The following is a 125,705-nucleotide window of genomic DNA, read 5'->3' as shown; positions in this document are numbered from 1 at the left end:
GTGCACTAGGTAGGTGCTGAATCTTTAGGCCTGGAGTCCCACAGGAGGAGAGGTGCTTGGCCTTGGAGGCTGTCAGCCACAATGGAAAGGGAAGGACACAGACACTGCTCCTCTCCTGCAGGACCTGCAGAGTGCCCATCCTCCTCAGGGACCTCCACACACCAAGGGTCCTTACCTTCAAGTAGGGAGGAGTTTCAGAGAGAGCCAGTGTGAAGCAGGTGGGGTTGTGAAGACATTCTAAACAGGACAAAGCACCCTGAGTGCATGGGCGAACATGGATGTGGGCTTCTCGAGGGATTTTTTTTTTCTCCCAGTGACAATGAGGGGTCTTGTGGCTTTCCAAGCCACACCGCTGAGAGTGAAATACCACAAGGGCTACAGGTGTAATAGTGAGGTTTATGAGGGATGTTGTTTAGGTTTAGGCGTGAGAGGGGAGTGTGGGAAGGACAAGGTTATAAGGCATCCTAGCCCTAGGTGAGCACAGTTGGTAGGTTGTCCTTGACATCTTTGAGATATTCATACAGACGTGTTTCATGCCAACGCACAAACAGAACAAAACAAAAAAACCAAGCTCTCACCTTAAGGTTTATTTGAGCCAAGTTGAGGGGCCACGACCCGGAAATGCAGATTTGGGTTACCCCAAACTCCGTGGCGGTTCTAATGTGGAAGCAGTCTCATGAAGTTTTATGGTTTTACAGAACAAAGAGAGTCATAAATCAAGACACGTTTTAAAAAGGTTGCTGGGCACAGCAGAGAGATGTCCACTTCTCCTTGGGGCTGGAAGGCCAGGGTGCTCCCTCGGGGCTTCAGAGCTGCAGAATGGAGCCGTCCGTTTTGTCTTAGCCATTTGCAAAACATCCATAGCTCATGTCCATCCCGTATAAAACCCAGAGGCAGACTCCGCTGTGTGGTAAAGGAACTTGGCAACTTGCTGTCTGCTGAACAACAGCGGAGGTTCGCAAAGAAGCCAGGTTGAATCCTCAGTAGGGTCCAGTCCATAACGTCCAGGATCAAAGATAGCTGCTGTCTAGCACGTGGGGCACAGCATCCTGAACTGCCATTCTTTGCTCTGTGGTGAAGAATCAGCCACACGCACCTGGGGACGCAAGGGAGGGAAGACATTGTCTTCTGCAGTCGCCCACACATCCATGGGACTTGTGAATTTTCCCTTGGGTCTGGGCCTCTCCATGCAAAATAGGTGCACGTTTCCACGAGGAGACGTGTGGCAGGTGTGTAGCCTGACGTCCGCCTTTCTCCGTTGGGCGGGGGGGGGGGGGGTGGTGGGGTTGTGGGGTGGGGGGGGGGTTTGTTGTACTATGCTGTCGTGTAGCAAGGAGCCCTCATAGTCTCCGACAACAGCTAGGGTCATTTCCACCTCTCACCACTGGGCAGATGTTAATCTGAAGGACATTAGGCTTCCCTAGGGGCTTCTGTGTCCTGGCCTTGACTCTCTGACTTGGGCACAATGAGATGAACTCAGCTCGGGGACAGTCCCTGGGTGTCTGCTTGCACCACAAGCACACACTGCATGCTTCTTTCTGTAGTAAACAGACTCTTGGGTAGGCAGACCATGCCCCGAACCCCACACAGGCTGCCGGGCCTGCGAGTGGCGGGACTCACTGTTGGGCCCCCTGAGCCTGCTCACTGCTGGTAAGCCCAGTACAACTGGCCACAGTGGGGCTCCTCTCCCAAATGTCCTCTTTTCGCTTTCAGGGCTACGAGGGCCTTGTGGAAGGAGGTGAGAACATCAAGCCAGCCAACTGGCTCAGTGTCTCCAACATCATCCAGCTGGTGAGGCCTGAAGCCAGGTGGCTTCTTCCCACCCCGGGAGTGTGTGAGCCTGTGTGGGTGTACCCACACCAGAGACATTCCGATACAGAGCTCTCTTAGGCACACAGACACATAAAGACATGAGCAGTTGATAGACAGAAGACGCACCCACCGAGATGCGGTCCTCTAGACCCAGGGAGGCTGTGGGTGGAGACAGGGAAGGTTCTGTTCTGCTTAGTGGGTGGTGTGTGTGTGGAGTGGGGAGATGTGCCTTCTAGTTCTAAGACTTGTGGCAATTACTCAGACTCAAGGCCTTGGACTCAAAAACAAAGGCTAAGAGTGTGGTGGAAACTACACAAGATTCTAGAGCCTTCCCCCTCTAATTCTGTGGGCTCTACCTCATCCACCAGTGGCATCTCTCTGATGCCTCCAGGGACCTTCTGCCACCCCGCCTGAAGGCCCCTGTCCCTTCCTTGCAGGGAGGCACCATTATTGGCAGTGCCCGCTGCAAGGCCTTCACTACGAGGGAAGGACGCCTGGCAGCGGCCTTCAACCTGCTCCAACACGGCATCACCAACCTGTGCGTCATCGGTGGGGATGGCAGCCTCACGGGTGCCAACATCTTCCGAAACGAGTGGGGCAGCCTGCTGGAGGAGCTGGTGAAGGAAGGTGGGTCTGGGCAGAGCTGGCTCTGCGGGTGGCTGGGAGTCAAGTCCCCACCGGGACAGCTTCCGATGTGGGGGTCGTCTGCTGCTGGTGAGGTCAGCATGAGCCCAAGGTGCCTGGCTGTGAGGAGTTCAGGCGGTACCCTGGGTTCCAACATTGCATGCCCTCCCCCCCACACTGTGTAATGGTCTTGCTTGTGACTGCTTCCTGGAAGAGCCTGACGCGCTCGGGGCATGGACTATATTTGCAGAGGTGTAGCTATGGTTTGGGTGACGTTAAGACTTGGAGTCCCAAAGTGGCTGTGTAAGGGGTGACATCTCAGACAGTCTGTGCCTCCTATGGGGGCACAGTGGCCCCCATGGTCTTCTGGGTGATGAGGTACTTGAGAGGGGCTGAGCTAGGCCTGGGGCCCTGCTGGGGCTATACCCCCTTCTTATAGATGATCGACAAGGGAGGAAAAGGAGGGGCTGAAGCAGCTGACTAGGTCATGGCCTCACCACATCTTCGGTTCTCTGGCGCAGGTAAGATCTCGGAGTCCACAGCTCAGAACCACGCACACCTGAGCATCGCCGGACTGGTGGGCTCCATCGACAACGACTTCTGTGGCACCGACATGACCATCGGCACCGACTCGGCCCTGCACCGTATAATGGAGGTCATCGACGCCATCACCACCACCGCCCAGAGGTAAGTGGGGCCCATGCTCACCAGGCTGACTTGAGGTCTCTGTCCCCTCGTGGTGGTGAAGTTGGGGGCTGCCACAGCAAAGGTGCTGGTAAGCCAGTGGGCGCCATAACTGTATCTTCAATTGATGGCCAGTGCCTTCTGCTTGAGGAGATGCTGGGGTCAGCTCCTGCCCTTCCAGGTGTCAGTGGGACACTAACAGTGCACCCTAGCTGTCAGGGTGTCACCCTATCCCACTCCAGGGCATGGTGCACCCGAAGGGGACTCTTGGGCTCCAGTAAGGGATAATCAGGTTTGGCTCGGTACCAGGCTATCAAGATGGTTGAGAACCATCCTGAAGACTGTTAGGTGTTTTCTAGCTCAGCGAGCAGGCAGCCCTGGGCATGAGGAGATGGGTACTGTTAGTCCCCCTATCTTCTTGGACTAGTGATGGGTTAAGATGTGTGGCCCACATGTCCTGCCATTGATATCTCCACCCATTTCATCTCCACAGCCACCAGAGGACCTTTGTGTTGGAGGTGATGGGGCGTCACTGCGGGTGAGGAAGATTGTCCTCGTTGGCAGGGAGAGGTGGGGCACTTGGGGGCCGCAGGGGACGGGGGGTGGGAACACACAGTGTCTGGCATGCACCAGTTGATCATTTAATGTTGTGTGAGTATGAGGGAGCCCTGGCAGGCAGCAAGGAGAGAGGCAGGGAGAAGGTCATGAGCAGGCTGACCCCTCTGCCCCTCCAGATACCTGGCGCTGGTGTCTGCGCTGGCCTCAGGAGCTGATTGGCTGTTCATCCCTGAGGCACCCCCTGAGGATGGCTGGGAGAACTTCATGTGTGAGAGGCTGGGTGAGGTGAGTGGCCAAAGGGGATTTCTACTTCAGCCACTCAGCAATCTAAGAGGCAGGTGTCGCTGGACCTGTTCTTTTTTTGTTTGTTTGTTTTCAAGACAGGGTTTCTCTGTGTAGCCTTGGCTGTCTTGGACTCACTTTGTAGACCAGGCTGGCCTCGAACTCACAGATACACCTACTTCTGCCGCCTGAGTGCTGGGATTACAGGCCGCCACCGCACCTGGCTTGACCTTTTCTTTCACTTACTGGCTCAGCAGTGATCTGTTCTCTCCCTCTGGGGAATTGGGAGGGGTCGCAGTGTTGACTGTTGGGGGCTCCTGCCTGTGTGAGGGTCATGGTGCTGACCGCTGGATGGGCTTGTGGGAGGGCCATACTGCTGACTGTTGCATGTGCCTCTGTGAGGTCCATACTGCGGGCAACTGGACAGACCTGTGGTCCTACCCATTGTGGGCAGAACCAGTGGACATACCACTGTTCCGTGTTCAGGGTACTGTCTGGGTTCATCGCTGTGGCCAAATTCGGGAACATGGCGAATTTGTTCCTTGCTGGCTCTAGACCTCAGCCTCTGAGAGGTGCCCTCATAAACCAGGGCCCAGAGCAATATCCCTGTAAGAGAGGTAACCATGTAAGGGTCCAAAGTATAGGAGAGCATCTTGGGGGCTAGGTAAGTGTCTACCAGGTCTGTGTTCCCCTAAGGGTGGTGGGTTCTAATCCAGAAAATAAATGTCTATGACTCTCTCTGGGTGGTGTGTCCCAGGCCCTGACTAGGGGACCCTGAAAGCAAGGGAAATGGGTGTCTGGTAGGAGAGGCTCCCCTAAGAGAGCTGGGGGAGGTGGTCCCTTTGTCTGGAGCAGGCAACCTGGTACACAGCTAAGGTAACTGAAAAATGCAGGTACATCTACCCCGCAGAGGCCCCAGTGGGAAGGGTGGGACCCACTTACCTGTCTGCCCAGTGACTCTGGCTCTTTTATTTCTATATTCTGGGAAGGAGAGATGGACCCACGTGACCAGCTTCCAGGTAGACCAGAAGCCCCTGTCCCTAGGGAAGGTGGTACACCTCCCTGTGGCAGTACATCCTACCCAGGTAGTAAAGCTTCCTGAGGTCATGACCTGTTTTTAGAACCTTCTCAAGTGAAACTACGGGCAGGTTAGAGTTGCGCAAGGCCTAGTTGCCCCTAACAGAAGCTGCAATGCCAGGCGGGCCCCGAGTGCCTGGGGTCTGCATACCTGGTTCTCTTCTGCCTGTATTAGGCAATGAGCTCTGTTAGCCTCAGCCTTTTCCTGAAGAGGCAGTCATTTCCTGCCTTGTCCATTGCTCAAGCATCATCGAGGGAGGGGAGAAGCCCTGACTCTTACTCTTCCAGCTGCAACCTTGCCGCCACCACCTCCTCCACGAAGCCCTCTAATGACCTCTCCTACATCTAAGGCTCTCACAAGCTCCTACCAGCTCTCTGAGGCAGGAGGATTAGGAGTTCTATGCCAGGCTGCGGTCCATAAAAATTCTCAGCCAGCCTTGGCTGTGTAATGAGACTGTCTCATGAGTTGCTTCCTCTCTGCCCTTACTGAGGCTCAGCGGGAAGGGGGCAGGAGGTGGTTGCAGCCTTGTAGGCTTGCACGTCAGCAGTTCTCATGAAGGTGTGTCTGTTGGATCACTGAAGGAAGAAGCGAAGGTGTGGAAGTGCCCTGCGGTGGAGGGATTAGCATGCGGCACTCACACACCTAGGGAGAGTTGGTGTCGGGCCTTACGGGTCCCATGTGCTAACTATAACCCTCCCGTTAGTTCCAGGGTAGAGAAGATCCCGGAACCTCCGGCTGGTAGTCAGCATTGGCAGGTCCCCATTTGAGGGCTACAGAGATAACCTGAGATGGAACCTCAGGGTCCTTGGTTAGCTGCCTGCAGGAATGGCTATCTCTAGTCGGCCCCAGCAGACACCCTACCCAGCATCTGCTCATCTCCTGCCTCCACTACCTAGCCTACTGTTCCCCCCCCCGAAGATGGTAGGGTCCTAGTTGGCTGGCCTCCGCTCTACCATGTACTCTAGACCTCTTTTCCTCTTTCAGAGATGGGGAAAGGTGGACACTGGGCAGAGGGACCAGAAACTACATTCAGCTTTGAATAGCCAGGACTTCAGGCCGGTCCCATACACACAGATAAACCTTCCTACACATAAACACGTGGATTCCCCGTGCACACTCACATCCTCACATGATCCTCAGATATTCATACACTTTGTTCAAGTGGGCTGTAGCTACAGGGCCCTAGACCCCAGTGAGGCTCGCTGTCCCTGGTGGCCACATGCAGTGAGCGGCCCACGGCTGGAGAGTGAGCCCAGTCTCTCTAATAGACGCGGAGTCGGGGATCACGACTAAACATCATCATCATCGCAGAGGGCGCCATCGACCGGCACGGGAAGCCTATCTCATCCAGCTACGTGAAGGACGTGAGTACATCAGTTTCCCCGAGCGAGACAGGTCCTCTCCAGCCTCTCCGACACCAGTCGTGCCAGTAGGACATTGCCAGTTGTGGGGTGGCTGGCTGGCGTCTCCAGAGAAGCTGAGGACTCAGGTGCAGACTGAGGCACTGTCTGGGCCCCTCAGCACCACGGGGTTAGGTCTTACCTCTGTCAGCTCTCCAAGTGATGGAGTGCTCACCCTCCACTCCAGACTCAACACCCGATAGCATGGATTTGCCAGATGTGTGGCACACCTGTAACCTCATACTAGGGAGTTCTGTGCCAGCCTGGCATTCATACAGATTCTAGGTCAGCCCTGGATACATAATGAAAGTTTACATCAGAACAAATCTAAAAGTGAAACTAACAGCTGGGACTGTGAAGAGCCCCTTCTCTAGCCTTTGGAGGTGGCCTCACTGGCTCAGACACCAACAACTAAGGATTCCCTGGCATCCCCCAGGGAATCACAGCCCCATATCTTTTGATTCTCCGCTAGGACTCTAACCTCTTTGCTGTCCTCTCTTCAACTTGGCCCCCAGAACCACAGGGGTCCAGTGGACACTGAGCAGAGGGGCCGGAGACTGCGTTCATCTTTGACTAGCCAGGGCTGCAGGCCATGAAATACAGTCCTGTATGCGCAGATACACCCTCCTATGCGTGAACACATGGACACTCACATGATCACATGATCCTCACATATACACTCCTATACACTCACAGGAACCCCACACTCGGATGCTGTGGAAAATTCTCAGGCGGGTGCTGGGGACCCTCCAGGGCTGTTTGTAAACCTAAGGCTGCATGGGTAGGCCATGGGTGGGTCATGGGGATTGGGCCTATGGACAGCTATTACAGCCACTACTACAGATCCTACAGACGCTCTGCTTTTTTTTTTTTTTTTTTTACAAAACAGCTGGTGGTTCGGAGGCTGGGTTTCGATACGCGAGTGACCGTGCTGGGCCATGTGCAGCGAGGAGGGACACCCTCAGCCTTTGACCGAGTCCTGGTATGTTTATGCCTCTGTAGGAGTGTGTGTGTGTGTGTGTGTGTGTGTGTGTGTACATGTGCATTAAGTGTTGTTGTAAATTATAAAAAGGTGAGTGTTGGGCTATATAATGTTTATTATTAGCCCTAAGATTATCGTGGCGGTATCAGTTAACCCGCTATCACAAATAATAAGACACAGACACCGGTTAGATTTTATAATTGCCTTATTTACCTTGGGCCGGGCAGATATTTCACTTACACTGTCTCAATAACCTCACCATCCATCTCCCAGCCCCCATCCAATGCCATCCACCTTAATCCTCCTCATCTGGCCTATCTTTCATCCATAATCCCAAGATATTTGCTTATATTCTTCATCTGGGCCTTTTCACGCCATTAATGTCCTTTCTCCCAGCCCACGTGGTTTCTTATCCACACTAACCCATTGTGGCATCCTTCTTTCTTCTTGTCTGTCTGTTTCCCGTGATTCTCTTTTGAACCCCAAAGCCCAGGAACCTTAGCCACACCTACCCCATTCTGCCCTGTCCAGATATAGACTGTTTAATCAATCAATCAGGCATTATGTCTTAGGCAGGTTTACAAAACAAGGATGGGTGTAAACCAGATCTTGAGGGCCAGTAACTTGCATCAGACCAACCACCAACAACTAAGGGACCTGGCTGGCTCTCTCTCAGCCGCTCCAGATTCCTCCTGAGACCACTACAGAATGGACCTTATGTTAGAGCCAAAAGGAAACAGGATCTTGGCCAGGAAGGCCCCGTGGGTGTCACATGCAGATTTGAGGGCTGGCACTCTATGAAGAACCGGGCCAGAAGCCACCTGACAGACAGAACTATCTAGATGTGAGACTAGATGGTGCTGGCTTGGTCCCTGTATATACAACATCTACTTTGCTCTGCCAAGGGCCCTGGTTTGCCTTCGCCCTTGGCCCTACTGAAAAATTGGACACAGACCCATGGAAAGGGGCCTTATTGGCTCAGACAGCCCAGACAGGCCTCTCCTGTACCATGCTTGACCTCTCCAAAGAGATCAAGAGAGTAGGCCGATACCAGCCCACCAAGATCTAAAATGTCCCGAGGTCACTATGCTTAGCCAATGCCCTGGATGCTGGTGGGAGTGCAATTGTCCGGGCAGAGGCGAAGGACAAAGGACAGCTCACTACAGTCTGGCTACCACTGTAGTGCCAACATTTTTATGCCAGTTCTGAGATCAGATGTCTACAAGGTGAGCCAGCGGACACCTGCTTGCGGAGCAGGTCTTCCATGAATACTTCGTTTTTCTCTATTGGTCTGTCTGTTCTCTCTGCTGTGCCAGAGCCTGCAGCTATAGTCTCTCCCCTCTTGATGTTTTCATTGTCCCAGCCTGTCAGCCCATGCTTACCACTCCTATTTTATCAGGAGATTGTGATGTGTGAGGCTCCAAGTGAGGAATATTGTGGGAGAGGCCCAAGCCCCAGCTGTAGTCGTTCCCTGCCACCTTCAGTCCGAGAGTCCTTTGGCAAATCCTCTCACTGGGCCCACTAGCCAGGCTGTGGGGATTCTGACGGGAAAAGGGGCCCGATTGCTTGTTGTGATGGTTGAGCATGCCGAGTCAACATGATCTGGGAGCCTGGGCCAGTGCGGAGGAGGCTCAGACAGCCGGGGTGTGTGCCTCTGCAGGGGGCCTGCGGTGCTTTGCAGAGCAGGTTGACCACTGAGTGCACGTGTGGGCAGTGGGTGTGCTCTACCGGCCTGAGTCACCCCCCCCACCCACCCCCACCCCCCCGTGCAGAGCAGCAAGATGGGCATGGAGGCTGTGATGGCGCTGCTGGAGGCCACACCGGACACACCAGCCTGTGTGGTCAGCCTCTCCGGGAATCAGTCCGTGCGGCTGCCTCTCATGGAGTGTGTGCAGGTGGTGAGTGCCGCATCCGTCCCAGCAGAGGCTGTCCTCAAAGTGCTCCCACCTCTCCGTATGTCATGGGGGACAAGGGTTGCAGGAGGAGAGGAAGGGGCTGCCAGGCTTCAGAAAGCCGGGGGGAGCTGCCCAGAAGCAAGCTTGGAGGCGGACAAGTGTAGTCAGGGGACTTGGGGGAGCAAGAGCTCAGCTTCCTGGGGCCAGTGGCATTGGGTAGGGGGGTAGGTCTTTGAGAAGGATGGGAAGGAAAAGGAGGAGATACTGGGTAAGCCTCTGGCAGGTAGAGGGTCGTTAGGGTAGGTAGAACAGGGACTCCAGAATGGGGTGCAATTGGGGGCAACAGGGCTGTGAGGCCAAGCAGGGAGATGCTGGCTTGGCTCAGATTTGGAGGCCCTGTAGCTGCGAGCAAATGGTGTGCTAGGAATTCTAGGCTGCAGGGCAGGAGGTAGGCATGGTCCTAGGCCTCTTAGAACATCTACCATGCCTAGCCCTGCTTCAGACCATACTGGGTATTGGTTGTGGGGGTGGGGGTCTTCCCATTCCCGAGGCTCTGAGGGGTTTGGAGGACTGTGAATCACAGGACTGGTTTACTGCTTGTAGGGGAGGATTCATGCCTGGGTCTAGGTGGGCCTCTTGGGCTCCTGAAACCTAGGTGTTGGCTAAGATTCCATCCTTCAGCTCAGGAGGCCGTGTCTGTTTGTGCAGTCCGGCCCCCTTGACATGCTGGCTCCCTTTTCTCTAAGACAAAGGAAGTGCAGAAGGCCATGGATGAGAAGAGGTTCGACGAGGCCATCCAGCTCCGTGGCAGGTGAGGGTAGCTATCATTTATGACGGTGGGGAGGTGGGGGTGAGCGTGGACCTGCATTCTCTTGACAATGCTCTGCAGCCACTGGGCCCCACTCCCCTCAGCATGCTGCACTGGTAACCCCTGTTGAAGGAGGGGAAGTGGTCCCTGTGATGACGATGCTAACTGTGGGACAGCTGTGCCAGGGAGGGGCCTGCAGGGAGTAGAGGTATGGTGCGTAGAGGCACTGTAGGATGGACAGAGGGCATGGGCAGCTTTGGATGCTGTGGGTGTGTCCTGCTGGAGGACCGGGAGGGCCAGCAGGTGTGGGGGTTCTACTCCTTGTTGGCATGGGGTACCACCTTCTGCAGGTACCTGGCCCTGAGGCCTGACTGTATATTTTGGCTGGATGCCCAGGCCACGGGTTTTGTCACATGGGAGAGCACACCCTTGGGTCCTGTCAGAGCCCTTGTGGCTGCTGAAGATGCCCAGGTGGGATTTAGCAGCAGGACAAGCCGACTCCTTTTGATCTGAGCTCCAGAGTCTCATGCAGGCCCGTGCCCCTGTACTGTTGAGCAGCTGGCCCCACGCCTCACTGAGCTCATGGCTGTGGTGGCTGCAGAGATAATTGGGGGGCTGTGAACTGTCTGGTCGTCCTTTCCAGGAGCTTCGAGAACAACTGGAAAATATACAAGCTCCTTGCCCACCAGAAGATCTCTAAGGAGAAGGTAAGGAAGACGGCAGAGCCCACGGTTGCCATGGTGCTGTCATCTTCCGCTTCCTCCCTCCTCACTGCTACCCTGCCGCCCGCGTCATGGGGAGCTGACTTCCAAGTCTGGGGGCTGGGGTGTGCACTACAGGAACTCTTCCCTTCTGCCTTAGGGCTTAGCCATGCACTGAGGGCTGGACTTAGCTTTGCCTGTGGCCACAGGGCCCAGCTGCACCATAGTCTAGTGCTTCTCAAGGACTGTTGAATGAAGCCGCCCTGTTCTGACTTAGGGGAAGGTACTGGTGCATGGAGCTGTTCCCCCCACAGCTAAGACCTCGGGAAAAGATATCTCCAGAGCCAGAGTGGTAAAAGGGCTGGCTGGTTCCTGCTGCTCCAGGGGCTAGGACAGGCACTTGGATACGCTGAGCCGGCACATTGGATCGTACAGATTATGGATCTATCACTTTATATTAACACGGCACCAGAGCCAGGGCTTGCGTTCTTGGTTACAGCAAGGCTACTCTAACACTCAGTGGCTATGCCCCTGCCCACCATGCTGTACCACCCCTGTGTGAGGATGGCTGCTGCCTGAGGGCTTTGAAGCAGCTGTTTACCCAACCCAGTGTCCGCTTGGGCCAGGAGACCTTGTGATATATGCGGAAGTTTCTCTCTCTCTCTCTTTCTCTCTCTCTCTCTCATTTCGCCTTTTCCGGAACTTTCTGGAATGAATGGGGCAGCTGTATTATTCTGTAAAATAAGGGAGTTGACATGGTAGATGGCATGTAAGCTGGCTGGGCATCCACCTGGCCCTGTGCCTTATATTTCTGTCATTTCTCTTTCTGAAGTCCAACTTCTCCCTGGCCATCCTGAATGTGGGGGCCCCTGCTGCTGGCATGAACGCGGCTGTGCGCTCAGCGGTGCGCACCGGCATCTCCGAGGGACACACGGTCTACGTTGTACACGATGGCTTCGAAGGCCTGGCTAAGGGTCAGGTGGGTGTCATGGTGATGCAGGCGGTGGCTGGGGCTGTGGGCTCAGTCAGTCACATTCAAGGATCTGAGGGGGTAGTGGTCGTGTAAACAGAACAGTCCAGTCCAGGGACATGAAGAAACATGATAACCCATGGAGAAGAGCTGGCTGTCCTGGGCATGGAAACTGTGGGGCTCCATCCTCTTAATCAGCCCTGAACCCCAGTCCCCTGCTTTGAGGTGATGGCCAGCACTGACAGGGTCTCTGTCCCCTGCCTGAGGAGTTGTTGGTGAGACAGACCTTGGGCCACGTTCCTGAAGCCATGTTCTTCCTGGCAGGTGCAAGAAGTGGGCTGGCATGATGTGGCAGGCTGGCTGGGGCGCGGTGGCTCAATGCTGGGGACCAAGAGGTGAGCAGCTGGCTGCTGGACGGTGCCCAGCTTAGCTGACGGGACAGGTAGAGACGCTCTCTACTCCTGAAGCCCAGGGCTGGCCCCTTGGGCCTATGGCACTGGACTTCCTAGCTCAGCTGGGCAGGGGGGTGTCGCCAGCGCATCATGCCTGCCCTGCTGTGTGGGGATGTTCAGTGGGAGGACAGCTGGAGCAGAGGTGTCCCTCATGAGGGATAGGCTGTTTCTTCTGGCCTGGTGGCCTTAGCATGGGTTCAAGATCCTCCACAGAGCTGGCAAGGGGTGGTATGGTCACTTTGTGTGATGGTGGGAAGTTGTCCTGTCCAAGGCTGTGGCGAAGGGATACTTTCTCCAGCCTTAAGGAACACCCAGAGTAGGCTGACAGGCAGAGGCTTGTCCATTGCTGGCTAGTGCCGCGTGAGGTTTTTGAGTAAGCGAACAGCAGGCTTCTCACATGCCAGCCGCCATATCTCTATTCCACGTGAAGCCACACTGAGGTGAGGGTCCCTTTGGTGACTGATCTCTGGGAAAGGCCAAGCCGCATGTTTTCTGAGGTGAGAAGCACTCTGGTTTTGTGAGTTGCGTGCCTCCTGTCCAGCCTGGTGTGTCTCCATCCACAGGACCCTGCCGAAGCCCCACCTGGAGGCCATTGTGGAGAACCTCCGCACCTACAACATTCAAGCCCTGCTGGTTATCGGCGGCTTCGAGGTGAGGTTTCTCATCTTGGGTCACTATGGGTGCTGCTGTACCCAAGGGCCGAAAATGTGCATCTTAGGCCAGGGCAGCCAGAGGGTCAAAGCTGTCAAGTGTAGGGTTGAGGCTGGATTTCTACCTCCTAAATGCCTTATGGAGTACAGCTAGCCTAGTGCTAGGAAATCAGGAGGGAGAAGGGAGGTAGAAGGCTTAAGAAAGGAGGGGTTGGGGAGACGAGGAGGAGTGAGGCCTGAGGCCCACTGATGGCATGTCCTGGTGCTTGGTGAGTCCTTGCCAAATGATAAACATGAACATGGGTGGGTCTGAACTCAGGCGCTTGGCTGGAACCCTCTGGTCCTCATCAGGACCCTGATTTTCTGGAAGGACGAGTATCCTTAGCTCCAGGCCTCTCATCCAGCCCCTGGGTGGAAGGAGAATATGCTAACACACTACTAGGCATAGTCATCAACAGGGGCAGAGCAAGGCAGCTCCCTAGCCCTGATGGAACCCTGCCTCATTCCCCTCACCCCTCTTCGCCCTCCTCCCCCCGCCCTCCAGGCCTACGAGGGCGTGCTGCAGCTGGTGGAGGCACGGGGCCGCTACGAGGAGCTCTGCATTGCCATGTGCGTCATCCCAGCCACCATCAGCAACAACGTGCCTGGCACGGACTTTAGCCTGGGCTCAGACACAGCTGTCAATGCTGCAATGGAGGTGAAGCGTCCTGGGGAGTACAGGCAGGCCATGTGCACGAAGCTTAGTGGGTCTACCAAAGCTGCTTCTTGCTTACCTACCCATACTCCTAGGGGACAGGCATCTTCGGCTGTGAGCCCCTGGATCTGTGCAGACCCAGTGGGGTTGGCCCGGGCTCTGTCCTACCCAGCTGGCATGGGTATTGTGGTATAAGGGTATTCAACCCTTAGTGCTGAATATAATTGCAGCTGCCTTGGCGATCCTGTCCTGGGTCCTGTGTAGCAGTGTTCTGTGCCCATGAGGGGTACGAAGGATGGACAGAGGATTCTAACTGTCCTCCCCGCCCTTTAGTATTTGAGAAAGGGTCTCACTCTGTAGCCCAGGCTAGATTAGAACTCACTGCATAGCTCAGGCTGGCCTTGAACTTGTAGTAAGCCTACTTCCACATTCTGACTATGCTGAGGGGCTACCATGCTGGCCTCTGACCGCCCCGTTGATCCCTCCAGAGTTGTGACCGCATCAAGCAGTCAGCTTCAGGGACCAAGCGCCGCGTGTTCATTGTGGAGACCATGGGGGGCTACTGTGGCTACCTGGCCACCGTGACAGGCATTGCTGTGGGTGCCGATGCCGCCTACGTCTTTGAGGACCCTTTCAACATCCATGACTTAAAGGTGAGCCCAGCCCCACTCTTGGGCTCTGCAGCTACCCATGAGTCCGACTAGGCCCCTCTGGGTCCCTTAATGAGTGACAGAAAGTTCCATTCTTCAAGTTGTTGGGCCTGAGGCTTCTGGGACCCACCTGCTCCTGCTCTCCTTCCCATCTCTTAGCTTACCTCCTCTCCTTCCCAGGCCAACGTGGAGCATATGACAGAGAAGATGAAAACAGACATCCAGAGGGGCCTGGTGCTCCGGTGAGGCTGCTGCTGCTGCTGCTGCTGCTGCTGCTGCTGCTGCTGCTGGGCAGAGCAGGCACGGGGACCAGAGGCTGCCGCCCTCTTCACCTACCGCACTCTGCCTGGCCCCTGGGGTTGGGGAGAGCGGGGAGGGCAGGCTTGGGGCAGCCCTGACAGACTTCTGTTTTCTCCAGGAATGAGAAGTGCCATGAGCACTACACCACAGAGTTCCTGTACAACCTGTACTCCTCGGAAGGCAGGGGTGTTTTCGACTGCAGGACCAACGTGCTGGGCCACCTGCAGCAGGTACAGCGCTAGGGCGGTTCCCCGGCCCCTGCCGTACTCACTCACCTGCCAGGGCTCCCATCTCCATCCCTATTTTCTTCACTGGGGATCCTTCGAGGACCCTTGAGGGAGAGACTCTCTCTCTTGAGGGAGAGACTTTGTGCAAGCTGTTCTGTTCTGTTTTGTTTTAAATTCTCTAGCACTCTGGGGTTGTGACCGTTCCCATCACTCTTTGACGGAGAGAAGACCGAGGCTCATCTTTTGAGTTCTCACTTCAGGGGGGTGGGGCTGAGACTCAAACCTGCCACTTGGGCTCTGGACTGAGCCCTCATCTTCTGGGAGGTGGCCCAAGCCCCTCATTCTGTGAATGTCTCCTCTTTGCCTATTCTCTTACCTACTAAGAAAACCTATTGCCTCCTGGCGGCTCTCAGGAGGCCTGAGGTGGGGCTGTGGCCTATGAGTCCTGCGGCCTAGGTGTCATTTCCAGCCTCTGGGGTGGCTTCTAGAAGGCTGTGCTTTGAGGCCCTCAAGTGGTCATGCCCACTGCAAGGACACGAGGAGACTGTCATGGCTCACATGCTCCCTTAGGACCCCCTTTGGATCCAGTCTCCTCCTCTGGGGTGTGTGGTCAGCTCCAGGGATGTGCTTTTGCCTGTGTCTCCAGGGTGGTGCACCAACCCCCTTTGACCGGAACTACGGGACCAAACTGGGGGTGAAGGCCATGCTGTGGATGTCGGAGAAGCTGCGCGATGTCTACCGCAAAGGTAGGTGGGATGAACTGGCCGGGCCTGGCTCTCTGAGCTCCTCAGGGGTCCTGACCATGCCTACCACACACTCGTTTCCATAGGGCGGGTGTTTGCCAACGCCCCGGACTCAGCCTGTGTCATCGGCCTGCGGAAGAAGGTGGTGGCCTTCAGCCCAGTCACAGAACTCAAGAAAGATACTGATTTTGAGTAAGTCCTTTTGGAGCTGCATGGAGGAAGGAGGACCCTGGGAGGCCCAGAGCTTCCTTGGACGGGGTCCCTACCAGGCTTTGAAGAGCTGGAGTCTTGTCCAGGTGTTGAAAGGCTAGCACAGGGCAGTCTGGGGAGGCTTGGGGGTGAGCAGGCTGGTTAGCCTGAAACTCTTGCATCTGACTACCTCAGAGGAATGGAGCACTCAGATGTACCACCCTGGTCACCATGACGACTAGGTATTCAGGGTTTTAAGGGACTGCAGGGTTCAGATGCTGTAACTAGCGAACCTTGACCTACCCAGGCACCGCATGCCACGGGAACAGTGGTGGCTGAACCTCCGGCTGATGCTCAAGATGCTGGCGCACTACCGCATCAGCATGGCAGACTACGTGTCGGGGGAGCTGGAGCACGTCACCCGCCGCACCCTGAGCATAGACAAGGGTTTCTGAGGCCACCGCCACCACCTCTCCTGCTCCTGCCTTCCCGGACACTTGCCCTTCTAGCGCCGGCCGCAGATCCCAGCACTGAGGGCAACTCACATGGAACTCGGAACCCATGGCTGAGGGATGTGGGCTCTACTGTGCTGCTCTGGGGTTCCTCCCTTAGCTGGCCCCAGGATAGAGCGCCTGGGGGTCCCCCACCTCTGGGCAGAGCCACATTGTGTCTCCCTCACTGGCTAGCTGGCTGCCTCACCACATGGCTGAAAAGAGCCTCACTGTTTTTAGAAATAAAGTCACCTGACTAGAGCCTGCTCACCTGGATGGTCTGACCCGAGTTGTCCAGGGACAGGGTTGTCAGGACTCATGCGCAAGCCTTACCCACAGCTATTCTGCAAGACCAGATAGTAGGGACCCTCCCCCCTGGGGCCCACTAGGAAGATCTGAGTCCTTAGCTCTGCCTGAAGGGCTGAGGACAGCTACTGAGGCTTGTGTAGGCCCCGTCTCTGCTCCCTGGAATGGCTGGAGTCTCAGCCTGTAGGCAGTGGACCCTGGCTCTGGAGGGTAGACTGTCATGGTCAGAATATTGGCCCTGGCTGGTTGCTGACAGCCAGAAAGTTCTTGAAGTCATAAGGCTGGCTCCTCAGCGAAGCCTATGAAGGGCAGAGCCCTGGCCATCCCCACCCCAGGTCCTGCTCCAATCAGATGGTCAGGATTTCTTGCTTGAGGCATGCTGGGTCCATTCTAACAGTGGCTGGACATTTACAATAGATGGAGGTTGTTTCTGGCCTCTTGGCGTATGGAGGTCAAGGATTTTGGTTTTGGCTTTGTGGGCCTGCAGGCCACATTGGGGTGGTTTCACTAAGGGTCTTCCTATGAGCCTGGGCTTTGGGGGCACCATTGGGGACCGGGTGAGGTGTCTGGGCCTCCTTCCCCTTGGCTGTCTTAGTCCCACCCCAAAGGGCAGTGGGTCTGGCTGGACAAAGGGTGAGAGCTATAAGCACTGGCACGAACGGCTCCTGCTTCTTAGTCTCTGATCCCCGTGCTGGGGGAATGGCTTTTTCCTACACCTTGGCCCCAGGAATCAGAACTGGGGAGCCACTGTCCTGTGGAGGACAGACTGCAGTGGAACAGGGTTGCCCTCACTCTGGTGCCCAGTGCATTGTGGACAGCAGCAGAAGTTCAATATCCAGAGCTGACCTGTCCTGTTCTTGTGTTCTGCTCAGGCAGAAGGAAGGGCTGTTTCCATGCATAGGAATCACTGTTGCAGTGTTTTCTGGAGCCTGAGACCTGAGTAAATCTTAGGGTTATAAGGAAACCTTGGAAGTATCCCCAAAACGAACTGCTGAGCAGGCTCACCCACTTCACTTTGTGTGATTAAGTACCATAGTCCTCTGAAGCAGTGTTTGGTGGCAGGCTACCATGTTCCTGAGTCACCCCCATGTCACACTGGTCCACACGGTGGGTTCACAACTGGACCTCGGGGAATGGGCACTCACCTTGCCGCTCTTCCCACAGCCCCATAATTGAGAGACACAGGAAAGAGCTAAGCCATTGCCCCAGCAGCAGCCATCAGAACCCCCACCATCTGTAACCTCACATCCTGATGTCATCTTAGTCTGATGACATGAACCGGGTGATTCCAGATGTCTGATGGGCACTTGGGAGTCTGGGCAGAGCAGACCATCCCTGACCCTTGCTAAGACTAAACAGAGGTTCAGGGTCAACGGAGCATGCTGTTATCAGTAGCCTAGGTTTCTTCCAACCCTGTGGGCTTGCCTATCCCAGGAGGAGACAGCATTTGTGAGGGCTTCATCTTCCCTGAGGCTAAAGCTCTGTGGCTGCCCACTCTGCAGAGCTACTGCTGTGTGCAGCTCTGCACTTGCGGGGACTGACTTTTCCTCCTCATCGAGTTTGCCCATCTTGCAGCAGTTGTATGGGATGGCCCAAGTGCAGAATAACTGGACTTTCCAGGGGAATGCCTTCAGGGGTACCCAAGGCATAGTGGGGACTCTTCACAGATTCTTTTCAACAAAGACGAAAGACTATAGGATGTGTATGGCATCATGCTACCCTGCTTAGGAGTACTGCGTGAGTGCAGGTGCTGATGGGCAAGCACAGCTGACATGGCAATGGCCAGCCCCATGGGTCACTGCAAAGTTGCTGTGGGCTTCTTTCTCCCAGGTGACATGCCCAGCTACTTCCGCCTGGCTGGAGCCCACAGAAACCAGTGTCCTCAAGGCTGCTGGGAGAGCCGTCCTAGAGTAATGGGTGTCATCATAGCCCCCTGGAGGGTTTGTGTCTTGAACACATGGCAACAAGGCCTGTAGTAGGGTTTCAGAGGGACAGAGCCAGTGGAATGTATATATACTGTAAGAGTGGATTCGCCAGACTGGTTTATACAGATGGGTTGGGCACCCCAATAATGGCCACCTGCATGCTGGAGAGGCTGAGAACCCTGTAGCTGCTAGAAAGATGTCTCAGCACTTCCAATCTGGTGCTGAGTACCTGCAAAGTCTCTGGTCAAAGAGCTGGATTCTGATGCCAGCAGAGGATGGAGAGCACAAGGAGGGCTGGCAGGCAGCATTGCCTTTTAACTTGGACCACTTTATATCCAGGCTGCCTGCTAGGAGGTGCTGCCACTCTGGAGAGGGTCTTCTCACCAATCCTGCCTGGAAATGGCCTCATAGGCCATCATAAGGCCACTTACTGATGCTCCAGGTTCCCAACTGACAAGACTCAGGGGTCCCTGCTAGGGGGGACACTTGTGCTAATTCCTGAGTCACCGCAAATGCCCCACAACTGTTAGTGTGTTCTCCATCTGAAGCAGCTCAGGGTCTGGGGACAACAGCAGGCTGTAGCTGGACACCTGAAGATTAGCGACCGGCAGGCCCCTTGCTCAGTCTGTCTGGGCATCTGCCACATAAGGGGCTTTGCAGTGGGGAGGCATCAAGGGCAGGAGATCCAGGCACAAGACCTGTGCAGCTCATTCTGCTTATGGCTAGGTGGGGTAAGGTCATTGCCCTGTGCCCTAGCGTCAGCACGGGACTCGGTTCTCAGTATGGAACTTCAGCTTGATTCCGTGTCTAACTGCTCAGCAGCAAGGCAACTTTGGGCCCTGGTGATGGCAAGGACTTTAGGAGACACCCAGGACACAGGCACCTCTTTCCTGGGTTCTCTTGTACTGCATCCATCCTTCCAGGAGGTGGCCCCTCCGGCCTTAGCTCTGCCTGCTGTGTGTTGGATGGGAAGGCACCCTACCCCTGTGATACCAATTCCTGTTTTGCTCAACGGGCTACTCTGAGTCCTAGAAGACTCAAAGTAGGCGCTGAAGAGCCCATGCTCAGTTCCAAGTAGAGATACACACTGTGCTGTAGCTCGTCCCCAGTGTCGGCAAACGAGTTTGGGCATCAGGGATTGGGGCTCAGCACAACTGATGGAGTTTGCCCACCCCTGAAGTGTGCCTGAGCGTGCCATAGGAGGAAAAGCCAGAATGTTACAGGTGTGGTCCAGAGGAAACATGCTGGTGTTTCCACAATCTTATGTTCCCGGAACAAGGAATTGGACCAGGGACACAGATACTGGTAGAAACAGTTTATTAAGAGAGAAAGTACTCCCAAGATTGGAAGTGGGCCAATGGTAGAGCAAGGTCAAGGGTCCAGTGGCCCAGAACCTTCAGCATTCAGACCTTTATAGGTCACCTACAGAGGCAGCTATTGTGTGCAGCAAGCTTCTTGGCATGTTCTGCCTTTCCCGTGGCGCTGTTTTACATATGCTAATATTGATGCCTTGCTTGGCTCTATCCTCTTGTGGCAGGTACAAGGCCACTCCCAAGGTACCAAGGTGGCCTTGCCTGGTGGGCAAGTTATGGGGCCTCCCCCAAATGCTCTAACAAAGATAGCTTTACTGATGGCATCTGACACCTCAGAATGATGAGCAACTCTGGATGTCCCCAATAGTTACTCTACCTTGGTGACATCCCACTCCTGAAGAAGAAAGAAAAAGGACAGTGTCCCACTCAGCCTTCTCTTGAAAACCATTCTCCTAAGCTGTGATGTCTAAGGACACCTGGAGCATGGTTCCCCGTAAAACATCATTCCTGGCATCTCCCTGAGGATAGGCTTGACACAGGGACACTAGGGCTCCCCCTAGCTGCTAAGAAGCAGCATGGATCTTGAGGTCAAGGCCCCACCTGCCACTGAGATGCTGGCTTCCAGCCCAAACAGAGAGTGCTTTATTGGAGGGTATGGCTCGTACAGTCCTCCCTTGAGGAAGGGTCAGGTCAGGTAGTGCCCAGGTCCTCAAGGCCTCAGCAGGTAAGTCCCAGGGACCTCTCATGCTGATGGGCAGCATCTCTGCCAGCCCTAGGCACAGGACGGGGCATCCCCAGCTGACAGCCACTGCACCTACATTGGCTTGGTACTGGGAACCCAGAAGGAGGCTTTCCAGGTGGAGCTGTGTTTCCACAGAATATAACAGGGTCCAGGTACTGGGGCATATGAAATCACTCCATGTCCTCCTGGGGCTCCAGCTTGTGCAGGGCCTGCAGCCGGCGGCCCACAGTCTGCTGGACAGCCTCTAGCCCCTCTGCGTCTAGCTCCTGCAGCAGCAGCAAGATGGCAGTCAGGATGTTCTGGGGACAAAGAGGAAGACCTAGAGGCTGGCCGGTGGCACCCTTTGTAGGGCAAACAGTCTCAGGTAGGGCCTTCCAGGCAGCGGCTCAGGAAGGTCGCAGCACAGACTGGGCACACTGCTTCCCTATCCAGCTCCTGCCAGGCTTGGGTCTGTACCCTAGCTTTAGATGGAGAACCGGGCACAGAGGCTGAGGGTCCAGCATCCCTCAGGGTAGTATCCTCTCACAAAGTGGTGAAAGGGGTGTTTCCAACCCAAAGATAGGACAAGGACAGCTGAGGGGCAGGTCGGAACTGAATAACTCCCTTCAACTTCTGACCCAAGGCCTCTGCAAACCTGTACTTGTGTCCTTGTTCTACATGCTGGTCCAAGGGCAACCAGCTGGAAGCTGGGCCTTTCTCTGGGGCAGGTGTTCCTGTTCTAGCTGCAGGCTGGAGGATGCCTGGTAGGCACAGTAGACAAATGCCTTCTGGTAATTCTCTGTTGAGAAATTGAGGGCTTGGAGAGGGCACACACCTGATCTTCGTGTGTGTGTGTGTGTGTGTGTGTGTGTGTGTGTGTGTGTGTGTGTGGTGGCGGCAAGTGGAAAGAGAAGGAATCCGGAGGGAATAGTGACCTAGTGCGGTGAAGGCTCCAGCATGCTGGAGCAGGAAGCGGAACTGAGCTTGGGGGCTATGGCTGATACTCTTGCCTCATGTATCCCACTCTTCCTTTGAGCCCAGACCTGGCCCCTTTGGAGCCTGCTTCTGCTGTCTGGATAGAGGGGGTAGTGGTCACTCACCCTGTTCTTATGACTCCTCAAAGCATCCCTTTGTGAGAAGGAAGGGCATTGGTCTCCAGCAGTCTGGCCCTGGACCCTGCTGGTAAGAAGGAGGCAGTGAGACTGTGACAGTCAGAAGGTGCTGGGCACCTCCATCTTCATGTCAAATCCCACTCAGAAGATGCCAAGTCAACTGGCAAGTGGTCCCAGCTCAGAGCAGGCACCCTCAATCTAGATACCTTTATAGTGGCACAGGAGCCCAGTGTGCAGAATAGGTAGTGGCGCAGGAGCCCAGCATGCAGAGTAGAGGCCCAGAGCCAGGAGCAACTTCTCTGTGCCCAGGGCTCCCACCTGCAATGCTTTCTACCCAGGGCCTCAGGGAAGGCACTTCCACAGATGTGACCCTGGCAGGAGTCAGAGCCAGAGTTCATCTCCAGTGCCATTCACAGATGGGAGCTAGGAGGCTGCACCTGCCATTGGAACCCACAGCCTTCCTGTGCCATCCCTGACCAAGTTCAGTCACAACAGTGGCCCCCCAAGGAGCCACGACAGGCCCATGATGCTCCTGCCTCTGTATTACCCTTCCTCCCCTGCCCACTATTGAGCTTGCTCCCCTCCCAGAAGCAGACAGGAACCCTCCCTCCCATAGCCTGAGGACCCTCAGGACAGTGGGTCTTGGTCCCCTGCAGGCTCACTCTATCTCCTCTGGATAGCTCAGCAGGCTCTGGCTGGTCTCAGTTTCAGAGGTGACAGAGCCGAGGGTGTAGGAGGGCTTGGGACAGCCATTGCCTGCGCCTTCTCTGCCTGGGGCGGTAGTGATCTCATCTCCCTCCATCAGTGCACGAGTCAGCTCTTCCTCTGTCACAGCTTGGGGAGAAGGACAGGAAGGTAAGGGTGTCAGGGGCCTGTGTGGCACAGCTCCATATAGCCCTGGCCTCTTTGGGGCTTCAGGACACCTGCTGCTGCTGTGTGTACGGGGGAGGTGGGGGTGGTGGCGGCGATGGGGGCGCTGTCCCTGGGGACAGTCAGTCCTCCTTCCAGTCCCCAGGGCCAGAATATGTATGACACCTGGCAGAAAGGCAAGGGGGTTCTAGAACCTCAGGCCCAGGATCTTCTATGAACAAAACCCCCAATCCAGATAAATCTGTGTGGTGCTGGGGTTTGGCCCAGGGCCTTGCACATGCCGGCAGGCTCTCGACTACGTTTCCAGCCCCTGAGACAAATGTTAAAAGGAATGGGCTTCACATATTTGCGCCACTTGACTCACTCTTGTTTAGTAAGTGTCTGGGGGGAGGATCAGAAACTGGTTGCTAAGAGCATCAGTCCATGGAGTCAGTGAGCTGGGCCCTGTCAAGTGCCCATGGCGGGGGGGGGGGGGGGGGGGGGGGTGGGCCCCCCCGGGGGCCCGGGGGGGGGGGGGGGGGGGCGCAGCAGGATTGTCCTCCATGTGGCTCCAGAGGCCTGGCTGCCAGTGCAGCTGAGACCACCACATGCTTGCCCAGTCACCACACTCCACATCCTCGCTGTGGCATATTGATTTTCCTCGGGGAGGGGGGTAAAAGGAGGGGAGACTGTTGAGGCACACAAGCCCAGGTTAACAGACAGGTGCCCTGTGTGGTGCTGATGACACTGCACGATGGACGTGAGCCCATTCCTCAAGCTGGGGGCTGTGGAAGACAGGGAAGAAGGGGGTGCCTGGGAAGCCCCACACTGGGGACCGCCTCAGTTGCCCGGTGGGCAGACAGGCCAGAGCCTACCTTGGTTGTCCAGCTTCTGCAGGTGGGGCAGGTTGCGAAGCACAGTCATTCGGTAAAGGTGCGGGCTGGATCCGCAGCAAGGGTTCTCAGCCAGCCACAGCACCCTGAGGTGTGGCAGATCCTTTAGATAGAACAGCTCATTCAGACTAGGGATACGGTTCCTCCTCAGGTACAGCTCACTCAGCCGCCGGCAGCCACGCACGGGTTCCAGGGTGGAGACACAGTTGACGCTGCGGGACCAGCACAATGTTAGGGACCCATACAGTCTGGACTTCTGTGTGTCTGCCTCCATCTGTGTGTCTGCCTCAGTCGTGAGTACCAGCAGAAGGGTTTTGCCTTAGAAATGGGTCAAAGCCCACATAAGTCAGGGCTGGGGAAGGGTAGTGTCAGCAGGAGCCCCTCAACTTGAGACACCATGTTGGTAGCTCCCTGGCCTGGAGCTCTGGATTCACATGGAACCACTGTAGCAGAGAGGATGATTTACCCTCCTTCATAGGTGACACTGAGTCTCCAAGGGACACACTTAGCCCTACAGCAGGCATTGGCTAAAACTCAGCAAAAATGCCACAAGCTCTGTATCACACATAAATCAGATCTGACTTCCGGAATCCCAGGCTAAAGAGAAACAGGGTTTTAGGGTGATTTTGGTGCTGTAGGGGAGTGAACACAACACAGCAAAGGAAAAACAGCATCTAGCAACTCCCAAAGTCCCCGCCAATATGCCAATACACCAAGTCTTTACACGTGGTGTTCCACTCAACAGTGGCCAAACATTCTGCTTCCCAGAGCCAGGGCCCGGTCTGCCGAGCCAGCCTCACCCACGCTCCCTCCTATAAGGCTGCCCTGGTGTATAACATGCTCCAGAAAATGCCACCAGCACCATACTGACATGCAGAACGCACCTATGCCAGCACCTAGCAGGCAGGCAGCAGGGCCCCAAGTGTCAGCGCTAACCTGGATCCCGGAATGGGCAGACATGAATTTAACGATGGCTCCGTGGAAGTGATGGAATCCGGAAGGCAGGGGAGGAAGGGCACTGGTGGGGAGGGGTTCTTGGGGACAGATGTGGCCATAGGGAGGAGTGGCCTGGGTGGATACTGCTCATTATTTGGAGGCCTGCCTGACCACTGCTACCAGTACACAGATTATTTACCGAGGTGGATGTGAAAGGAGGCAAGCAGAGCTGAGCCCTTAGGAGGCCCAGGTAAGTCCCCGAGAGAGTGAATAGGAGCTGCAGGAGGGCCAGGCTCTCACAGTCCTAGTCCCAGGTAAGTCCCCAAGAGAGCGGATAGGAGCTGCAGGAGGGCCAGGCTCTCACAGACCTAGTCTGCAACCCTTCTGTCGCCAGAAACTGCCATCCTAGACAGTGCTATGGGCCTCCAGGTTTCCCATTTTCCCTGCGCCCCACAGGAAGGACATGACGTTCCCAGGACTACAGCGACGCAGCAGCCAAGTACCTGAGTGTGATCACTTCCAGGCTGGGCATCTCCCGGCATATGGAAATCTAGGGATGGAAGAATGGGGCTCGTGAGTTGGCAACAGTTTCGTGCTGTCACTTATCAGATCAGGGGAGACATCTGTCCACGGTCCTACCGCCTGCCCTAATGGAGCCAAGGGCACTTGCACAACCAGGGCACTCAGAAGAAATCAGCTGCCTGCTGGTCTCTGTGGCCCAGCCAGCCCTCGATGTGGTCCTCACTGGGTGTCTCTACTTGACAGTTCTAGACACAGCACATCATTACATTCAATGATCTCAATGGACATCTGGCCAAGGATTTTGTGGTTTCCTACACTGAGGTACAGAACCTTTTCTCTTGCTGCTCCTGAGGTACAAGGAAAGGACAGACGTCCTTCTTGCCAAAGGAGCTGGGCCCAGGGCAGACAGAACTGCAAGCAGGTTTTGGCCACCGCACACTGTCAAATCTGCAGATCAGACCTGGGCCGTGGGCTGCTGACATTTGGGGTGGGGTTGGGGTGTGGTACCCTGAGGCTGAGGGGAGGCCAGGCAGAGGCAGAGAGCCTCTGATGATGATGCCCTTGAAGAAAATCACCACCCAGGACTCCTCCCAGAGCAGGGCTTTGACTCTGCCCTCTTCTGTGTGGGACCAGGAAGTGGCATGGCACTGAAACTGACGACCACTGTTCTGTAACTTTATTCTTCTGGGGAAGAGGCATCAAGGAGATGATCCAATCAAGACAGAACTTACATCTGTGAGCTGGCTGCCCCTGGGAAGAAAAGAAATATACATTAATCTTGTCGAGTGGAAATAATAATAATGTAATAATAATAATTAAAATCCCCAGAGAAATGACAATTGCCTACAAATCTAAAGATTCTATGATCAGAATGGCACAGCAAGAAAAGCCGGTTGCCCAGATAACAGGAGAAGACATCACAAATGGTTAGGTTGATTTCTGACAATACTACACACTTGGTGCGTAGAGGATATACTGTCTGCAGAGCACACGATTTATGCCCGGCAGGCTCCCACAGCAGAAAGAGGTTCCCTCTCATAAACATAAACAAAGGGGTCTTCAGAAGAGGCCAAGTTCAAAGGCTGATCATGCAACTTAGGAAGCAAGCATCGCAGGCCCGCAATGTGGCTGCTGCTTCTGTCTGCACAGAGTCCTGCCACGCTGCCTCAACAAAGAAGGGCATTTATTGGAAACCCAGGACAGAGAGGACTGGGCGCCAACACCAGATGTGCTGGGGCAGAGAAAGGCTTTTAATTAACAAAGCTCACTCCAGTACTATGCTCCAGACCCACGAGCAGCAAGGGTCTGAAATTGCTCTGCCCCTTTCTAGATGCTCTGGTCACAGAGTCCCATCCGAGTCCCCAGAGACACCTGTAGCTCTTCCACACCCCACTGAGGCAAAGTTATCCGGAAGCCCTGGACTTTCAGTCTTAGTGTGACCCAGCCATGCACTTTTGAGTGCATCAACTCCCTAGCGTCTAAGTTCCAGGCAGTCACCCGTACCAGGTCGCCCTCTGCAGCATCTGGTGATGGGGTGTCCATGGAATCATGACTTTACAACCTCACTTCTCTCTCCCTGTAGACACACCCCTAAGTATCTTTGTTTCAAATACCAGACACAGTCACAGAGTGTTAGTGAAAGCCCCTCGGCGAGACTAGAGGGAAATTCTAGTTATCTGGTGAGGGCCGCACCCATCCGCGGCACTGGCCGGAGAAAGAGCCTGCAACCTGGCTAGCTTAGGGCAGCAGGCGCCCAACTTGGCCTCTGCTTCCTCCCGTGCCTGGCTGGCCTCACCAGCAGTTGAGCTTCCGCACGCTGTGCAGGTCCGAAGCCTTGGCTCGGGACAGGACCATCTTGCGTGTCAGCTTCATGGCGGCCGAAGGGCCGCGGGCCCGGCCGCCCTCCCTTGTACGGTCGGCTAGCGGGAAAAGCCTTCGCCGCGGTGCGTCTCCAGGGGCGGGGCCCGAGTCTCCAGGGGCGGGGACTGATGTCCCATTGGTGAACAGGAGAGAGGGCGGAACCGCGCGGGCGCAGTGGGACGGCTCCACTTCCGGGACAGGAGGCTTCGCCCCGCCCCTTTGGAGGCGCGACAGTCCTGCGCGTGCGCAAGGCTCCGGGTTTGCTGCCTCTGGACCGCCGGTCGCGACTTCATGTATACGGGTGCGTGAGAAGGACGACTCCGGGTTGCAAGAGTCTGCGATGGGCTGGCTGGGTCGAGAAAACTTACGGTGCGAGAGTCTCAGGATGCCCGGCAGTCTCGGGGACGTCGGGGAAGACAGAGCGCCTCAGTGAAAGCCGGTTCGAGTCGAGAAGGGCGACAGAATGTTCGTGGAGTACATGCTTGCAGAAACCCCTCCTCGACCGCTAGCTCCGGATCCTCATCCCTGTCAAGGCCCTAGTCATCGTTGCGCCCTCGCCCACTTCTTTTCGAGCCCAAACCAGGGATTTGTGTGACAAAACAGCTAACCGACGAGGCGGTGGCTTGTATTTGCTGCCCTCAGAGGCTGAGACAGTACCTGGGTTACGGAGTGGGACGCTGTTTCAAAAAAACAAAGCCAGGGGTCGGGGCTGGGACCGAAGAAACTCAGGCAGCTTTTCCGCAGCTTTCCCACGGCACCTGTGCCGCGTGTCACAGCCTTCTGTCAACTCTAAGTCCAGGGGATCCTATGCCTTCTTCTGGCCTCCGCGTGCACCAGACACAAGCACCTATGCGTACGCAATCAGGCTGTGGGGATGGCCCTGATTCTGCAGCTCCTCCAGTCTTGCTATCTGGCCCTTGCCCATTGATACCTCCGCTGAGACTTCCCTGCAAAAAGCCTTGCGAAAGGCAACTCCTGGAGGCTTGATAGGGGAAGGGTCTAAGGGAGGAGGCCCTGATGCAGAATTGTGGTATCCCAAAGGTTTAACTGAAGCAGTGGAGGGCCTTGACTTTCAGGGCCTGTAGCTTTTCCTGCCATGAGTAATCATAGGTAGCTGAGCTAGGACAGTGCCCCCTTGAGTTGCTACAGCACTGCTCTGTCGGCCTGGAAACAACCGCTTGTCTCTGGTTTCTCTGGCATCTCTGGTTTAGAAAGATAGGAGGAGGAGGGAGAGGAGTGTCATGTAGTCTACAAATACGTAGAGGCTGCAGACTCTATCATATTTGGTGGCTGCTTGGAGGGCCTGCCAGTTAGTGGAAAATCCTGATGGCTGGCTTCAGCTGAGATTTATAATGAAAGAATCCTAAGCACGTGATTTTGGGGTGGACTGCTGGGGTTTAGCTGTGTTCCCAGAACCTGCTTCCCCCAACAACTCCCGGCTAGGTTTGACCCAAAGAGAAGCAAGCAGCTTCTGAAAGATGTAGGAACAGCAGCCGTGGACATGGGAAGGGAAGGTCACCGTGGTGAGAGATGACAGAGTATAGGCAGTCCTTGTTACACTGCAGCCAACAGTCTGTCCTCACGGCCATCCTGCACACGCTTTAGAAGCGCCATGGCATCATTTGGTGCGAACTCAGAGCGGAACCCTTCTGTTCTCCCAGCTCTACCTGTCTGGCCCTGCGTCTACAGCCGGGGCCACTTGGCTCCCCATATCCTGCAAGTGCCCTTGTCCCACTTGGGAGGGCTGCAAAGGGACTTCCCTGAACTCTGCAATTTCTCTTTTCCAACTTCCACCTCCCTACGCTGTAACCCTTGCCTCAAGTTTGGCACCTGTAACAAAAGTCTCACTTCAAATGCAGAGGCATGTGCTTTCCTGCAAAGAACCCTGGCACAGACAGGAAAGTAGCCCCAACTTACTTTAACCAAACGGAAACACTGCCTTTCATGCCTGAGAAACTTGAGTAGTGGCTTCTCACCTCAGGGCAACCACAGCACTCAGTGCAAAAAAAAAAAAAAAAAAAAAAAAAAAAAAAGAAAAAAAAACGGCCCAAGACTGCTGTGGTTGGCTTCCAACTGTAGGTATGACGTTGACAGATTCAAATCTGGCAGGAAGAGTGCTTCACGCACTTCCTCAAGCCCACGTGTGGGGACCGGCCCTGTTTGGGTTACGTGCTGTCCATGAACTTGGCCGTGTACTACCCCAACTGTGGTCCGTAGCCCTTCAGAGTGACTGTGCTGTTAAGTGTCCGAGCTTGAGTTTGTTGGGATTTACAACAGGCGCATGGTGCCCCTTCATGAAAGCTGTGTCCGTCGAGCTCCCCGAACAACTTGCAGGCAGTGGGTGCTCACACGGCGTCCTCTACTTAGCAATTGTAGCTGTCTGTCTATCCTCGGGGAGAGGCCTTTGAGTCTTGTAAGTTTCTGAGCTTCCTGAGCCTTGTGGGTTTCTGCCCTGGGGAGGGGGGATGCTTCCTCAGGGGCCTCCCTGGGCACAGAGAGTCGGAGGATCTTTGCTGACAGGGTGGTCATCGATAAGGACTTGGCGAGGAGAGGGAAGGAGTCAGGCGATAGGGGAATTTAGCAGCTCTGACTGTCTAGCAATCGGGCAGATTCTGTGGCTCCTGCCTCACCAGCAGCCGGATGCTTCTTTATTTATACAAGTTTCACAAAACAATGACAGACTAATGATTATCCAAGTGGTACAGAGTATGCGTTTGATTTTTCATTACATGTCCAGGGTTACAAGATCAGTTACAATTAAAAAATACAAGCAGAACAGATATCATTATTATTATTATTAGCCCCATAATTCCAATTTAAAGAATCTAAATAATGCCTTCTGCAAAGCAAATACATGTTATATATGACAGCCTGCTTCTAGGCTGGCAATGTTTGCTGTTTAAAAGCATTCCAGACAAACAGAAAAAATCTCAACCGGTCTTTTTATGAATAGCAAATACTAATATCTAATTTCTTTAACTACATGTTTCATCATCTACGCTATAAAATAGGAAGCATCTATTTTAGTCAATTTATCTTATTTACTGAGTTTACTTCCTTCAGAAGTGTACCCTGCACGAACTCCTATTATTTTTTATTTTATTTTTGTTTTTTTGAGACCGGGTTTCTCTGTGTAGCCTTGGCTGTCCTGGACTCACTTTGTAGACCAGGCTGGCCTTGAACTCACAGCATTCTGCCTGCCTCCGCCTCCCTGAGTGCTGAGATTAAAGGCGCGTGCCACCATGCCCGGCTTTTTTCTTTTCAACTTTCTTTCTTTTTTTGGATGACCCCCTATCGTTAAACTACATTTTCAGAGAGTGCTAAGCCTAGGATAAAAAAGATCTTGAATCTGTAACCTATTCTCTTGGCCATTCAGTTTGTCAGTTGTCTGTTTACCCTGCACCAATTCTGCTGTTTGAGTTAGCTCAGGGGCAGATACCCCAAGAAGATTCCTGGAGTAATGACCTAATCTAGCTATGTGCTTATCTGTGCATCCAAGTAGTGGCCAGATAAAGTTAATTTTAGGATTTTCCTAAAAAGACTCAGGCATAGTCCTTCTCAGGAAAAGATATATAAATTGAATCATAATGCAGAAAGTCCCCAATAATACACACACTGGGACAAAAACAAAAACCCCCTAAAGTTACAGATAGAAGGATTGAGACTGGAGCAAAATCCTCTCAGCTTTGCTGTGCTCCGTTTCCAGTAAACATGGCTGTGCCAGGTCTCCTTTGCTTTTTCAGTCTTGTGTGCCCCCCCACCCCCTCCCCCGCCTTGATGAGCAAACATTTCAACTCAGAGGAAACAGTTACACAACACTTGGGAGTCTACCTCTTTATTTTTCTGCCCCTGAAAAAGAGTGACGTGGCTGCTGTAGAACGCCGCCTTCATCAGATCAACTGTGCCTATTTGCAACAGCCCATCAGGAGTGGCCTCATTGACTACTGATGTTCTCTCATGGAGGGGTTGGGGAGTTAAGCTCCTCCTCCCAGCCATTTGTATCCAACATGGCCCTAATTACGTGAGGTCTTGGTGGCTCCATTTTTGAGGCTGTTGGTGAAGCTATCACCCATGTTGTGTTTTTTTTTGTTTGTTTGTTTGTTTGTTTTTTTTTTTTTTGTATCCCCCACATGATCCTATCAGTAACCTCTTACCCATTTTCTCTAAGTAAGCCCAGAAAACTCATTGGTTCCCCAGGATGAACTTTGGTGAAATCTCACTTTGGTTTGTAGTTAGAACCGTATGAGGGAGTGGGTAACATGGTTTACATGTCCCTAGGGAAGGAGTTGGCCATACAGTGCCCCTCGTGGGCTTGCAACAGAGGAGCTGGCAGACCCCAGGCAGGGGCAGGAAAGGCGGTGCATCAGAGCTGCAGGCACAGTGGAGCACAAAGCCACGGAGGGCTGTGGTGTATGTGAGATAATTGATACGAGGGCGGCTTTTGCATCATTTGGCTGCCTGCCGGCCACTTCTTGGTAGCTCACAACTGGTACCCTCCCTGGAGATGTGGCCTCAGGCCATGCTCCCCTGCAGTCACTGGATGCTGATTGGATGGGCACCGAGACAGGTCCCAGGCCTTAAGGTTACAAAGCCGTGAAGGCTGTGAGTTCAGGCTCTCGGCCACACCTGTGTCACAGTGTGGATCGTTTTGTCCAGCCCCACCCCTTCTTCTTCTATCTGAAGGCCCTGCTTTGATATTCCTCCCAAAGATGAAACTCAGAGCCTGGTCCTGGGAAGTTGCCAGCAGAGGTCAGAAGAGGGCATCAGATCTCCTGGAACTGTACTTATAGGTGGTTGTGAGGCCCCAAGTGGGTCCTGGGAACTGAATGAAGTAGGATCTTCTGAAAGAGCAAAGAGCATTGACCACTGTTACTGTGTGAGCCTGCTCTCTAGCCCCCACCACACACAGCGACTCTTTACTGCATCAGAGAATACCTCCATTCTCAATGGTTACATGGGCCCAGGTACCTCTTATGTTTTTAACCCAATGGAGGTCTTTTTGGCCCTTATAGCCAGGATGCTGAGGATCACACCACCTATGCTGGTTCCTGTCCTAGGGTCCTTACTGGGGCTCTGTGGGACAGGACCCCATAGGGGACATCTGGAAATGCTGAGCTGCCTTGGCTGTAGTTCAGAACGTGTACAGGTTTATCTTCCTGTCCTCTCCCAAGCTCAGTGTGGGGCACACATCTCAGACGGAGGCAAGCATGCAGGGCTCTGTGTGTGCACTTGTGAGTCTCACAACACATACAGCAGAGAATAATCTCATCTTACGTAGGTTGTGGGTTCATGTCTCATATCCATATTCCTTTAAAAGTTTTTTTTTAAATATGATTTTTAAAATATGATTTTGTTAAGACAGATTTTTTTTTTTAGGGGGGTTAGATTCTGTTTCTATTTTTAACTATGTGTATATGTGTGTGCCGATGTGTGGGTATGTGCTGTTGATTTTTACTCAAAATTATTTTGGGGGTCAACCTGGAGAATTGCCAGGGCGACACCAGCTGCTTTTCTTACAATTTCCTGCAGTGCTTTCCCACCACTGAGTGCTCAGGAGCAATCCTGTCCTTTGGCTGAGATGTCTCTGGAATGCAGAGACTCTGTTGACTCTCTGGATGAAGGAAAGCAAGGTTGTTCCCCACTCTCAAGCTGGATTCTCACCTCCGAATCTGGCACGCTGCCCGTTTTTATAAATAAAGTTTTATTGGCACACAGCCATGCCCGTCCACTTACACATTCGCTATGGCTGCTCTTCCTCACAGGGGCAGAGTCAGTGCTGGAATATTGCAGTTAGCATATGCTCTATAGAGTAAGTGTGGGAGCTCTGGGCTCAGACCTCTTCTCCTTCCACAGCCTGTTTCTCCGTCATGACCTCCATGCAGGGAGCCGTCGGGTCACCACATTTCTGTGGTTTTCTTTCTGCTGTCCAAGCAGGGGCTTTTTATCTTGGGCATAAAGTCGATGCCTTTAAAAAAACAACTTTTTGTGCTGAATATTCCCTTCATGAGAACGGAGGCGACTTTCTGGCGAGATGAGCACACAGTGCGCCTGAGTTTTATGGATGGCGCCCATCATTTTTTTATGGATGGATATTTCATAAATGCTACTGTGATGGCATCTTGGCAGATGTGATATGGACTTTCCTGTAACCTGTTGTTCTTCTCCAAAAGAGAAGGAGCCCCTCGGGACCACGCAGCACAGATACTTCGTGGGAGATGCATCGCTCACTGACCACTCACCTAAGATGATGTTCCCAAGGGATCCCCGGGCTACTTGGAATCAGAGGTCAGTCTGTTCATCAGCTGGCCACACTGCAATTACCGTCTTATGAAATATTAACTGCCCATAGTGATTTCGTTTAATGAGGCGTCTTAGGGAAGGATCGTGCGTCCATGTGTAGATGGCCTGGGGGAGTATCTGCTTCCTTACCTGCTACCCTAGGTCTGGGCATCTCTCCTGGGAGTGGCAGCTTGTCCTATAACCTACCACTCAGTGAGCCCTAGTCGCCAGGCACAGGGACCGAAGCAGAGGACAGGAAGAGATCCAGGTGCCCACGCAGCATACAGCCTAATAGGGCAGAGTCACTGCACCGATGACCATGTGCCTGGCCTGTGGCCACCTTGCCACTGCTTTGGAGGAGAGACAGCCCCCTTCCCCACCCATTGCATTTATTTCTAACAGCATGTCATGAGCCTGTCTCTACAAATAGTGCATCATTGCCATGGCTCCATCCGGACTGGGGTAGGCTGGATGGGGAGATAGTGGACAACCTCAATGGTGGGCATCAACAAGCTGGTTGGTTCCTCTGGGGCAGGGAAGCCACAGGGCAGCTGACAAGAACCTTCGATAGTACATGCTGAATCAGGGTCTGGACAGGGGGCTGATACCATGGGGAGGAAACTGCTGGCCAGGCGTGACTTCCTGGGAAGATCCCCCACTATCAGATCAAAGATCATAGATCAATCTTCTCCAAGTTCCTGGCACTGGGGCTAATGGCTCTGGAGTTCTGCTGGGCATTGCCTATGGTGTTGGGAATGGAGAGGGAAGAATGTGATTTGGAGATGAAAGAATGGCTGAGGAAGTCCCCGCCATTCTCTTAAGATAGTCAGTGCAGTGCTTGTCATTTTGAGGAACCAGGCACAACGCATACAGGATTAACTGGGGGGTGATTTGGAGGGGGGGAGGGGCATGCATCTTTGGGTCCTGGAACCTTTCCTATTGCAGGCTCAATTGGGATTGAGCCTTTTTTTTTTTTTTCCTGTTTTCTCTGTTGTGTGACACTTTTGGGGGGACCCTGGTGCTGCCCCAGTCTTCAGTTCCAAAGGGGTGATCCTAATGTAAGGGTAGCTGCAAGAGACTTCTAACAGGAGGGTCCTGAGGTAGGTGTATGTCGGTACTTAAGTTGGCTCGGGTCCAGCAGGAGACCCTTGGCGCTGGTTCAGGGCTTGGAGACAAGGCTTCGGTGGCACACACAAAGCTCTCCCTCTCAGGACCGCAAGTGCCATTCTGAGCATCTGTCACTAGGTGTCCTGAGGAGACCGACCCGCAGCGGAGCATCTCAGGAGGCCCAGCACATGCTTGGTTCCACGTTCTGAGTTGCGGCTGCCACATAACCAGGCTGAATGACGCAGAGTGCGGGGCGGGCCACTCAGGCTGCGCCTAGCGGAGAGATGCGGGTTAGGGCGGCTGTCCTGCGCAGCTGCGCGAGTGACGCTGGGGTGCGCGGCCTCTGAGCAGGTACCCGGCGCTGGTAGCGGGGCGCTGACCCAGCATCTGGAGAGGAAATGCGGGTTTAGTCGGGGGAAGGGAGCGATGGTTGCAGGGGGTCAGGCGGAATGCGGGGAGGACGCTCTGTCCCGGGAGTGAGTGAGAGGTACAGGGGCACGGGTTGCTGTGTCCTTTGAGTGTGGCAGAAGTGTAAAGATTGAGTCTCGGACCCGGGTGCAGGCATGAGCTTGAGTGCTGATGGCTCTCTGGTGTAGAGATTTCAGCCTGGGTGTGGGGGGGGGGAGGTGTGCCCTGGGAAATGGGGCATAGGTTGGGGTGTTGAGGGGCTGCAAGGTTTGAGCTGCACCCAGGTACAGGTTTGGGAGCTAGTAAACGGCACAGGCTCAGTGTCAGCCGGTGTGGTCTGTGCCCACGCTATCGCTCCCAGCTCCCGGCGCTTTCTCTGGACTCTTTCTCTTAGCTCCTGTGCCCTTTCCTGTGCTTAGCTGTTTAGATCTGAAGTGCTTTCCAGGCCCGTATGTCCAGGATGCCTGAGGAGCAGAGCACCAGCAGGAAGCCCGAGTGCCATAGAGTTTACAGTGAGTGAGGCAGAGAAGGAGCCACATGTCCCGGCCATCAGCCGGGGCTCGCAAGGCCTCCCTCCCAATAAAGTCCCTTATGTTTTCTGGTACATCTGTGTTCCGGGGTGCCCAGATACACCCCGTGTACAGAGGTCTTGAAAGCTAACGCCTACTTGGAAGATGTGCTCAGAGCCCAATTGCGTTTGGCTATACATCCGTTCCTAATGGGGGTCATCTCAGCAGAGGCTGGACTTGGTTGCTGTGAGGCTATCAGGGAGGGTCTTCCACTGTCCATCCCCCACACCTGAGCCCTTGCCTGTCTCTTCCAGTGTCTGTGTGAAGAGTTCAGATTTGAGGGCTCATCTCACATAGGGGTCTTGCTCTGTTCCAGCCTGCTGGCTTCTACAGGTAGACCAGATGGCCCAGACAAATACATTTATAGGTGTCATGTTATATGTCCTATATCCAGGGTGTAGGTACTGGTGTGTCCTCGCTGTCTGTCTGTCCGTCCATTCATTCTTTTCCCTTTGGAGTGCTCTGGACACACACATTTATGCCAACTGCTTGTGGAGATTTTTGGTTATATGCTAGTGTGGGCAAAGCTTCATGTAGGTGTCAGTGGCTGGGGAACCCCACTGAGGGCCAGATGAACACTGATTAAGGTCATTGTCAGTCCTGGGTCTCAGAGCTCCTCCGTCTATATAGCCTTTTACTTTTGGGCAGAGGATAGGAAGGGAAAGAAGCTGAGGCAGGGTCACATTGTGGCCTAAGGACAGAGGTGGGTCCGGGGGATGGACAGCTGAGGGCTGTTTGCAGCTGGGTTTTGAGGACATCTGCAGAGACCCAGTGGCTATGCTGAGACAGCAGCTGTCTGAATGTGAATCTGGATTCAAATACCTCGGAGTTCTCAGGACAGGTGAAGCCATCAGACACTTGCTGTGTACTTGGCCTCCTGGCATCTGGAGGGTAGGCTATCTCAGAATAGCTGCCTCTAGTCTCGGTCTCTCCACACTGGTTTCTGTATTGGCTCCCTTCCCTCTTCTGTCACCTGGGCTTCTTTATTTCTCTGTAGATGGGAGTCAAGACTGGTGGTCACTGAGGGTACAAGCTAAGACTCTTTCAGTCACATACAATCTGTGTCCTGTACTCTCCCTGTTGTGCAAGAAGCTGGCCAGTATTTATTCTCACAGCCCTGGGGTTCTTTGGGAGTGGGATGGAGAGAGGATGGTAGATCAAAGGGTCACAGCATCTGTCTGAAGCCAGCAACTGTAGCCACAGTTCAGCCGCAAGAGCCCTGAAGAGAGCAGGAGGAATGTTGGTCAGCAACTGGGCAGAGGAGCAGCTTGGAGACCTGGTGTCCGAGAAGTGATGTTCAGTGCAGGGAGGGGCACAAGTGTGTGGTTGGTTTTTGCCCCTTGGCACTCCCTCCTGTTTGCCTGCCGGAACAGCTGAGTGAGGGGAGATTGGCATCAGAGGACGGCCCAGGGAAACCTTGTAGAAATGAATACCTTTGTTTTCCTTAGGTTTGTTTTGGTTTTCGTTTTAGTTTTTCAAGACAGGGTTTATCTGTGTAGCCCTGGCTGTCCCAAACTCTCTTTGTAGACCAGGCTGGCCTTGAACTCAGAGATCCGCCTGCCTCTGCCACCCTAGTGCTGGAATTAAAGGTGCAGGCCACCATCTAGCTTCATCATAGTTTCATCAGTGAAAAGGAAACAGAGGTGAATTCTGCCATTTTGGCTCTCATGAACAGCACTGAAGTGATGCTGGCCGCAGGTGTGTTTGGCATTCAAATTGAGTTTTCTTCTGACATTCCCACCAGGAGGACTTCGGGGTCGGATGGGATTTCAGCTCCCCGGACTTCTTTACTTCCACTTGAGTTTGTCTTTCAGCTTGCTCACCATGCCCAGCTTGTTTTCTTTAGTTGTCACCTGAGGAAAACTGACAGCGTTTTTGTGGCCTCCTGGAAGCAGAGCCAGGGAGGGACGGTTTGTACCGACAGACCAGGGGTCATTAACAGCTGGCTTCTTAGGGCGAAGCCTTGTGGTAACTCCCTCCCAGACCTACTTCGTGGGCCAGCTTTTATCTTCCTTTTGGAAAATAAAAGAAGCCAACTGATTTCTACAGCCATGAGATGCAGAACCACAGGCCACACACCAGGGCATGTGGAGACTATAGTAATTTATCTAGTTTCACTGGTCTGGGCTCTCATTCAGGGAACTGGTGAATGGTGATGCTAAGGAGACACATGAGTCCCCATTAGGAATGGGCTCTGATGGCTCTCAGACGCATGCATGCTTGTAGACTGTCCAAGGGCTCTGCTAGGTGATAGACCTCTGGAAGCTTGGAGAGGTGTCCAGACAAAGGGATGTCCAGACAAATAGATGAAGACTCCACAGAGGAAGCAGGTGGGTGTGTCCACTCAGAACTGCAGCCTCATCTTCCTCTTTCAGAAGTATTTCAGTACCTCTCTCCCGGACTGTTTTTCTAGAACCCCCCCAGCCTCACAGATGAGATGAGAATTTCCTGATGGCATCTAGAGATCTCTCTTCTCAGGTGGATCTGGAGCTGTGGAGGATGGAGTCCTCAGACTGGAGAAGACCTGGCTCTGAGCAAGAGGAGGGCTTTGGGGTGCAGGCCAGGAGGGCCACCGATCTGGGCATGGTCGCCAATCTCCGGCGAAGCAATAGCAGCCTTTACAAGAGCAGGAGGCTTCTGTGCCCCTTCAGCAGTGAGAAGGTAGGTTCCTGCTGGCTGGTCTGCTACATGCCGGGCCACAGAGGCTGCCCAATGGTCACCGTCGCTTAGGTCACCCTGGGTTAGTCCAGGCAGCCAGTGACCACAGGCTCATTTCCTACCTAGGTATAGGATCTGCCCACTTCAGTACCTCCGGCCCAGAAATGCTCTTTGAGAGAGGAGAGCCAGGGATATGATGCAGCACCAGCCAGATTGCTTACTGAGTTTTACCCACATACAGATGTTTCCTCTTCTCCACCGCTTGAGAAATGGCCAGGTGGACCCTGAGGCCCCGTGCCAGACGATGGAAGCCCTCACTTCTGTCTTCCTGTTGCACCATAGCTCTATCTCCTCTATCTTTCTGTGGCATCCAGGGGTATCACCTCAGGCCCCAGGCTAGTGTCACCAAAAGCCCTTTTGAGTAATCACATCAAAAGTATATTTGAGCATGTGGTCAGACAGGCAGGAGGGTATCTTGAAAGCCAGGCACCAGGTTTTTCACCCCAGATGGCCTTTTCATTTCTTCTTAAAATAATGTATTTATTTTCATTTTTATGCGCATCAGTGCTTTGCCTGCATGGATGTCTGTGTGAGGGTGATAGATCTTGAAGTTACAGACAGTTGTGAGCTGCCATGTGGGTGCTGGGAATTGAACCCAGGTCCTCTGGAAGAGCAGCCAGTACTCTTTACCGCTGAGCCATCCCTCCAGTCCCACCCCCTGCCCCTGATGTTATTTTCGTATCCTACCATTCCCAAGGAAAGCAAGATGGACATAAACTGTAAAGGGCTCAGCGCAAAGTATCCCCGCCTGGGAGAAAAGGATTGCATAGGCTCATCCCTGCCTCCTGAATACACACTCCAGGATGGGCCCCAGCAAGGGAACTTTTAAGCTTTGAGGTGGCTTTGGGTCCCTCAATGGAAGCTTGTCAAGGAGCAGAGAGAGGTCTAAGGGAGGCCTGGGGTATGTGGCTTCACAATGTCGACATGCTCTTTTTGACTCCCAGCAAGAAAACCTTAGCTCATGGATTCCTGAAAACATCAAGAAGAAGGAGTGTGTGTATTTTGTGGAAAGTTCCAAACTCTCTGATGCGGGGTAAGTGGCGCGGTTTTGATTAAGCTCACTGACGCATTTCTCTTTGTGCCGTGTGACTGCCTGATAGGACCTGCTCATGCCGCCTCAACCAGGGCCAGTAAAAGGGCATCTGGTGTCCATGCCAGGCTGGGAACCCCTAAGTCTCCCCATCTCACCTCAGGAGACACTTGGGAACATGCCCAGTCCATGTCCTTCATGTCCCAAAAAGTAATGTGCTCTGCAGATAGGTCAGCCTACGGCAGAGGGCCGGTTGACCTGTCCAGTGATGTGTCCAGAGTCTTGCTATGGCTGCGAAGCAGCCGTGTTCAGGTCAAGCCTGGTGGGCCAGGGCTCCATTTCATGTCTTTGTCCAAAGAGTCAGGGAACCAGGAACTGTGGGGACCTTGGGAAAGTCCACAGGCCAAAGAAAGTAAACGCTGATTCAGTCAATGTGGTCTGTGTGAACTTGGGTTCTCCAAAGTCACCCCATGTGCTCACTGAGACTTGAGGGCTCCATGTGTTTGTGTTCAGGGCAGAGGGTCATGGCTGTGAAAGTACCTTCTCCAGTTGCCTATGTTGGAACTTCTGCTTTCGAATCCCAGAGAGAGCCTGTCTTAGATACTGACTGTTCTGGTGCTGTGAAGGAAGAGACACCATGATCAAGGGAACTTAAAAAAAAAAAAGAACACTTAATTGGGGGCTTGTTTATGGCTTTAGAGAATAAATCCATGGTCATCATGTTGGGGAGAATGGTAGTAGGCACGCAGGCATGACACTAGAGCAGTGGAGAGCTTATGTGTTGAGACAATAATCATAAGGCAGAGAGAGAGGAAGAGAGGGAAAGACACAGAGAGAGAGAAGCTGAGAAGGTGGTGTAGGATTTTGAAACTTCAAAACTCACCCTCAAGGATATAGCTCCTTCAACAAGGCCACACCTCCTAATCCTTCCCAAATAGTTCCACCATCTGGGAATCAAGTATTCAAATATATGAGCCTAGGGGGCCATTCTCATTCAAACCATCACGGGGCCTGTATGTACTGACAGTCACTTAGAGGTCCACCTGGCAGCCACCAGTGGAAGGAACACCAGTGTTCAGCAAGTGTCATATTATAGCAGCAGGATAGACCTGGTCAGGAGGGCTCCTGTTTCCAGCCTCCAGGTTGAAGATGGGCCACCTGGTAGGTGGATATTCTTCCATTCAGCCCCATGGTGCTGGGGGAGGGGGAGCATCTTACATTTTTCCTCTGCCTGGTCCCTGGAGTCAAGAACACGGGACTGAGAGTGTGCCATTGCCCATGGACAGGCAGAGGAGTAGAGGGAATGGCCAGCATTCTTCCTGTTAGGACAGAGCCTAGGAGCAGATTCACCACTGTGGCCACCAAGCACTTTAGGAACTTCCTTTCTCTACATGTCCTGTCAGACCCAGAACCTTCATTTCCTGACTCCATCCCTCTGGTTTCTTAGTCCCCCAGTACCAGTGGCCACCCTCAGCTTAGCACGGATGTGTCTCACATCCCTTTGGACTGCTGCCACCACAGTCCAGACATTGCCCCATGTCGGCGAGCATTTCCCTCTAACTGTGGGCACATCACCTCTTTCCCACCCTGAAGCCTGATTCTGCAGCATTCATCTGAGGTTGAAGTGGGGCTGGGGAGGTCTTCATCATTAAAGCATGGATGTTGAGCAAGGCCAAGGCCATCACATCTGGGACAGGGTCTCTGAAGCATCCCCACGAGATCTCTTTCCTGTATGTAATTCCTCTTTATGCCTAAATAGGCCGAGACTGTCTGGTTATTCCATTTCTGGGTTATCTGTCACAGCACAGCTTCCTGTTACGGGGTAGGCTGGAGAACACCAGGGGGCTTCAAGGGCTCATTTGGCCAAAGAGAGGAGAGAATGGAGACAGCTTGGCATTGCCTGGGGAGATCCTCCACATCATCAGGTCAAGATACAATAGCCAGGCCTTATCTCAGGGACAGGTCCCTGCCTTCACCTAATCCCGGCCACAGAGTGAGACCACACAAATGTTCCTTAAGATCCTTAAGAACAGGGTGGTGGCACACACCTGTAGTCCCCGTACTTGGGAGGCAGAGATGGGTGGATCTCTGAGTTCAAGGCCAACCTGGTCTACAGAGTGAATCCCAGAACAACCAAGGCTACACAGAGAAACACTGCCTTGAAAAAACAAAAACAAAAAGCAAAAAAAGTCCCTAGAAATAAAAAATACTTGGAGTCCCTTTCAGGGGTCTCTATGATTTTTTTCAGAGTGGAGCAAGGGAATGTGACCCCTCATGAACCTGGCAGCGACAGTGGCAGCCTTCCCCGAATCAGCTGCCTTCTGCTTGTCTGGGTTCTCGAGTTCATCTGGTTTAGATACATCCTCTGCCTACGCTGTACCTTGTCTTTTTTAGGGCTCAGTATATTGCGCTTGCCTCTTCTCTTTTGTGTTGGACTTCTATAGTGTGTGTCCCACTTTTAATTTGGAAATAACTATAGATTTGAAGGAAAGATATGCCTTGTCCCAGTAGCTCTGCTCTGTATAACTGTGGTGCTGTATCAGAACTGAGAGTTCACCCTTGGTCAGAGTTCGCTCTGTTCCGTGTCCTTTTGCACACTTGCAGAGTGTGAGTCTACTCACTCAGGATGCACGCAGCTCTGTTCCCACACAGAGATGGCCCTGTACTTCCTCTCGAGGTCACACATACTCACTGCATCCTTCCTCACCCTGTAGCAACCAGTAATCCAATCTTCATATCAATCTTCTGTAAATCTGTCTTTTGGAGAATGTCCTATGCCTCCTGGCCTGTGTCACACAGATGACACCACATAGTGGGAGAGCTGTGCCTTTTGGCTCATAGCCCTTGAGATTCATTCATGTTCTTGCATCGATTTTCACTGTTGAGCAATTCCCTAATTGTATATATTTGAGGGGAGACTTTGTCGATAATGACTACATCCTGGGTTTGGTTTTGTTTTGCTTTGTTTCTTGACCCCATCTGTCAGTCTCTGAGCTCTCTCTCTCTCTCATCTTCTCTCTCTCTCCAAGGCTGACCTCAAACTCACAAATCTGCTTGCCTCTCCTTCCAAGTGCTGGGACTAAAGGTGTGTGCCACCATGCCTGATGTACTCTCTACTTTTCAATGGGTGTATTTAGATCATTTACCTTTAATATAATTATTGCTGAATTAGGGTTTAAAGCTCCCATTTTTTTCTGTTTTCTTTCTGTTTCAGTTCAGCCTTTTTGTGGTTGCTGTGGTTATTAAGGTTGCATAACAAAATGTGTCATTATCCACAAGTGCTGAGAGTTGCAGTAGATGCAGAAACACATCCTTTCACCATTTCTCACTTACAATAGTTTAGAATACCATGTTTGATCCAGTTCAACCACCAAACATAATTTTAAAAATTCAAGAGAAATGAAATGTACTTACTCATCTTGTTACTCTTCCTACTGTTTCATCTTCCTCTCTGATATTCAGAATGTCTTTGTCCTTTTACTTTTGTTTTGACAATTTTTTTTTGAACAGGGTCTTGTGTAGCCCAGGTTGGCTTTAACTCCCTATGTATCTGAGGATGACCTTGAGTTTAAGATCTTCCTGCCTCTATCTCCACCTCCTGAATACTTGGGTCACAGGGATGCACCACCATGCCGGCTTCATGCAGTGCTAAAGACTGAACCCAGGCCTTTGAACATGCCAGGAGGCACCCTGACAACTGAGTTACCTCCCCACCCTCTTTAGCTGGTCTTTCTAGTTGTTCTACAGTTGGCAAATCTCCTTAATGGTAGTTCAGCTAAAAACATTCCTTGACCTCATCATTCTTGAAGGATAGTTTTGCTGGTTATAGAATTCTGGGTTGTAGCTTTTAATCTTTCAGCACTGAATTTCTTAATGGTTTCCAGGGCTTTTGATAAGAAAGCCCTGGAAAGCTTTTGTGTGCTGGGTGTGGTGGCTCATGCCATTAATTCCAGCACTCAGGAGGCAGAGGCAGGCAGATCTCTACGAGGCTGGAGAGATGGCTTAGTACTCAAGAGCACTAGCAGCTCTTTCAAAGTACCAGGGTTCAGTTCCCAGGACCCATGTGGTGGCTCATCTCTGTTCCTAGCTCCAGTTCTGGGGAATCTGATGCCTTCTTCTGGCCTATTTGGGCACCAGGCACCGATGCAGGTAAAACACTCATACAGGCTGAAACAACAACAGCAAAACCAAGAGGCTTGTAGGGAAGAGAAATGAGCAGGTGACATTTCTGTCTCACTACCTTTTTTAATCAAGCTTTTTTTTCTTTTTCCGTTTTGCAAGTTTGACTATGTCATCTTTTAGCATATTCCTCTCTGGGTGTATGTTTTTTTGTTGTTCACTCAGATCCTTGTATCTGTAGGTTTGTTTGTCTGTTTCTTTGTTTGTTTTTAAAGCAAACATGGGGACGTGTGAGAGCCCGTGTAAAAAAGTTGTGAACTTACTCTGAACTATGAATGGAACAGAGTGCAGAATGTTCTTCCCACAGGTGGCCTTCTAGAAAGATTTTTAAAAAAATATTTATTTATTTATTTATTCATTATGTATACAGTATTCTGAATGCATGTACACCTGCAGGCCAGAAGAGGGCACCAGATCTCATTATAGATGGTTGTGAGTCACCATATGGTTGCTAGGAATTGAACTCCAGACCTTTGGAAGAGCAGCCAGTGTTCTTAACCTCTGAGCCATCTCTCCATCCCCTAGAAAGAATTGCATAAACCACAATAAGTGAATGCATTTGAAAACAAGGACATGAAGGCATTCCCCATGGCATGTCTACATTATCTCTGTGGGAAAGACAAAGGCCTGGGAGGAATATTCTTGGTCTTTCCCCCCACAGGACCAAAGACAATAAGTCATATAAGTACATCCTTGCTGTACTTACTACTTGAGCTACTTGTAAACATCACCTCATGTTTTACTTGCTCTAATAGTAAAAATGAGAAGTGCTTTGTTTGTGCCACCTTTGCACTCACATGATTTGAGTTCCCTGATTACTCCACACAGATCTTCGGCACTGCATTCAATCCATGGAGACACAGCCTGGATGGCCGGGAGTGGGTCAACAGGAAGTTTAGGACGTTATTTCTTTGAAGCCTTGCCTTACCCTTGTCTTCTGGGACTCTGATGACCCTTCAGTCTCACTGGCTCTGTGTCTATACATTTATATTTTGTTTTTGTTTTTGTTTTTTTCCCTCTCTTGTAGTTATTACTGTTTACAGAGCTGAGGGTTCCGGTTGCCATACTGTCTGTCTTTCTGGAGGCTGCAGTTTGTGTCCTGGGTGTTTTTGAATCACTTGTAGAAGCCTTTCTAACCTGGATGTTTTAAAATCCTCACCAGGGGACTCCCATACCTGTGGCATTCTGGCGTGGGTGGCTGTCCTAGCCGACTTGCTTGGTGGCTTGGCGTGACGAATGAGTTTTAACTGAAGCCTATCTGAGGGAGGGAGAAGCAGAACCTTATCATTGCCACATGGGAAAAGTTCAAAGTCCAAGCCCCAGGTCCCCTTTGGTCTAACTGTATATCCTTGCTGATGCTGCCTGTCTGGGTGGACAAGGACACTATATACCCACTGTATCTATGGCCCACTTGACACCCAGGCGGGTGCCTCGCCACTGTTGGGTGGGATGAATGTCCCGGCTCTCCTCTGGTCCCCTGATGCCCACGAGAACCTTGGTATCTTCACAGGAAGGTCGTGTGTGCATGCGGTTACACCCACGAACAGCACTTGGAGGTGGCCATCAAGCCGCACAGCTTCCAGGGCAAGGAGTGGGACCCAAAGAAGCACGTCCACGAGATGCCGACAGATGCCTTTGGCGACATCGTTTTCACGGGCCTGAGCCAGAAAGTGGGGAAGGTGGGTTCCACCCGTCTCGTTCTTCAATGTGCTGGCCCCTGTGACACCGCAGCAGATTTCTCGGGTGGGGTAGGGAGAAAGGGAAGCCCACTATATACCAAAGCATGGCAAGGCATCCTGGGTATTCCTCAGGCAAACAAGAGGCTTGTGAGCAGAGGGGAGAGTAGTGAGCTTCCTACGGGAGGTATGAGCTAATTCTGAAGGGTCTGATGTCTGTCTGGGTCCAAGGGAGCGGGGCTGAGGGGAGGAACCCAGGACCCGGCATAGATGCGGTGCACTTCTGAATGGCAGTGAGGTCCCTGGAAGAAAGGGGAGAGGAAAAATCCTGGTGTGGGAAGCAGAGGCAGGAGTCACTGTAGCTGGCCAAGCAAAGCAACACTGTGCAGGAGACGATACAGACAGATGCAGGAGGAGGCCCTGTCACCTGGCCTCAGGTGAGGCATGGGGAGGCATGGAGGAGGCCTCATCTCTTACTCAGAGTTATGACAGGAAGAGCAATGGCAGGCTTGAAACCAACTGAACCCCAGTTTAGGTCCCTAACCTGACAACCTCTTGGCTCCAGTTGCTTCCTCAAGGGCAGTGACAGGAACAGTCCCAAGCCAGGGACAGTTAGCAGGGGAGGGTGGTAGTACTCCTGTCCTACCAGTGACTGCAACATCTGTTGAGAACCGTAAAGTATGTTCTGACCTTAGTGAAGCCCTTCCTGAGTACATGTGAGCCGTCCACCATCTTATTTTCTTTTCCTGTGATAAAAGGCAGTTCCTAGAGGAAGGTTTTATTCCCGCTTATGGTTTGAGACGACACATTCCAGCATGATAGAGAAGGTATGATGGAGTTCAAGGAGTTCAAAGCTGTGTGGGATGTAAGGCTGCTGGTTGCATCTTGGTGGGTTAAGAGATACAGAGATGCATAGGAGAGACGAAGAGGGAAGTCTGGCAACCTCCCCTCCCCCAGCTAACACCAGCTCCCCAGCAACCAGAAATCCACTTGCTCCAGCTAGATGCCATCTCCTAATGGTTTCACAGTGTCTCAGAACAGTATCTTCAACCAGAGACCAGATGTTCAACTGCCTGAGCCTGTGGGGGCACATTTAATGTTTAAACGTGGTGCCTTCAGTGTGGAGCCAGGTCCCCTTTTCTTCTGGGCATCACAGGCTTTACAATCTAGGAACAAGACCGTGAGAGGCTGGTCCTGGACCCCTGCTCAACTCTGTGAGAACAGCTGCTCTGAGGGCTGACAGGCAGCAGCCACTGTGGTAGCCATTAACATTCTTGGTGGTTCGGCTGTGTCCTGTTTGCTCTGGGGACTCCTAATGTCCCTTTGGAGTTTGTGTTGTCCATCATCCTGCACCTCATGGGTCCCTCAGATGTATCCTAGTCAAGCTGGATCTCCTCAGACAATTGATTTAGCCAGAATGGGAAAGTCCACCATGGGATGTGGGCTGTGGTGCTTGCCTGGTATATGTGGGTCTCTGGGTTCTGTGCATGCATACACGCATGCACGCATAAACACACACACACACACACACACACACACACACACACACACACACACGGTCCATCGTGGGCTCAGAGTGTTCCAGAGTGTGAAGCCAGAGAATTGACACCTTTTATCACTCACCCCCACCTTACTCAGGGGCAGACAATGTGTACCCCAGTGACAGATGCCAGCAGAGGGCAGCCGGTACTGAGTGTGTGAGGAGAATAGGAAGCAGAAGGGGTAGAGGCCAAACCACATGGGAGGAGCCCAGGGTAGGGGCTGATATAAGGAGGTCTGAGGTATTCCCTAAGCAGAAAGGATGGGTAAAGAGAGAGTATGGATGAGTTGGGGAACTGGGCCTTGGAACTTCATAAAGAATAGCCTGGATTTACCTAGGGAGGCCCCGTAGTACCTGGGCCTTTCTTCTAGGCCTCACTGCCTTCTCTTTCTTCTTACAACTCATGTCTTGACATGCTGGTGACTTTTCTTCCTGGGTGTGAGCTCAAGCTGTCCAGCCCCAGGCTGAGCAGGCAGGGCACAGGTGGGCCACACTCCGTGTTGAGTGTGAAGACTGCCATTCTTTCAGGGCACCTTCCCTGTCCCTGCAGGGTATCTACACTGGCCCCTGAAGGGTTCTGTCGCCTGCTTGCTTCCTTCGCCCTGCAAGATGCCCTCACTGTCCCCAGTCAGGTGTCCTTGTGCCTCGTAAGGTTCCCTTGCTGTGTCTCCTGCAAAGTCCCCTCACCAGCTCATGGTTTCCCCCGCAGTATGTCCGGGTCTCCCAGGACACACCCTCCGTTGTCATCTACCAACTCATGACCCAGCACTGGGGCCTGGATGTCCCCAACCTCCTCATCTCCGTTACTGGTGGGGCCAAGAACTTCAACATGAAGCTGAGGCTGAAGAGCATCTTCCGGAGAGGCCTGGTCAAGGTGGCCCAAACCACAGGTGAGTGCTCAGGTCTGCCCAGGCCATGGGTGCAACCTAGAATGAAGGAGATCCCTGGAGATTAGGGTTATGGGGACTGGAAAACTCTTGGGGACAGCTGAGTTCACACCCCAGCTTGGGTCAGATGCCTTGGGTCCCTCATCTACAGACAACATCTCTTTCATACTATTTATTTCTCTGTTGTCCCATGGCGACTGCCATGTGTTAAAATTTTTTTTAAAGATTTATTTATTTTGATCTAGTGCCTATGTGCCTTCATGTGCATGTGTGTGAATGCTATATGTATTTAGATGCCTGTGGACGGCAGAGGAGGACATTGGATCTCCTGGAGCTGAAGTTATAGGCGCTTGTGACCCTCTCAACATGGGTGCTAGAACAGAACTTGGGGTCTCTGGAAGAGCAGCCAGTACTCTTTTACTACTGAGCTATTTTATCTCCAGACCCTAGATTTGATTTGATTTTTTTTATTTGACTTGATTTTAATGTCCACATCACACCAGCTCATGGCTTCAAGGCACTGATTTCAGAGGTCTGGCCGGTGCTTGGCAGTAAGCTAACCACCCAAACAACAGCATATGGGTCTTGGTTCATGTAGCATGTATGTACTTGGCTCATGAAGCTCTGTTAGGTGTATGGTCATCTGTAAGAAGTAGGGCCGAGGGCTTAGGGGCATGGACATCACCCACCACTCTTGGCTCTCAAACTCTGAGAGGAAGGAGAAATGCTGCAGGCCCTGAAATAGGAGACTCAGACCCTATGTGTTCCTCAGCCTTGGACAGAGAAGGCTGAGGGGCAGGGGACCTGCAAAGAGAAGATGCGGGTCTTTGTTCCTGCTCTTTCCTATTGCCATCTTTGCAATGTGGGGAGCTCAGGTCCCAGAAAGGCACTAGGAGGATTCTGTCACAATACAGTGTGTCCTCCTTAATCCTGCTGTAGAGACATCTGCCAATGTGCTTGAGAGTTTAAGGATGAGGTCCCGTGTTAGGAGCACAGTGGGACTCTGGGTGTCCATATTGGCTTGACAGGGTGCACATTGGAACCTAGAGGCATGGCCCGTCTCTTTCCCCAGGGGCCTGGATCATCACTGGGGGGTCCCACACAGGGGTGATGAAGCAGGTGGGTGAGGCGGTACGGGACTTCAGCCTGAGCAGCAGTTGCAAAGAAGGAGAAGTCATCACCATTGGTGTAGCCACATGGGGTACCATCCACAACCGTGAGGGGCTGATCCATCCCACGGTGAGTAGCCGCTCCAGAGTGAGCCTGGGCCAGAGGAGGGAGGCAGGGAGAAGAGGGAGAGGAGTACAGGGAGCAGGCTGGGTTGGGGCAGGGGGTTGGGGGAGGGGTGAAATGTGCTGCAGGGCATGGATCTGATTTGGGTGCTGCGACACCTTGGACACAGTGATCAAGGTGGGCAGCTAACACGGAATGACTCTGTACAGGAGGGATCCACATGCCAGTTATTACTACATGAGGCTACATCCCAAGAGTGGCTTTTCTGAGAAATGGGATTCAAGGAAGGGAGTGATCGATCAGGAACACATAGCTAGCAAGCACTGGGGTTGGATTGAGCCAGGGTATCTGATCACAAAGCCCTAGCTTTTAGATTTGGGCTTTCTCAGAGGCCTCCAGCCAGGAATGCCATGGAACAGCGGTTTCTGGCAGTCAGCAGCAAGTTGAGCTGCCCTTTAATGCCACACCCTGAGCAGCTGCTTAAGAACAGAAACTTGAGTCGGATAGCTTGGTTCACTAAGCAGGGTTTTCTAAGGACACGTTGGATTTGTCCTAATGAGGACATGGACATTTCATTCTCAGTCTGGGCGGGGAAGTCTGAAGAGAACATCATCTGTAACTGGAGAAAGTGTGGCTCAGTGGTTCATTGTCAGACATAGTTGCTCAAAGGACAGTCTTGGGGTTTTTTTGTTTTGTTTTGTTTTATTTATTTATTTTTTTGAGATTTAAAAATTTTATTTATTTAAAGATTTATTTAGTATGTGTACGATGTTCTGTCTGCATGTACATCTGCATGCCAGAAGAGGGCACCAGATCTCAGTATAGATGGTTGTGAGCCACCAGATGGTTGTTGGGAATCAAACTCAGGACCTCTGGAAGAGCAGCCAGCGCTCTTAACTTCTGAGCCCATGCTCTTTCTTTTGTGTCGGAATCATGAAATGTCTCCCTGGGCAGGACTGATCAACTGTTCTGTTTTGCACACACATTTTATGTTATAAGACTGAGGCTAAGAAAGGCCGGGTGGGGGTTGCTTTGAGTTGAGAGCCTTTCCAGTGGTTAGGCTGTTCCACTTTCTGTGAACAGTAGAGAAGGTGTCTGGTCCAGTAGCATCTCCCAGCTTGGTTAGTAGCCTCTTTGGGGTGCAATAAAACATGACCGCAAACCTGATAGCATCAAGCAACTAATGAATCTGTCTACAGTTAGAAGTTACTCTCCCACACAGCACGGACACCATGTCACTCGGCCCCAACAAAAAATGAAGTTAGACTATTCCGGGACACTGATGAGGACCCTTCCTGCCTCTTTAACTTCTGGTGTTTCTGGGAGTTCCTGGGGCGCCATCCATATAATCCAGATAATCCATAATCTCCTTATGTTTAGATCCTTAACATCACAGCTGCAAAGGCTCTTTCTCCAAATAAGAGAATCTCAGCAGATCCTTGGGTTTAGGAATTGGTATTTTTCGGGGGTCATTATTCAAGCTGTTAGCCACCCCACCCCTCCCATTTCCAGAATACAGGTATGGCTTTTTTTTTTTAAACCAATGTGTGTGAGACTTCCCTCCTGCCCCCGTCACCCACAGGGAGGCTTCCCCGCGGAGTACATGCTGGATGAGGAAGGCCAAGGGAATCTGACCTGCCTAGACAGCAACCACTCCCACTTCATCCTGGTGGATGATGGGACCCATGGGCAGTACGGTGTGGAGATTCCGCTGAGGACCAAACTGGAGAAGTTCATATCAGAGCAAACAAAGGAAAGGGGAGGTGAGTGTGTGTGCTTCTGAGGGCAGCTGGGATGCAGAGAACCAAGGCTGGCCCTCTGTCAGAGCCACAGCTGGCTGTCAGATCACAGCACACCTGTATTCGTTTCCCGGGTCCCTGTATGCTTCTTCATGGGGACCCATCTCCTCTGGCTGCGTGGATCAGTGGAAGGGTGCCAGTGTAGGCTTGTCTGTTTGCTACCAGTTAACAGAACAGTCTACATTTTCGACTAGAGACGGTTTCAGGCTGGGAAATGAGGATAGATGACCTCCAGAACTCACACCTTGACTTCAGTTGCTTGTGGGAAGAGGGGTGGGAACACTAGTGTGTGAGGTGAGGAGAGGGCACAGACAGCATGGGGAGGGTTCCAGCTCAGCACGTGGGTTGTCTGGGATGACTCTGGATGGCAGATTTCAAATTTCTTTGTGCTTTCTGCATCAGGAACCCCAAGGGGGCTGGGCACCCCGTCCTCTAATCACCTCCCCCAGGTTCTAGATGGCACAGAACTGGCATTCTGCTGAGTTGCCAGGATATTTGTTGCCTGTTGAGGGACCATACTGGGAGTGCATGCTTTCAGTAAGAACAGCCAGGGTGAGGTGTGTGAAGGCAGGACCCCTCCTCACTGGGTGGGGGAAGGAACTCCTCACATCACTCTCTATTCCTCCTGCCTTCTGGGTGGGGTTGAACAGAATAGGCTCATGATCTGTGCCCCATCCCAGCCCAAGCAGGGTGCATCAGGCCCCTCTTAGAGGTTCCTTAGGCCGGCTTGGATTTTGAGGTACCAGAAAAAGAGCAGCAGAGAAAGGCAGGCTGGCTGGAGTGGTCCACTGGGTAGAGGAGATGGCGCTCTGCTCTTTCCACTCTGTACAGGAGATCAGTCAGGGTGTGATAGGATGCAGGTGGAAGGATGGCATGTGTAATAGATACGGGATGCGGGAGGTGAAGGATGCGGGAGGTGCAGGATACGGGAGGTGGAGGAGGAGGGATGTGGTAGGTAGCTCAGGGGTAGGTGCAAGGGTGGGAAGCATGGTCGGATGCAGGGGCAGGGAGAATGGTCAGGGGTAGAGGTGGGTCAAACAGCCAGTCAAAAAAACATTATGGTTTTTCGAGACAGGGATTCTCTGTGTAGCCCCGAATGTCCTGCAACTCACTCTATAGACCTGGCTGGCCTCCAACTCACAGAGATCCGCCTGCCTCTGCCTCTCGAGTGCCAAGATTAAAGGCGTGTGCCACCACCACCTGCCTGGGTTTGTTCCTGTACGGTGAAGGAGCTACTTGTTGGTAGGCCATCACTGTTCACCTTTAGCAGCTGCCCATTATCTACCACTCAGCCCAGCTGGTGCTCCCGCTCGTGACTAGGGTGGAGCCTGCCGAGGAAGCAGCCTTGAATACGAGGTCTGTGCTTCCCCCAACTTGCCTTCACCTGGGATCCATGTCTGCCTAGGTGTGGCCATCAGGATCCCCATTGTCTGTGTGGTGTTGGAGGGTGGCCCTGGCACCCTGCATGTGAGTACGAGCTGCCAGGCAGCGTGGGGCTCGGGGTAGGGAGCCGTGGAGGGAGGACAGGAGGTGCTTTTGCTCCAATCTGGTGCTGTCCTCTGGATCCGGAGGAAAGGAAATCCACAACAGGACAAGGCTGTTTCCCGGTGCGGGAGAGGAGGCATGTGATTGTGTAGACACGTGTGTGGGAGAGGTGGCTCGGCTTTAGCCCAGGCCATGGTGGGGATGCTGGCTTTCTCTTCCCAGAACCTCTCCTGAAGGTCTCCACCCAGTGTCCCAGGCACTGGAGCTGAAATCTGGGGTTTTCCTCATGGTCCTGGTATCCCCTTGGCCTTGGTTATTCTGGGTTCACACGGCACCCCAGACCCACACCCCTGTGTGTGGGTCTGGTCAATGGCTATGCCATGAACCCTTTTTATCACAGTGGTATTGGGTGTTCAGTGATAAGCCCGAGTCAGGTGTGCCAGCGGTACATTCCTTGTGTGTGAGCAACAGCTCTCCTGCCTCTTGAACAGTGGACTGCACCATACCCGTGAGGGCTTCCAGCTTCAGAGCTGCTCACTCTAGCAGCCAGTGAGCTGCAGCCTCAGCTGCCGTTGAATGATGGCAAAAGGCCATCTCACACTTGGTTGAGGGCTCTGGCCCAGCTCACGCTTGGTTCTGGTTCGGCAGACCATCTACAATGCCATCACCAACGGCACACCCTGTGTGATAGTGGAGGGCTCCGGCCGAGTGGCTGACGTCATCGCACAGGTGGCCGCTCTGCCCGTCTCCGAGATCACCATCTCCTTGATCCAACAGAAGCTGAGCATCTTCTTCCAGGAGATGTTTGAGACTTTCACTGAAAACCAAATCGTGGAATGGACCAAAAAGGTGAGGCGCACAGGCATATGGTCACCAGGCTGACCCCCAGACACAGCAGGGCTCCAGAGACCTGAAATGGGTCAGAGTGGGTATATGATTGAATTTGCAGATGGTGGGAGCTCTGAACTCCAGAAGAGGAAGGGGTCTCTTGGTTGGGCACTGGGAGGTTGAAACATATGGCAGACAGCATGTCAAAGGAGAACTGAGATTTGAACTCGGTTCTATAGGATGTAGGATGACAGGGCCAGGCTGGGACACCTCAGAGCTTGGGAGTGTTTTTTCTGGGACCCAGAACCTGTTGCAGTGGAGGGCCAGAAAGCACTGCAGAGCACAGGAAGGGCCTTGGCTGAGAGGCTGGCCACAGAGGACCTTACTGGCCACAGCAGTGAGTAGTCTAGCCTTGTCTCCTCATAAGAGCACTAAGGAGCAGCCTCAGAAGTGCCCAGCTCCCCATTCCGGAAGCTGGGTTTTGGGGTGATGCCCTAACGAGCCCTGAAGAGGCACCAAACTAATGCCGAGTGTGTAGCAAGTGTCTATACCTTTGGTATGTCCTCTGCAAAGCAGGCTGGGTCAGGGCTCACACCCAGGATTTTACACACTCTGTGAGTAGCCAAGCTCCAGGGGAGCTGAGTTTAGGTCCCACTAGCCATAAGCTACAGGGACACCTGGACCTAGCCACACTAGACTGTGACTCGTGGAGGGGCTTGGGTTGTGGCTACACAGAGGGGAATTAAGAACTCTCTGACTCCGTGACTCAGGGAAGCATGGAGACCTCATTTTAAATTTGCTAAGGATTCAGAGTGGCCTTGGCCTTTGGTGTGGAGTGCTCTGTGGAGATTATCCAGCAGAGAAACAACGAATTTTGTGAGATCCCCACCCCCTCCCCTCAACCCCTCTCTTCTCCTCCCTACCTCCCCAGTCTTGGAGGCCTTTGCTTCCTTGTTGGGTGTGCTGTGAGCTTTTGGGCAGCTTGGGAGCCTTTTCTCAGCAACATTATAAATTATTCAGACAATTCAGAGAACTGAATTGAATCTCTCTTTGTCTAAAAGTATTTTTGTTACATTTATGTGTGTGCGTGTGTGTGTGTGTGTGTGTGTGTGTGTGTGTGTGTGTGTGGTCATGTTCACATGTTGGTGCACACATCATGCATGTCAGAGGGTAACTTTGTGCAAGTCAGTCCTTTCTTTTACCACAAGTCAGTCCTTTCTTTTACCATATGGGTCCTAGGAGATTGAAGAAGGGTCACCATGCTTGGTGGCAAGAACTCTTACTGGCTGAGCCTGCCCAGACTAGGGAGTGTGGCTTCTTTTGGGGGCCTCAATCTCTTTTGTCCTTCAAGGAGGCAGAGTACCCCCAACCCTGAGTCTTGCTGAAATCCATTTGCTGCAGATCCAAGACATTGTCCGGAGGCGACAGCTGCTGACGATCTTCCGGGAAGGCAAGGATGGTCAGCAAGATGTGGACGTGGCCATTCTGCAGGCTTTACTAAAAGGTGGGTCGAGGGGCAGAGGGGAAAAATGGAGGGGAGAGGCCAGAATGTAGGTGCTCGGGATGAATGACAGCATCTCTGTGAGATGGACCGGCCAGAGAGCAGCTGCTCTGGCTCACGCCTCTGTACATCCTTCCCACCCAAGAAGCCCAGCAAATTCCCGGTGAGATGAACTCAAAGGTACCCATACCTCTCCCATTACAGTCAAGCTTTTCTAAGACAGTGAACTTGAGACTAGCAATGAAAGGTGGCTTATCCCATGTAAGGGGGTCTCAATAAGCTAATATACAGATTTTTTAAAAAATTATTTAGCTTTATTTCATGTGCATTGGTGTTTTGCCTGCATGTAGGTCTGTGTGAGAGTGTCAGATCTTGGAGTTACAGTTGTGAGCTACCTTGTGGGTCCTGGAATTTGAACCTGGGTCCTCTGGAAGAACAGTCAGAGCCCTTAACCACTGAGCCATCTTTCCATCCCCCAATATACAGATTTCTAATTAGATGCTTTAGAAGGTGGAAGGCAGAGGGCTGCAAAGTAGGGGAGAAATTAAAATATTCTCAGACAAACAAAAGCATAGGGAACTTGTAACCACAAGGCCTGAGTTACAAGAAATGCCCAAGAGAGCCAGCGGTGTGAATTGAAAGGACATTAGACAGTGACTCAATATCATATGAAGAAAAAAAAATCCCAAACAGGCAAATGCACGGGCAGTTATGAAAGCATATGTCACTGTAACAGTGGTTCATAACTGTTACAGTGACATTAAATTACATTAGAGGTTAAAACAATAACAATTACTAATCTAAAAGCTTGTATTCTAAGACAGGTCTCCTGGCTCATGCTTATAATTCTAGAACTTCAGAGCCTGAAGCAAGAGATTCACTGCCAAGTTTAAGGCCAGGCTGGGCTCTATATTATATTCAAGATTAACTTGTGGAGCCTGCAAGACAGCTTACAAGGCATCTACACTGCAGCAAACTCCACTCATAAGAAGAACTTAAAAGTAGACAAGTGTAGAGGAGGAGGTAGACAGGTGCTGAGAAGGGGCACAGAAGGCCCCAGAAAAAGGGTTTTGTATGACATTATTTCTGGCGAGACACAAACCATCTGCTCACCTCAGACAGGGAACGGATGACAGACCAAAGTAGCACTAACCACCAAACTCCAACTTGGTAAGCCAGTGAGTTTATTGAGGTTACTTAGAGGAGTGTGGGTGAGAAGTTACAGACGCATGGGTGATTCAAAGGCAGAAGCATCGTCACTGGAAGTCCACCCCAGCATGGGTGAAAACTCAGAAAAATTGCATCCCTGAAGCTCTCTGTACCACTTTCAGGAAGCTGCATGTGTGGGAGAGTCTCCTTGTCTTAGCATTCCTCATTGCTTATATAACCCTGGGAAGTAATGGACCTTGCGAGTTTGGTGGATTTCAGGGACTTCCTGAGTATTAATGAGCTTGCCCACAGGAAGGAAGGTTTCAGCTGGAGAAACGGGGGCTGGAGATACATAGTCTCAGTGTGGTTTCAGCATGTTTTTCCTGGTGAATTTTCTGTGGCATCGGGCATGTTTCATAGCTTCTGTTGTCGTTTTCTCTCCTTGGTGAAGCATCTTTTGTGTCTTTTGAGCGTTCTTTTTGGCTGTTTGTCTTCCTGTTTCTGAGCTATAGTTGTTTACTGTTCATTCTGATAGGAGTCCTCCATCAGGCATGGGAAATGGGAAGTCTTTCCTTGGTTTGTGGGTTGCGGCCCTGTTTTCTTCAGGTGGCTTTGAAGAGCACAGGGATTACCTTTCATGGTTTTTCAACTTTTCCCTTTGCAGTTTGTATTCTCTGTGTTTTGGCTTAGAACTCTGCCTGTCCTAAGGCTACAAATATTCACTGATACCACTTTTACACACATAGCCCATTTAAACACCCTATTGTGGTGTAAGAGAGAAAACCAAAATTGGTTTTGTCCTTCTTCAAATAGAAACCATGTGCAGGCTTGGGGACCTGAGTTCTGATCTCCAACACACACACACACACACACACACACACATACACACACACACACACACACACACACACACACACACACACAGTTAAGCAGAGAACACACTAAGAAATGTTTGGCTGATATGCATTCCTGAGAATTTGGGTGGTATGGCTGCTACAGAATGGAGACAAATTCGGCACCTCTGTGTGTGTGTGTGTGTGTGTGTGTGTCTGTGTGTGTGTGTGTGTCTGTGTGTCTGTGTGTGCGTGTTGGCTTTTGGAAAGCTGCTTTTCATATTAGTGTAAATGTATGTTTTTTAGAACTCTTTTTTTGTGTGATTTTTTTCCCCTTATGCTATAGTCTACTTGTCACATAGGGACTTGGCACGTAGGGAGGTGGCACAGAGTGTGGAGCTAGGGTGAAGCGATAAACAGAACCCTGAGATTCCCTGAGCCTAACTGTATAAACTGGGTGTCCCAGAGGGGGTGTCACCACCGAGCTCAGGGTTTTCTCTTTAAATCATTAAGGGAACTAGAATTCCTGACCAATTCCTGATCCTGGCACCAAGCCTCACCTAGAGGCACCTGACACACACTGTCCCCCACAGCCTCTCGAAGCCTCGACCACTTCGGCCACGAGAACTGGGACCATCAGCTGAAGCTGGCGGTGGCGTGGAACCGTGTGGATATCGCTCGCAGTGAGATCTTCACCGATGAGTGGCAGTGGAAGGTGAGGTGTCTTACGCAATGGGGGTGTCTGTCTCTGTGGGGTTCCAGCTCTGCCTTGGGACTAGGTGACCAGGGTAGGTTCCATCTTCCAGGAACGATTTCACAGCAGCCTCTTCTAGGGTTCTGAGTCAAGTTCCAGGAGGTGCTGACTTATCGTGACAGTCACTGAACAGTGCTCCCTTTCAGCCTTCAGATCTGCACCCCATGATGACAGCTGCCCTCATCTCTAACAAGCCCGAGTTCGTGAGGCTCTTTCTGGAGAATGGGGTGCGGCTGAAGGAGTTTGTCACTTGGGACACTCTAGTCTGCCTGTACGAGAATCTGGAGCCGTCCTGCCTCTTCCACAGCAAGCTGCAGAAGGTGCTGGCCGAAGAGCATGAACGCCTAGCCTGTGGACCCACTGCCCCCCGGCTGCACATGCACCACGTGGCCCAGGTGCTCCGTGAACTCCTGGGGGACTCCACGCAGCTGCTGTACCCCCGGCCCCGGTACAGTGACCGGCCACGGCTCTCACTGCCCATGCCACACATCAAACTCAATGTGAGTGCCGGTCATGTGGGCACAAGCGATGTGGGTGCTGGTGTCAGGGGTACAATGACACACTGGCGATGTGTGATGCCTGGGTCTTGGTGGATGGCCCCTGTGTCCTCACCTTGGCTATGAGCTCTCTGGTCATTAGAACTTAGGAACTGTGGTCTACAGAGCAAGTTCCAGGACAGCCAGGGCTGTTACATAGAGAAACCTTGTCTCAAAAAAAACAAACCAAACAAACAAATAAAAATTAGGAATTGCTAAGTGTGTGTGTGTGTGTGTGTGTGTGTGTGTGTACATGCGTGTGTGTCCTATAATTTCAGCTCTCATGAGGCTGAGGTAGGAAGGTGAAGAGTTCAAGGCCAGCCTGGGCTACATGGTGAAGTCGTCACTGAGGTAGCCTCAAAGAAAGAAAGGGAGAGAGGAAGGATAAGAACAGAGAGAAAGAGGAAACCAAAACCAATTGACCAAACAAACAACCCCAACCAAAGCAATGAGCTCCACACTGTGTCCTGGAAGGCATGGGTTGTGGGAAACCCTGTGGATCCATGTTTGGTGAGAAGGGCATCAGGAGGACCCCTTTGCTTCTGTCTGTGACATGACTCTGGTGAATTGGTGTGTGTGTGTGTGTGTGTGTGTGTGTATGTGTGTGTGTGTGTGTGTGAGATATGCATATGCAAATGAGGGTGTCTGTGTGTGGAGGCCAAAGGTTGGTGTCAGGCGTCTTCCTCTGTTGTCACCACCAACTTTTTGAAGACAGGGTCTCTTACTGAACCTCAGGTCTGCTCTTTCAGCTAGCCTGGCTGGCTAATGAGCTCTAGAAGTCCTCCTGTCTCTACTACCCAATCACTACTGTGCTTGTTCTTTCTTTGTTTTTTTTTCTTTCTCTTTCTCTCTCTTTTTTAAATGTGAGTGGTAGGGATTTGAACTAAGGTCCTCAGGATTGTGTGACTAGCTCTTTACCCACTAAGCCATCTCCTCATTCCCCAATGAATCATTTAATTATGTACCCAAGAGTGATATACATCACCTCTCTGTGACTACACAAGGCAGGACACACACTGCCCACCACATTGGGGTTCTGATGCTGGGTCTCTGTGAGACAGGAACTATCCTCTGCCTACCAGGTACAAGGAGTGAGCCTCCGGTCCCTCTATAAGAGATCAACAGACCATGTTACCTTCACCATTGACCCGGTCCGCGACCTTCTCATTTGGGCCGTCATCCAGAACCACAGGGAGCTGGCAGGCATCATCTGGGCTCAGGTACCGGGCTCGGCTTAGTTGCAATGTCCAGACTGGTGATCTGAGTCAGGGACTCACTTCCCATAGCAAATCATAGCTCATGGTCCTATGGGACAGTAAGATGTTCAACCCAGGGATGCTTGGTGCACCCAGAAGTAGGAAACAAACAAAAACAAACAAACAAACAAACAAACAACTTTGGTGGTAAAATAATTCTTAAAAGAAGAAAGAAAGAAAAGGAAGGAAAGATAAGGACCCTATAAGCAATTGGTTGTGATTACTTCCAGGGCTCCCAGTGTAGGCAGTGTTGTTCTCTGTGATCTCCCTAGGTTCCTGTCTGTTTATTATACCCGCTTGGGAGACTAACACTTGGTACCCATGGGTCTGTATAAGAGGCTGCCATCAGAAGGGGTTATGTGTTAATATGGGGTGACTCAAGTTGTTTATATGGACAGGACCCACATAAACTTCAGATCCTAAGCATCTCTGTTTGCTATCATAGGTTTCTAGGGGCAGGGTAGGTAAACCTAGCCGGTCCCCCAGGTCCTCACAGTAACCCTGTGTCCCAGAGCCAGGACTGTACTGCTGCAGCACTGGCCTGTAGCAAGATCCTGAAGGAGCTGTCCAAGGAGGAGGAAGATACAGACAGCTCAGAGGAGATGCTGGCACTGGCGGACGAGTTTGAGCACAGGGCTATAGGTGAGCTTCCTCGGGCCACCTGCACTGTTACCAGGGTCTCCATCTCTGTGTGTCAGCTCCGATGCTGTCCTTGTCCATGATCTAGATGTTTTGGGGCAGTACCCGCGTGTTAGTCTTACCCCGTGTCCTGGGTACCACCCCAAGGGTCAGGTCTGATTGTCCCAATGTACTTCTTCCTCTACTCCTCAGGTGTCTTCACTGAGTGCTACCGGAAGGATGAGGAAAGAGCCCAGAAGCTGCTTGTCCGTGTGTCTGAGGCCTGGGGGAAGACCACCTGCCTGCAGCTGGCCCTTGAGGCCAAGGACATGAAATTTGTGTCTCATGGAGGCATCCAGGTGATCCCCTGAGGGCCCACTTCCAGAATCAGGTCCCCGGGGCTGCTCATGTGGGCACAGCCCTGGCTCTAGTGACATGGTTGTTCCCAGCATTGTGGCTCTTTAATGAGCGGGACAGTGCCTGGTTCTTGGCCATATGCTCATGGACAGGCACTTGTCTGCTGGTTTGGGGATGAGGAAATTGGTGCAGAGTAGAGTAAATGGCTGGTGGGCCCGGGGGAAGCTGTCCAAGCATCAGGTGGCTCCCGGTGCACTTTCCGAAAGCCTGTTTCACCTCATGGGGGAGTACAGGAAGGACAGGCGGACAGTGTAGCCTTCATGGAATGTTAGGGGCCAGGGCGTACACTCCTTTTACTTGGGTATCCTCGGAGCACAGCCTCATGCTGTCACCGTGCCTATGGAGCTCCTGTGCCCTAGGCTGTCAGAGTCTGGGCATACCCAGGAAGGAATCAAGCCCTGCCCCAGGCACCAAGAAGGGTCACTTATGACAGCCTGGGACTGTATGGCCTCTGTATCCCCAGAGATGGGGGAGTTCTGCAGCTGGAAGAGGCATGGCAGAAAAAGAGTCAGCCCCAACCCCACCCCAGTGTAATAAGTCCTATTTCTCCACCATGCACGGTAGCCTGGCTCCAACCACCTAAAGCTCCATTCCTCTGCTGGCTGGCAACGGGGTGCCTGCCAGGCTGGCCACCTATGGTCAGGGGTTCAGAGCTCTGTGGTCACAAGGACGTGACCAGCAGGGTCAGGATCAGGCCACTGGGTGCCAACTGTCCTGGGACCACCCTGTCCACAGGCTTTCCTGACCAAGGTGTGGTGGGGCCAGCTCTGTGTGGACAATGGCTTGTGGAGGATCATCCTGTGCATGCTGGTCTTCCCACTGCTCTTCACCGGCTTCATCTCTTTCAGGTGAGGGGGAGGGGTCTGGGCTCCTAGAATGTGCAGACAGTAGAAGGGGACACCATCAAACTTTTTCAGTGCCCTGCATTTACTGCCGGATACTGGAGGGTGGATATTGATGAGCCTGTTTCCTGGCCTCAGCTCCGTACCAACAGGGAGCATGGAGTGGATGGGGTACCCTCAGGGCTGTAGCCAGACTGGGTGGAAGACTGGAGAGCAGGCCTGGCTGTGCTTCACTGAGGCGGTCGCCTCAGAGCACATGGGCTCTTGTTAAGATGTCATCTTGCAAAGATGTCATCTCTGTTTTGATAGACAGCATTTCTGGTTTCCCTGGGAGTTCAGGGGCAGATACCAAGCCCCAGCCCAGGTGGCCAGTCACAAGTCCATTCATAGCCGTAGGCCACATGCTCCACAGCTTTCTCACAGCCTGACTGTTGGGAACATGTCCTAGGGGAAGCCGGGGCACTGAGGGGCAGCGCAGGTACTAAAGCAGTTTCAGTCTTCTCTGCCTCTGGACTCCCATCCCGCACAGAACCAGGTCGACCAGAAGTCAGTCTTACATCCTGTCAGGGGTCATGGGCATCACCCTGTGACCTTTGTAGTGTGTGCCCGCTTCCCCAGCCTACCCTGAGAGGAACAGAGCTACGTTTCCAGTAGCAGCTGTGGTAAAAGGCCACGCATCGGAGCATGGGACTTGGTCATCCCATTAGACTGAGCCTTAAGGTCCTCATTTGTGGGGGTTTCCTGAGGTCTGAGAACGCCTCTGATGCTATGAGCACTGCCCAGGGAACCTAACCCAGGTTAGGCTCACAGCCAAGCATGGCCCTGGGTAGGAGCTGTGATGTCCACAGGCTGTACGGAGACTCGATTCCTGGCCTTTTGGGTCTGTGCAAGATTTGAGGTCTTTAGAGCCAAGGCTGCTCTGCTGCCTGTCTGTAACTGCTACGTGACCTTGGGTATCAGATGAGGTGTTCCTTTCTGAGTACATCTGCCCCTTGAGTCACGAACACGTCTTTCAGGGTGAGTGGAGATCCTGGGGACCAAAGTCTGTGGGCTGTCGCATTCACGTGAGGTGTCTTCTCCTGCAGGGAAAAGAAGCTGCAGGCACTGTGTCGCCCAGCCCGCGTCCGTGCCTTCTTTAATGCCCCCGTGGTCATCTTTCATCTGAATATCCTGTCCTACTTCGCCTTTCTCTGTCTGTTTGCCTATGTGCTCATGGTGGACTTCCAGCCCTCGCCATCCTGGTGCGAGTACCTCATCTACCTGTGGCTCTTCTCCCTGGTGTGCGAGGAGATGCGGCAGGTGCTCACTGCTCCCTCACCAAGTGTCTGTCACCACCGAGCCTTGCCCAAGCCCCTGGGAGCTGGGCAGAACCTTAGGAGGCAGACAGCCACTCCTCCTGGCTCCGCCACGGAGCCTTGCCCCCATGGCCTGCCTGCCCTGTCTGAGGCTGGGCTTCTGGACCTTTCCAGTACAAAACACTCGCGACCCACCTCAGTGTCCGGTGCTCCCAGAGGCTGGGTCTGTGTGACCCACGGTCCCCCATTCACCTAATCACTTTCTATTGCAGCCTTTGAATGGGTTTGCCTCATCCACATTGCCAAGTGTGGGGCTCTGGTGCTAATTTGCAAAAGGCTTGGGCTGATGGAGAGCCGTGAATGTGGTTATGGTTCGTCCCAGAAAAAAAAGGGCTTAGAATAAAATGTGCCAAATATTAGCTGGGTGTGGTGATGCACACCTGTTATCCCAGCCCTTGGGGAGGCAGAGGCAGGTGGATCTCTGTGAGTTAGGCCCGCCTAGTCTACAAAGCTAGACCAGGACAGCCAATGCTACACAGAGAAACCCTATCTTGAAGACCCCAAAGGGACCTGATCGAGAGCAGCCAGAGGTCCCTTTGTTGAGGCCGAGACAGAATTTGATTCTCCCTACAAGGATGTGTAAGGACATCCAGGCCAGTGGCACCGCAGCTGCTTCGGCAAGCCTCAGGGTCCAGGGTTTGGACTGCAGGTCAGTCCTACAGACATGGCTCTGTCGTCATGGCTGATCTGTTTCCAGCCCCTCTAGAGATTGAACTAGTCCTGAGTGGCCTGTATGACCACCTGGACTAGCTCAGACCCCTGGCAAACAAGACAGTGCTGTAAAGCTGGGTGATCCAGGGACCTGAGGTCACCTCCCAGGACAAAGGCCTGTGTGACCAGTGAGCAGACCAACTCTTACTGTTCTAGGTCTTTCCTCATCCTTGTGGTACCAGCTTACACTGGGTGGACACCCTGCCTGTTGGGGGACCCAAGGGAGAAAGAGGAGATCTCAGGAAGAAACCATGAGGCAGGAGCTAGATGGGGCTGAGGCTCTGGAAGTTTGGGCTTCCTCAACCTCTGTAGCCAGACCCTCCATGGGGGTCAGGGCTTCTGTGTCCCCTGAACTCAACTCACATGGCAGCCCCAAGACAGAGGACACATGTGGCTCTTAGACTCAGGCCCAGGGAAAGGACATGCCTTTGTTGAGGGCTTGGTACCAGAGAAGGATGAAAATATCCTGCCAGGCAGAGCATGTGAGGCTCCTGGGGGCTCCTCTAGGCCCACTTTTCCCAGGCTATCTCAGGAAGCAGGCATCATTCTGGACAGCAAATGTCTTTGTGGACACACAAAGAGAGGGCACACCCACCCACTCATAACTCATTCACAAACAGGCACACACACACACACACACACACACACACACACACACACACACACTCACACTCACTCACAGGCTTAATAGCACCGCTGGTTCATGGGAGACTAGCAGTGAAGTCTGGCAGGAACTTACCTCTATCCGTGCTTGTTCCCGAACTTGTTGAGCGCAGAGGCCCACCCTCTGTCCCACCGGCCCCCACCACAGTCAAGCCCTGATGAGAAAGGGCTTCATTTGTGTGCTGCTGATGGAGAGGTTGGCCTCCCCTAACCGTGATCTCCTCAGTAGCTCTTCTACGATCCCGATGGCTGTGGGCTGATGAAGAAGGCGTCCCTGTACTTCAGTGACTTCTGGAACAAGCTGGATATTGGGGCCATCCTGCTCTTCATAGCAGGACTGACCTGCCGGTGAGTGGCCAGGTTGCCCCTGCCTTCTTCTTGTGTGGCACCCGAACCCAGACAGCTTAAGACAAGGTGGGGAGCTGACTTTAGTCCCGACAGGTGATCTCTGAACTCTGACTCTTGCTTGTCCATGGTGCAGTGATGGCCGAGACCATGCTTGCCCTCGGTGCTGATGGAGACATGGTGTTGGGGGGTGTGACTTCTCTTTGGCCATCTTGGATTGCTGTTACGTGCAGGGCCCACCAGTCAAATTGTTTGTCTAAGCTTCCGAGGCACACAGTGTCCTCTTGGTCCCTCCTTGCTGGGTTATACCCCACCAGTGACAGTTTATGTGTCTGAGATGTGGTGGCCCCCCTTTTTTCTTGAGGTGGGATGATATGGCCAAGGCTCCTGCCGTTATTTCTGGGATGTCCTTGTGCCTGAGTTTCTGGACTTCACTGGAGCCAACCCAGTTCTCTATGGATGGTTTGCCCTTGATGCCACCCTTGCCTTCGACATGTTTAGGCCTAGCTCCTCCAGAGCCTGGTATCTCCAAGGACCACCCCAAGCCAGGGAGAGGCTCTGGAAACCTCTGCTTCCTGGCAAGCAGAGCCTGAGGTGGTACCCTGCCCACTGCCAGGCTCATCCCAGTGACACTGTACCCCGGGCGCATCATCCTGTCTTTGGACTTCATCATGTTCTGCCTCCGCCTCATGCACATCTTCACAATCAGCAAGACGCTGGGGCCCAAGATAATCATCGTGAAACGGATGGTGAGGGCACAGGAGGCTTACCTGGGAAGGGCTGGGGCCCATGGCCGCTGTGAGGTGATCCCAGAGCTGTGCCCATCATGAAAGAAGGAGACTGGGTCTAGGGCTTACCAGTTGTCCTGTGTCTTGCCTCTGCCCTCATCCTCGGAATTGATGAATGTCCCTCAGACTGTTGTCTGGATGCCTCCTCCTCCAGGCCGCCTTCCCTGTTTCCCATGTCACAGCCCCCGCATGGGCCCCACTGCTGCTCAGATATAAGCCTTTTCTTCTTGGGTCATCTGACCCCCCTAAATCTTAGGGTACTCCCTGTCAAGATGTCAGTGTGCTCTCTGTGAGGTTTCGAGGAGGCCCTGGGCTGCTCCCCAGTGTCAGGGTGACAGCAGGAAGAGGGCATCCGGGGCGGGACGTGCCGCTCATCGTTTCACTCTCGCAGATGAAGGACGTCTTCTTCTTCCTCTTCCTCCTGGCGGTGTGGGTGGTATCCTTCGGAGTGGCCAAGCAGGCCATCCTCATTCATAACGAGAGCCGAGTGGACTGGATCTTCCGAGGGGTCGTCTACCACTCTTACCTGACCATCTTTGGGCAGATCCCAACCTACATCGATGGTAGGGAGCCAGGTTGTGGGAACCTACGGAGTAAGAGGAACTGAGAGAGATGGAGACGGGGAGCTCCTTAGGACCTCTTAAGAGTCCAAGGTTACAGGAGATGGCGGTCATTTCCAGCCAGGGTACGCGGCTTTCTAAGTCCCAGAAAAACCCGGGGCTCCATTGGGTTAGCTTGCCCTGGACGCTGAGAGCCCTCAAAGGAGAGTGAAGGGCACCTGCGTTTCCCAAGGAAGAGTGTGTCAACAGCAACTTAAGATGTATGGGGCACAGCTGACTACAACATTAAAAGCCACGTCAGCCCCTCTCCCTCACCCCACAACAGTCAGAAATTCCTACTCCTTGACAGGAAGATGGCTTTTTGGTGTTTGTGTGTGTGTGCATGTACCTGTGCCTGTGTGTGAGCCTGTGTGTGCTCATACATGTGTGAGCATGCGTATGTGAGCATGTGTGTGTGTTTATGTGAGTGTGTGTGCATATGTGTGAGTATATACACATGCGTGGTGGCCAGAGCACAACCTCAGGTGTCCTTTCTTAGGAGTCACCCACCTTGTTTGTGTTTTACTTCCCTTTTGCTTTTATTTCATGTGTGTGAGTGTTTGACTTCATGTAGCTGTGAGCCTCCATGTGGGTGTTGGGAGTTGAACCCAGGTCCTCTGGAAGGACTCATAACCACTTCAGGGTCCTAGGGGGCGGAGCAAGTCTCAGCGCCTCATTCCATTTTATGGCTCAATTGTATTTCTCTGCATGGATGGAGCACATTTTAGTTATTCATAAGCTGTGACCACGTTCGTTCTTTGTGGGTTTTGGCTACCATGGCTGCTGCCGCTGCCGCTGCCGCCGCCACCACCGCCGCCGCTGCTGCAAACTTACATCTGTGCTTCTGTGTGGGTGTGTTTGACTCTGGGAACACACCGAGTTGTTTCCACAGAGGCAACGTGTTCCAGTTTCTCCACACTCACCTCACACTTGTTACTGTCGGGTGGCTGTCAGCAGTGTCTCCTTGTGGATTTGATTGGCATTTCGCTAATGGCTTCTGTGAACATATTGTTATGTGTTTACTGGACCATTTGTGCATCTTCTTAGGAGAAATGTCCATTTCTGTCTTTTGCTCATTTCCCCCTTCCATTATATTTTTTCTTATTTATTGAGCTTTTAAGACTTCTGTCAGAGGACTAGTTTGCAATACTTCCTATTATTACAGAGGTTGTCATTTTATTTTATTTACGGAAAGGCACTTTCTTTGAAGCATATAACTTTAATGAGGTACAGCTTGATTTTTATAATCATTTGAGCCTCTGTGTCACGGTGGAGAAAACGTTGCCTAACTGAAGGCTCAGAAGGTTTATGTGTGTGTTTTTCTCGTAAGGGTTTATAGCTTTCGATCTTTCTTTTGACCTCTGACTCATTGGCAAAAAACTAGCTTTCAGCCTCGCCCCATCAGTGATAACTGCAGTCTTCCCCTATGCGGCTATGAATCTACGTTGTCTGTACACATTTGTATGTGAGATAAGGGTTGTTCTTCGATTTCTCTTTATTATTTTATATATGTTAGCATTTCACTTGAATGTATTGTGTATATATTACATGTCTGCTTGGTGCTCAGGGAGGCCAGAAGAAAGCATCAGATTCGCTGGAACTGGAGTGAGAGATGGTTGTGGCCCACCATGGGGCAAGTATTTCTCAGTGAGTTGTTTTGGCTCCTTGGGAAAGCCACCTGACCACGACTAAAAGCACTCATTTCAGGTCTCCCATCGTTTTCTGCTGTGCCAAGGCTGCTGTAGTTTATAGTAAGTTCAGATATCAGGCCGGGTCAGTCCTCCAGGCTTGCTTTTCTTTTTCCCAAATGGCTTTGGTCTCTGAATTCCTTGGGTCCATGTGAAGGTTGGGGCTTTCGGCTGGAAGCAGGCTCTCCCTCTGACCGTTTGGAGCACTGACTTATCTTAGTCCTCCTTCGGCTTCTAGTGGCCAGGTCTGCTGAGTAGACCAGCGGTATCGCCCTCTTTTTTAGTGTGTGTTGCTGTTATTTTTCTTTTATGTCTATTATTTTTAGATATATTTTATTTTTTAATGGTGTGTGTGTGTGTGTGTGTGTGTGTGTGTGTGTGTGTGTGTTTGAGGGTATGTGTACATGAAAACAGTGCCCACAGAATCTGATCCCTGGAAGTTGGAGTTATAGTAGTTGAGAGCCATCTGAAGTGGGTGCTGGGAACTGAACTTGGGTCCTCTGGGAGGGCAGTTATGTGCTCTTACCTGCTGAGCCACCTCTCTAGCCCCCACTATTTCTTTCAAACTCCTTTCCTTCTAATTAAACTTCTCAGGATCAAGGCCCATGCACCGATGACAGTAGCCATGAGAAGTGCCTTGGGAGAGACAGCTGGATCCTGGGGTACAGGGTGCCAACTTGGGAGAAAGCTTTGGCTCCAGGCTCCCCTCCAACAGTCCACTCCCTGCTTGAGTGACCAAGTACATATGGTCATCTTGTCAGGCTTTGGACATCCAGCCCCTAACTCCTGGGATGTAATGTTTAAACACTGTGAGGACCATAGGTGCCCCAATGGCCAGGGTCCCTGGCAGCCAGTTCCTGGTGACAAACTGCATGGTTTTTTGTTCCCCCTCCCCCATTCCTCACAGGTGTAAATTTCAGCATGGACCAGTGCAGCCCCAATGGCACGGACCCCTACAAGCCCAAGTGTCCGGAGAGCGACTGGACAGGGAAAGTGCCTGCCTTCCCCGAGTGGCTCACGGTCACCCTGCTCTGCCTCTACCTGCTCTTCGCCAACATCCTGCTGCTTAACTTGCTCATCGCCATGTTCAAGTGAGTGTGGGCACGGGGGCGGGGCGGGGCTCTCCTGGGCTGGCGTGTGTGCACACGTAGTTCCTGTGGAACCAGCATGCCATCCTGTCCGTGTCACTGTTCCTGGTGGTCCAGTAACCCCTGCCCACTGACTCTGGGACCCAGTCTTCCCACATGAAACCCTTGAGCCCTTGGCCCAGGTTTCCTGGTGGCTGTGACCTTTGGAAGTCCCTCCGTTTCGGTCTGCACTCTTTCCTCACCAGCTGAGTTTGGGGGCTGCCCCTTTCTGTTTTCAGAGTATTCTGAACATTAAGAACCACAGGAGCTAGCTACCTCTGAGGTCAGGGCTAGGGGTATGGGTAGGAGTGGGGAGGACAAGCCATCTGATAATGTGTCACACCTCCCTTCCCCTGCCCCCAGGCCTCAGTGTCAGACTCGGGTGCCTAAAGTACCTGAAGCAGCATCCTCTCCTTCTTCGAATCACTAGATATTCTGTGCAGTTCCGAGCTGTGTCTAGCCCCTCCCAGATGCCATCTTTTCTTATTCACGAATACAAACCTAAAATCCCCGTGATTTCCCTTCCGCTCACCTGCTTCTGCTGTGCCAGACACTTGGCCCTGGAATGCTGTGTCCCACAAGCCTTCTGACACACACACCTCTGCCTCCCACCAGCTATACATTCCAGGAGGTGCAGGAGCACACAGACCAGATCTGGAAGTTCCAGCGCCACGATCTGATTGAGGAGTACCACGGCCGGCCCCCGGCCCCTCCACCCCTCATCCTCCTCAGCCACCTGCAGCTCCTGATCAAGAGGATTGTCCTGAAGATTCCTGCCAAGCGGCACAAGCAGCTCAGTGAGCCCCCTGAACCCCCCTCCCACATCGTGTAGTCCTGCCATCCTGGGTGTGGGGTTCCTTTCAGAACCCCGGGCGGTCAGCAGGCATGGCGACCTCTCCTGCTGCAGGGCTCTCCCTGCCACCAGCATGAGCCAGTAGTTCCCTGGGCCTGGACATGGGGTGCTAGTCCCTCTCCATGGGGCCCTGGGTGAGTTATCAGATCCTTGCTAAGCCCCATCCCGCCTACAGAGAACAAGCTGGAGAAGAACGAGGAGGTGGCCCTCCTGACCTGGGAGGTCTACCTGAAGGAGAACTACCTGCAGAACCAGCAGTTCCAGCATAAACAGTGGCCAGAGCAGAAGATCCAGGACATCAGTGAGAAGTACAGAGGCTGGGGGCCCTGGGGGATGCATCCTAAAAGCCATGCCCCAAAGCCATTCAAAGTATGGTCTCAAGGGGGGGAGGGCCCATGCTCAAATTGTGGGAGAGAAAACTGGATGTCATCACGCTCAGACAAGCAAGCAGGGACCTGATTGTGAGGGTGATAGCGGTGATGGTGATGATGGTAGTGATGAAAGTGATGATGGTGGAAATGGCGATGATTATGGTACTGATGATGGTAGTGGTGGTAACGGTGGTGATGTTGATGTGACATGGTGACAATGAGGTTAGTGCTGGAGGCCGTGGTGACTATAGTGATGGCGCTGGTGCTGGTGCTGGTGCTGCTGGAGGCGATGGTGTTGAGAGTGATGGCACTACTCCTGATAGTGCTGGGAGTCATGGTGACAATGACGGCAGCATCGGCACGCCTAGCTGACGATCGAAGCCCCTTGTGCCTATCACGATGGGTAAGCTAGACAAAGATGTCGACCGTTTGCTTGAGTTCGGATACCATGACGTCGAGTTAGTCCTCGAAGTGCCCTCTGCTTGGAACGGATTTCTACTCAGTGCCATCATATGGAAGGGTCTTTCCTGCTTCCACACTCCCTGTCCATACCTGTGACATTTCAGCAGGCTGGCTGGTTGGCAGGTTTACTGGCGTGTTGGTTGGTTGATGGTTTTGTGAGTGTATTGCTTGGTGAGTCTGTTTCAGGTTCATCTGTGGTTTATTGGTGGATTTAGGGGCTTATTGGTTGGTGAGTGTATCAACTGATTGCTTGGCGGTGTGCTAGTTCCTTTTTGGCAGTTGTGATAAAACACCATGGCCAAGGCAACTTATAGAAGAAAGTTTATTTTGTCTTACAGGCCCAGAGGGTTAGAGTCCATAACTGTGGGCATATCATGGCAGTAGGTGGCAAGCATTTCAGCAGGAGCACAAAGCTGGGTGCTCACATCTTGAACTGTTAGCACAAAGCAGAGAGAGCAAATCTAAAAACCCGCCAGTGATATCCTTCTTCTAACAAGAACAGAGAACCTATGCCTTCCCAAACAGGACCATCAACTGGGGACCAAGGATTCAAATACCCAAGACTTTGGGGAGGAAATTTCTCATTCGGATCACCCCAGTGGGCTGGGGGTAGTACTTAGCTGTCCCTCCATGAGCTTCCTGAGAGCAGGGATAGAATCCTACAGGGTCCCCCAGAGTAGCTGCCCCTCTCCCCCAGTAAAACCCAGAGCCTGGCAGAAACTCTGTGAATGCCTTGAGGTTGTTGAGCTGTGGGTGCTGGCCCGGCTGGCCTGCAGCAGATTGGGTTGTGTTCTTTGCTGATACCACATTCTCATTGACTATTTAAATGGCAGGTGCCGGAGTCCACGCAGCCCCTCAGCACCTGCTCATCAGAATGATTGTATGGTGTCATTAGATTTTGAACAATAACTGTACCCGCTGCCCAGATTCTGGGGTGTGTGGTATCCAAGGCTTGTAAAAGGGGGCTTATGTCTGGATGCTCCACCACCAGGGTGATCTTGAAGCTGGGTCAGTACAGCCAGCCTGAGGGCTCTCATGGCACAGTGTCAAGGGCTTGCTTGTTGACTGAGCACATGGCCTGCATCCCTACTCTAGCCTTTCTTACAGAAAGGCATTTGAAGTGACAAAGACTCAAGAAAGGGGCAGAAGTATCATGGTCCAGCGTTCACTGCTGGTGAACAGTATAGCCTGGAATCGAGAGCCTGTCCTGGTGATTTTGTGCTCTCCTGCCTCAGGGAACTAGGCTGGCCCTGAAGATGTCAGCCACATGGGCCCACTCAGCCCTTGTCCCAGAAGGAGGCTCAGAAAGGATCTGATGTCTAGTTTCCAGCCTGGGAGGAAGTCCAACTGGAGGAAGTTGGACTTCTCCAGTTATTTCCTGAGGTTAAAAGGGATTATTAAAATATCAAATTTCCAAGATGGTTCCTAAGGCATTCCAGTGGGAATCGTACCTAGCGTGCTAAGATGTAGCTTCTCGGGGTCTCTGGCTTATTGTTTAGAAGTCTTTAACAGAAGTCTATGCGCCCAGGGCGTAAGTACTGTGAAGCACAGAGTGACAGGTTAGATGATGAGTGACGGTCCCTCGGACCTGGTGAAGACCCTGGCCTGGCCACTTCCTCTCTGGGGGCACGGTGAGGGATCTGAGACCCAGGGAGGCACCCTGATGCATGGTGTGCCAGCACCTCATGGCACTGGGCTGAGCTAAGTTGGTCCCAGCTTCTCAGCCATAGAGAATAGCTGGACGTTTTAGGGTTTCTGCAAATCTAAATGATTCCCACTGTGTCACCATGACTGAATCATAGGTTTCCAAACATGCTGAAAACATCACAGCATCACCCTTACATGTTGGCAAGGTTGTCTTGGAAAAAGGGGCAAGGGCACCAGGGGTGTGTTTTGTGGACTGAAGCAGCAGAAGCCAGCGCACTCCGTGTGGCTCCTAGCTTCCCTTCCCTGGATGACTGTTTAAACTGGGTCACATCCCAGAGACACTCATAAGATATTACCAAGTGGCTCACTTTATTACAAACGGATATTGCTAGCAGTCTGGCACCGAAAGTGTGAGGAAGTAAAGGAGTCCCTGGGTAAACAACTTTGAGCTGGGCAGGCAGGCTTGATGGTGTTTTGACTATAAACACAGCTGGTCTCGGGAGGGGCTTTTAGTTCAAACTAAACATTCCCCAACAGCCCCAGTACCCCACCTGCACCAACCTAGCTGTCCCCACAAGCTTTGTCAGCTGAGATAGCTTTCAGAGCTCGTGGCCTGGCACCGTGTGGCAAATCTAGACAGGTGGGCTGCTGTGCATACTGTCACCTCCCCCAGCTGACACCTCGGGTGGCTTGTTGAACTGGGGCCACAGAAGCCTGGGTTGCCCACTTGCTGGGACAGTTTTATTTTACGATAGAGACATATGCTGTAGATACTTTCAGATTACATGAGACAGTATTGAAATGAGAGCTGGTGGGATGCCACGCCTGGGCTGCTGGGTTTGGTGGGGCTGTCTGGAATTGGGGTGTCATGTTTTCTATAATCGGCAGGTTCACTAATGCTCATCCATCTGTCCTCTTTTAGAGTGGACACTATGGTGGGTCTGCTGGACATGGACCGTGTGAAGAGGTCAGGCTCCATGGAGCAGAGGCTGGCCTCCTTGGAGGAACAGGTAGGGTTGGGAGTCAGGGCCTGGTGGGGCATTTTGTGGCGTGGCGATGCTGAGACTGGGCACTTTGGGAAAAGATGGAGAAATGGAGGTTTGTAAAGGGGTGGGGGGTGGAGAGGGAGAGAGGGAGGGAGGAAGGAAGGGGGGGGTCATTATCCAAAGGTCACTTTTTTTATTCCCTAGAAAATTCTATCCAAGCTTTCTAACACTGAGCTCTCCCAGGTTTTTTTTTATTCCCTAGAAAATTCTATCCAAGCTTTCTAACACTGAGCTCTCCCAGGTTTGAGCTGTGAGGCAGCCATATTTGGTACATGGTTCTGGTGGTCCCACAGCATACATAGCTCCTCTCTCCACTTGAGACCACCCCTGAGACACTGATGTCTTGGGACTTTAGAGGACCAACCTCAAGTTCTCCTCTGAGGCTGCATGACCCAGCTAGTTGTCTGGGTCACTCGGGGATTGAGGCCAGTCCTCCAGGACATAAGCCATATGCAATGTGGACCACACATGCCAACCCAGTCTTTCTTGGGGCGTGCCATCCAGGTGGCTCAGACGGCCAGAGCCTTGCATTGGATCGTGACAGCCCTGAAGGACAGTGGCTTTGGCTCAGGGGCAGGCGTGCTGACCCTGGGTGAGTATATGGTGTCTCAGGAGCCATCGCCAATAATCTGTGGTTTTGAGTCCAGAGGATGGGTTGGGAGGAGAGGCAGCTCTAGGGGTTTTGCTGAAGGAGGACTTTGGCGGTAGCCATCTCCATGCCCTGCGGGGCCAGCCCTCACCTCTGCCTGTGAGCTGAGCTGGCTTGAGCTGTTATTAGACTCCAAGGGGGCAGCATGCTACACATCTCATTAACCTCCTTCTTTCTGACTTCCTTCTTTACATCTTGCCGCAAAGTTGAGAGCAGAGAACAGTTCTAAGTGACTGAGGCTATCGTGTCAATCAAGGAATAGAAAGTAAAGTCCGTCTCCCTGAATGTGCAGCCAGGAAGGAAGTGGACACGAATGGTCGTGGTCTTTCCTGGCTGGCCCTGAGGGAAAACTTGTCCCCATTCATTGGACAGGCCCTGCAGCAGCCTGTGAGGTTAGCTCACCACTGAGACATTTCAGTGTGGCTTCAGTGGCAGGTGTCTGCTAGCAGATGACGACCTAACTTCTTCTTTGCCCTTCCATGGCTGAGATCCCTGAGGTGGGAAGTCGGGATCTGACATTCAAACACGTGACTGTTTCTAGCGCCCCAGAAGGCCTTCGATGAGCCGGATGCTGAGCTGAGTATCAGGAGGAAAGCAGAGGAGCCAGGAGATGGCTACCACGTGAACGCCCGGCATCTCCTCTACCCCAATGCCCGCATCATGCGCTTCCCCGTGCCTAACGAGAAGGTGCCCTGGGAGGTGAGTATAATTCTCTCATGTGCACCAAGGCAGGAGGTGGTGCTGGGCTCTGCGGGAGAAGAGCTCCCCCACCTCCGTGTTCATGGTGGCCTCCACCCACCACAGCCTCTCTGGTCATCTGAGCATTTGATGGACTAAGCCATCCACGCAATCACAGGAGCCAGACAGCCAAACTGTGGAAGGGGCCTGGTGAGGCACCGTGGCCTTACAGAGTCATGGCCCTGCGGTCACGTTTCTGCAGCCTCTCACATGCTCCAGCTGTCCTGGCCCTGCCATCCCACCTATTCCTCCTTGTTCTTGACTCTTTGGTCCCTAGTGAGCAACCATCACCCTCCTTTTGAGTACTGGGCATAAAAGAGAGACCTCTCTGCACACAGAGATGGAGATAATGGCACCTGGGAGCTCACTTGCTTGCCTGCCTTCTCTCAGTTCTTCTGGGACATTCCAGGCTGCAGTTCATATCTCACTTTTTCCTCTGCTGCATGGAATCCTTTTCACCTCCAGGGACCCACGCAGTCTCCACCCCATCCTGGGAAGGGCTCACATCATCCATGGTGATGCATTGGAGTGTCCACCTGGAGTCTCCTCCTCAACTCCACAAGGGCTGGGAGATGCCCATGCACACTGGGGAAGGGTATTTAGTCCTGGTTGGGTGGTGCCCTTTGCTGTAGCTTCTCAGGGGCCCATTTGTAGCCCTCAGGCCTAGCCTGCCTGGAATTAGGGTGACCCTCTGAGGGAGTTCATCTGCTTTGTTGTAGGCGGAGTTTCTGATCTATGACCCTCCATTTTACACCGCCGAGAAGAAAGATGTGGCTCTCACAGACCCTGTGGGAGAGTGAGTAGCTTTTTCTCCAGAGAGGTCCCAGGATTCACATGGGGCAGGCCCAGGCAGGCTCTCCCTCATCTGCCCCAGGGACCCTAGGTCAGCTCTTCCTGTCCTGGACACAGCTCATTCTGACGATGGACATGAGCTGTGGCCAGAGGCCCCTCTTAAAGGAAAGGCCCATGGTCACTGGAGTTGGGCTGAGCCCCTGTCTCCCTGTGTCCCTACTCTGCCATAATGTCCCTCTTATAGGGAAATGTCCTCTTGCTTGCCCCCAGCATGGCAGAACCTCTGTCTAAGATCAGTTACAACGTTGTGGATGGAATGACAGACCGCCGAAGCTTCCACGGAGCCTATGTGGTCCAGTACGGGCTCCCCTTGTGAGTATGGCCAGAGTCAGGTGGCATCAGTAAGCTGGCCCTTGGGGTGCATTCCTTTCTGAGCAAGCTGACATTTCTTTCTGGAAAAAGCAAGCAACAAGAGGAACGAAAACTCAACTTGTGTCATTTCCTCAGAGGATGCTCAGAGCCTTTTTTTGTCCCTTTCCCGAGAAGGCTCCTGGAGCTATGCCAGCAGGGTCCCAAGCGCACAGGTCTGTTTAGTACCTGGGGACTTTGACTCATGGTTGGAAACGCAGGGACCACAGTCAGGTGCGAGGAGAGCACTCTGCTGCCTCAGTGTGTGGCTGGTGAGTCCATAGTAGGGGTGACCATGCCCTGCATCTATGAGGATATAGCAAGTGACCCATAAACGCCACTGTGCTTCCAGATGGCATGTGGCCAGCAGGGGGAGCAGCGGAGCAGAGGATGCTAAGGGCTTAAATGGGAAGCAGGCAAATATTCATGAACAGAGTGGGCTACTGTCCCAGCAGCCAGAGGTTGTATAAGCTGGCAGCAGGGGAGAGGTGGCATGAACCAGACCAGGGCTCCAACCTGGGTGTCTGCATGATGGAGCCATAACAGATGGGGTGAACAGTGCTTAGGAAGGAAGGTCAGTTGTGGGGTGAGTGACCGAGGAGGAGGAGCAAGGATGAGGTGACAGGTCATGATAGCTGTGTGGAAACAGATGCTGTGTGTTTGTACACATGTAAACCAGAGGAGTTTGGTCTCCCAGATCACTCTCCAACTTACTTTTTGAGGCAGAGTCTTACTTTTTGAGACTGGAGCTCACCAGCTGGCTAGGCAGGCTGGTCAATAATCCTCCTGTCTCTGCCACCTCCTGGGATTTCAGGTACATATTTCTATACTCACTCCTTTTTTTCTACATGAATTCTGAGGATTTGAACCTGGTCCTCATGCTGGCATGACCAACGCTTTCCCTCCTGAGTCATCTCTCAGCCCCAATAATTTTTATATAATAACACTGCTTATGTAATTAGAACCCATGAACTGTTCTTTAAATTATATTTCCCTAGATCTAGTTTCCATCTGTGAAATGATTGGCTAAATCTGTTTTATGTTGCTCTTGATAGAAGGCCGAAGACTAAATATGTTATGGGGGAAAAAAAGGTTGCTTTTGGCTCATGGTTCCGGCCCAAGGTCAGAAGCTTGCATCCAATGATGCCTTCTTGCTCATGGGGCAGAGAAAGTACAGGATGCCATATGGCTAGGATAGTCTGTGAGGGCAGTCACTTCCTGAAGGTCCCTCCTGATCCCAGTGCTCCATGTATCTCGTGATGGGGTGGACTTGACGTGAGCTTTGGTGGGAACAAGGGCAGATCGCAGATGGTGAGGAAGCATTGTTCTCCTACAAAATGGTGTTTGTAGTAAGTGTTCCCAGTTGACCTCGCAGCTGGAGGGGGTGCTTGTCCGAGGTAGAGAAATTACTGGGCCAGTCAGCTTTCCATCATTACAAAATACCCAGGACGACCAGCGGAGAGACAGAGAACTGTCACTGTGGCCTCAGACTCAAGCTGGCCCTGGTGGCTCTGTGGGGCGGTAACCCCATCATGGCAGAGTGTGTGGAGTAGCGAGAGTTGCTCACCTCCCCACTGGAAAACAAAAGGGCATCCCGATGATGTAAAGTCTCCCATCAGGCCTCAGCTCCCAAGAGCTCTACCTCCCAATACCTCCACGCTAGGACCAAGCCATTAGGTGGTGTGGGGACATTAGGACCTCAGCTGAGCAGTGGGAGATGGGAGAGGGAAGGAAGAGGGGGTGGCGGGGGCCACTACGAACTGACGAAGGAGGCAGAGCCTGCCCTTGGGGGTGGGTCTTGCCAGGTGGCAGATGTGGAGTGGTGGGCTAGGAGGGTGATGTGTGGAGGAGGCTGGGCCTGTCCTCTGTGGCCACCCTGGGGTGCATCTCCCTCTGTTTTGTGTTGAAGTCATGAGATCTACCAGTTCTTAGTCTTGATTTGGAATGGGGTCCGGTTGTACGAGAGGAGGGGAGAGGGGTCCTGGCCCAATGAGAGGCACCTTGCTGCTCGTGGTTAGCCCTCTTGCTCCAAGGGTACAGTGAGGCCATGTATCCACAGCCTGGTTTCTTCATCCTGGCTTCAAGTACAGTCACCCATTATTTGTGGCCCCAAGCACCAGACATAGGACTCTCTGGGTGTTTGGCCCTACCTGTGAAGGAGGGTTGGCCGTGGTGGTTGTATACTAGATTCACCACGTGGAGATCCCTGAGGGGCCAGGACAGGTTGGCAGGAGCCAGGACACTATCCCTGCTGTGCCCATTGTGACTTGGCCCCACCTGCCCAATGTTCCTGCTCCTAACCTCCTCATCAGATACAGTGGGTAAGTGAACCCTTTCTCACCTAGGAACCCCATGGGCCGAACGGGGTTGCGTGGACGAGGGAGCCTCAGCTGGTTTGGACCCAACCATACCCTGCAGCCGGTGGTTACTCGGTGAGCGCCATGTCCGCCATCTGCGCCTTGGCTCCGAAGATACTCCCCCACCCCCATATTCTGAGGGCCTCTGGGATGGCCTTGGTACTTGACACTTTGCACAGCCTGTGGAAAAACGCAGACACGTGTCCTGCACCCCGCCATTTTTGAGAAAGCCCAGGCTACCCCTTTTCCCCTTGGAGGCTGTTTAATTGTCCTGGGGTGGCCCTGTAGCCCTACCATGGGGCTGATAAAAAAAACTGAGTCTAGAGCTAAAGAGAAAAAGCTACAGAAATTACAAAACAAAACAAAGCCCACCCACAATCCCATTGTAATGTTAAAATTTGGGGAATGTGTACAAATCCACACTCTTACACAGCCTTGCAGGAATAGTCCCATATTCTCCCCTCAAGCTTTTTAACCACAACCCAACCCTGGGTCCCACCTACCTTCTAGGCAGGTGCTGACTGGCTGCACTTAGGGGATCCTTTGGGGGAGTTCTAGCCCAGGATGTGTGGAATACAAGGCACTGGGCTCTTCTGACAATGCCAGAGAGCTGTGGAGTTGGGCAACTGGGATGGGCTCTCTCCATGTGGCTTCTGTTTCTGTTCTGCTTGGGAACTAGGTGCTTAGGATGGGGGTAGAGTAGGGTTGGGGGTGGGATAGGGAGGAAGAAAATTGGGGTAGGGTGGGGGTTGAGGCTGTCGGAGAGGCCACAGTGGGTCTGATGCTGGCTCCAGGCTGGGGCCAGTCCCTGTCTGCTGCTCTGCATGAGGGCACCCGTGGCCATGCAGGTGTAAATGGGTCCCTTGTGTAGGTGGAAGAGGAACCAGGGTGGAGCCATCTGCCGGAAGAGTGTCAGGAAGATGCTGGAGGTGCTGGTGATGAAGCTGCCTCACTCAGAGCACTGGGCGCTGCCAGGGGTAAGCCAAACACCGTATCCATCCCTGTCACACTCACTGCAGGAACAGGGACAATCCCAGCCTCCCATCGCCCTCGGTGAGTTAATACGGTGCAGTGCCTCTTCAGAGCTCCCTTCCTGGCTTCCACACAGGTTCCCACTTGTGTATCCCAGGCCAGCCTTCCCTGGGTGGCAGAGCTCAGGGCAGGGACAGCTCCCAGTGGCTCAGATGTGGATTGCCTCTCCCGCTCCAGACTCTTGAGTTGAGCCCTAAAGACAGAGAGGTGCTGTTTAAGGGTTAAGGGTGGGGTGTTGCACAGGCCTTTGGCTCAGGAACAGCCCCTTGCTAACTAAGGGGCTGAAGGTGAGAGGGCATCCTAGAGGCCCTTTGGGAATGATGTCTCTCCTCTGTCCCTATTCCCCATGTCTGCGATTTTTCCCCAACTTAACAAAAAGCTATCCTGCTTTTAAGGCTTCTGTCTGTGCCCACGGCCCAGTGGCTGCCTTGGTAGAGGCACATGTCCCTGAAGTGGTACGGGCCAGTGGTGTCAGCCAGGGTCTTCAGGCTAGAGGGTGGCTTGCAGGGCCAGGGCAGTATCCAGGCCTTCTGGATGCTGAGAGCCCAGCATCGGGAACCAGGCAGATGGAACAGAGGACAGGCAAACAATTAGGGTATAGTGCCTGTCCCTGATGGGAGGTGGTGATAAGGCCCAGTTGCCTTCCTGGAGTCACAGTGGCTGTCCCTGCCCCTCTTTAGTTCCACACCCCTGCTCAGGCTGCAGGCTGCTGACGTGGTTGGTGGATCTGGCCAGTGTCACTTAGGCGGCAAGCTGACTCTGGGCTGACAGACACTGCCGCCTTCAGCTTTCCAGGGGGCTGGCTGGCTGCCTACACTGGGCAGGTGGCCAGAGGAGATGGGCTCCTGGGTTGCCTGGGATCCAGCCTGCATGCCTTGTTGACTGGACTTCACTTCTTCTCTGCTTAGGGCTCTCGGGAGCCAGGGGAGATGCTGCCCCGGAAGCTGAAACAGGTCCTCCGGCAGGAGTTCTGGGTGGCCTTTGAGACCTTGTTGATGCAGGGTACAGAGGTAGGGCCCACTCCCAGTGCACTGAGCCCTGTGTTGGGTCCCACAGGTTCAGCAGTACCGTCCTGAGTCCTTGGACAGGGCTCTGATGCTTACTTCTTTATAGGACCCTCTACCCTCCCTAGTCAGTCTGGGTGACTCTTTGTACTCAGACATGTGTGTTCCTGATGGACATGGGCCATAAGCAGACTATGACTTGCTTCTTCACACCATATGAGAAGCTGTCTTTTAAGTCCAGATTTAGAAATTCATCTCTGTTTTTCGGGACTAATGTATTGGTGGATATACCATGACTAATTTCAACAGCCCCCTGGGGGCAGTCCAGCTGTTCTGTATGTTAGAAAGAAGCAAGAGTGATGGCTGGTGACTCCTGATGTTACTTGGAGTCCCTTAGTGTTGGATGGAATCATTGGTACAGTGCCTCACTGGACACCACTGCCTTCTCTCTTGCAAGTAAAAAAAATAATTTCTTTTCTTACTAGAGTAAAACTCACATAGCATGAGTCTGGAGTCTGTGGATAAACACAGACACATCCAGAAACAAGGCTGAAATGCCTGCCGCTCACCCTCTTTGAGAAAGCTCAGGTCATCGTGCTCACCTCCAGATTAAGTTTCCCGTGATTCCTCCTTAGCCCCACTAGGGGGCTGACAGAGATTTTTGTCTAGAATGAGCAACTCCCTCACATTTATACACTCCCTAATACTCTAGTTCCAACACCAAAAAAGAAGCCCTCATGCCCCAGAGAAGCCTTCTGCCATTAGCTCTGGGATGGTGGTTCTGGACTCCCATTTTTGTTGGGGTTGTGTAGCACTGACTGTTGTCTGGGCTCTCCCTGAGCAGAGTGCTTGAGGATGAGGCTGCTGGATGCCCGGTGCTGCCGGGTCCCATGACTGACTTGTGCCAGAAGCCAGGAGTAGGGTCAGGAGGCTGTGGGGTCCGAGACCGGTCAGGGAGAAATCAAGTGCTGGGTAGCCTCAGGCAGGAGTAGCCAGCCATGTTCACTCTGCCCCAGGAATCCCTCCCTCCCTGTGGATCTGAGCTCCTGCAGGGTGGGCTGGGGAGTCAGGGCCCCCTCACTAGACCAGCTGGCTTACCCCTGTCCCGGCCTCCAGGTGTACAAAGGGTACGTGGATGACCCACGGAACACAGACAATGCTTGGATCGAGACGGTGGCTGTCAGCATCCATTTCCAAGGCCAGAACGATGTGGAGCTCAAGAGGCTAGAAGAGGTATGAGGCCAGCCTCCAGAGCAGGGAGCACGGTGGAATGCTCCGGACGCATCTCGGGGCCCTCTCCATAGTGGTCTGCTTGGCATCTCGAGACAGAGATGCCCATCGATGGGGAGGCTAACATGGAGGTTCTCATCCTGAAGAGACCAAAGGGGCATCAGGGAGAGGCCTTGGAACCACAGTAGAGGCTGAACAGTGGGCCCATTCCCAAGTTGTTTGGGGAGGAGGCATATTAGTAGATTATTGCTGTGACAATACTTGGGACAAAGCAGCTTTGGGGAAGGGTTTGTCTTGGCTCGTGGTCGATCACGGCTGGGGAGTATGGGAGCAGGAACACAAAGCAGCTGCTCCCATGATGCTCAAGTTGCATCTTCAGTCAGGAAGTAGACGTGGGATGCATCTCAACATCTTATGTTTCCCAGAATCCCATCTCCAGGAATGGCACCACCCACATTCAGAGCGGGTCTTCCTTCCTTAGTTAGTCCAGGCTAGACAGTCTCTGGTGGACTTGCCTGGAGATTTGTCTCCAAGGTGATTCTAGACCCTGTCAAGTTGATGGTCCCTGTGAGCCACCTCGAGAGGACTTGACCATGTCCAGAGAGAGGCTGGCAAGGCCTTCTCCACTCCCTGTGCCCTCTTTATGGACATCTGTCCACCTGTCCTCTATACTGCTTGATTTAGAACTAGGATGGGAAAAGTCCCACTCTGAAATCCAGGCCTCCTGGCAGAACGAAGGCCTCTGAGTAAGGTCGAATCTCTCCATTCACTTGGGACTATAAGATCCAAAGGGGCCGGCTCAGCGCCCAGAGCTGGCGATCCTGTGCCATACAGTGGGCAGGGGTGGGAGACAGTATGGTCAGGCTGCACCAGCCCCTGCAGCCTGAGGATCCAGGGTTCCGGGTAGACATAGGTGCTTGTCTTTGCAGAACCTGCACACCCATGATCCAAAGGAGTCGACCGGTGGCCTGGGGATGTCTACTGAATGGCAGGTGGTGGATCGGCGCATCCCCCTCTATGCGAACCACAAGACCATCCTCCAAAAGGTGGCCTCGCTGTTTGGAGCTCACTTCTGACTGTGGGTTCTGGCGGAAGCTCCAGGGGCACAAGTGGCCATCCATCAATGGCCCCAGGACTTGGGCTGCTTCGTTTAGGGCCGGCGGCAGGTTGTGGGGAGGGGTTGGGTGACCACCGGGATCTGAACAGGTCCCCAGAGGTGCTGTCCTGAGAGCCACCTCTGCCACAACAGGAGGGTTACAAGTAGCCTCTGTCCTCAGGGACCATGCCCTGACTGGGGCTAAATGGGCCCTGTCCAGCGAGATGCTGCCACTGCCCGTAAAGCCTGGCTGGAAGTGCTACCTCTGGGACAGGCGCTATCCCCTGGAGGGGCCTATGTCTTCATTGTGGGAGCCTTCTGCCCTACGCAGACCATAGATAGAGGCTGGGCCTCCTTCAGGAAGGGGCATTGTCCTCATGACTCCCAGCCAGTGCTGGGTCACAGGCGTTGGGAAAGGCAGTGAGGGCTTTGAGGTAGGACCATTCCCATCCCTACACTTCAGAAGGCACGCAGGCAGGGGCGTCCCCTCCCCCAGCTCCAGCTGACCTCAGGGCACAGAAGACAGTGGTGGTCACTGTGTCATGGCCTCTAGAGGAATGCACCATTGTGAATGAGAGGCTTTCTCTGACAGGGCAGGTGACTCAGGGGTCGGTACTGGCAAGGAGATCAGCGCTGTAGCCAGGGAGGGGTGGGCAAAGCTGTGCTTTAATGAGATGGGTCAATAAAGAACTGATATGACCGATCTATCTAGAAGTTAATCTTGGAAAAGTCCGGGACTCAACTCGGAACACCAGGAGCAAAGGAAAGCATGAGAACTCTCGGGTGGCTGGGGCCTGTTCCAGTAGACTGGGAAACACATCCTGAGCCATCCTGAGACACTGGAAACAGCCTGGTTTCCTAGACAGCAGGTATCCTTGGCTCCGAGAAAGGAGGCCAAGATGCCCAGAGGGAAGTGATCAGATTGGCATCTCCTGCCAAGCAACAGAAGGGTTTCTGGGAAGCAACAGGTAGCCTATGGAGGGCTGCTAAGTGGCTCCATGGAAGCTGGAGGGCACAGTCCTAGGTTGTTCTTTTTCCAGTTCGGGCTTCAAAACAATGCAAAGAGTCGGGAATTCTGAAAGATCCAGGAAGCCCTGGAGATCTAGGCTTTTTGAGAGAGCGAGGAATTCTAGGAGAAACAAGGATTCTACTGGTACAGAGGAGGCCCAACCTGGCCTAAATTGTTGAGAAAGTTGTCTAAAAGGCAACTGGCTCTGTTCTGGCTGGCCCTGTAGCCTCTTGGCCACCCTGTCTCCTGAGATACAGGCTAATAGCACAATGGCACAGGGATGGGGGTGGGGCGAGCATATGGAGAGCAAAACAAACCAGTCACATGTGCACCAGCTGAGGGATGCAGGTCATGGTTTCCTTCAAGGGTACCTTCGAATTCAGTCCCACCTCCTGAAGGTTCCACCACCTTCCAGCAGTACCATGCTAAGAACGAGGCCTCCAACAGTCAAGTCCCATGCCTGGGCCAAGAAGGCAGGAGCTGAGGAAACAAAAGGCACTTTGAGAGATTGGCCTAATTGCCTGTCTACCTCCCAGCTGTCCTTTAAGCCAAGCCAGCGGTGCCAGGAGATATCACAGCTAAAAGATGCAGTCTAACTGAATACTGACTCTACTTCTCTGGATTTCCCAGGGCTGTCTTTGGTTTTAGGATCTCAATACACTGACTTCTTAGTTCCTCTGTCTGCAGCAGTGACTCGGACTCCTGCTGTCCATAGTGATCTTTTCACTGCTGACCGTGTTGTCGCTCTGGACAGTGTATTCAGCTTGAGTGTGTCTGCTGTCTTCTCACAGCTGCCTGAAGGGACTCACTAGACGAGAGCATCAGCAGAGCAAGGTTATTCTTTCTCAATGTGTAGCCACTGCCTGTCTGGTCAGTGGGATATGAACCCGCGTGATGACTAATCATTGTAAACTTGATAGGACTTAGAATCACTAAAAGACTGAAGAAAACCTCTGGATGTAACTGGGAGCTTTTCTGGCTATATAGTGTGTTCCTATATCTACCCTTCTCCACCCCAATCTTTTCCAAGTTCCCAACTCTAGGTAGGCAAGAAAAAAGGTTAGAGGGGGTGTAGACTTTTTAGATTACTTCCTGCTGATGATGGGTGTTGAGTTCCTTGGGGCAAGTCCAATCTTCTTCATCAGGATATCTCCAATCAGCAAACCAGCAATCCAGTGAACAGCAACCCAGCCAATAGCAATAGCAAAGGCAGCAGCAGGGGCAGCAGCAGCCACTTCAGGCCCTCTCAGGGCCCTCAAGAGTCCCCAGAATTCTAAACATAAACTATCTCCAGCTGGCAAAAATCACTCCCCTCATAAAGCACGAAACAAATCATAGTCAGCGGCTGTGGACAACCCGAAGCAGCCCTATGTCCCACACCTGGGAATAAAACAAAAACATAGTCACACAACACACCTGGGTTTTTAAAAAGAAACCAAAATTCTCATTACATCTGGACACGTCTGTGAGGGTGTTTCTAGAGGATTTTAATTGAGGCAGGAAGACCTATCCTGAGCATGGGTGACACCACACTATGTGCTGGGGGGACTTGGGTGGAATACAAGAGGAAAAAGGCAGCTGAACGCCACTGTTCGGTCACTTTGCTTTCTGGTCCTCCAAGATGGGAGTAAGCAAGTCTTGAATGAATTCTGCCTTCCAGGCCGTGGGTGGGATTCTGCTGCTAAGCCTTCCCCACCAAACTAGGAACCAGAATAAATCTTCCTGTAAGTCGCTTGTAAGAAATCGCACACCGCCTGGGCGTGGTGGTACACTCCCTTAATCCCAGCACCCAGGGAGGCAGAGGCAGGTGGACTGCTGTGAGTTCAAGGCCAGCCTGGTCTACAAATCGAGTTCAGGACAGCCAAAGGTTACACAGAGAAACCCTGTCCTGAAAAAAAAATATATATATATATAGATAGATAGATAGATATAGATATAGATATAGATATAGATATAGATATAGATATAGATATAGATATAGATATAGTACACCAATGAGAAGAGCAACCAGCACACTTGGCCACATAAGACTGTGCTTTTATCCCTAGAGAATTCTCATTTTTCCCTTTGGAATTGACTGGTTTTGAGAGGCGTGTGGACACTATGGGACTCTGAAGGAAATTACTTGAAATGGAAAACCCCACTGTGTGGTGAGAAAGGACAGAAGGGGACACTCTGCTCTAACTCCACCAAAGGAAGCTGGCGTGGCTGTATTAAGGTCACCCAAGGTGGATTTCTAGTGATAACGCAGGACCAATCCATAGTGAAAACAGGGCCACTTAGTCCGAGAACACCTTCAGTCAGAACATGGGGGTCACAGTGAATGAAACAAACTCTGATGGGGCTGGGGAGTTCAGCTGGTAACGTGTTTGCTGCAGAAGCACAAGAGGCTGAGCCCAGATCCCCAGGACCCATGTTTTAAAAAGGCAGGCACTGGACTCTCAGTGCTGGAGAGGTGGGGACTGAGGGACTCCTGGGTCTTGCTGGCTGGTTGCTCTAGCCAAATCAGTGAACACTGAGTTGAGTGAAAGATACTGTCTCAAACACTAAAGTGGAGACCAAGGAAGACACTAAATACCAGTTTTTGGTTTACACACCCATAGGCACACGTGTTCACATACACATTCCTGTAAGCATACACATGCCCACATAGACAGACACCCCCCCACACACATGAAAAGCAGACTAATCTACAATTTAAAACAAATTATTCTTTAACATTTTATTTTAGCTGGCTGGTGATGGCACACGCCTTTGATCCCAGCACTTGGGAGGCAGAGGCAGGCAGATCTCTGTGAGTTTAAAGCCAGCCTGGTCTAAAGAACATGTTGTAGGACAGCCAAGGCTACACAGAGAAACTCTGTCTCAAAACAACCTTCCTTAAAAAAAAACAAAAAAAAAAACAAAAAAACATTTAATTTTATTATTGTGTGTTGTGTGTGTGTGTGTGTGTGTGTGTGTGTGTGTGTGTGCGTGCGCGCACACACCATAGCATACATGTGGAAGTCAGAGGACTTACTTCTCTGAAGAGTCAGTTCTCTCCTTTACCCTTTTGGGGATTCTGGGCACTGAACATAGGCCATCAGGTGTTAGCAAGGGCCATTGCCCTCTGAGCCACCTTGATGGCCCTAATCTACAGTTATAGGTAGGGATTTCAATCCCCACACTCAGTAATTACTAGAGCAAGTAGGCAAGCTGGTAATCCCTGAAAATTCTCTGTAATGTAGCCAGCAGCCTCCACCCCACAGACACGGAACACCCCACTGAGCAACAGAACACGCGCTCAGAGTGCTTGCAAGCCATCTCCACATTCTGGGCTGCAAGTGGGCCTCGGTAAAATTAAGCGGACCTGAAACGTAGAATATATCTCCCGACAGTGTATTTAAATTAGTAATAACAGAAACATTACTGGAGAAGTTTCAAACGTCTGGAAATTGAACGGCACACTGCTAAACTCATGGATCAAACAGGAAATAGAGAGGCTGATGAGATGACTCTGCAGGAAAAGGTGCTTGCTGCCAAGCCTGAGGACCCGAGTTTGATCCCTAGGACCCACACGGTGGAGAGGAGAGAGCCGGCTTTTGCAGGCTGTCCTCTGCCCTCCACACACTTGGGTGGCATTCGCCTGACCACACAAACACAAGTAAATAAATATTTATTTAAGAAGTAGAATGAGAGGTTATAGAGTATTTTAAACTTGATGACAATTAAAAAAAAAAGCACATAGATATCGAAAGTTCTAGATGCAGCTGAAACAGGACGAGAGGGAGTGCCTATGCTGGTAAGGGAAACACTGCCCAGGAGCTCAGCCTCTAGGGAGGAAGGGGAGAGGAAATTAAATACATGCAAGCAAAGGACGGAAGAAAGTTCAGGGCGGAAATCAACGGGAGAAAAGTGAAACTGTGGAGAAGCCACTTAAACCAAAAACTGTTGTTCTGAGTTAATCAACAATATCAGTATATGCAGGGCACTGGAGGAGTCACACGTGAGAACAGTGCCAATCACTGCCATTCACGGACACTGAAAGGGTTACGGCGATGTGTTTATGAACTCCTTCATGCTGACAATTGCGACAGCTTTGGTGAGACGGGAACTCTGAGAGAGATGAAACATAAGGCTAAGGGGGGAAACTCGGCACTGGTAAATGTGTTCAGCAACTCAACTGCATACAAAGAACATCACGACTAAGTCAGCTTTCTCCCCAGACACAGGCCAATTTAACAAACTTGAGGATCAATTGCTGTAATTCAGTGTTAACAGACTTGAGAACACAAAATCCAACATCCGCTCCTAATTAAAAAAAAAAAAAAACATTCCCAGCGAACAAGAGAAAAGATGATTCTCTCGACAACAGACAAAATGGGCTGTTTACCATGTCTCATTCCTTGTACCCAGATCAGCTCCAAACCTGGACTCAAATGCAGATCTCTACATCCATAAAACTCTGCCGCGTTCCCTAAGACATCTTATAGATGACACCCAAAATCACAATCCATCAAAGAAAACTGCTGAGTTAGACTCCCTCAAGATGCAAAACCGACCAACTGCGGGGGAAAACTGTCAAGAGAATGGAAAGACAGTTCCCACAGACTGAGGAACAATATTTACGAATCACGAAGGGTGTGTTTCCAAAAGAACTCTCACAACCCAAAACTAAGGAAAACAAACAACAAAGGCAGAAGCGTGGAGCAGACGGAAAAACAGACCACACCATGACCCATACCCACAGGCCAAGACAGCACTCTGCGCGCAGAGTGTCTTCAGCCAGGGCCACTGGCCCACCAGGAGCTATTGGCTACGAGCCTGCATGGTCAGTGGGGTGTGACACGGAGCCGAAGTCAAGCATGCTCCAGCCACTGCCCTTCAGGATATGTAGTCTAGGCTACTGCACAGTGCTCCCGTGGACCTTCTGTTAGAGCTCCAGATTAAAACCCGGCCGCAGCTGAACAGGTGTACAGAAACCGGCACGCTGGACCTAGGGAGAACCACAAGCCCAAAGAGTTGACTCGCGAAGTAAGGAGGCGGAAAGAGAACCTGTGTGATAGGAGGCCATTTAGAGAAGTCACGGGAAACTCGCTGCCCGCCGCGAGGAAGGCAGGTAACAAGGGGAGATGGAGGTCCTCCCGAGGGCGGTGGTGATAGGTTCCGGGCTGAGGATCAGATCCCGCGTTGACGCCCCCATTCGCCTTGGGCATTGGAACTTGGGGTGAGGGGCGTCATTCCGGCGGTGGGGATGCTCGGGGCGGGGCATGGCCACGTGGCACGTCCACGAACACTCCCCTTACCACTGCCCTAGAAAGCCGATACCTAAAACCGCCCACTCCCTCCCAGGCCCCGCCCATATTCCGCCGGGCCCCGCCCCTCACCCTAAACCTCACCCACAGCCCCTCGCGCCCCTCCCCAGGCCACCCCTTGTGTGTTCTGGCTCCGTAGGTTTTTATGAACTTAGTACAACCCTTCCTTACGCAGGCCCCAGACCCTATCCAGCCCCTCACCTATCTGGCCCTTCCCCTTAAGTCCTTGGCCCTCCTCAACCAGCACCCTCCCCTACCGAGCCCCTCCTCCTACATGCCCCTCCCCTCGCAAAAGACGGCCCTTTAGAGACCCCGCCCCTGAACGGTCAGACCGCACCCTTACCTGGCCCCTCCTGTCTACAGCAGGCTTCGCCCTGTTCCCCAACGCACACAACACCGACGCCCCTACCAGGACCCCTTCTCACCGGCTCCTCCCTTATCGCAAGGCTCCTCTCCGACCTCCCCATCCCCTCAAGACCCCGCCTCAATCAAGCAAAAACCCCGCCCCTCTGTCTTCACCCCCTCCACCCTGCCCCTCCTCCTGCCGGCCCCGCCCCTATCGCAAAGGTCCCCGCCCCTCCCGCCCTGGCTTACCAGCTTCTCTCCTTTACTGGCCGCTGGGTGGGCGCCGGGCAGATCGCCGCGGCTCGGGGAGGGCGCTGGCCAGGCTCCGGGAAGGCTCGGAAGGCGCAGACCAGCCGTGGCCGCTCAGGTAAAGCCCCCATCCGCCCGCGTGGCCTCCCACCCTCGGAGCTCCAGGGTCCCGGCCCTGCCTCCCTGCTTCCTGCCACCGCTCCCCGCCCAACCCTGCCGCACTCAAGGGGCTGCTTTTTCTCTCAGCGCCGGCGGGCGTGGAGCTGCTGTTTCAGGGTGCACGGCGAGCTCTACTGATGACCTCAATCTTTAAGGTGTCACAGGTAGCTGAGTGCTCGGGGACAGACTGGCACGCGCGGCCACTTGCCCCACCCGACCTGGCTTGCACGGATGGGAAGGGAAGCCCTCAGCCAGCACTGGCTCGGAGCTGGGGGAGGGGAGAGAGAGATGGATCCCTGGGCCTCCGCCCAGACTTGGGTCCCCAGCTATGGGTGGGTGACCAGAGGGCTAGGGCAGGGTGCTGTAACTACCTCACTGCGAGGGCCGGTCTCCAGCCAGCTGTCAGCTCTAGTTGTCTCCCGCAGCCGGGAGACGCTTCTCTGGGTGGCCTTAGTCTTCCAGAGAGTTACGAAGCAGGTATGTTTGATAGCCTGCAACGCTGCTTCAAACCTGGTGTGCCTTTGGCTCCGTTTTTCCCTGGTCCTGTCCTCCCAGATAGACCAAATGTGCAGTCTGGTCACCCATCCTCCTTTTCTCTTTTTCTTGCAGAACTGAGACCACCAGGTTCTTCTGCAGGTGAAGACAGAGTTTGTGTTGGATGAAGGCTTGCAACACGAGGAAAGAACACTCACCTGCAAATCCCAGTACAGAAGAGTTGCCTGGGTCCCGGGGAGGCGAGAGATGGGCCCTAGGGGCAGGCAGAGCCTGTCATCCCCGCTGGCCGCCTCTCAGGGGTCTTGCTTCTTCATCCTCTTCTGCTTACGATTAGGTGCCTCCTGCCCACAGGCCTGCCAGTGCCCTGACCATGCCGGGGCTGTGGCTGTCCATTGCAGCTCAAGAGGCCTGCAGGAGATCCCCAGGGACATCCCGGCCGACACGGTGCTTCTGAAGCTGGACGCCAACAGGATCTCCCGAATCCCCAATGGAGCCTTCCAGCACCTGCCCCAGCTGAGGGAGCTGGACCTGTCCCATAATGCCATTGAGGCCATCGGGCCTGCAGCCTTTTCAGGTCTGGCCGGGGCCCTGAGGCTTCTGGACTTATCCCACAACCGCATCCGAAGAATTCCAAAGGATGCGCTGGGCAAGCTGAGCGCCAAGATCCGCCTGTCCCACAATCCACTGCACTGTGAGTGTGCCCTGCAGGAGGCCCTGTGGGAGCTGAAGCTGGACCCTGACTCTGTGGATGAAATCGCTTGCCACACCTCGGCGCAGGAGCAGTTCGTGGGCAAGCCGCTGATCCAGGTCTTGGACTCGGGTGCCAGCTTCTGCAGTACCCACCGGAAGACCACCGACGTGGCCATGCTGGTCACCATGTTCGGCTGGTTCACCATGGTGATTGCCTACGTCGTCTACTATGTTCGCCACAACCAGGAGGATGCCAGGCGACACCTGGAGTACCTGAAGTCCCTGCCTAGTGCTCCGGCCTCCAAGGAGCCTCTCAGCCCTGTGCCCTAGCGTCTGCCTCTGGTGGGCCACTGAGCCTGGCTGCCCTGGCTTCTGCAGCAGGTGGAGGCGATGGTGCTCTTGTGCCCCCAGGAAGGTGCATGGCAGGTGCCTCTGCACAGCCCAGGAAGCACGTTCGTAGTTGGCATTTGGTCCCCGCAGCCACTGCCTACCCCAGTGGGGGGGTTGCCCATCTTGATGGGAAGGTAAACTGAGGTTTAGAGAAACGGAATACCTTGCCGGGGCTGGATTCAGCTGGCAATTAAACCCAGGCTGCTTGCGGTATAGTTCTGCCATTTCCGTGATCTGCCAACCTTCCCCACACGGTTGCTTTGGGAAGTGGATATATGTGCACGCAAGGACGGGGCCCTGGAGGATGGCTCCAGCAGCTTTGCCACCGGGGGATGGCCTTTTCTGTTGACCCTTGCCCTCCTGGCACATCTGAACACAGAGATGCTGCCCTTTCCCAAAGCAAAGCGCTGGCGATCTAGGCCTTTCTAGAGAGGTCAGTGCAAAGTACGGCCTGCACTGGCCCATGCTGACCTTTGCTCTGGGAGTGCTTGAGTTGCCCTTGTGCCAAACTTTCAGTCCACCGGAGAGAGAGAAAATGGGGAAACACACACACAAAAAAAGGTCCCTCTCAGGCTTACCGTGGCAATGCCAGACAACTGTGGCTCTCCCCTGCTTCTGCCCCTCCCATCTGTGCCTGGCCAGTGGAAGCCTGTCGGTCACAACGGCTCCTGTGCCTTGCTTTTCTACTGCCAATATCTGAAGCAGCCTTTTCAAAGGAGGGACTGGACTGGTGTTGAAGGTTTCCATGCCAATCAACAGGATGCTGCTTTTCTCTAGCAATGAGAACTTTCTCTTTTCACCTCGCTGAAATCCCAGAGTTTGTTGATCAATTTTCTTACCTATATGACTTCATGTTCAGGGGTAGACTTTATAGCCACCTACTTGACTAACTTCCAGTTTTATTATTTACTGTCCTTTTTGAATAAGTGTTTCTCTCCTAAGCTACATCCAGTATTTGGGAGAAGCAAATAAGGGTGGATTGTGGGGGATGCTGAGTGTCCTGTCTACATGCCTCTCCAAGCAGGAACTGACTATGGCTTCTGTTTCTGTTGGAAAGTCTCTTGTGATCTTCAGGGGCAAAGTGAGACTGTGTCAGGGGCCCGGCCTGGCCTGGTCTTAGAATCCCCACAGTGGCCTCAGGCCACATGACTGTCAGCTGCAGATGTACGTGAAAAAGAAAGACACTCATGAATTCTAGACCTTCCCCGCTGCTGAGTGGCCACACCTCCATGGTGGCCATGGGGCCAGCATGCCCCTCAGGTGTAATGTGATTGGAGTATCAATACGGAGCCTGGATGAGCTCAGACCCTGCTCTCTAGTCCCCACTGCACTGTGCCAAGCTTCACTGTCTGCAGGGCTGTAAGGGTCAGGCCCTGGCAGAGCTAGTAGCACCATCCCCATTCCCACAAGGGTTGGCACCTCGGGGAAGCCTCCCTAGGGACACCAGGCACAGCTGTGACTGCTGCCTGGCCCACGTGGCACAGACATGGTCAACACATGTCCAGTTAGGTGTTCAGAGGAGGCAGGTGCTGAGGGCAAGGTGGTCTGGACCTGGGCGGTTCTATGCCAAGGAGAAGAGGCTACAAGGCCAGAGATGAGGGCTTGGAGGTGCCATCCAAGCTGTGTGGTGCTGAAGTAGCTGTGTCTGCCCCGTGTTCAGGGACACCTCTAGCCCAGCACCTGCTCTGAGAGGTGCTAGTGGGGAGGGTATGGCTTGCATTCCTCTTATTGCGTGGTGCAGGGAGGATAGCTGCTTCCAGGCTTGGGGTACAGACTGGTAGCGGGGCCCCTGGAGCCCTTCCACTATCCTACGTAGTAAGGAGGCCCTGTGTGAGGAGTTTGTCACTATCCAGCACGCCTGCCCCAGTGACGTGACCAGGTCAGGAAAGAGCATGCATGGAGGCTGGGTGGTGAGGTCAGCGCCCCTGGGCTCTTCTTTCTCTCTTGTCCCAGAATCACCCCAGTGGGCACTTTAGACACACAGGGGTAGGGCTTCTTCCTAGGCCGCTCAACTCACTGCCAGGCTTGCTGCCCTTAGCTAGGGCTTGCCCCTACCTGATTGTGCATCTGTAGGGCTCCTTCACAGCCCCTGCTTGGGAAGAGGAGGCTGGGGAAGGTCTACTTGTGTGGACTCTGGAGAGAGCACGCCCCCTCCTCCTGTAAGGAGGACTCCAGAGACCTCAGCACTCTCCTGCTCATCCAAGCTTCCAGCCTTGCTGCTCTGGACTCTTATCTCTCTGCCAACCCATTCCCTGTCCTCTTTTCTTATGCCTTTCCCTTCCTTCCCATGACCAGCTCACAGACAGGATAAGTGTATGAGGCTGGAGTCCCTGACAGAGACTGGGTGTGTGTGTGTGTGTGTGTGTGTGTGTGTGTGTGTGTGTGTGTGTGTGCGCAGAACTGCCCTGAGATGATCTTCCTCCCTGGATCCCACTTGTTTCCACCAGCTTCACCGTCCCTCTCTCCTTCAATGAGATGTTTTCTCTCCCCAACCCTGCACAGACCCTCTAGATCTTGGAGACTCTGGGCCATACCCCACCCCCAACCCTAGAAGGCGGGCGGGACCTTGCCACACATAACAGAGGTGCCAAAATGTTCTCAGGCACAGTGGGTGGTTTGTGGCTCAGTGTCCTGCCCTGTCACCACCACACACCCGTCAGTATAAACCTATCATCCAGATCCCAGCCAACTGGCCCCATTGGGCCCTTTCCCTCCTACTAGTTACATGCGTTTGCTTACGACATGGTTCTAAACTGAGTTCCTTGGGTCTGGTCAGAGGTGGGGTGGTAAGTCATAGATTGAGAGGGAGTGCTCTGGGACCATGGCAGCTCTGAGCCACGCAGAAAGCTAGGATAGCTTCTGAGTTGCCTTCCCTGGAAGCTCAGGCCTGACCCCGATCCCGTCCCCTCTCAGCCTTTCTGTGAACCCCCAATAAAGATCTTTGTGTTGAAGGCTGCTGATGGGGATTCTGTCTTCTTCGATTCCAGCTGAAACCTGTCTCTCACATCCCTGTCAGTGTCCGAAGGTCCTCAGGGTTGAAAGGGCATCTCCAACTAGCCAGACAACTGATTGTTAGAGTTAGCTCATGATGGTCATTGCTAAGGTTTCAGGAATCCAGGAAGCCAGCTTTCACCATGGTGCCTTGAATCTGATCACATTGAGGTTCTACACCAGGGAAATTGGTCAACAACCCTACGTGTCAGAATCCCAGCACGTGGGAGGCAGAGGCAGGTGGATTCTGTGAGTTCAAAGCCAGCCTTATCTACAGAGCCAGTCCAGGACAGCCAAGTCTACACAGAGAAACCCTGTCTCGAAAAACTAAACTAAAAAAAAAAAAAAAAAGAATCCCATCATTTGGCCAGGGCCATCAGCACCTAAATAGCCACAGTGAAGGTGCCCCCACGAAGTGGCTCTCCACAGTCTTACAAGCAACACTGTCTGCTGCCATGTCGGAGACAAACTCTCCTTAATCTGGGGATCCCAGGTCCAGGCCTAGGCCGTGACTCGTGGGTTTCACCTTCTACTGATGCTGTTTCCTCCAGACAGCTTCCTACCCCTGCTCTGAAGTCAGAGGTGCCTACCTGCCTCACCAGCCTTCCCGCTGCTGTTCCCAGCTGCCCCGCCTGGAGACTCGTGTCCTGGAGCTGGCCTGGTACCCACCTACCAGGCTGGGTTATCCCTGATTACCTCCTATCCTGCCTTGCTCTCTAGATGCTGGGGTGGACGATGGATGAGACCTCCCTCCCTCTATAGTGTGTTTTCCCACTGTGGATCTCTTCCCATCCCCACCCTCAAGCCTCTGCTCTCCCACTTAATGTTGCTGAAAGACCCTAGAGGGTTCACATCGCCTGTCAGCCTGTCTCCCATTGCTGAAGACTGGCTTGGCCCTTCTAGGGAACCCTCAGTGTAGGCAGAGCAGTTTTCACAATCTGCACACACACACACACACACACACACACACACACACGAATACATGCACACACATTTTTATTGCATATAAGCCAGGCAGACACTGACAATGATGTCACATTCATGCTCATGCACACGGGCTCACATGTACACACTTGGGCACACGCACTGCTCACTGGTAGCACATTTCTGCACAGATGCATCTACCCTGGCCACCCCTTCTCACTCCCGGCACAGTGTGTCTGTGGTCCTTGGAGGGAGCGTTGCCGCCCCAGGCCTCTAGAGGGCGTTGCCTGCTCAGGGTCTTCTTTGTATCAGCATCCGTTTCCTGTTCTTTCCAGCGTCCAGAGGCAGCAGCTTTCCTGGGATTCTGAGGAATGTTACAGCTCTCTGAACCTACACTGGGCACCTCTGACTTGCACATCACCAGCTGAAGAAACACTGCCTCGGGTCCCCGAGTGCTAGCTTCACTTTGGAAAGGGCCTCTGGGTGGTGCCAAGGGCAAAGCCATGGGCACGGATAGGAGGAGGGTCTGAGTTGCATCTAGGGAGAAGCAAAATCCCATGACTCTGTCGGAGCCTGGCATTGGGATAGCAGCAGCTCTCAGGCCACTCTCTTTACTCAGGACACAGGCTACTGGGAGAGGACCACAGCCAGAGCCAGCCTGACTTCAGAGGCGTTTTAGTTGGTTCTCACAGTGATGACTGGCATGGTGGGTCCTGATCCACTTTAGAGGAGTTGCTGAGGTTCAGAGGAGCAACGTTTCTTGCTCAGTGGTGGCTGGCTCCTGGCAACCTGGGCTGGAATTTGCATCTCTGATGGCTGGCCTGGACACTGTCACTCGGGAACTGGGCCTTGGGGTGTTGTCAAAACAAAAGACCACAGCGCTAGCTAGGTTGGCTACAGATGGAAGAAAGGCCAGCGGCCAGTGTGTGAGACAAAACAGACCTGATCACTCAGCCCGTCTGCATGGGCCACCATAGCCAGGGGCAGGGCGTTTCAAGCTCAGAGCCGAGAACTGGCTCTGCGCTTATAACCATGGCAACAACACTGCCCAGAAAGGGAGTGGACACCCAGTGTCACTGGGTGACATTAGCCACCAGAAGTGGCCATTTGCTGCTGTCGTCGGGACCAGTGGAGGCCAGCCGTCTTGCCTCCTTCCTGAGGGCCCTGAAGTGACAGTGACAGCCAGCCCTGAGAGGGGGAGTTGCATGAGACTCTGCCACCATTCACTCCACTTGCCCCAACACACAGGAAGGTTTGACACATTGCCCCCGGGCCTCAAGAGGGCTCTAAAGTTCAGTCTGTGTGAGCAAACGATAGCTTGGCCTAGCCCTCATCACATCTCCTCCACGATGAACAAGGACAGGAGCCCTTGGTGTCTCCACTCAGGCTTGGCGATGTATGAGCTGGTAGGAAGCTGCCCAGAACACTCCCTCAGTGTCACATTCCAAGAAAGAGCAAGATGGGAGGCATGGGTTGAGGGGGGCTGGCCGGCTCCTTCTGTTGTCAGTGTCCAGTGCTACGGATGAGGACCTGGGGAGGAATACCTCTGTCCGCCTACTTGGTGGACACAGGGGTCACTTCCCAGGAGTTTGGTCTGTTCCAGCGGTTGGTGTCTGGCTCCACCTTCTTGGGAGAACGTCCCCATGTTAGTTCAGAGGAGCCGGTGGAGCAAGATGAGCCATCCCGGTGTCAACAGTTTGTGCTGGCGTTGCACAAGCTCCACCAACCCACAATTTAAAACATACCAAGTTACATCTTCAAGCAATGGCTTCACACACTGTGTCTGTCTTCCAAGGACACTGACTGGCACTGTTTACACCTTCAGAAAGTTACCACTTCCTGGGGTTGGGGGGCACTTCTAGAAACTCACATGAGACTTGAGCCAGCCTTCCTTCCTCTTTTTTTCCTTCCCTCCCTCTCTCCCTCTCAGCCTTCCTACTTCTCTTGGCACTGGGCATTAAGCCTAGGGCCTCACACATGCCTGGCGAGCGAGCACTGCACCACAGACACCTAGCTCCAGTGTCTGAAGTTTTCCAGATAATGATACCAGCCACAGTTGTGCGTCTGCCAAACGACTGGTTAAGAGCCGAGGCTACTCCCTCCTGTCCCTGGCCTTTTGTTCAGTTCTTTTTGAGATGCTTTTGGGCCCTCTTAGGAAGAGTGCCTCTGGGGGTTTGGATGAGAACTGCCTAAAAAGTGATGTGTGTACTAGGCCATGTTGGCTGGGTTAGGGCTAGGATGGGAAGGTTTCTCTGTGTGTTTTGTGTCCTGAAGTCTGATTTTTGTGGGGTCCTTAATTTACATCTGGGGAATGTAGGTAGCTTTAACTAGGTACTTCTGGGGCCCTGCGGGGGGGGCATGTAAGCTTTGCACATAGCCTCATGTAGCAGGAGACTAGCGGGGAAGATAAAGACATGGCCCATCGTGTCCTTCCGTCCCCTGTTACGCTCCTGGAGGTGATAAATCTGAGGATGAGTACCAAGTTGTGGGGTAAGGGCCTTCTCAGACCTCTTTCCATGGCTGCCTTCTCACTGTGGTCCCTCTGAGGTGGGGGTGGGGGAGAAAAAAGGGGTGGAAAAGAGCAGAGGAGAGGAGAGGGAAGATGAAAGGGGGACAGAGAAGAAGGGAAGAAGAGAAACTGTAGTGAGGATTTTGGTTTCTTAAAACACCAGTTATGTTATGTAACTATGTTTTTGTTTTTACCCCAGGTGTGGGCTATGGGGCTGCTTCAGTTTGTCCACAGCCATTAGCTATGATTGTCTCATGCACTAGCAGGGGCGTGATCTTTGCCAGCTGCGGGTGGTTTAATGCCGGGAACTCTTAAGAGGGAATAAATGCCAGAGGCCAGAGAGGGACGTCAGAAGCATCTAGAGGGTGCTCGGGAGAATGTGGCTGCTGCTCTCCATCCCCCACACCCCACCTGCTGGTTTGTCATGCTGTATTTACTGCTGTGTGTGCTATCGCTGGCTTGCTGCTTTGCTGGACTGCTGGATATCCTGATGACAGAAGATTGGGCTTGCCCTAAGAACGTATATCCTTAATCGGTAGGAAATAACCTTTAGAGGTCTACACCCCTTTCCCTCTAACTTTCTTTCTCTTCCAGACCTGGTAACTAAGAGTAGGAGGTTCCCAAAATTGCCTCTCGTCCTGCACACTTTTCAGTGTCAAGTCTCATATCCCTTGGCCGGGGCAGGGAGCTGGGAGGAGCAAGGCAAAAGGGTTAAAGAGAAACAGCCCATTTTGAGACAAAGGGTTAATCCTGAGCTAAGTGCAGTGCCAGAGGAGTGGTCTGGGATCATGAAGTCACCATCGTTTTCCTCAGTAATTGTGCAGCAACTGCCTGGGATTATGAAGTTACCATGAAAATGATGAGATAACATGGCGTCCAAAAGAAATGATAGAACTGAGGTGTTTTAAAGGGGCTGTTTTTCCTACGGAATACTTTTCCCCTTTCGTTAAACAAATATTAAGCAATTGGGCTACCCAGAATAGAATTATTTCCCAAGACTGGAAAGGTTTAGTAACAGCTGTGCTTAGAAGCCTGTCAGCAGTTACAGTGGTTAATGTGGAGGGAAGAAGCTGCGAATATAGAGCAATGAAATAGAGCAAGGGGAATGAATTGCTTGGTGAAGGGTGGCATTCTGACCTACAAGAGCAAATTCGATCTGATGATGTCGTTATAGAACAATGTCATTTTGCAGCTTTAAGACCTTGGGATAAGGTGGAGGAGCCCAGAGAATGATCCACCTCATTTACAAGGCTGTGAAGAAGCCTTCACAGACTTCTTGCAAAGATTGGTTTCAGCTGTAAACAAAGCCATGTCAGACCCTGATGCCAGACAGGTGTTACAGAGACCTTGGCATTTGAGAGTGTGAATACTGAACGTAAGTGAATAATTAGACCTTTAAAGGCATGAGCAGAACCAATGGGTGAATGGATAAGAGATGCAACTGATATTGAGTCTCATGAGCGTCATGCCAATATCATAGGACAAGCTATAGCTAGAGGTCTGTTATCAAAATACCTGGTGCTTTACTTGCTGTGCATTCGGCCATTTGCAAAGAAATTGTAAGCGTAGAAAGCCTGACAGCTCAAAATGGCAGGTGTGTTAACTCGGAGGAATATGGTACTTTCAGCCATAGAACAAGCAGTTTCTGGCATCAAGAAACAAAGATGAGCGGAAGGAGAGAAAGGGAGAGGAGAGAGAGAGGAATAAGAGAGGAGAGAAAGGTAAGAGGGAAGGAAAAAGAGGAGGACCCAGAGATTTCAGCAGAACAATGGCTCTTGCAGGATTCCCAGCCCAAACCAGAACCCATGCTTGTTTCCTTACATGGCAGAAAAAAGAAAAAAACTTGAGGTTGTCCTTGCTGACTGTGGTCCTGTGGCCAAGAAAAGGGATTGAGGTTGCCTTTGCTGACCATGATCCTGTGGCTATTGCCATATGGAGCAGGTTGGGAAGAGGGACTCAGAGGCTCTTTGGCCCTCACAGCAGCTGGGCCTGGAATGGGGAGTGAGGTCATGAGCCAGAAGCTGCCAGTGGCTCCCAGAGCTGGAAGGAGGCGATGGTGTTTACGAAGGAGCCAGCTCCAGCTCCGGCAGCTCTTCAGCCAGGAGCGTGTGTGGGCCTTCTGCCCTGTGGGACAGAGCTGGGGAAGCTGTGCTGGTTTTGGCCACTGACTTTGTGACAACATAGCCACAAAGTCTACATAATGTTCTAGATAAATCCCCACCTCACCCCTGAGGCATTGCAGATACGACAAGGGCGTTTGCCCTTACCAGCTCATTGTCTGTTCATGGATGTGAGGCAGGAGGAACCAGGCTCAGCTCTCCCAAGCCATTCTCAGCCAAGAGGACCCTTCCCTTTCTGCTCCTTCTGTAGCTGCTTGTCCACCCTCCTGTGCCCTCCCACTGGCCACAGACCTTCCATGAGTCTTCCCATTCCCCTTCCTCAACCTGCCCCTCTCTCCATGGCTTCCATGAGCTCCACATTGCAGGACAGCGTCGCAGGGTACCAGGCACCTGTTGGTTATCTGAGAGCTGTGAGCTCTAGGGCTGGGAGAACCAAAGGCTCTGAAATGGTTCCCGTGGCGGGGGGGCGGGGGGTAGTTTGTCATCAACCTGCTGGTGGCCCGGCAATCCTATGAACGGCCATTGGCCACAGGAAGCCTTCCTCCATGACCTTTCCTGCAGCCTCATGAGAGTGCCTGGGAGCCAAAGGCTGATGAGCAGAAACATGGAGGTCAGGCAACTACCCTCTCACCAAGGATCTAGGGACTGCAGCTGGTTGAGGAGATGGAGGAAGGACAACACAGCTACAGGTGAGTGTGGGCCTGCTGAGGTGGTGGGCTAGGCATGCAGGCCCTTTTGAGCATGTGACAAAGAGGTGTGACCTGGCTGGGTCCCTCCGGAAGCAGATTTGTGAGACAGCATCCACACTGGGGAGCGCCTGCTCTCGCAGAAGGTTCTGGTGATGCTGGTGTAGGAACAGGAGGCCATCATGACTCAACTGTGAGGGAGCACTGTGCCTCCGATTTAAGCCAGACGTGTGTGAGGGGTCTTGGGGCCCGCTGCTCATGCCAGGGTCCGTGGCTAGAATGGGCTGGAGATGTGTGAACACTCTCGCACCTATGGGAGGGTAGGCATGTGTGTGCACACGCCAGGTGCCTGTGGAAAAGTGTACGTGTCTGTGTGTAAGTGGAGTGGTTCTTGGGGGGACAAAGGTGCATGTTGGTGACAGAGAGGTCAAAGGGCAAACCCTAGCAATCTCAACAGGAGGAACAATGACCTCAGGGCAAACAAAATGCCACAGCAGGACTTCACAGATCGTGCCCAGTTTGGGAGGCAGGTGACATGGGTGTGTTTGCACATGGCCAGTTTTATAGGAAGCAATGCTGCTTAGAAGCCAGGAGCAGAGGCGACTGCTGACATGTTTCTGCAGAAGGTATGACTTCCAGGAAGTAACCATAGCTGAGAACTGAGATTTGTCCAGTGACATGTTCTAAACATGTTTTTTGTCATACATCACCACCACGGATTCCTGAGGACCCCTGGCCCAGCACACTTGAGACTGTCCTGAGGAAATGCTAGGTGGGTCAGGAACCGTGAGCTCCGCAAGCAGCCTGGCCTGCACGAGCAATCCAGAGGTGCAGCCGGCGGCCGCAAACATACTGTAAACACTTGAGAGTTCTCTGTCCCCGTCTGGCTTGCATTCAGCATTTGAAAGCCTTGGCTTACAGGCTCTTTTTTTTATGTTTGTTTCCACTCAGCAGTACAGCCAGAGCCAGGGTGGCACCTTTGGGTGGAAGGCAAATTACCGTCCCCTGTTTTGTGCCCACTGTGTTGGCCTGCCTCCCCTCCTTGGTGCCAGGTCCCTGGGTGACTGGACACTGTATCAACACTCACACCTAAGAGATGGATCGTGTGGATGTTACTTGAGTCCAAGAGGGAAGATGCTCTTGGAGAGTAGGGCAGAGCAGGTGAAAGGGCCCGGGTTCATGGCTGAGTTCTAATATGTGTGAGTGTTTATGTATATGTATGTATGATATACATACAAAAACAGGGAGGAAGTGCTGGGGTGGGGCATGCACATGTGCAAGAGAACAGCAAAACAAGCAGGTGTCTTGAGACTGACCCTGTGACTGACTGTGAGGCTAGCAGTCATGTCCAGTCCAGTGCAGCATGGGCCAATAGGCTGGGGACCCAGGAAGGCAGCAGGCACAGAAGTCCAATGTATGGCCCACAGGTCCCTGATCTATCTGGGCTTTCAGTGCATTGCATGAGGCCCAGCTGTCTGCAAGGTCAGATTTAAAAACGAATCTCCAGGCAGTGTCAGGCATGGGCTCATAGCGGTTCACAGAGACTGAAGAGGCAGCCACGGAGCCTGCATGGGCCTGAGTTAGGTTCTCTGCATAGACGTTACAATTGTGTATTCTCTTGGCACTCCTCTAACAGTGGGAGGGGAGTGTGTGTCTCTGACTTTTTTTTTTTCTTTTACCTGCTTTTGGGACCTTTTTCCTCCTCCTGGGTTGCCTCGTTCAACCTCGATATGAGAGTTTGTGCCTAGTCTTACTGCGTCTTGTTCTGCTGTGTTCAGTTGACATCACTAGGAAGCCTCCTGCTCTTAAAGGAGATGGAGGAGCAGTGCATCTGCGAAGAGGAAATGGAGGACACTGGGAGGAGGAGAGACTGCAGTTGGGGTGTGGTGTATGACAGAAGAAAAAAGAAAAAACTCATCTACGAGTGCCCAACAAACTACCACAGGATGGAAGCTGGGCTCTCTGATGCCTGAGGGTGTCAGAGTCAGTCTATCCTCTTCTGTGGGACTAGTCCTCTGCCTGTGTGCTAGGGGGTCCATTTGAGAATGAGCCCTTCCCTTGGGCTGCCTGCTCTGCCCCAATACCATATTTGGGTTACACCTCCTAAAAATAGTCTTCATTTGCCTGAAGTCCAATTTTCATCAGGCATCTACATTTCACTAACATTATTTTTAAAAATATATTCTTTTAAATTTATTCTTATGTAGATGGATGCTCTATCTGCATGTTCACCTGCCTGCCAGAAGAGGGCATCGGATCCCTGTATAGCTGGTTGTGAGCCACCCTGTGGTTGCTGGGAATTGACCTTGGGACCTCTGGAAGAGCAGACGGTGCTCTTAACCCCACTGACACATCTCTCCAGACCCCCACCTGGCATTCATAATCTGCTCTCCTGGAGACGGGAAACCCCAGACGGTGCCCTGGCCCAGACATACCAGGCTCCTGGCTACCCAGGACCACGTGGCCAAGGACAGCCTGGTTGCAGGGACGTAATGTGTGCATGGTAGAACTCTTCGATCTCTCTCCTGTGAGTCGTCTCAGCCCGTCTCATGGCAGAAGTTCTGCTCAGGCTCACCCAGGTCAGCCAAGTCCCATTGGCCGGGCCACCCCACCCTCCTGGAGCGTACACATCCACCAGCCACAGGCTCTAGGGGGATTCCAGTGTTTGGAAACAGGGCTCTGGTTGCTCTGAACAATCCAAGTTGGGGTCTAGATGGAGGAGGAGCAGGCCTACTGTGGCGCTCCTTCACAGAGGAGTCCCCCTCGGCCTTCAGAGAAGTCAAGGCAAGTGTGTAACCACCCTGACAGGAATGAAGAGCTGCTGCAGAGACACACAGGCCCCATTGGCCATCGGACAGTGAGGCAACTGACCCTAAGGAACTGGGATTTCCCCAGAGTCTCACAGTGGAAGAAAAAGGCTGGTTCTTTTATGTCAGCCAGAGGGGAGTTTGTCTCCCAGGAAGAGGTTTCACATGGTCCTACTAACTTGTCAGGCCCCCTTGCAGGAGAGCCTGGAGCCCGGACAATGATGGTCCAGTGATGGACAGGACCACACCTCGGCCTGGATTGCTCAGTGATCCAAACCTCTTGCCCCTCTATCTAAACCTCTGTGAGGACCAACTGTGGAGTCGCTGTAGCTTTTTGTGCCCTTTTCCAGTGTGGCCAGACTGAGTCGAGTCTCCGTTTCTGCTTCCATCCTCACTGTCTAATTGGTCTGTTGAGAACAAGAGGTGGACCTTGAGTTGCTGTAACTGCTGAGGCCCCAGCTCTGACCCCGATGGCTCTAGTGACAAGTATGGTGCCTCCATCGAGTTCCGAGCTAAGAGGAACAGAGAAAACTCCATAGGGCATGGGACAACGGAGGCAGGGTGGCCCTTCTGAGAGGCTCCTGCTGCTTTCAAGGGACTTGGGCACCTGCTGGTGAGCTCTATGGGAAGAGAGGTTCTACCAGTGGGACCTCCTTGGTGGCAACCTCAGCCTTTTCTAGTTCTGGTGACTGGTGGCCAGAGCAGTGATGGCTGAGAAGAGACCCTTATGGGGATGGGGAGCCACAGCGGGGTACCCAGTGGCTCTTCAGTCCAGGACAGGTAGTGCCCTCCTATATAAGGATATGTCAAGAGTTCTGCGGCAGGGCAGACTTAGGCACAGTGGCACAGCTCACTCCGGGGGGAAGGAGGGAGTTAGATGAAACCCAGGCCTCCATGGGAACCACTGAAGATGGATTTTATTTGGCTCTACTCATTGGATGCATAGGATCACCAAACCCAGGCCTGGCCAGATGGAAAGGACTGCCCTTAACAGAACCTGGGCTGATCTGTGGACCCAGGAATCCTCCTTAGATGTAGGTGTGGTCACAGGGAGGTAGAAGTAGCCTAGATGGGAAAGGCAAGTCCTTTATGGACCAGGAGCTGCATGGAGACTTGGCAGACAGCCCAAGAACCAGGAGGAAGGCCAAGAGCCTTCAGAGACACATCCTCACCAGGAGCTAGGGGGCAGAGCCTGCTGGCTGTCGTCAGAGGTGACTCTGACCCACTTTCCTGCTCTGGTGTCCCTCCTCGGCCACTGCCGTGGACTGAGATGGTGTGGGGAAAGCGGAAAATGCACTGTGGGCCTTGCCATATCTCGTGGCTGCAGGGCAGCACCTCCCAGCTGGCCAGCCTCTTCTCCTCCATTGGACTGGCTTCAGACGTCTTCCTACCACACCCATGTGAATGATATGGGGTGTCGGGGTGACCCAACATTGTCCAGGCAGCACCCCATGTGAAGGAATGATCAGAGAACTAAATCAGCACTGGGTTCTTGGGCTGACCAGTATGTTTTGTTGGGCCGGTTGTGCTCATGTGTTTGAGGTAAAGTTTAGTTCTTGGGCTGAAAGCTCAGTTTTGGAGCTGGATTATTTCAAAAACTGAATCAAAGGGCTGCCCACCATGACTCGCCATGGAGAGCTTATCAAGCAAGAAAGCCATCGGGTTTTTAAAGATGTGTTTAAAGTGACCAGATAATCGCTTCAACACTGGCTCTTTTTGGAGGTGATTCTGACAACTAAAACTGGTTTCCTTCCTCATACTGGTCTGGCTGGGCTTCCTACTTCCTGGGTCAGTGTGAGAGCTGGTGTGCACCCCGCTTTCCTTCAGTCGGTGCGGGCTTCTCATCCCCGTCTGCATCACTTCTGATTCTGGGTCAGCTGTTAGGGAACCAGAAGCTGTGTGAGGAGAGGCACGCATCCATATGCCCAGCACTTCAGGCTGAGGCAGGAGGATCGTGAGTTCAAGGCCCGTTCCAGCTACATGGCAAATCTGAGGCCAGCAGGGCCCCAGACCTTGTTACAAAAATTTAAAACAACAAAATCCAGAAAGCTACCTGGGGTGTATGGCTGCTCTGTCTTTCTGTATTATTTTCTTTCGTCAACTTCTGTGAACCGCATGCGTGTGCGCAAGAGAAAAGTCTCGGCTTCATGCTAACGCTGAAGTGATGCTTTGGTAACCACGCAGGTGCTAGCATCCAATATGTAAAATGGATGTTTCGGACCTTAGCTCAAAGTCCACCTGGAGCTTCAAGGTTCCAACAAGAGGCTGTGATTAAATCTGGCAAGGCCTCTGAGTACACCCACAGCAGCTTTGGTCCTGGCCGTGTCTCTGACCGCTGGAAGAAGGTCTGAGAGACAGGCCGGCTGAGCTCCCCTGTACAATCCACCCCTCCCAGTCTGTCAATGGTTTCAGGACCTGACGTGGCAGGCCTGTGCCCCTGCATCTGGCACAGGGCTATCCCCCAGGTCTCATTGCTTCCTGTTTACCCTGGTGGGGGGGGGGCGCTGCTCGGTGTCTCTACCCTTTGTGCTGTTCTTCAGGCTCCACAGTGCATCCATGCCACTTCCAGAACTATCCAGAGAAGCAGGGCGTCTTATGCTCGGCCTGACCATGGAAAGGAGGAGGCGACCTTTTTTGGAAGGCCTTGGGGCCCATGTGTATGCACCTAGCTCGCTGCAGTGTTGGGGCTGGAGTGCGGCTAAGCAAGCTGTGTCCCCGTGATGGGGGTCCCGAGGAGGGAGAGGAACATACTGCCTAGGAGCTTGGGACTTGGGAGCTAACTTTGCCCTGGTACTTTTGTGAATAAATTGACATCAGGGAAGAACCCTTCTACAAAGGATGCTTTGCAAGTGTCCACTTCTGAGACCCCAAAAGAAAAAGGATGCCGCCTATGCTTTTTGGAAAGCGCGACATAAATATATTTCCATATAGATAAAAAATACAATAAATAGGTATTGGTCATGACATCAGGACTGCACAGTAGTGGGGGTTATGTGTGGCTGGGGGAGCTGGGGCTCTAGAGACTGCTAGGGCCCCTGTGTTTGAGGTAAAATGTGATAGCAACTGTCCCTTGAAGGCAGAGTTCCTGCGGGACACAGGCTGGGAGCACCGAGATTGGGTGGCAGCCCTGGGCCTCAGCCTGAAGGACCCCAGGGTCACCTGAAATATGGCCACCAGTCACCGGGACTGTGGCTGGGGTATAGCCACCAGCTGGGGGAGGAGGAAAGAGCCAGCTCAGAGAGGGTGGAGAGGCATACAGGCATCTTCACCTGCCCTAGGACCGGAGAGGGCTGGGTGGGTCCTGCCTGCTGCTCATGCCCAGATGTTGGGGGTGGGGAGGGTGGGAGGCATTGGGGTCCAGGGTGACTTCAGCCAGTCCGCAGCTTCAGGACCCTGGAAAGGGGCTCTTTGGCGCTGGAGTAGATGAGGTATGAGCCGGCAGTGGTGTTAAAGGCCTCCCAGTCTCGACAGCCAAAGGTGGGGAGTTTGTGTACCGCCACGAAGCCCTCATAGCCTTGCCACCTGCGGGAGAGAGCGAGTCAGCCAGGTCCCCTTGGCACTGCTGCTCCCAGGGTCAAGTGGGAAACTGAGGCCCAGGAGAGAATCTGGCCCATTCAGAATCCCAAAGCTCCCTCACATCTACCTAGGAACCTGCTCCAGGCACCCTAAGTATTTGCGGGGGCGGGTACAGTCAGGGGGCCTGGCTATTCTTGGCTCCGAGAACCAGGCTCACCCCAAGCACAACACACTCTGTGACGAGCCTTGACAACTACAGTCTTTGCCCTCCTCTCTGAGGTCAGCAGGTTCCCGTAGGTTTCCTTGTAAAAGGTCATGTTTTCCCTTGGTAGCTTCGTGGTCACAGGTGCCTGAGTGGTTGACTCCCAGATTAAAGGGAAGCAGTGGCTGATTTTTTCAAAGGGTATTGACCCTCCAAACCAACAGCCGAAGGCAAGCATGTCACCCTATAAGAACTAGCCATGCCATCCTGCGTACCTGGGCTCCATCAATACAGCAACACACATCGGTTCAACCCATTGCCCTCGGTTGAAAGCATGTTTGTTGTGGGTCAGCGGGGTTCCTGCACATGCATGGTGAACAGCCGATTTTGAACAGTCCTGTGACACCCCCCGCCTCCATCTTCTACATGTTTCAGGTAATACAAAGTCACCTTTGCTTTTCTTTTTCTATTTTTGTAGAAGGGTTTTATGTTTAGATTTTTCTGTTTGTTGGTTTTTTTTTTTTTTTTTTTTTCTGCTTTGTTTTGTTTTGAGACAGGGTTTCTCTGTGTAGCCCTGGCTGCCCTGGAACTTGCTCTGTAAACCAGGCTGGCCTCGAACTCAGAGATCCACCTGCCTCTGACCCCTGAGTGCTGGGATTAAAGAAGTGCGCCACCATTGCCCAGCTCATTTGTGGATTTTTAATCCATATAAAATTAATTTTTGCCCATGGGTATAAAGTAGTGATAGTTTTGCTCTGTTCTAGATAGGTAATTCTATGAGATATTTTATAAACAACACATCCTTTCCCATTGACTTGCAATTCAATAATTTATCAAATTAGGTGATCCTGGACTTCTAGCTGTTCTGGACTCTATTCTATTCCTATTTATCTTGCAGTGTTGGGAAAGGAACCAGGGCTGGGGCATGGCAGGTAAGTGCTCTACCACGGAGCCATATTTCAGCTCGGTCACCTATCAATGTATGTTAGGCAAAACCCGTCCTAGTTTATTTACATGTTAGCAGGTCCTTCCTTTATTATTCCTGTGTGTGTGAGGTCAGAGACAGACTTGAGGTGTCTTTCTCCATCACCCCCATCTTATTTCCTCAGGCTGTCTCACTGAATCCAGAGCGCATTGATTTGGCTGGGCCAACTGGGCAAAGAGCTCCAGACACCTACTTATCTCCACTTCCCCAGACTGGGATTGCACAAATAGGCTGGCTTTTATGCAGGTGCTGGATTTGAACTCGGCTCCTTGTTCAGTAAGCATTTTACTGGCTGAGACATCTCCCAAGTCTTTTCAGTATTATCTTTCAGGAGTTTCTTGTCCACCATTCTTTAACAAATAATGTATTTTTTTTTCTTTTAAGTGTGTGAGTGTTTTGCTTGTTTGTATGCAAGCGCATCATCTGCCTGGCTGGCACCCACAGAGGCCAGAAGAAGGTGTTGGATCCCCCTGGAATTGGAATTATGAATGGTTGTGAGTCACTGTGTAGGTGCTGAGAACCGAATCGGGTTCTTCTGAAAGAGCAGCGTGTGCTCTCAACCACTGAGCCATCTCTCCAACTTCCCCTTCGACATACCCTCTGAAGTGGACTTTATCATGTTCAAAAGACTACAGCGATGGATCTGAAAAGTTTAGTAAGTTGAACCCATAACTTTCCTAATAAACTACAGGTAACCGAAGCATCTCAGGAGAGTGGAGGCCCGAAGAAGCTGGTGAGCGTCGGGGAGGGAGGAGCTCATAAAGAGGTCTCAGACCCAGAACTGAATTTAACCTAAGGGCAGAACTAGACATGCTGTTATTTAAACTGCCCTGGCCACAGGTGCAGAGACAAGCTGCATCATATCGTTCTGAAGTTATAGACTATAGGACGTCACAGACAAACTTCACTTCCTGTTATAAACCGGAGCCTGAGCTGCAGTCAGAATCCGGGAGGATGAAGAAATTCCAAGTTGGCCTCAGCTGCTCAATCCAGGACAACCCTCGCTGTCCATCACCACGCCTGCAGATCAATATCTCAGATCCCAATATCCCAGATGCCTAAGCAAATCGGGAACCAGGCAGGCATCTCAGCATCGCCCTAGCTGTGACACAGATTAAAGAACTGTGCTGGCTACCACTGCTGCTGCCCAAGACGGTTCTGGAACTTCGAGCTAGTTATGCAACTAACTAAGCAATAGAAGCCTTGCCAGGTAAGGGAGTCACTACCTTCATGGCAGAGACGGCCAGTGTGGCTAGGGCCCTGAAAGAAGCCATTGGAGTGGTTAGGCAATGTGACCAGGTGACTAGATGCAAAAACTGATGGCATGCTGGGAATAGAACCAACAGCCCCCTCCTGCTCAACACTCAAAAAAAACTCCTAGAAAAAAAAATGCAAGGAGAGAGGGAAACCAGGAGGCACGAATTCCCACTTAGTACACCCATCTCTGCATCTTTAGCTGTCAGTCATTACTTGAGGGGTGTGGCTTGATGGGGTGTCCTCTAGCAGACACAGCCTGGCATCAGATTCCCTGCCCTGGCCAGATCTGGGCAGGCAAACACCTTCAGCCTGATGGTCTTGAGTTGTTCTGAGCCAGGGGTCGCCTATGGGGGGGGGGGGAGCCTCACCACTATTCATTCTCCTTGCAGTCCTTACCTGTAAATAATACTGTTCACTGAGAAGGTGTTTCCATCGAAGGAATTCGCAACCACCAGGAAGTGATCTTCTCCCACTGAGAAGAACTCCCAGTCCAGTGCACTGAGGAGACAGAGCCAGGGTGAGGACACTGATGTGTGCAGAGTGATGCTTGCCTCACGTTGGATTCTGGGAAGGTGTCTCCTGAGTACGTCTCATTCTTTCACTCTGCAACTTCTTTGTTTTTAAGAATGATCACGTGTGTGTGTGTGTGTAGTGCAATGCCCACAGAGGCCAGAAGAGGGCACCAGATCCCCCTGGAGTTGGCATTACAGAGGGTTGAGGCCTACCCCATGCAGGACCTGGAAACTGAATCCAAATCCTCTGGGCAAGCAGCAAGCACTCATAACCACTGAGCTGCCTCTTCAGCTCCTGGACAGCTGATTTCTAATCACAGCTCCCCCACCTTCCACCCCCCGGCAGGCCTATTGGGTGCCTTAGTCTGAACTTCATTCTCAGCAGACACCCAGTTCCAGATGTGGGAGCCTGGCGTGGCCGGCTGACTCCCAGTGGCCACTGGGCCCAGAGCCCCCATGGGCAGCTCCCACGAGAGTGGTTCTGGGTTGAGCTGGGCATAACTGTTTCCTCTTCTTTGTTCTTTGCCCCAGGAGTTATTTTTGTTTTTAAATGGAAAAAAAAATTTTTTGTCAAAAGTAAACGTTGTGGCTATCTGCCAATCAAAAGATTGAGCCTAACAAGTAGAAAGTCCCTCCACCCTTCCTGACTGCCTGTACCACAGCCACCTGTTTTGGAGTCTCAATTCCCTCAGTGTTCTTTCTCTCAGGCTGAGGAGTGCCTGGCACTCAGAAAGGGGTCTGACCGTCTCCAATAGCTCTTAAGGAATGAAGAACCGTGTGGGCGCTCCTGCTGCATTGTGGGTTGCCAAGCACTCTGGGCCTAGCCTGAGGCTCAGCCCCCTGGCTCTGCCGTGTGGACCATGGAGCTGCAGTTGGCATTTTACTTGGGGCTGGTGAGAGTCCTCCCAGAGGAATGCCATGGGCGTGGGGACGGCTCTGCTGTCTCGGTGCTGACATGGGGCAGGTGGGACAGAATGTGGCACTGCATGGTGAGAGGGCACATTTGCCTGGGCCCCTGGGCCTCCCTGATGCTTGCCCTTTTGTCATAACAAAGCCTTTCTCCTCGTGGAGGTGCTGGGCCTTCTCTTGGTGAACTCACATCGCCTAGGCCTTGCTCGTTAAGAAGAAACCAGCTATATTCACAGGGCCAGCCATGGGGTAGGCCTTGTTATCATGGCCACCTGCTCTGGCCAGGTGTCCCGGGAGGATGCTGGGGATGGCTCCGGCAGGCCTTACCCATGCCGCCCACCCACAGACTCACATTGCCCGTTCAACCCCCAGGTTGGTACCTGCAGGTGGGGATGTCCTGGAACTTGACAAAGGTCTGAGCCGTGACGTTCAGCTCGTAGATGACGGAACTGAGGACGTAGGAGTCATTTTGGGCCTGCATCTGCACGTCGTAGCTGTGGCTGTTTGCCACCGCGAGGAAGATCCTCTCGCCGATGTGGAAGACCTCCCAGTCTGCAGCTCCGAAAGTCTGGGGTGAATGAAGAGCAGGGTAGGGGGGGCCCCGTGAGGGTGGCTCCAGGCGCCATGCCACCATCATCACCACTGTGCCCACCTGGATGCCAGCCTTTCACCAGAGCCCGAGTTCCTCTGCCTACTTGCTTCAGAGGTCACTCAGCCCCGTGAGGTTCGAGAGGGGTGGGAAGGGCACAGGGAAGTGACACAGAGATGGACACCCTTTACTACGGACCTGGAGCTGTGCACACCCATTTGAATGAGGGGCCTGAGCAAGGGAGACTGTTCCCAGAAAAGCTTGAAGCAATGACAGACAGGGCAATCGTAAGTATGTGGCTGCCTAGGAAGACAGCAGGGCGGGAGGCCAGGGTGGGCGCTCTGTGGCTGATGGGCAGTGCTCTACCGGTCTCCAGGAACCCCAAGCCACAGCCAGGGGCTCTGCAGTCTTAAATCTTGCTCACATCTGTGTCTGACACCCACACTTCACAACGTTGGAGAGGAGCTGCTGTGTCGGGGGGGGGGGTGCGTAAAGGGGAAGCTCTGGAGTGTGGCAGATCAGGAGGTTGGAGCCTGTGGAAGCAGGAGGAGCTAGGGTCGGGAGCCACAGTCCATCAGAGGGCCGTGGCCACCACTGTGGGGTCTCAGGGAGGCAACAGAAAGCTGCCTTGGTGTAAGGAAGGCTTAGGGTGCAGAACCTAAGGGAAACTGCCTGGAACTTAGACACAGCAGAGCAAAGGCTAGAGAGCAAACTCCCAGAGGCTAATGGGACCAATAGATAAGTGTTAGAGGCTCCACTCTCCTTGGAGGGAGAAAATGGGATATGTAGTAATCGCCATGTCCACTATTCAACGACACTCGTCCTATGGGGAACAGGGTGAACTTGGGTTTGGGCAACAGTTGACTCCTTGGGCCAGATTCTGCTGGGATTCTCATTGATAATGGGGACCTGAGCACAGGGCATGGATGTTCAAGCCACACAGCCAGAAGGAGCCCTCAGCTCTCCAGCAGGCTGCGTCTCTGAAGACACAGGCAGGCTATCCCAGGCTGTCCTAGGCTGTTTGAGCTGGGGACCGAGGGAGCCATGCTGTAGATTGTCATCCAGATAGGCCAGTAGCACCTCCCAGCTTCAACTGATGCCTAGGGGCCTCCTGCTTGAAGAGTGTCTTGCACAGCCAGTGTGCAAAATGGTTCTGGAACTTCCAGGTGTGTGTTCTTATGTGCCTATGTTCAAGTGTATATACACATGTATGTAGAGGCCAGAGATCAACCTTGAGTATTATCCAGGAACCATTTACTTTTTATTTTTTTCAGAGAGAGAGGGAGTGTCTCTGTGAGACCTGGGGTTCATGGAGTAAGCTGTCAGCCTCAGTGATCACTTGTCTTTCTAGAACTTAGATTACAAACATGGACTACTTACTACACAGTTTTTTTTTTTTTTTTGTTTGTTTTGGTAGCCCTGGCTGTCCTAGAACTTAACTCAGTAGAGTAGGCTCGCCTGGAACTCAAAGATTTACCTACCTGCCTTTGCCTCCCAAGTACTGGGATTAAAGGCGTGCACCACCACTGTCCGGTCACACCTAACTTTTTTATGAAGATTCTATGGACTTAAATGGCAGGTAAACACTTCATGCACTAAGCCATCTTCACAGCCCTCCTCTGTATGTTTTTACCTGCTCCTTGTCGGCACATTACCCCAAGAGTCCATGTTCCCTCACTGTTCATGGTCTGGGGGCTTAGAAACAACAACAACAAAAAACAACCAAGAGCTCCAAACCGAACACAACAGCATTCTCTCCATGGGCAGCAGAGGGCGCTAATACTCTCAGTGCTCAACCATCCAGGTAGTGGGCAAGAGCCAGCCTGGAATCCAAAGAGGAGGCTGTCCCAAGGATTGATCCAGAATGAGCCTGAGAGGCACAGAGTGAGATTCTAGAGGAATGGCTAGTGGTCCAGAAGAAGTCCAGGACGGGGCCAAGGCTGCCTGAGGCTTTCTAGATCAGCATACCTTCTCACAGGGCTGTGTCTGGCTACCGGGGCCAGTCCAGGGCCACCCTACTTGGCCTACAGGACCTTCAGACTGCCAGATCCCCACCCAAGCACAGCACGGCACAGGCAGTCCCCCTAACTGTCATGGCATTGCCGCTTGCAAGTGCTGAGAAACCCATCACCCCCAACCACACGCCCGCTTTCACACTTGTGAACATACAGACACACTGGTGCACTCATGTCCACAGCGCACACGTACATGTGTAGGTACAGGAATGTGTCTGTGCAATACACAGATTGCTTGGATTTCTCCTGGCACTGGAGTCCGGTAGTCGGGTACTCTCTGGGCGAGGCGGCCTTCCCTGCCTCTCTCGGGGGATTTCCCCCAGAGAGCAACCTGGTGTCCAGGCACTGGGTGTGTGCCACTAGAGTACCTTGGCAGAATAATGGCACTTCCAGGAGCTGCTGCCAGGAGCACCTGGCATCCCACAGCCCCCATTAGGGTGAGCAGGCACTCTGCCATCAACAGATTAGCTGATGGACAAAAGCTACTCTGGGCCTGCCTTTGATGGGGGAAAGAACGAGGATGTTTTTGTGGTCCAGGAGAGAGGAGGGAAGGCAGGTCCATGGCCAGGGCTCCCTCAGCTGCCTAGGGAAGGCAATCAGAAGCCCTGGGGGTTACTGACCCCTCACTGTGAGCACTCAGGTCTGGCAGGCACCCAATGCTGATGTCCCTGAGCATAGCATATTCCCTATGAGCCCCCTCTGTGCTCTTGCCTGACTAAAGAGGTCTCCCCCCAAATCGGGTGCCGTCCAAACCTGCACGGCCAGCGTCTGTCTCAGCGAATGCAGAAGTCACAGGCGTGTTGTGGTATTTACATAGCCCAGGCCAGCATTATCTGAGGGCCATCCAGGTGCTGCTGGCCTGAGAGGGATGCTTGCAGACCACACCTACTTCACAGACAAGTAAACCAAGGCAGGGAGGCGTGACTTGTCCCAAGGGTATATCCATGCTGGGGCGTGTTTACATGCAAGTATCTGGCAGCGATGGTCCTGACCATCAGGATTCACACAGCGTCATATTGACATGTCTGATGTGGTCCTCATTCTCACATACCTTACTGATAGTCCCCAAACCACAGAGCATTGGAGGCTGCAAGACCAAAGTCTTGGGCAAACTCAAAGTTCCTAACTGCATGTCACCCAAAGCCAGCTCGGAGGCTTGCATGGCTGGTCTGTGTGCTTTTCCACATACTAGGTGACAGTGTTCCCCACTCCTCAGGGGCTGAGGATTGAACCCTAGGGCCCGTGTGTGCTTTGCAAACCCTCTACTGCTGAGACATATCCAATTCCGGACTCCAGAGCACACTTCGATTGCAAGGCCCGTTCTAGAACCCTCGGGGCAGGTGAATGGGAAGCAAAGGGCCTGGCCTTGCTATCGCCACCTTGGGACTGGTGATGGGCCAAAGGAGTGAAGGTGCTAAGACTACCTGGCACTGTACTTGGCGCTCTGAGGCCCAGTATGAACACCTGGTGATGGGGAGGTTCTCTTTGCGCTTTAGGATCCTTGGTGCAAAATGGCAGTATTGATGGCTGCAAGCTCCTGGGAACAGGATGGGGGGGAGGCATGGTTTCATGAGAAGGGAAATACATAGGAAAAACGGTGCGGGCACGGGGTGGCTCTCAACAGTGTCCAGATGAGCCTGTGTCAGCATGCATGCAAGCGTGTGTGTGTGTATATCGTCTCCTGCCCTTGCTGAGGCTGAGGCAGGAGAAGTTGGGATGTGGCTTGTCCTGTCTCCTGGGTCTCTGTTGGTTTTGTTACCCAGGCTTCATATCCCACTCCTCTCCACTCTCTCTGCACACTATCTCTGGTCCCACACCTTCGCCAGTCCAGGATTTAAGGTTTCTCTCCTGCTTAACCTCTGCCCCTCTCTAGCTCCAGGGAACTTCAGGCCCAGCCCGTGTACCCTCTTCTGGTTGTGTCTGCTCACACTCCCACTAGGAGCATGTGTCATACAGCCTCCCGGGTGTCAGTTGTCATCTCCTGCCCTACTAGGAAGCCATTATCTCTTGGCTGTTGTGGCCTGAATGTGGCATGTCCCCACAAACTCACACAGAGGCTTGGAACCCCATTTAGCTGGGAAGATCAGGCCTGTCTGGGTCATGGGCAAAAGTGTCATTGTTTGAGGTCAGGAAAGCATGCTGGTATGCACAATGGCAGTCCTCTTTGTCTCTTCCACCTTCTTCCACTCACCCTTCCACTTTCTGCCCTGTGAGGAGGCAGCACTTTGCTCTTGCCAAAAGCCGGGCTGAGGCAAGCCTTGCTCTTGAGCTTCCCACCTCTGGACCAGTGAGCCAAGCAAACCTTATAAGTCACCCCACCTCAGGCTCAATCATGGGCGCCCAAAAGGAAGGCTCTGGAATTTCCAATGTGCGGCTTGAGACACTGGAGGGTGTGGCTAAAGAATGTTTCACTCTAACTGTCCCCCACCCCCACTGAGGCAGCCAGTCTCTGGGCTCTAAGTTCCCAGATGCCTGGAGCTTCCCTTTGAACCATCGCGCTTACCCGTGGCGCCGTGGGAGTGCCTGCCCTATGGAGAGGAGCTTGCCAGGTTTGAGTCCCTGCACCACAGACCCTTCCAGAAAGGCATGCCCTGCAGATGTGGGGGAGTCCCCACAGCTTGCAGGTATGTTTCAGAGTATGCAGTTTAGTTTGCTTCAAAGCTCACGTTCGTGACATTGCAAAATGGAAACGGCTGAAAGGATTTAAGCCAAAGAAGAGAGACGTTGGCAGAGCATGAAAGTGGACTTCTGTGGGTTCTGAGGAGTTTGGGGGGGGGCGATGAGGGCAGCCTGGGCAGGGCAGAACCAGTCCATCCTACCTGCCTTTTCCCTGGTGATGCCCTGGTGGCTTCCAGGTGCATCGCCTCTGCACCTGCCCTCTGCTGTTCCAGCCGTGCCCTCCCGCCCTCCCTCCCCTTCTTCAGCAGAGTCGCTCTTGGGGCTGCCCTCCTCTGTAGCACACAGCCTGACCTGCCCCTGGGCTCAGGGTTCTGCCTTGACCCTGTGCTAAATGCAGAGTGGCTGCTGCCCTCAGCTGTGCCTGTGCCCTCTGCTAAGGTCACTGCTGGAAGCGCTACTGTTCTTGGCAAAGCTATTGCTAGTCAGGGCAGCCCACGTGAACAGACTGCGATCACAAAACTAAACGCTCAGGGGTCTTGTCATCGAGAGAGATGGGACCAGCCAAGAGGCGTCAAAGTCAAAAGGGGATACTATGTCTACCCCAACCCGATCCCCTCTACCCTTAGTCGGTGACAAGTTGCCTTGTTACACCAGATCTGGAGACCCACAGACACTGATCAGAGAAGGGGAGTTTGGGCCCATGGAGAGGCCTGCTGTGGGAATAGCCCAGACTCAACTCACAGCCAGGCTTTCCCCTTGGAGGGGCAGGTGAATGGAAGCCTGGAGGGCTCAGACCACCTGAGAGGACACCTGGCCTTGTAGCATACAGACGGGACAGGCCCTGGGGTCTAGGGCCACGCTCGGCCAGCTCTCACCCAGCCCTGCCCCTTGGTCACCCGGGGCAGCAGGCTACAAGCGGCAGATTGGGTGTCCGCAGAACTCAGGCTTCTCACCAGGAAGGACTGGAAGAGCTGGAAGGCGCCGACGAGCCAGATGTAGAGATGCGAGTGCACCTGGGTGGAGGTGCCGTTGAAGGTGTTGGCCACCACCAGGAAGGAGTAGGGCCCCACGGTGAAGAACTCCCAGTCGTAGGCTCCGGACGTGGCGATGGACTGATGGGTTTCGAAGAGCTGGCTGCTGGGGTTCCACCTGTAGACCACGCTGTCGATGTTGTGATTGTCCCCTGGAACCAAGGTCAGTGCTGGGGGAAGGGGAGCTGCTGGGCGTCACAGCGACTTGCAGGACACAGCTTGGCTGGGGCAGAGACGGCTACTACTCACGTTCGCTGCTAACGTTGCCTGCATGCCCAAGTCCCCCCCTTACCTCATCCATCAGGCAGCCTCTGGGCTTGCACACCCACTGCTCCCGGAAGAAGAAAAGCCTGTGGGTCCAGATAGCCCACAGGCCCACAGCGGCCCTTCCCCATCTAAGCCCCACTCGCCTCCTGCCTCGGCCCTATCCTGCCCCAACAGATCAGACTTTCTCTTATTTTTTGCCTGGACCTTCTCCTCCATGGTGCTCCCTGGAAGTCTTTCATGAGTTGTGCTCCCCAGATGTCTCGTCTTCATGGTACTCTAGGGAAGCCCTCCCCTGCAGCGCTCCCCTGAGGTTCTCCCTCATGATGCTACTTGGATGCATCTCCTGTGGTGTTCCCTAGAGGTTCTCCCCTGTGATCCTCCCTTCGTGGTGCTCTGTAGAGGAGAGAGACCAACCTCTAGGACTGCTCTCTCACAGCTCTTCCTAGAAGAACTTCCCCCCCTCAGTCCTCCTTTCCAGTGCTCGCTCTATGGTTAGGGTCTTGGGCTCCCCTACGCCCTGAGTGCAAGGGCTGGAGCTTTACCCACCAGGCTGCCTGGTGAACTTCAGACTTGGGTGGATCCTGGGCTGTGGAGTCTCCGGAGGGATGTCTCAGAGCAGCCCTGTGGCTGCGCCCCGAGACGTCCATCCTTGAATTCGGAAGCCTTGACCACTGTCAGACACCAGGTTCCCAGCTGGTCCAGGCTGAGCCACCTGCTCTGACACTATGGAGTCTATGCCAGGTGGCCGAGTTTGCTCTCAGGGAAGCAGCGACGACAGCTTCCAAACTGGCTCCCTCTATGGCCACACCCCCATTGACATTAATGCTGCTTCTGCAACCCTGGCTCTGGTCAGTGTGCCACCTGCTAGCCAAGCTGACTCCTCCTCAAAATTGGGGGTGAAGTTGCTGGATACAGTCCATGCTGGGGCTCCATGGCTTTCCTGTTCTTCTAACCTAGGTGATCCGCAGCTGTCACGCAGTTTACGCGGACTACCTCTGACCACACAGTTCAGGGGTGACCTGTGGCCAAGCATGACTTAATGTTGCACGTATGTACATGTGGCACATCTGTGTGGAGGCCAGAGGCCAACCTCCAGTGTCATTTCTCAGGGATAAGGTGTCTCAGTGGCCCAGGGGTCACCGGTCAGGCTATCCTGGCTGCAGCATGTTCCCGAAACCTCTACCCCAATGCTGGGATTACAAAGGCATACCACCATGCCTAGCTATTTTTCATAGGTTGTGGGTGTCAAACTCCTGCTTGTAAGACAAGCACCATACTGACAGAGCCCAGTCCCTACGTATGAACTATGGCATGCTTTCCTTCCAGGTCAAAGGCCACATCTGTCCTACCTTCTCGATGGTTGGCTACCACCAGGAAGTGCTCTCCGTCCACCTTAAAGGCCTCCCAGTCACGGGCACTGTGGGTGGCGATCCTCTGGTAAAGCGTGAACTTCAGCTTTCTGGGGCTCCACTTGTAGATGACGGAGAACTCCTGACCCCTCTCATTTGGCCCAAAGTTAGCCACTGCCAGGAAGATCTGAAAGGGAAGCATTATCTTACGTTGGCAGCAGACCAGGGGCCCAATCTGCAGGATCCTGAAGCTCAGCGTCTCTCCCACATCCACAGGGTAGGGTGAGGGACAGACTGAGAGAGCACCATAGTGTTAGGCATGCTCAGAGCTCTGTGTTGCACGGTTGTGTGGCTCTCCCAGGGACAGAAAGCATGGTTTTCAGTTCACAGGTGACACGTGTGCATGGCTCACATGCAAATGAAAGCATGCATTCATTTAGGGACAAAATGCCTCCTCTTGTTTTTCTGTTTCCCAATATTTCTTAAATACAAAATTATATATATATATTTTTTCAAATCACAAAGAAAATGAGAAACTGTCAGATGTCATCAGGGAAAACTTACCAGTAACACTGCCACCGCTCTGAACCTGGACACAGTCGGTTTTACCTGTTTCATCCCCAGTGTCAGGAACGGGCCCTCTGCTGGGCCAGGGCTTTGGAGACAGCCACACAAAACTGTCTCCAGGACAACGTCCTGCCATGCAGGCTGCAAGAATTGGGAAGGAAACATTCCCTTCTCCTGGCATGGTGCCAGTGCCCTCTCCCTGTACAGAGCTTTTGCTCACTCCAGCCCAGGTAGAAGGAGCTGCTGAGGCCAATTCTCAAGCCCTTGGCCTCTAGGGACCTGGTACTAACATCCATTTACACATTTTGTGTGGCCAGCTTGGCGGAGTGAGAAGTAAGCTGTTCACTCCGCAATGCCTTCTCCATGTTGACTGGCACAGTGAGGTCACTCTAACAGTTTTCTAACCGTTAGTGTGTTTTTGTTGTTTGTTTTGTTTGTTTGAAACACGGCCTCATGTAGCCCAGGCTGGCCTCAAACTCTCTATGTAGCTTTGGATGATTTTGAACGTCTGATTCCCCCTGCCTCCAATTCCCTGAGTGCTAGCACTATAAGCGTGAGGCACCATGCCCAGTTTATGCAGCGCTGGGAACCGAACTCGGGGATCTGTGCATGCTAGGCGAGTGCTCTACCAACCAAGCCACCTTCTCAGCTCTCATCTGAACAGCTTTGGCTTGTAGTGAATTAGCAGTGAACGAGACAGATTTTCAAGCTGGCACCACCTTTGCCTTGTAGAACATTAAGAAAACTGCGTGTGGGCACATTTCTGCAGCCTGCGACCTTGAGCCGTTATCCCTCCTACCAAGGCCTTGGAAGCCCGAGAGATGCTTTGACCTGCAGAGCGTGCAAGAGTTCCAGCCTGCGGGCCCCAAGGAGATGCTCATCGACAAGGAAGGGGAAGTCACCTGTGCGGACTTGCCTTTTTCCCAATGGTGAAGTGTCGCCATGACTGTGCCTGGTGTGTGGCGATGTTCTGATAGGAGACAAATTTCCCATCCGTCCATTTGTAGATGGCCGATCTAGCCTTCCGGTTGGCTGTGGCTGCAAAGAGCCCCACGCCGGGGATGCTGAACACCTCGATGCCCAGGGTCTCTGAGTTGGTGTGCAGGTTCTGGTGCTCCTCCACATAATCCAGCTTGGTCTTGGCTTGGAATGGGAGGATGGGGACCTAGTCAGTGTGCATAGGAATGGAGCTGGGGGCTCTCTTGGGAGTCACTTCTGGGACCCTGCTTCGACTTGGCTCCTAGGCCTGTGCCCAGAGTCCTGGGATTTAAAAAAAAAATTTCCCTTGGACCCAATTTTATCCTATGGGAAAGGCCCATTAATGGGAGGCTGTTCATGACCACTAGGGGTTTCGGGGTTTGCGCAGCCCCAGATTCAAACAGTCTAAGCAGCTGTACTCTCTTTCAGCCATTAGCTAGCCATCAGGGGAGAGCTGATGAGAGAGGCCAGCCACACGGCCCCCACGTCACAGCCAGGATGTGTGTATTTCTAGATTGAACATGCAGGCTTGATACTCTTTCTGGAGTTCTGAGGACATCTCTGAATGAGGCTGGACATGCCCATTCTGAGGAGGAGGACATCCTGGCTTGCCTGGGCTGTTCTGGTGGCTGTCCGTTCTCTGAAGTGGCCCTTAATCAGCCATTCATGCTATCCTTTTCCCAGTGGGGATGCAGCCAGCTGCTCTATGTGCTTAGGATACCACAGGGTGTGAATTCTGGGTCCAGTCTCACCTGCCAACACGGAGACCCACTCGCTGCCCACACACAGGTATAGGCCCTTTCGGGCGGCATCGAACCAGAACTGGGCACCCTCTGCCTTGGTGCACGGTGGCCGGGATCCCAAGGTTACTTTCATGTCAGCTTCTGTGGGAAAGGGAAGGCGAAAGCGTCCAGCGTATCAGAAATCTGTACAAGAGGTCCAAGCCTGCTGGTTCTGTCTTTGTTTGTGGCTGAAGGGAGCCCCTGATGGCACAGGGTGGATAGTCCCGGGGCCCCAACTGTGATGTTCCCCGTGTGGCCAGCTGTCCTCACCCACCTTCTGCCTGGAGGCATGTCTCTCTGTCCCTTTGCTGTCACCCCCTGGACATCCTCAGTAACTCTACACTTCCCTGGGAGCCTGCCTTTTCTCATGGGCAGCACTCTTGGATTTGCATTTTGATCTCATCACTTCTAGTGCCAACATCTGTCTCGTGTCAGAGCCCCTGGCTTTATAGGGACAGCTCCATCAGCGTCGGACAGCTGTGTAACACCCTAAAGCCTAAATGTCCAACACACTCAGATGGGGACTTCCTTTATTTATGATGTGAGAGCCACAAGTTTTGGGGGTCCGCTGTCCTTTATCTCATCTTCTTTCCACTGAGCAAGGTTATATGTGTAGTTGGGAAAGGATTCTCAGATTCTGTAAAGCAGGGGGTGTTTGTTTGTTTTGTGTTTTTTTTTTTTTTCTTTAATAAATGGCCCAACATTGCAACTTAACACTAGGACTGAACGGATATGAACCTGAGAGAGCATATCCAGGAAATGCCATGGGATAAAGGATTGGTGGGAAACTGAGCTAGGTCTTGGCATGGGCTGCACTGAGGTTAGAAAGAGCAGGAGGGAGTGACTGACCAGGGGTCCAGAGGAAGAAATCTTCCTAATTTTAGCCATGACTTCCATCTGCCAGGCGAACCAAGAAATGCACATGGTCTGCCTGTGGGCTGTCCAAGCACAGCCCTTCAAGGGAGGGACAGGTTGGTGGTTCTGACCTTTCTGATGGCTCTGAGTATTCTGGCCACTGTGACAACTTCCCGTCGGCCACAGAGAGGGGCACAATGGAGAGGCTGAGATGGGAGCCTTGGGTGTTGCCAGCGTGGGAAGCAAGCCACGGCTACTAACCATAGGGATATTTCAGCACCTCGTTATCGTCAGGCTTCTCTGTGAGCCTCTTCAGCACCCGGGGAATGGACAGCTCAGCCAGCCTGGCGTTCCTGCTGGGACACAGCCTTGGGGTGGCGTCTGAGCCAGGCAGCAGAACCAGTTGCCTTATCAGGCCCTGCAGAGGGAGAAAGTGAGGTGCCACTGGGGTCTGCCCTTGCTGGGGACCTTGCTGCCTAGCCTGCAGAGTGAGAAGGGGACTGCATGGAGTTTTATTGGAGAGCCACTGGGCGTGATGGCAGAGAACTGCTTACTGCTTTTAGCGAGGAAGGGATAGTCCATGTGAACTAGAGTGACCAGGCTACATTCCTTTCCACCTGCCCCAGCCTTTCTTCCATCTCTTCCTTCACCGTTCATTCACCAGTAATTCATTCACTTAGCTATCTATCCATCCATCCATCCATCCATCCATCCATCCATCCATCTATCCATCTATCTACTTACATACCTTCCTACTTATCCAGCTATCCATGCATTTACCCACTTACTAACTTGTCCTTCTGCCCAGCCACCCAGGCAATTCATTAATAATCTATCACTCAGTCCACCTACCTATTCATCCATCTAGCCATCCACTTGTCCACCTACACATCCACCCATCCATCCATCCAGCTATCCAGCCATCAACTCATGCATGCATATACCCATCCATCTGTCCATCCATTCATCCATGCATGCATGCATCCATCCATCAATCCATGCATCTAGTCACCTATTTGTTCTTCCATTTGCCCATTCAAACATAACACAAATACACTTCCACAGAGTAAACACTATGTGCCAGGTGTGGTTCCAGACACTGAGGACACCACAGAGAACTGTAGATGCTAGCTATGGAGTAGACTCTGGATACTAACCTAGCAGTGAGTACATCACAGGTGATAAATGTGTGAGTGGATGGATGGGTAGGTGGATAATGGATAGATGGCTATGTGGATGGATGGATGGATGGATGGATGGATGGATGGATGGATGGATGAGTAGAAGTATGAGAGGGCATATTGGTGGATGGGTGTGTAGTTGAGAAGGTGAATGAGTGGATGGATGGGTGGATAAATAGATGGATGGGTGGTTAGGCAGGTGGATGGATGAATGGGTAGATGAATGGATGATGGCTATGTGGATGTATGGGTAGCTATGTGGGTGGATGGATGGATGGATGAATGGATAGCTATGTGGATGGATAGATGGATGGATGGATGGATAAATGGATGGATGGATGGATGGATGGATGGATGGATGGAGCACAAACAGCAGGGCCAGAAAGGCTGGATTCAAGCATCAGTTTGCCAGAGTGTTGAGGACAGGCTTCCATGGTAGGAGGACCTGTGAGCAGGAACCCAAGAGTCTCACAGAAGAGTGTGCTAGAAAATAGGAATAGCCAGTGTGAGACTCCAGGACACCTTTGTGTTCCTGGTTCTCACTTAGCATAGATGGCAACCTATCATTTTAAAGCATGTGACAGGCTGTCCCCATAGCCCAGGGGGAGGGGTGCTGCCGGCAGCCCCTCTACACTCACTGTGAATAGGCCTTTGTTTCTTTTCCGGCTGCCAATGAAGAACTGGGCTCCTCTTACTGATAGGGTGGCTGGGAAGGGAACGTCAGCCATTCTGCAACATGAGTGGACAGTACTAGTACCAAAAGAGAACAAAGCCACACCTGTTTTGCTTATAAAGGTAGGGGATGGGTCTCACACGGGGAATAAGTGAGCATCCTAGGGCAGCTGTGACCACAGGCTCCATAGCAGTTAGAGGCCCAGAGCCTGCAGAACTGAGGTCCTGAGGCAGAGGAGGACCCTTCTGCTCCTTTGGCTCTAGTGGCCCCAGGTTTCCCAGCTGTGGCTGCGTGTCTCTACCTCCATCTCCTTTCCACTGCATCTGAACATGCTTGTAGCCTGCATCTCTGGTCTCTGTCTCCCCCACCAGGAGTTTTCTAACCCAGCTAACATCATCTTGACGTGGTTGAAGACACAGTTGGCAGGTAAAGGCATAATCGAAGCTCTCAGTAGACATGAGCTGGGCCATGTTACCCCAGGACAAGGGCTTCTGCAGGATGTGGATACATATGGGGCTTTTTTTTTTTCCTTTTCTTTTCTACTTCATGGTGAACCTCAAGGGCCCTTCCCTGTGTCAGGGCTCCAGCTATGCAGCCACTGTGTGTTTTCACACACACACACAGCCTGGGGAGCAGGACAGGCTGGTGGCTGCAGGTAGGAGGGAGGCACCTTGCTGGTGGCCCAGGAGGCTCTGGAAAGCACTGGTTGTGGTTTCAATAAAGGTTGATCACATTGAGGAAGGCGTGAAAGAGAGCAGGCCAGGGAAGGGGACATGTGGCCGGAGCTTCTGCATGAGGAGCAGTATGCCATGACATACTGTCCTCTCCTATAGCTCCTGCTTTCTCCAGCCGTGCCGTTTGCTGCAGAGCTACCAGGCAGCCAGCCCTCCACTCTGTACTAGGCATCCTGGCCTCTAAGCCTGACCCACATCCTTGGTGCTGGCCTGTATTCTCAACCCCAGACTCTCGGATCTTCCATGGCCACAGTTGCTCCAACTAGGTGGTTTCTGACCCTTGATTGGGCTCCCTCCATTTCACAGAGCTCTGTAGTTGCTCCATGGCCCCTGAGCTGATAATGGAAACCTGCCTCCCATAAGGCCCTATCAGGGACCTGTCTCAGGGTCCAGCGCACCTAACGTATTCTTCATCGTCTGCCTCAGGTAAAGGATGTGGCAGGGCAGGGACAGAAGTGGACTTGCCCATAGCCCATCCCTCGCTTCACGGTGTCAGAACAGCCGCTGGAATAGGGTTGCTCAAATGACTCAGCATGGTCAGTCACTGGGGTGCACATCCGGGTACCTACATGTCCACTGGGAGGCCACAGTCCATGATGAGGGAAAAGGATCCTTGGGACACAGCCAAGATCAGAGTGTGCCACTGGCTGTCCACGAGGCCGGGGCTCCGGAAGGACACACGGGTCTGCCAGGCACCAGCCAAGTCCTCGCTGAGAAATAGGAAGTGCAGCTGTGTGGGTGAGTACCTCAGGCCGAGCAGCAGCGTGTCCCTCTCCTCCGCCAGCAGGGAGAGCAAGTATTCATTCTTCTGTGGAGAGCAGGGCCAGAGGTGGGTAGAGCTGAAGGAAAGGGAGGAGGGAAAGGACCAAGAAGGATGGGCAAGACCAATAGGGTGAGGTTGATGAGAAGGGCGGAGCTAAGGGGAGAGGAAAGCCGGACCTGGGAGGGGGAAGGGGAAGAGGGCGGGGATAGTAGTACAGTAGGTGGGACTGAGAAAAGGTAGGTGGGGCTAACCAAAGAGTGGGTGGAGTTGATGGCACGCTACCCTACCCACTTTTAGGTGGGAACTCAGCATTCCCACCCCAACCCCAGCCACCCCAGGACAAGCAACCTAGTATATATGCAGAAAGGCGGAAAGCTTTCAGCCTGTAGGGAGAAATAAATCCTGCTTCATCATGAAAGAGCCTGTAGGACCTCAGGGGCTGAGTAAAACAAACCAGGCCAGACTGACAGATGCTGCTCCACTACCGAGGCTCAGCCTCCTGCAGACAAAAACAACAGGGGGTCTAAGGGCTTGGGGGTGGAGCAAGCTGCCAGTAGTTCACAGGATAGACCGGGTTTGCTAGGTAGAATGTGAACCAACTCGGTGCCGCTCACAATTGCAGTAAGCGCAGTAAATTCTAAGCTGTGCATGTTTTATTACAGGCAACAAAGTGAAAGGCCTGGCTGGCCTTTGATCTCGAAAGCGAGAGCGCTCTTTCCACTGGGGGCTATTTATATTAAGACATCTCACCAAGCTGTTCTTAGCCCAACACAGGCCGTCTGAAGAGCCGAAAGGTAAGGCAGCTTACAGTAGTTGAGTGTGGGCATGCAAACATGCCCACGTGAGCCTTCCAGGCACCTGTTCTAAAGAGGGCCCACGTGCTCTCCAGAGAGGGCTCACTGTGCAGTATGCCTTGGTCACAGTATGGGACACTTGCTCAGGTTCCTTTGGGAACAGAAAGGGTCCATCGGCCTCTGTGATAAGTCTGTTTCCTGGGCACTTCCAGGAAATGGTGTAAAACTTGGAAGCTAGTGGATAATGGAGAACAAAACCCTCCCACTGATGTCCAGGGTATCAGGAGTCAGAGCAGGCTGAGAGGGAGCCAAGGATGGAAAGTGAGAATGGGGAGGTATAGGGAGTGAGTCCCTAATTCATCCCAATCTAACACACACACACCAGGTTCAAACTGGTGTGAGCTGTCAAGCGCTCCGCCCGTCCAGGGCCCTTAGCTCGTTTCACATTAGTTGCTTTTTGTTACTGTGAATAAACTCCGTGACTTATGGAAGAAAGAATTTATCTTAGAGCTCCAGAAGGAGAGTCCATAAAGATGGGAGATTAACGGCAGCAGGTGAGTGGAACAGGAAGCCAGAGTCACATCTCTAACCACAAGCAGAAAGCGAAGAGTGAACTTAAAGAGAGCCACAGCTATAGGCTCCAGGAACCTGCCTCACCCCCCACCCTGCCCCCAGTAACTTATATCCTCAAGCAAGCTTCTAAAAATCCCACAACCTCCCAAAAGGGGCATCCACTGGAGACCAAGTCTTCAAATACATGAGCTTATTTGAGACTTCTTTCATTCAAACAGCCAGTGATACTCCCCTCCCAGACCACCATCCCTTGTCAATTGCCAAGTGGAGCCCTCCCTCCTAGAAACACTCCTGGCTAAGGAGACAGACATTTGCTTGAGCCACATGTTCCAGAGCATGAGAAGAGATCTAGGTTGTTAGAACCGTTTATTGAAGCCCTGGGCAGATGACAGGCTGATATTGGGGGCAACCAGAGCAGAAGGATGGGGTGGGTGGGCAAGGTCCCAGGAAGCAGGAGAAGAGGTCAAGTTACAAAGGACAGGTTGGGGGCTCCATCCTGCGGGGATCATCTATCCCAGATCAGGGTCAGACTGGAGAAACTCAGAGGAGCCTGAGCCAGATGACACCAGGAACAGGCCCATCAGCAGCTGGACTTCTGGCCCGAGGTGAGGCCACAGCAGGCCTGGCGGGAGCAGGCAGGGCGGCAGAGCAGGG

The 125,705-nt window shown here is 52.8% G+C and overlaps 5 protein-coding genes and 2 non-coding genes across 10 annotated transcripts in view; 5 read left to right on the top strand and 2 right to left on the bottom strand.

The window, feature by feature from the left end:
- The window catches only part of Pfkl (phosphofructokinase, liver type), a 21,625-nt gene extending 5,165 nt beyond the window's left edge, over window positions 1-16,460 (top strand). Inside the window, exons 3-22 of the mRNA XM_055607147.1 lie at window positions 1,714-1,791; window positions 2,250-2,439; window positions 2,958-3,123; window positions 3,614-3,658; window positions 3,855-3,963; window positions 6,307-6,402; window positions 7,328-7,420; window positions 9,193-9,318; window positions 10,062-10,126; window positions 10,767-10,830; window positions 11,657-11,803; window positions 12,119-12,189; window positions 12,810-12,897; window positions 13,441-13,593; window positions 14,079-14,243; window positions 14,421-14,482; window positions 14,659-14,770; window positions 15,414-15,513; window positions 15,597-15,702; window positions 16,007-16,460. Of these exons, the coding sequence (XP_055463122.1) occupies window positions 1,714-1,791; window positions 2,250-2,439; window positions 2,958-3,123; window positions 3,614-3,658; window positions 3,855-3,963; window positions 6,307-6,402; window positions 7,328-7,420; window positions 9,193-9,318; window positions 10,062-10,126; window positions 10,767-10,830; window positions 11,657-11,803; window positions 12,119-12,189; window positions 12,810-12,897; window positions 13,441-13,593; window positions 14,079-14,243; window positions 14,421-14,482; window positions 14,659-14,770; window positions 15,414-15,513; window positions 15,597-15,702; window positions 16,007-16,154 (2,184 nt within the window). The 3' untranslated portion in view covers window positions 16,155-16,460. The remainder of the gene's footprint in view (window positions 1-1,713; window positions 1,792-2,249; window positions 2,440-2,957; window positions 3,124-3,613; window positions 3,659-3,854; window positions 3,964-6,306; window positions 6,403-7,327; window positions 7,421-9,192; window positions 9,319-10,061; window positions 10,127-10,766; window positions 10,831-11,656; window positions 11,804-12,118; window positions 12,190-12,809; window positions 12,898-13,440; window positions 13,594-14,078; window positions 14,244-14,420; window positions 14,483-14,658; window positions 14,771-15,413; window positions 15,514-15,596; window positions 15,703-16,006) is intronic.
- Window positions 16,461-19,727: 3,267 nt separating this feature from the next.
- Cfap410 (cilia and flagella associated protein 410) lies at window positions 19,728-26,709 on the bottom strand. 2 transcript variants are annotated; one of them, XM_055607280.1, is made up of 7 exons: window positions 26,563-26,709; window positions 25,499-25,517; window positions 24,749-24,795; window positions 23,292-23,521; window positions 22,230-22,401; window positions 21,556-21,634; window positions 19,728-20,775 (listed from the first exon to the last, which is right to left on the bottom strand). In XM_055607280.1, the coding sequence occupies exons 1-7, from the start codon at window positions 26,637-26,639 to the stop codon at window positions 20,647-20,649; spliced, it is 753 nt and encodes a 250-aa protein (XP_055463255.1). In that variant the 5' UTR covers window positions 26,640-26,709; the 3' UTR covers window positions 19,728-20,646. The 2 variants fall into 2 exon arrangements, with proteins under 2 accessions (XP_055463255.1, XP_055463256.1); XM_055607281.1 differs by having other exon boundaries at window positions 21,556-21,631.
- Window positions 26,710-34,283: 7,574 nt separating this feature from the next.
- Window positions 34,284-83,320, top strand: Trpm2 (transient receptor potential cation channel subfamily M member 2). 3 transcript variants are annotated; one of them, XM_055607221.1, is made up of 33 exons: window positions 34,284-34,364; window positions 37,469-37,651; window positions 38,653-38,741; window positions 44,428-44,596; window positions 46,843-47,023; window positions 48,093-48,259; window positions 49,836-50,016; window positions 51,458-51,519; window positions 52,186-52,386; window positions 53,767-53,869; window positions 56,442-56,563; window positions 56,749-57,102; window positions 58,221-58,358; window positions 58,907-59,036; window positions 59,226-59,371; window positions 60,165-60,277; window positions 61,357-61,570; window positions 63,230-63,348; window positions 63,962-64,094; window positions 64,525-64,696; window positions 67,328-67,511; window positions 68,163-68,344; window positions 68,576-68,708; window positions 71,803-71,890; window positions 72,431-72,518; window positions 73,117-73,274; window positions 74,033-74,109; window positions 74,376-74,477; window positions 76,859-76,945; window positions 77,742-77,847; window positions 78,811-78,912; window positions 80,023-80,139; window positions 81,066-83,320. In XM_055607221.1, the coding sequence occupies exons 2-33, from the start codon at window positions 37,490-37,492 to the stop codon at window positions 81,210-81,212; spliced, it is 4,527 nt and encodes a 1,508-aa protein (XP_055463196.1). In that variant the 5' UTR covers window positions 34,284-34,364; window positions 37,469-37,489; the 3' UTR covers window positions 81,213-83,320. The 3 variants fall into 3 exon arrangements, with proteins under 3 accessions (XP_055463196.1, XP_055463197.1, XP_055463195.1); XM_055607222.1 differs by lacking the exon at window positions 34,284-34,364 and adding an exon at window positions 34,484-34,500; XM_055607220.1 differs by lacking the exon at window positions 34,284-34,364 and having other exon boundaries at window positions 37,418-37,651.
- Window positions 77,801-77,859, top strand: LOC129676752 (Z6 small nucleolar RNA). Its single transcript, XR_008720120.1, has one exon. It is a non-coding gene; the product is annotated as a Z6 small nucleolar RNA (small nucleolar RNA).
- Window positions 78,779-78,854, top strand: LOC129676747 (Z6 small nucleolar RNA). Its single transcript, XR_008720115.1, has one exon. It is a non-coding gene; the product is annotated as a Z6 small nucleolar RNA (small nucleolar RNA).
- Window positions 83,321-88,131: 4,811 nt separating the features above from the next.
- Window positions 88,132-92,814, top strand: Lrrc3 (leucine rich repeat containing 3). Its single transcript, XM_055607219.1, has 2 exons — window positions 88,132-88,247; window positions 88,898-92,814. The coding sequence occupies exon 2, from the start codon at window positions 89,030-89,032 to the stop codon at window positions 89,801-89,803; it is 774 nt and encodes a 257-aa protein (XP_055463194.1). The 5' UTR covers window positions 88,132-88,247; window positions 88,898-89,029; the 3' UTR covers window positions 89,804-92,814.
- Window positions 92,815-105,268: 12,454 nt separating this feature from the next.
- Window positions 105,269-125,705, bottom strand: part of Tspear (thrombospondin type laminin G domain and EAR repeats) — a 160,086-nt gene continuing 139,649 nt past the window's right edge. Inside the window, exons 3-12 of the mRNA XM_055606971.1 lie at window positions 123,491-123,729; window positions 122,153-122,243; window positions 120,595-120,751; window positions 119,449-119,580; window positions 118,635-118,861; window positions 117,152-117,338; window positions 115,458-115,687; window positions 109,662-109,849; window positions 108,257-108,358; window positions 105,269-105,422 (exon numbers count right to left, since the gene is read on the bottom strand). Of these exons, the coding sequence (XP_055462946.1) occupies window positions 105,269-105,422; window positions 108,257-108,358; window positions 109,662-109,849; window positions 115,458-115,687; window positions 117,152-117,338; window positions 118,635-118,861; window positions 119,449-119,580; window positions 120,595-120,751; window positions 122,153-122,243; window positions 123,491-123,729 (1,707 nt within the window). The remainder of the gene's footprint in view (window positions 105,423-108,256; window positions 108,359-109,661; window positions 109,850-115,457; window positions 115,688-117,151; window positions 117,339-118,634; window positions 118,862-119,448; window positions 119,581-120,594; window positions 120,752-122,152; window positions 122,244-123,490; window positions 123,730-125,705) is intronic.

This window comes from Psammomys obesus, unplaced genomic scaffold, assembly GCF_907164565.1.
Source record: "Psammomys obesus unplaced genomic scaffold, mPsaObe1.curated_primary_1811, whole genome shotgun sequence".
Taxonomy (NCBI): Eukaryota; Metazoa; Chordata; class Mammalia; order Rodentia; family Muridae; genus Psammomys; species Psammomys obesus.
Note: the sequence above shows the minus strand (reverse complement) of the source record. Positions and strands in the feature narration are given on the sequence as shown.

Excerpts from the sequence above, each read along its gene's own strand:
- Trpm2 (XM_055607220.1), top strand. The coding sequence starts at position 37,442 with ATGGCATCTAGAGATCTCTCTTCTCAGGTGGATCTGGAGCTGTGGAGG. Across the intron at positions 59,037-59,225 it reads GTTTGAGCACAGGGCTATAG|GTGTCTTCACTGAGTGCTAC; the intron begins GTGAGCTTCCTC and ends TCTACTCCTCAG. Across the intron at positions 74,110-74,375 it reads CTCACAGACCCTGTGGGAGA|CATGGCAGAACCTCTGTCTA; the intron begins GTGAGTAGCTTT and ends GCTTGCCCCCAG.
- Cfap410 (XM_055607280.1), bottom strand. The coding sequence starts at position 26,639 with ATGAAGCTGACACGCAAGATGGTCCTGTCCCGAGCCAAGGCTTCGGAC. Across the intron at positions 21,635-22,229 it reads AGCTATCCAGAGGAGATAGA|CAGGGTCCAGGGCCAGACTG; the intron begins GTGAGCCTGCAG and ends CCTTCTTACCAG. Across the intron at positions 20,776-21,555 it reads TGAGGAGTCATAAGAACAGG|AACATCCTGACTGCCATCTT; the intron begins GTGAGTGACCAC and ends CTTTGTCCCCAG.
- Lrrc3 (XM_055607219.1), top strand. The coding sequence starts at position 89,030 with ATGGGCCCTAGGGGCAGGCAGAGCCTGTCATCCCCGCTGGCCGCCTCT.